Consider the following 144179-nt stretch of genomic DNA (forward strand, 5'->3'; position numbering starts at 1 on the left):
GCACTCTAGCTCATTTTCAATTCGCAGTCTACTACAAGAATACTAACTTAAGCATCGGAGTGACCTCACCGGGTTAGCCACCCCGAATTCTTTGAGCTCATTATTTTGCAGAACAACCAGCTCGTTACATAGCGAAGCTCCAGGTCATCCTCCAGGAGGGAGCATCCAGTTTGTGCTCCATCAGTCGGTATGTAAAATGTAACTCAAAAAATGATGTCTATTTCTACAAAATTTCATTGGATACATAAATTGTTGAATGACATATGGATAATGAGAGTGGTTTTAGAATGAAATAATTTGGCCTTTGATGATCTTTCGGGTAAATTTTTCTCAGCATTGGGAGTAGAATTTTGGTTACAAGCCTCCGAGATGAAGCAATTCTTATAGATATGTTTTTTTTCGCCAAAAAAAATCTAAAGATTTTTGGGTAAAAGGCTTTGATATGCTATCTGTATTGAACACTAGTATATTCACTCTCAAATTCGAGTGTTTTCACCTGGAATCTAGACCCAAGAACTCTTAACTTCCTTCGTGGCCTTGTCTGAGTGTTCTCACTTTGGGCCTCGACCACCTTGCGTTGCACCTATACTAATTTGACTGTCGGAGTCTCCGCCACGGGTATCAACTGAGGGCCGCTGATGTTCTCTCTCCTCTGCTCCTCGTAGGCTTGGCCTTAAGGCCCTCGACCACAGTGGACCTCGGATTCATCGATCAGCTAGCTCGACTCGGAAGCAAAATGCACCATGTTGCCCTCGGCCCATTCTGATTGACAACAATTTGCGCCGTGTGTGGGAACATCGCTAAAACTTCCCTTAACTTAACTCACTCTAAGAAACTCAAGCAGTAGCTTCTAAGCTTTAGCCTACATGGCAAGAAACACTAGGAACACTCAGAACCTGGTCACGATGGACTACTTTCAAGCAGTCCTTGATTGGCTCGACAACCTCGCATAGAGGTTGGATGAGATGGGGCACCTGATAGGAGGCTGCCCTTAGGGCGGCCACCCCGCTAGAAGTTTGGGGCACCCTGCATCTCCGGAGCCGTTGGCCGTCGGCCTAGTCGGATCCAACAGGGCCAACCCCTTAGAGTCCAGTGGTAGCTGACGTGCCAGCTAGCCGTCGAGGACCTTTTGGCCCTCTAGCCGAAGAGGGGGTGAACCAGCTAAGTCTCGTGACCACCGCCGAGACCAAGAACATCACCGTAGCCGATGAGAAAGCCCCCAAGATGAGAGCAAGTAGCCAGGCCGCTACAACCCCCCTTTAGGGGCCGAGGGCCAATGCCGCGCCTCTCCCTCTCGCGCCTCGGATCTCCGAGGCCTCCTAAATGACAGGTGGGCTAGAAGAAGTGGACACATGCTCGCATTAGAGTACTCGGGGAACCGGGCTGACCCATATTGTCTTTAGGAAGGCTAGGACGAAGCTCGGGCCCCCATCAACCAGAAAATCGTCGACCTGCAAGCGCAACTCAATGCAGTCAAGGATGAACTTCGGCAAGTTAAGGAGAGCCAAGGTGACGCCTCAGCAAGACAAAATCCCTCGTCCACCAGGATGGACGCCTTCATCGACGCCATCACCTCGGAACCCCTTCCACCTCACTTCAAAGCTCTCGCGCTAGAGATGTATGACGGTACCACGGATCTGGATGATCACCTGGAAAGCTTCCGAGTGCTCATACTCCTTTATGGATATTCTGACGCCTTGACTTGTTGGGCTTTCCAGGAGACCTTCAAGGGGGCATTCTGTCGATGGTTCTCCGGTCTCCTGCCTTGCTTCATTAGCTCGTGGGAGCAATTCGCCAACCTATTCCTCACCTGCTTCATTAGCAGATGGGGATGCCAGAAGAGTGTCATCTCGCTTATGACCATCCGGTAGAGGCATGGCAAGACCCTGCGGTCCTACATCAACCGTTTCAAGAAAGAAGAGCTTGAAATCCAAGACCTCGACCCCATGGTATCCATGCACGTAGCAAAACTAAGGTGGAATTTTTGAAAAATGTTCAGAAGTACATCGCCACCGAGGAGGCTTCAACCGGCCAGGGCTAAGGAGAGGCTGACCACGACCATGGGGGCTCTGAGAAGAAGATGAAGAATGGAGACGGCCATGAAGTGGCCTGGGAAGATGAAGAGGAACCCTAAGAGGGGTAACCTAAGAAAATACTGCAAATACCACAGCGGTGTCGGCCATGACAACGAGGGCTATTACGAGCTCAAAAACGAGATCGAGTCACTCAACCGCTGCGGCTATCTAAAGGAATACATTGAAAGCGACGTCACCACCTCGCCCCCGCAATAGCTATAGAGGGCAGAAGTAGTAGATGTCATAACCGAGGGCTCAGCCTCGGATGAAGTCCCGGTTGCGGTCCAAAAGAAATGAGAAGCACTCAGCTCTCTAGCAATACCCTCACTTGTGTCTCACATTAGGAACCCCAATGACCTCGCAATGTACGATTGACAATGAAAGCAAGTTTAGTGGAATTTTCTGTAACGAAGCAAGCAAATTTCTCTCGCCTTGGCTCAAGTCCTTAGTGTATACATTCTCGTCTCAATTGAGTGGTCGGCCGTAGTGTACAACCTTCACCAAGGTTACATGCTCAGGATGGACGTCACTCCAAGGCACATGGCCCTAGGAGGCCATACGCTTAGTCACTAGGTCCTCCTCGGCCGAACGACTAGCTGCGGCCCACAACCTCTATCTAGGTTACGCACCCGGACTGGACATCAACCCAAGGCATACGACCCGTAGAAGGTCACACACCTTTTCACCTTTTCTAGCAAAGGACCTAAGGGACCTCGGTCGCAGTTAACACAGTGGCCTTTGATACTGGCCTCAGCCTTGGAAGACCCTCTTGGCGAGCGAGTTCTTATCCAGTTTGAAGAGCTAACATCGGCCCTCCGCTTAACACAAGTCATGGCAGAATAGACACGCTAAAGAAAACGAAGCCACCTTGCCAAGACAAGGGCACTCCACAATGCCAGTCGGAAAATCAAGCCTCAGCTACGCACGGGCCCATGCATTGCGTCCCTAAGGAAAGTTTAGCTAGAAGAGGCCCAACGTCCTTGGCGGCGAAGCTCGGCCTCGGCCTAACTACCTTGGCAGGGATGGGGAACAAGCTAGGAGAGCTAAGGCATTTGCCTCCCTATCCTTCTCGCTAAGGAAAGGGACCTCGTGTCCTCGACGGCAATGCTCGGCCTCGGCCTATTTCACTTGAGTTCTTGAACGAGTGGCTCAATGAGCAACAAATTTTTGCAACTTGAGACCTCTCAGAAGGGGGGATTGGCCCCTACACACATAAAAAGAAAAAATAATGCAAGCACAAAAAGGCACAAGATACGCAAAACATTATACTTAGGGTCGGCCTTTAGATCTTGTAGTTCCCTTCGGCTGGCGCAGGCCACTCTCTGACATGGTGACCCTCTTGTGGATGCACCTCCTTGGCTTGGAACCTCATCACCTCGAATGCCTGTAGCCCATCAAAACCTACCACGCCTCGACGACGTCCTTGGCGCCTCTCGCCAGCCTCGCACACCTCCTCGCCTAAAGATCTCTCCTCGCGTTAGAGTCTCATAAGCTCGGATGCCAGTTCCTTCCCGGCTGTGGTCTCGGTGCCTTCCTCAACTCCCATTCCTCGCACATGACTGAAATGATCGACCCCCGACCGCTCTTTGCTTCAACCAACGTAGCAAAATAAAAGCAAAAACAAAGAACTCCAAGTAACAAAGTGAGTACTCACCTCGGCCATCCTTACGGACAGTATGGCCAAGGTGCCCACCTGGCCGAGGTTCTCTCGGCTGAGGGTCGAGGTGCCCTCTCGACCAGCGCCCATCCTCGAACTGGCCCTTGCCCGGTGTCCTCTTCAGCAACTTAGGGTCGAGGTGCCCTCTCGCCCGATGCCTCCCCTCCTCAAGGCCGGTTTCCCGGACTGGTCCTTGCCCAACGGCTCAACCTTCTTGAAGTAGAACCCTCCTACCAAGGCGAGTGGAGCCGAGGCCAGCTCACACCAAAGTTTCCTCCACTAGGAGCTCGACCCGGATCTTCCCCAATCCGGCCTAAAAGACCAGCCCCTGGTACAGGATGCGAAGAAATACTTCATCCATCTCACGCACGGTCAGTACCCGACATCGAAACTCGTCTCGTGCATGGCCATGGCATGGCCACCCGACATGCGTACCTTGCACGGTGGTGACTGAGCAAGGCCGGCGCTTGACCAATGCACTGACTTGTTAGCCCGTCCATGAAGCATGCGTCTAGGGGGCACATGTGCCTCGTACCTACACAAAACATGGTACCGAGCTCTCGGAAGCCGAAGCTAACGCCTTCGTGCTTTTCGGCCCTCCACGGTTCTCTCAAGAAGTGGAGTCAACAAAGTAGCCTCCACAAAGACAATGGAAGCCCCATGAAGCCGAGGACTATGTCCACACGCTCACGAACCAGACTACCTCTAATGAAGCCTAAGCCAGAGCCGACATCTCCACGCTCCCGAAATGGGCTGCCCCTAGCACCTCCAAAGCCGAAGTCGAGATCCTCGTCAAGGAAAGCCACTCAGCGCCTCCCAACAAGGATGACACTCTCTTCAGCCAAAGCCGAGGTCCTCAGGTAAAACCTCCACCACGGCCTTGAGAGTGGGGGGCAAATGATGTAGGCGCACCTGACCCGGACATATGGCACGCATGCACGTGGTAGACGACGACACGCAAGACGGACCCAATGAGGGTGCGCAAAGAGCAGAGGCTGGCGTGCAACCTGTAACCAATGACGTAGCCGCATGCGGCCCCAAATGACCATGCTCCTAAGGGCCGGGCCACATCCTAGTTGTCTGCCCCCACCTACCTCCAGGTGACCTCAAGGATAAAGAGGGGTCAACCCTTTCAAGGTGAACATCTGAAATCTAGACTCAAGAACTCTTAACTTCCTTCGTGGCCTCGTCTGAATGTTCTAACCTCGGGCCTCAGCTACCTTGCATTACACCTATACTCACTTGACTGATGAAGTCTCCACCTCAGATATCAACCCAGGGCCTCTAACGTTTTCTCTCTCCTCTACTCCTCGAAGGCTTGTCCTTACAGGCCCTTGACCACAATGGACCTTGGATTCATCGATCAGCCAGCTCGACTCGAAAGGAGAACTCACCTTGTTGCCCTCGGCCCATTTTGATCGGGATCAAATATCATAAAAACGAAAATGGCGATGGTTAGCTGAATGGAGATAGGAGTTGGGTTGGATTAGGGCTAAATCACCAAATTCTCACCCTGGCCAAAGCCGATCTCAGATTAGATGCCAGACGGAGGGATCTGTTCATGCTCGTTACAGAGAGAATGTCCTGACCGCACATTCAGAACATCTGTGTGAGGAGCCGATCCGGACTCCATGCCTAGGGCCTTAAACCATAAACCATCTTGATCTACATAACCGAAAGCCCCTTTATTTAAGCCTTGTTTCTCTCATTTATGTCCTTGCAATAAATTTTGAGCTAGTGAATTTAATTTTTGCATGACAGCTGTTTTTATTTTAGAAAATAAAATCACTGACATTGGTGAACACCCTCTCAATTCAAATTCAAAATGAGCAGGGTCACAATTCAAAATTTAATGCAATAAACAATTATATGCGGACATTTAAGTTTATAGGTCGAGTTGGGTTAGGTTGGGTTGAGGTCATCCTTATCCAATATAGACTGTTGAGTTCTCAATACTTGGATTCAGGTTGGCCCAACTTCTCTATTTGCTTTTGCCAAGTATTCTTATGAGAATAGATTAGTTTATGGATGTCAATAAGTCAAGTTTGGGACAGGGTGGTCCCAGTCATGAACCGATTATTAATTGAGACTAAATCATAGATATAGAATATTCTCAGTCACTAGGTGGGTCTAACGGGTCTAGGTATTTAAATAATAATAACTTAAAATTTAAACTTTGATAGTATAACCTTACTAAAATACTAAATTATTTATATGTTAATAAATTAAATATTTATAATTAATATTATCTATCAAATTTATCATTTCAAATATAAAATATGATAAAAATTATAAAAAAATTTAAAAAATCTTACATATTTAATAAAATAATTGGTTCTAGATTTGAATCGGTTTGGGATGGGCAAAAACGGAAACCGATCCAATTATTAATTAAGACAAAATCATGGAACCAGAACCAACAAAATCTATTTAGTTCGTTTCGGACAACCAGATAGAACCTACCCATTGATAGCCCTAGGTTGGCTGAAGACATTGATTGTTTAGCGGGATGTGGAACTAATGATAACACCCCATGTCAGTCATAAAATATATAGATCCCTTAGTGAAAGATTGAATGGTTTGTGGGCCCATGTATTTTATGACTGGTGTGGGGCATTATCATTGGTTCCACAACCTGTTATACGGTCATTCCTCTCAATTAATCTCACTGATGTGGACTGAGACCGACCGGTCCAACCGGGGGGGGGAAGGAGGACACTTATTTGTGAAAGTGGCTGGAAGGTGAAGGGCGATCAGTAATCTCTAGTCTAGTAGTCTCTAGTTAGTTGTAGTCGCTTGATTATTGCTCTTTATATCAAGGTTTTAAAAACTGACCCAAAAACGGAACCATTCTAGCTACCAGTTTTCGGATCAGCGGTTTGATCGTCCGGGTTGAACGGTTTGGACGGTTTGCATATTAGGACAAATATTTATATGAGATTTGAGAAAGGATAATTGGAGAAGAGATGTTGTCAGCTAAGAGAAAAAAAAATAGAAAGGAAAGGAAGGAGGGAAGGAGGAGGGAAGAAAGGAAGAAGAAGGAAGAGGAGGAGGATGATTCGACGCTCACCGGTGATGATAATGGCAATGGCAACAACAAGGCAGTGGTAACAGACGCAGATCTGAGTTCTCGAATCTCAGATATGATATCGATTTCTCTGCAACATATATAGTCTTCTTCTTCTTCTTCTTCTTCTCTCTCTCTCTTTGTGCTAGATCTCATATCTGAGTTCGTGTCTCAGACTGGATCGCAGATCTGAGTTCGTGTGTTTCTATCCTTTGCAACTTTATACTGTCGACCACTGTTCGGGTCAAACGAGTCAATGGTTCGATCGCACAGATTAGTGGTTTTTTGACAAAGTCAATGGTCTTTGACCCAGGAATGAGTTAGGGGTGAAATGGAACTGGTTGCTTGGACGGTTTCCAGGCCAAAACGGTTCGACAGTCCGGGTTAACGACGGTTCAAAACCATTGCTTTGAACTTATTCATCATTTAAGCACGAACATGGCATTAAATAGAATATAATGGTGAAACAAAATTCATTGTAGCCCAATTGTACCTTCTCTTTTTCTTTTTAATATATATTTTTATTTCATATAAAAAAGAACAATGCTTGGTTTCTTGTTAGTTGCTTTCTAGTGCTAGTTTGTATATATCATGTTTGCTTTCTTATTTGACCTGGGGGCCAATCATAGCTCCAAGTCCAATTTTGGACTTCAAAATTGTCTGGTTGGAATTCGAACCAGATGGTTGGACCATTTGACCTCAGAACTGGTGTTCAAAACGATTTTGTTTCTAGGTCAATTTTTAAAACCATGATATATGTATATACATACACGTGCACACGAACATATGCAAATGGTAATTCATCCACAAATCATGATGTTGGGTTTTTTATTGCTAAAGATTTTTTGGTATCATATAAAATAGGGAAAATTACATACAAGTACCTCATCACCCACTTATATTTAAAAGAGTAAAAGACTAGTAAGTATGCACGTGGCAATTCTATATGATGATAATGATAGGAATAATATATCTAACTTTTTCTATAAAATTCATATATATATATATATTTTTTATTTTTTATATTTTTGTTTTTCACTATTAATCGAATGTAGATTGTAAAATCTAAATCTAATTACATAAGCACCTCATATTGGACTGCAAAGTTTTGGGCATCATTGACAGGCCTACCTACTTGGCTAGACTCTTCTTTTTGTAATGTTTTATCTTCTTATTTATATATATTTTTATTCATTTATCAAAAAAATGTAAGATTTAAAGAGAGGGAATTGAATGACGTGAAAATTATAGTTCAAACTATATTTTAAACTTCACAATTAAATAGGATTAAATTCAAAAAATGAGTATTTTAGTAAAAAAAGTTCCATAATCTTATTCATCATATTTTTAATAGTAGTGTATATATGGAGTTATAGATGTGTTCAATTTTTTTCTATATATATTTTTTTATTTCTATGTATGTAAAAACAATACTGTTATGTACACTTATTTTTTTGTTTAATATGACAAATATATGATATTATACATGTGCCCAAATGTTTTTTTTTGTAAAATTTATGTAATTTTTTATTTTTGTATATTTTATTAACTTTATTATTTAATTATGACATTAAAGGTTGACAGATTTGGCCCAAAATTTGAACTATTGATCTCCGCTAAACAAGAAAATAATTTAAATTTTTGGTCAGTTTTAGATTATATATTTCATTTTCATCATCAATAAAAATAATTCTTGTTTATTACACTTCTTTTTTTTTAATTTGATTAATAAGAAATCATAAATGTGTTTACTTTTTTATATTTTTGTAAATTTCTATATTTATTTCTATTTAAATATTTTATTATCTAACTATGACTTCATGGGTTGGCTAATTTGATTCGGATAGTTGAATTGCTTTGTCATCACTTGGATAAAAAATGGTTTTTTATTAAGTCTTAAAATATATGGGTTTATATTGTTAAAGGTGTTGGACATAAATCTAATTAGTAGCATTTATTAGTGAAAAATAGCTTAAATATGGGATTTAATTAGAGAGAATAGGAGTTAATACCTCAAATACAAGAGTTAATAAGAGAGGATTAAATAAAGTGAAAAGTATTAATTGAAATTATGTTTTTAACCTTCATAATTAGAGATAGACTAAATAACAAATGTAGGCATTTTAGTAAAAAGAAGTTTCACACCCTCATTCATACTTTTTATAATAGTATAGATAAATTTGATATGGGTTTGGCACAACTAAAACCTGCCTTGACTTGTTCAACGAAGAGTGCAGATATTCTAGATTTAAACATTTGTGCTAAGCTGTATGCTAACCTATGAGAATTCATAAAAATTCAAGTGTGGTTTTGACTGCTCAAGCTCTCAAGCATGAGAGTGGGTGCCTATGATACAAGAGGATCTCACGTTAGTTTTTCCAAACAAAACCAACCACTTCATTAGTAAAATCTATAAACAATTATATTCTTCAATTCCCATTTTTTTTTTTACTTCGCATTCATTTAGACTGAATAGAAAATGGCATTAGTGGAATGCTGTTATAGTCCAACAGAAAAGAAATAAATCTGTGTTTGTATTTTAGGAGGGTAATTAATACCTTAGGAGGTAATTAATACCCTCCTAAAATATGGATAAATCACTTATCCATCCACCTTGAAAATTGATAAAATAGGATGGGATAATGTTGTCCCTTGAATAATGTCACTTGTTTGGATAAAACATTGTACAATTTTCCTTGTGGATTAAGAGAACACTAATAAGTAATGGATAAATGCATTTACCTAGGTAAATGACTTACCAAAACACAAAGGAGGCCGAAAGCATATGGTTGCTATTAAGAGTTAAAGTATTAATATTTCGATCCACCATTAGTTGTTAGCAAGGTTTAAAGTTTCGGAAACGTACGGTGTATCGGAAAGATAAGTTTAAGAGACGTATCGGGATACACTTTGGATATGTATGGATATGGACGAAAAATCAAGATATGCACAAATATGCTAAAAACATAAATAAATCCTAAAACATATATTAATAATGATAGTTACAAATTTTACATGATTGTAAATAAGTTATTTAAAAGTAAAAAAAACTATAATTTAATGGTCTATATAAAATTCAAGATATCGAGACACACTTAGTAACTATTGACAAATGATGGAATAACTAAAACGTGAAAAAACAAAAAAAAACTAAAATGTATATTGATATACATTAGTTTTAAAATAATCAATATAATTTATCTTAATATTTATTAATGCATAAATTTTAATAATTAATTCTAACATTTATTAATAAGCATATACTAAGAAAACGAGAAAATTTACCGAAAAATAAAAATGCATAATCCTATAGCAAGCAAGTGGGTGTGGTTTAGTGGTGAACCTCTAGTTCTTAAGCCTAATGGGTACGGTTCAAATCTTGCTATTGTTAATTTGTAGTTTTATACTAACAAAACGAATTTAGAGAAAGAGGGTTATTAATTAAGGAAATTAATGAGAAGAGAATTCCAATTAGGCGCTTGATGTAACCGTTTTTGGTCACGTACCATTTTTTGGGATGTGTAAAATTTTTTGGCTAAGTACCTCGTGTTTGACCTGGTGGTGACGTGCCTTGGTGATGAGCTACTTGGTGGCGAACTTCCCGGGGGAGAACTGCCTGGTGGCGAACTGCCTGGTGATGCTCCCTGGTGGCGAACTGCCTAGTGGCGAACTGCCCGGTGGCGAACTGCTTGGTGGCGAACTGCCTGGTGGCGAACTGCCCGGTGGCGAACTGCCTGATGGCGAACTGCCTGATGGCGAACTGCTTGATGGCGAACTGCCTGGTGGTGAACTGCCTGGTGGCGAACTGCCTGATGGCGAACTGCCTAGTGGCGCTGCCTGATGGCAAACTGCCTGGTGACGAACTGCCTGATGGCGAACTGCCTGGTGGCGAACAGCCCGGCAGTGCTCCCAGGTGGCGAACTGCTTGGTGGCGAACTACCTGGTAGTGCTCCCTGATGGCGAACTCGTCACTTGACTTGCTCCTAAGCGGTCTGCAACTCAGAGGATGGTGGAGCTCCCTGGTGCAGCGCTACCCGACTACCCCCCGCGTGAGGTGATTTTCTCTCCTTTGTAGACGGTGGAAGCTGAGGGACCTGCGGGAACTGAATCAGAGGACCCGGGGGTATTTTCCCGGCGGGGACTCTCCGATGCCTAAGTTAGCATTCTGATTACAGAGGGCTTGGAGAGAAATGAGAGAGCTAGAGAGCGGGGGTTACCATACTCTTTTTTCCTCCCTTGGCTTTGGGGGTCGGAGTCCTTATATAGTGGTGCCCTCGCGGGTTAGGTGGGTAAAAAGCCTTCAAATGGTAAGACGTCATATCCCGTCAGAACCGGGGTACGGTGATGAACTCCTCAAGGTTGTCAGGTCGGCGCCTGTCAGTCGACGGGTCGGTGTCTGGGCCAGGTTGCCAGGTCGGCGCCTGTGTCTGTCGGCGGGTCGGTGTCCGGGCCAGGTTGCCAGGTCGGCGCCTGTGTCAGTCGGCGGGTCGGTGTCCGGGCCAGGTTGCCAGGTCGGCGCCTATGTCAGTCGGCGGGTCGGTGTCCGGGCCAGGTTGCCAGGTCGGCGCCTGTGTCAGTCGGCGGGTCGGTGTCCGGCCAGGTTGCCAGGTCGGCGCTTGTGTCCGGGTCAGGTCATCAGGTCGGCGCTTGTGTCCGGGTCAGGTCATCAGGTCGGCGCCTGTGTCCGGGTCATGTTGTCAGGTCGACGCCTGTGTCCGAGCTAGATTGCCAGGTCGGCGCCTGTGTCCAGGCTAGATTGCCAGGTCGGCGCCTGTGTCCGGGCCCGATCCGGCCAGGTCGCGCAGGTCGAGCCAGGTCGCGCGCAGGCCGCGCAGGTTGCGCCAGGTCGCGCGCAGGTCGCGCCAGGTCGCGCGCAGGCCGCCCCAGGCCGCGCAGGTCACGCCAGGCCAGCCAGACCGGTGCCCGGGAGGGGGGGACCAACTTGGTAAGTTGTTGCCTGGGGGCTTGCCTAGTTGTCACGAGGTGCCACGTGTCGCAATTTCACTGGAGGGCTAAATCTGCCCTCATCAATTGCCCCCCACTCCCGAGCTGAGAGTAACTTAGCGAAGGGAGTAGATTTCTTTTGGCCCGTAAGTCGACGAGCTAGTAAGTTTTGATCCAATTCCTTAGGCTTTGGGAGCTGCCTGTATGTGGCGAGCTGCCAGTAAGACGAGGGGGTCTCCGCCGGTTTCAGTAGTGTAGCCCTTAGGCTCTGGGGCAACTTATAGTTCACTTTTGCTGATTTTGTTCCTGCTGAGAAAGCGATTGGATATTTAGCAATAGTGTGGCCCGCAGGCTTTGGGAGTGACTCATAGTCTACTCTTTTTGCTTTTCGCCCGTGCCGGAGAGGCGACCGGGTCTTAAGCAGTAATGTGGCCGGTAGGCTTTTGGGAGTGACTCGTGGTCTACTCTTTTTTGACTTTGCCCGTGCCGGAGAGGCAACCGGGTCTTAAGCAGTAATGTGGCCCGTAGGCTTTGCCTGTGAGGTGTCGAGCTATGATTGTGCTGCATCAGCTTCATAATGCCGGTCACCCACTCCTACAAGAAGCTACTAGGGGCTCGACCTTCGGGGGCAGCACTACTAACTTTAGGTTGCCAGATCACATGGGAGCCTTGGAAGGCTCGACCGGTAAGGGCGCCTATGTAGTCTGTTGGCCGTCAACTCCCGCGGAAGCCACGAAGAGCTCATCTTTGTAGGGGGACCTTGCGGAGAGGACTGATGAGGCATCATCTGAATCGAAAGTAAGGTTGGTAGAGCTACTTAGTCTGTTAGCCCCCTGCATAGTTTTTGAGTTCATAAAAAATGTAAACTATAAAGTGATATCTTCAAAAAAGTGAGGACTTAGCTTTGGTAGGATGAGAACTTAGCTTTTGTAGGATGAGAACTTAGCTTTTCGTAGCGTATTCCCACAAACGGCGCCAATTGATGTAACCGTTTTTGGTCACGTACCATTTTTTGGGATGTGTAAAATTTTTTGGCTAAGTACCTCGTGTTTGACCTGGTGGTGACGTGCCTTGGTGATGAGCTACTTGGTGGCGAACTTCCCCGGGGAGAACTGCCTGGTGGCGAACTGCCTGGTGATGCTCCCTGGTGGCGAACTGCCTAGTGGCGAACTGCCTGGTGGTGAACTGCCCGGTGGCGAACTGCCTGGTGGCGAACTGCCCAGTGGCGAACTGCCTGATGGCGAACTGCCTGGTGGCGAACTGCCCGGCAGTGCTCCCTGGTGGCGAACTGCCTGATGGCGAACTGCCTGGTGACGAACTGCCTGGTGGCGAACTGCCTGGTGGCGAACTACCTGGTAGTGCTCCCTGATGGCGAACTCGTCACTTGACTTGCTCCTAGGCGGTTTGCAACTCAGAGGATGGTGGAGCTCCCTGGTGCAGCGCTACCCGACTACCCCCCGCGTCAGGTGATTTTCTCTCCTTTGTAGACGGCGGGAGCTGAGGGACCTGCAGGAACTGAATCAGAGGACCCGGGGGTATTTTCCCGGCGGGGACTCTCCGATGCCTAAGTTAGCATTCTGATTACAGAGGGCTTGGAGAGAAATGAGAGAGCTAGAGAGCGGGGGTTACCATACTCTTTTTTCCTCTCTTGGTTTTGGGGGTCGGAGTCCTTATATAGTGGTGCCCTCGCGGGTTAGGTGGGTAAAAAGCCTTCAAATGGTAAGACGTCATATCCCGTCAGAACCGGGGTATGGTGATGAACTCCTCGAGGTTGTCAGGTCGGCGCCTGTCAGTCGACGGGTCGGTGTCCGGGCCAAGTTGCCAGGTCGGCGCCTGTGTCTGTCGGCGGGTCGGTGTCCGGGCCAGGTTGCCAGGTCGGCGCCCGTGTCAGTCGGCGGGTCGGTGTCCGGCCAGGTTGCCAGGACGGTGCCTGTGTCCGGGTCAGGTCATTAGGTCGGCGCCTGTGTCCGGGTCAGGTCATCAGGTCGGCGCCTGTGTCCGGGTCATGTTGTCAGGTCGGCGCCTGTGTCCGGGCCAGATTGCCAGGTCGGCGCCTGTGTCCGGGCCAGATTGCCAGGTCGGCGCCTGTGTCCGGGCCCGATCCGGCCAGTTTGCGCGTAGGCCGCGCAGGTCGCACGCAGGCCGCGCCAGGTCGCGCGCCAGGTCGCGCCAGGCCAGCCAGACCGGTGCCCGGGGGGGGACCAACTTGGTAAGTTGTTGCCTGGGGGCTTGCCTAGTTGTCACGAGGTGCCACGTGTCGCAATTACAGAAGTAATTAACTAATTAACGAGAGATAAATTGATTTAAGTACAGGAATAAATATATAATTAATGAAAGTTTATTCGGCCTTAAATATAATTTAACAGCCTGTATCTGACACTGTTTCGGAACTGTAACGGCCGATACATACGAAAAGAATATAATCTAATTTTGTTCACCGTGCAACAGTAGTGATTTTCTTAAATAGTAGAATTTGGGAGTGTAGAATAAACACAATTAATGAAAATATTATTAAATGGTTTGTTTTTAATTTGGGCTTTCACCTTGTAACTTTTTTTTTTTATTTTAATAATTTTTTTCTTGTTTACTACCAACAAATAATAGGATAACATTCATTGAAAAAATAAATAAAAGATAACAATGAAACAAAGGCTAAAAGATGCATTTGACGCATCATGCAAATGGAATGATTTTGTATTGATAAACTTTGTATTGTGTTTGGTTATCCCATTCTAGTCTTATCCCAATTATATATGAATCCTCTTTTATAATTACATTCCATTTAATACCATAGCCATTATTAAATTAACGGTGTTGTTTGATTGTAATGGATAGAAATGAAAACACCTTGCAAGATGGAGCTGATGATGATGGAAGGTTCAGATTGCGACACTCGTCAGTTCAGGATACAAGACCCTGGACCATTCAACATCCTGAAAGAACACCAATATAGTGGGTTTTGTAGGAGAGGAATGATACATTTCACTTGTGCAAGTTCCCCAACTCTTCCTTCCTATTTATAGCTGCGTGAGGAATTTGTACGTTGGGAACATCCTTGAATATATGTAACCACTTTTGCTTCTAAACCTACCACTTATTCTCACTTATAGTTGGGTTCCAATCAGGATGAGACTGGTGTCTCATAGAGTGGGCCCTACTCCTAATGTTCATAAACATTGGATAGACTTGGCCCAACAAATGTGTACATGTGAAAGTGTGCAAAAGACTTGTTTGGAAAAAAATATTTTATTTATATGAAAATAAAATACAATATAATAAAAAAGAAGTGATATTGTGTGTCCCGTTGTACACAAAGTGTAAGCAATTAGTCCATTGGTGTGTAGCTATATCCAGTGACCACGGTTTGTCCAATACACCAAGGCTAGATCGACGAGGGCCATAGGCCACTCAGTCGAACATCTCCCACTTGGCCGTAATGGCCTAAGATGAGATACTCTTACTGATTGCTTCCTAGACCCATTGACCATATGTGCCTCTTAAAATTATCAACAATGCATGGTTTTGTCAAAGGATCATAAATCATTTTTTTAGTAGGCACATATTCAATATGTATTTCTTTTTTCTGATGCACATCAAAGATGTAATGATATTGTAATTCTACATGTTTCCCTTTGGGACCAACTTCACCATTTTTGATAGTTTGAATTGCAGTTTGGTTATCATTTCTGATGGTGATTGACTTGCTTGGCATACTTTCTAACTTTAAGTCTTCTAAGAATCTTTTTAACCATACAGCTTCAGTAGTAGCTGTACTACAAGCTATGAATTCAGCTTCCATGGTGTGTCTTGCCACACACCCTTGTTTCTTACTTCCCCAAGAGACTGTTTCTCCACCAAAAAGGAAAATATAGCCAGTTGTTGATTTTCTTTGATCATAATTTCCTGCAAAATCAACATCACAAAAGCCTATTAACTCTATTTCATTGTTTTGATATGTCAATTTATAATGTTTTGTTCCTTGTATATATCTCAATATTCTTTTAACTACTTTCCAATGCAGCTTTCCTGGGTTGCTTTGGTACTTACTCACAAGGGTTACAACAAATGCTAAGTCTAACCTATTACACAACATAGTATACATTATACACCTAACAACTTGTGCATATGGTTTATTTTTCATTTCCTCATACTCTTATTGAGTAGATGGCATCATTTCTTTGGATAATTTAGTTCATTTTTCAATAGGAGTTCTTACTGGGTTACTTGAATCCATTCTAAATTTCTTTAAGACATTTTCTATATATAATTCTTGAGATAGACATATCATTCTAGATTTTCTGTCTCTTTCAATTTTGATTCCTAAGATAAAATTTACATCACCCATGTCTTTCAACTCAAAGTTAAACTTCAACCAATCCTTGGTTTCTTCTATCATTTTTAAGTCATTCCCAACAATTAAAATTTCATCAACATATAAGAATAATAATATTATGTAAGAACTCCCACTATTCAAAGTATATATGCAATGATCAAATGAATTAGGAACAAAGCCCATTTTCAAAACAACATTATGAAAAGTAAAGTACTACATCCTAGGAGGTTGTTTTAAACCATACAAAGCCTTTTTAAGTTTATAAACTTTATCCTCCTTTCCTTTAATTGTATAACCTTCAGGTTGAGTCATATAGATTTCTTTATTTAGTTCTCCATTTAAAAATGCAGTTTTTACATCCATTTGACATATTTTTTAGTCAAAAGGGGCTGCTAAGGCCATTATCACCCTAATAGATGTGAATTTTGCTATAGGAGAACATGTCTGTTCATAATCTATTCCCTCTATTTGATTGTATCCTTTCGCAACTAGCCTGGCTTTATATTTTTCTATACTGCTATCTAATTTTAGTTTCTTTCTTACTACCCACTTGCACCCAATTAGTTTTCTGTTAGATGGTAAATCAATTAGCTCCCATACATTATTCTTTTCTATAGACTCTAATTCTTCATTTATTACATCCTTCCATTTTTTACTATCATGTGCATTCATAGCTTGCTGAAAATTCATAGGGTCTAGTGTTTCACATTCATTTATCAAATTCTCATCAAAGTTTAAGAAGGTATAATAGTCTCTATACTTGGATGGGGAAATTCTCTCTCTTTGTATTCTTGCTATTGTGCTTTCCTTTTGTTTTGGATTTTCATTTGGGTTACCATTTGAATATGTTTTATTTATAGTTTCTTTTTCCCCACCATTATTTTCAAATAATTCCACTAATTTCATTTTTATCTATAGTTTCAATTTGGTGTTCTAAAAATACTTCATCTCTACTTTCTATAACTTCCATTCCTCCATTTGATTTATGGTTTATAAGTCTATAGCCTTTTAAATTTTCAGGATAACCTATAAATGTGCATCTTACACTCTTGTTGCTTAGTTTACTTCTATGTTGATTTGGAATACAAACATAGGCATTAGATCCCCAAACTCTTAGATTTGATAAATCTGGTTTTCTACCAGTCCACATCTCATAGGGAGTTAATTTATTAATTTTTGTAGGTATTCTATTTAATATATACATGGCTGTATTTAGAGCTTCCCCCGAAAAGATATTACTTAGTGAAGAATGACTTAACATGGATCTAACTGATGGTGCACAATCCGGCCGGTCCTATCTGTCAATGACCTCGCCTCTGACTGGAGCAAAAAGGAGTCTGAAACGGAGAAGAAAGTGGGGAATCTCCGGGGAGGAACCCGGTGAGATAGCTCCGAAGCTCAAGTTAGTATTCTCTCAAAGGCAAGATAAAACTAGATGGCGCAAAGTTCACATACCTTGTTCTTACGGGTTGGGAGCCTTTTATAACCACTTCGCGCACTCACTCCTAAGCTTCTGTCAGGTCAGGTATGATTATCTCTACGCTCCTGCCAGTTCGGGTGTCATCACCTCTGCTGGGGCAGAACCGCCACTGCTCTCTTTGTCGGAGCCGTCTCTGTAACTGGAGATGGCGGTGGCAGGTGGCCGTTGAAGTGCGGCTGTCAAGTGTTATGGGCCCGAGCGTAGGATCGTGTCACGGGTCGTTCCGCCTTTGGAGCCTCAGACCTTTCCTTGCCCTTGGCCTTGCGTAGCGGCCCTATTTTGTCTATCTAGTGGGTGATTTGTCCAAGAGATCACCGAACTCTCCTTTACTCCCTTGCTTGATTGAAAAGTCCGATGATTTATTCAATAATGGCGCCTCCTTAAATAGGCGATTACAAGAGGAGGTTTCCTTGTTGGATTAGGCTAGGCTAGTCCTAGCGGACTCAAACTCCTACTTCTAATTAGGCTACTTACTTTTAATGGTACTACGATTCCTTCTAAGACTAGGCGATAAGATAAGGGAGAATGGGATAAGGCGCGATCTCTTGACGTGTCCGGATAAGGGTGGGCCCACCCTATGAGCTGTTGTGTGGGCCCTGCTCTGCTGCTGCTGCCAGTGTGCATGCGCGCAGCTCATGGTATCGCCGCCGTGTGGCGCGCGCGGTGCTGCACGCTGCGCGTGGTACCGCTGCCGCGCGGTGCTGCGCTCTGCGCGTGGTGCCGCTGCCGCGCGGTGCTGCGCTCTGCGCGTGGTGCCGCTACCGCGCAGTGCGTGCGCGCGGTGCCGTGCGTGGCTCATGGTGCCGCAGCCGTGCATTGCCGATCGTGTGCGCGCTGCTGCCGTGTGGTGCGGGTGCTCATAACATCACTCCCCTCCTAGACTACGAGCTTGTCCTCAAGCTCGAGGTCTGGATAAGCATTGTGGAGGACGGTCCAGGGGATCCAAGTCGCCTCTGTTGGGGGTAGTCCCTCCCATTCGACTAGAACCTCGAAGGTGCCTTGACAGACGCGGGACCGGACGAGGGCGCCAGGCTGGAGGGTAGGTTTACCGTCCTGTAAAGGGGGTAGGGAAGGTACCTGGTCGGGAGGAGTGCCGACATAAAGTTTTAAGAGGGATACATGGAAGATGTCGTGGATCCTACTGTGCTCCGGAAGCTCGAGTTGATAAGCTACCTTCCCTATCTTCCTTAGAATCTTGAAGGGCCCGTAGAATCTGGGGGCCAACTTAGGGGGCCCCCGGTGCCTGAGGGACAGCTGCCTGTATGGTCGGAGTTTCAGCCAAACGTACTGCCTTGGTTCGAAGGTGACTTCGCGGTGCTATTGGTCATAGGCGTTTTTCATACGTGCCTGTGCCTGCTGTAAGCGCAAGGAGACTTCGGCCAGGAGGGAGTCACGGGCTTGTAGGCTGCGGTCCACTTCTTCTAGTCGCGTTGAGCCCGGCTCGTAGGACAGAAGGCATGGAGGGTCTCGACCGTACACCACTCTGAAGGGAGTCATTCCAAGGGAGGAGTGATAGGATGTGTTGTAGCAATATTCAGCCCATAGGAGGTACTCCACCCAGCGCCGTGGCTGGTCGCCCACAAAGCAGCGAAAGTACATCTCAATCGTCTGGTTCACCACCTCTGTTTGGCCATCTGACTGTGGGTGGTAGGCTGAGGAGAAGGCGAGGGCCGTGCCTTGTAGTCAAAAGAGCTCCTTCCAGAATGTGCTTGTGAAGATCGGGTCCCGGTCACTGACGATGGACTCGGGGAGCCCATGTAAGCAGAAAATGTGGGTGAAGAATGTATGGGCGACTGAGACTGCGATATAAGGATGGGATAAGGGGAGGAAGTGAGCATATTTGGAGAACCTGTCTATTACCACGAACAGGACTGACTTCCCCCCAACCTTGGGCAGCCCTTCGATGAAATCCATGGCAATATCGGCCCATATCTACGTTGGGAGGGAGAGGGGTTGGAGCAGGCCCGCGGGGTGCAGATTTTCCCATTTTTGTTGTTGGCACACCGCACAGTTCTGGATAAAGTCCCATACCGAGGCCCTCATAGCTTGCCAGTGGAAGTTAGCGTGAATGCGATGCAGTGTTTTCTGAATACCCTCGTGTGTCGAGTGGTGTATGCTGGCGATGATGGAGGGGATGAGGGGGCAATCGGCGGGTAGGTAGATCTTCTTTTTGTAAAATACCAGCCCATCGTGGAAAGACCAGTTTGGGTTGGCAGACCCTGACTGTATTTGTTGGACTAGGTCGTTCCATTCGGTAGACTGCAGCAGTGCGTTCCGAATGTCTTCTAGCAGGGTGGCTCGTGGTTGGGAGATCGCATGGAGGATCAATCTATCTTCCTCTCGTCGGGATAGGGCATCTGCTGCCCGGTTCAGGGATCCAGCCTTGTAGTCCACTCGGAAGTCGAACCCCAAAAGTTTGCTGACCCAATGTTGCTGTGGAGAGGTGGTTAGTCGTTGCTCCAGCAAGTATTTGAGGCTATAGTGGTCTGTTTTGACGACGAAGGGTCTGCCCCACAAGTACGGCCTCCAGTGTTGTACTGCCTTGGCTAGGCCAATGAGCTCGCGTTCACAGGCGGGTAGTTTGAGATGGCGGTCAGCTAGCTTGCGGCTGAAGAAGGCAATCGGATGCCCTTGCTGTTGAAGGATGGCTCCTATGCCCGTGCCGGAAGCATCACATTCGACCGTGAACTCAAGGTCGAAGTTCGGTAGCCGGAGGACTGGTGTGGAGGAGAGGGCTTCCCTTAGGCCTGCGAAGGCTGCCTCGGCTGTGCTATCCCAATGGAATGCGTTTTTCCTGAGCAGGTTGGTAAGCGGGGCTGCTACTAGGCCGTAATTCTGAACGAACTTTCAGTAATACCCTGTTAGCCCTAGGAACCCGCGGAGGGCTTTGGCGGACTGTGGCCGGGGCCAGTCCTTAATGGCCTGAACCTTGGAGCTGTCCACAGATACACCTTGTCCGCTGATTATATGTCCAAGGTAAAGGACTTGGTGTTCCCCAAAGGAGCACTTGGATCTTTTAAGGAAGAGTCGATGTTGCTTTAGGAGCTCGAGCACGACCCGTAGGTGTTGAATGTGTTCCACCCATGTCTTGCTATAGACCAAGATGTCGTCGAAGAAGACTAGCACATATTTTCGGAGTTGAGAGTGGAAGACTTCATTCATCAGGGCCTAGAATGTGGAAGGGGTGTTGTAGAGGCCGAATGGCATGACTAGGAACTCGAAGTGGCCATGGTGCGTCCTGAAGGCTGTCTTCTCTACATCCGCGGAAGACATCCTGACTTGGAAATAGCCTGATCTGAGGTCTAACTTTGAGAAGAACTGTGCACCGTGGAGTTCGTCCAATAATTCGTCTACGATGGGGATTGGGAACTTATCCTTGACGGTTCGGCTGTTGAGTTCCCTATAGTCTACACAAAATCTCCAAGTCCCATCCTGTTTGGGCACCAACAAAACTGGGGAGGAAAAAGGGGAGTGGCTGGGCCGAATGATCCCCTGCTGTAGCATGTCTGCGCATTGCTTCTCTAGCTCATCTTTCTGTCAGTGGGGGTAGCGATAGGGCCGAACCACGACCGGGTCTGACCCTACAATTAGAGGGATCCGGTGGTCGCAAGCTCTAGGAGGAGGGAGGCCCTTGGGTTCTTGGAAAACAACTGGGTAATCGGTGAGAAGTCTCGCCACATCTGTGGCGCGTGAATTCTCCCCCTGGAGTGCATGCAGCTGTGTCTTGGTCCTTGTCCTGGTTCCCTGCCAAGTAACTTGTTTGCCGTCCAAGTGGAAGGTCATAGTTAGGGCAGCGAAGTCCCATAGGATTGGGCCTAAGGTGATCAGCCATTTGATGCCGAGGACGATGTCAAATTCGTCCAAGGACAGTACAAATAAATCTGCCTGAAAGGATTCTTTTCCAACCTGAATTTCGGTGTTCCTGCAGATACCGGGGCTGTGGACTCTTTCCCCATTCGCCACGGCCACCTGTAGTTGTGGCCTGACTTCCATGGGCAACTCTAACTCGTGGGCCGCCTGATGGATGATGAAGTTGTGGGTGCCTCCGGAGTCCACCAGAATGCGCACGGGTTTCCCCATCACTAGAGCCCTTAGCTGCATTGTCTGTGAGGTTCTGATACCTGTGATGGCGTGGAGTGAGATTTCTGGTTCAGTTGGTGACGGCTCTTCCTCATATTCTTCAGTCTCGTCTACTAGAAGGCAGAATAGTTTCTTGCATCTATGCCCAGCGGAGTATAGATCATCACAATTGAAACATTGCCCCTTTGCGCGCCGTTCTGCCATCTCGGCTCGGGACAGTCGCCGGATGGGGGGTGACACCCTGCTGCTCCCTATCTGTGATACCGGTCTGGAGGGGTTACCGGTGTGGGTCCTCTGCTCCCTGTTGGCCACAGGGGTAGACACTCCCGCTGGCCTTGACGGTGCCCAAGTCGTGGCTGGCTGTCTAACGCTGAAGGGTCCCTGAGTGAGCTGCATCTTTCGTTCAAAGGCGCGGGCAAGGTTCATTGCAGTAACCAGATTTGGGGGGTGCTGCATCTCAATGTCTACCCTTAGGGGTTCTATCAGCCCTGCTGTGAACATGTCCACTTGCTGATCTGGCCTAACTGTGGCCGCTCTGGCAAGCAAGGTTTGGAACTGGCATTGATAATCAGCCACGGTTCCCACTTGCTTGAGATTGATTAGCTCACCCAACGGGTTACTCGTCATTGGGGGTCCAAACCTGAGGAGGCAATAGGACCTGAACTGCTCCCAGCTGAGCCCTGGTTCTTCTTGCTCTACGCGGTAGAACCAGAGTTGTGCCTCTTCCGTAAGGTGGAAGGCTGCCAGGCTGACCTTGTCTTTGTCATCCGTGCGCTGGTTGCGGAAGAACTGCTCGCAGCGGTACAACCAACCTAATGCGTCTCCGGCGGCGTCATAAGATGGAAATTCAAGCCGGCTGTACTTGGGAACAATTGCAGCCATCGGTGTTGCGGCTTGATGATCGTTGGCTGATTCTGTTCCGTCCGTGCGGCGACTACTGGTAGAGGCTAGCCCCTCTGAGTTTTTTTCTTTGTTGGAGAGGAACGCTTCTAGCAGGCGACGCAACTCCCGAACATCATCTTTGACCTCTCGGACCTCCATACTGGTTTCTGCGAGCCTATGCTCCAGTTCATCGACTCTGAAAGACAACGGCTCCTGTTCCCCCATGACGGTTGGCTCTGATACCAAGATGTTATGGGCCCGAGCGTAGGATCGTGTCACGGGTCGTTCCGCCTTTGGAGCCTCAGACCTTTCCTTGCCCTTGGCCTTGCGTAGCGGCCCTATTTTGTCTATCTAGTGGGTGATTTGTCCAAGAGATCACCGAACTCTCCTTTACTCCCTTGCTTGACTGAAAAATTCGATGATTTATTCAATAATGGCGCCTCCTTAAATAGGCGATTACAAGAGGAGGTTTCCTTGTTGGATTAGGCTAGGCTAGTCCTAGCGGACTCAAACTCCTACTTCTAATTAGGCTACTTACTTTTAACGGTACTACAATTCCTTCTAAGACGAGGCGATAAGATAAGGGAGAATGGGATAAGGCACGATCTCTTGACGTGTCCGGATAAGGGTGGGCCCACCCTATGATCTGTTGTGTGGGCCCCGCTCTGCTGCTACTGCCAGTGTGTGTGCGCGCGGCTCGTGGTGCCGCCGCCGTGCGGCGCGCGCGGTGCTGCGTGTGGTACCGCTGCCGCGCGGTGCTGCGCTCTGCGCGTGGTGCCGCTACCGCGCGGTGCCGTGCGTGGCTCATGGTGCCGCTGCCGTGCGTTGCCGATCGTGTGCGCGCTGCTGCCGTGTGGTGCGCTGCTGCCGTGTGGTGCGGGTGCTCATAACATCAAGCGTAAGATCCCAAGTCAGTCAGGTGCGCCGCCCTTGGATATGGACTTCCTCGGTGTTAGGCACGGTACGGTTGTTTAGTTCGGCGTCCTGGAGGCGAAGAGCAGGAGTGGTGAGCGAGGTGAAGTCTTGACTTCGGATAGAGGTGTGTCCCAAACTACCATGGGGCAGGCCAGTTCGGGTTGTTGCCCTTTGTGTTTGTAAAGCTCGGGGCCTATGGGACAGCTCGGGCTCCTTGCGGGGAGTTCGGGCTCCTTGTAGGGAGTTCGGACCGCTGGTTCCTCTTTTCGGAGCTCGCGCCTTGGGCGTGCTGTTGTGCCGAGTTGTTGCCTTTGCCACATGTTGTGTGGTTACGAGGTCGGGCCAAATCTTCCTTCATCAATTGCCCCCCACTCCTCGCGCTAAGGGACTTTGCCCGGGCGCGGGGAGTTCGCGAGGTGGCGGGTGGATTTGTCCCGTACTTCGAACTGGTTGACTGATAGCGCGAAGTGTGCATTCGTCAGGATTTTTCCGGGTTTCTCGAGCGCCAAAAAGATGGGAAACGCGCCAATCTGTCTATAAATGCTGACAGACGTGACGGCGCGCACTTATTTCAAAATTCAAAAAGCGCGCCGCTGGGAGACGTGACAGCGGGCGTCTTTTCAAATTTGAAAAAATGCGCTGCTACCGCCTTTAATGCGAGAAGACGTGCGATGGCGTTCTTTCAGTTTCAGAAAGACGTGCGGCCAGTCACGTTTCGGTCTCCGGAGGCGTACCGTCAGCGCGACTGCGGGCCATTGGATTGGATTTGATTTGAGCTGTTGATTCTCGATTACTGTGGGTATAAATAGTGGGGGACCCCAGTCACTGTCATTATCCTGCGTTTTGCTTCTTGAGCTCACGTCCAAGTTTCAGCTCGCGTTCACGTTCTCGTAGTCCGTTTGCTTTTTTCTGGGTGAGTACTTTCCTGGAATCCTTATTCTCCTTCCGATGTCCAGCTCGGATAGCTCAGACAGTTCTTCAAGGGGGTCAAATGCATGTTCTATGAACCGAGTTGCATCCCCCGACAATCCTAATGAACCTGAGGAAGAACTCGAGGAAGAGTTCGAACCCGTAGGCCGAGTTGCCTCGGGTAGTTTGGCGTCCTCCTCTCATCGAGTTTAGATGTTAGACAAGTTTGGGCCCTCGACCATGACGCTTGAGGGGCTTCGCTCCCTTATTACCCAGTTCAGCATGCCTAGGGATTACACCTACTTCATACCCTCGGGTAGTTTCCCTTGGGAATACGGTCCTGATGAGATCGTGATATTCCGGGAGCAGCTCGTTGCGGGGTTGCGCCTGCCTTTCCATCCCTCATTGTCGAGGTTATGAACCACTTCGACGTTATTGTCAGTCAGCTTCACCCGAAATCCATTCGTAACTCGGTGGGGACAATCTCCCTATTTTGCGAACTGGTCTTGCCTTTAGACATGGAGATCTTCTCCTCTATTTTAATGCTTAAGAAGCAAGCGGGTCCCCTTCCCGGGCGTACGCGGGCATATTACCTGTCTCATCGCTCGGGTTTTAAGCTTCTACACGAACTTCCCAACAAGGTCCCGGCGTGGAAACGGGACTACTTCGGGGTGCGAAGTGCATTGGGGTGGCCGTTCCAAACCGGGTGAGGGATGGCTGCCCTTGACGCCGGTGTTACGCTTGATAAGGAGACGGCGAAGGGCCTCCGGCAATGGGCACGGCTTGAGCTAAAATGCCACAATTATCTGACGGAGGCCAATTGAGGCCGGTCTGAGTTCGTGTAGGTTCCTTACTCAGAGGTTTGTCTTTTGTTTTGCTCTCTTCTTTCATTTTTTCTGATGTCAAGCTCTTTTTGCAGGTGTGATGGACTCAGAGAAGACTCGTGGTGGGCACCTGTTTCACGGCATGAAGAGGAGGAAGCGAGTCGCCAAACGAACTCGTGCCGAACTACCCCGAGATGCGGAGCCCGAGGTACCAGACTACCCATCAGTGGATCTGCCCAGGGAGCCCGAGATGGCCCCTCCAGTATATGAAGCGGCAGGGGCCCCTTATGCCGAGGCTACTTACACGGGGGCTCCCGCTTATTCTGAGCCTGCTTATACGCGAGCTGGGCCCTCAGGCACGGGAGCCCAAGGCGAGTTTAGGAGCGTGTTGTCGCCGAACCACGCTCTTCAGAAGAGTAGGGAGGTCATCTATCCTGAGGAAGTCGCGGCATGGACCGAGCTCCCTTTGAACCAAGTAGCTTGTCGTGCTACCACTCATGCCATGGTGGTAAGTCAAATTTCTTGTCGGGCTCTTTGCTTTTATCTTTCTTGCTGTCGTTCTTTCGATCATTTGTTCTTTCCTTTTGGTAGGTGAATTCTTCTATCCATGCCTTGGCGGCGCAAGTGGAAAGGAGCTCGAGACAGGCGCGAGCTGCCGAAGAGGCTTTCCGTGCTGCCGAGGTGGATTCCCGAGCTGCACAGGCCAGGCAGGCGAGGTCTCAGAGAGATGCCGAGGCCATGGGAGTTGTAGTGAAGCACATGGCGGACCTGAGGCTGGATTTGCAGCATCAGGTTGAATACCTTCAAGAGGATATTAGGGAGAGGACACAGATCTTTTCTCAAGGCATTGAGGATGTAAAGAAGAAAGCCATCGATGAATACATCGCCTCGTCACGCTTTGAAGACCTGATGGTGGACTCGTACAGAAGGGGCTTTAAACTAAGCCGGTGGATGATTCGGAATACGTACCCCGAGCTCGATATTAGTACCATATCCACTTCGCGCATTACTCAGGATATGGCCGACGCCACTGACGGTGAGCCGGATTCTGAGGGCGAGGCAGAACCTTCGGGTGTCGTTGAAGTGCCTTCTGATGATGAAGAAGTACCTCCGGGCCTGTGATTTTTTATTAAGTTTACACAGTAATATTTTTTTTGAAATGTACGCAAAGTATTTTGCGATGGAATGATTTTCTTTTGATTAAGTGTTGGTCGCTCTTTCCCCCAAACTGGCCGTATTGCCGAACTGACCATATGCCGATGCCTCTATTAGTTCGTTGTTGGCACTTCTCCTGAGCTTTAAGTTTGCATCTTTTGCCTTTGCTTGTCCATGCCGAGGTCCTTGTTAGTTCGGCATCCTAGCCTTTTGGCTCTGGTAGTGACTTAGTCCACTTCGCTTGGTGACCTATAGGTAGTATCGTCTCAAGTTAACGACGTTCCAAGCCTGAGGTACTTGTTTGCCCTCTAAAGTTTTGAGCTCATATGCCCCATCGAGCGCTGTCTTTACTCGGTAGGGCCCTTCCCAATTCAGTCCAAGTTTGCCCACGCCGGGCTCGGGTGCCATGATCTTACGGAGAACCATGTCGTCGACGCGAAAGTTCCGCTTTTTTACTCTGGCGTTGTAGTACCAAGCTACCTTTTGCTGGTAAGCTGCGGTCCGGATGTACACGAGGTCTCTTACCTCGTCCAGTAGGTCGAGGTTGGAGCGTAACTCATCTCCGTTTGTTTGATCATCGTATGCTTCTAGTCGCAGTGTAGGTATTTTGATATCCGTCGGGATTACCGCTTCAGTGCCATAGGTGCGGTTAAAGAGGGTTTCTCGTATGGCGGTTTTTTCCGTGGTTCGGTGAGCCCATAGAACACTTGGTAGCTCGTCCACCCACAACCCTTTAGCTCGGTCTAGTTGTGCTTTCAGTCCGTGAAGGATAGCTCTGTTCATTACTTCTGTCTGACCGTTTGCCTGCGGGTGTGCGACCGATGTGAAGTTCTGCCGGATTCCCATATCTTGGCACCATTCCTGAAACTTGATATCCTCGAACTGCATGCCATTGTTGGAGATCAGAACCCGAGGTAACCCGAAGCGACATACTATGTTCTTCCAAAAGAAGTTCAGTACGTTTCGGGCTGTAACTTTTGCTAGAGGTTCAGCTTCTATCCACTTTGTGAAATAATCTACCGCTATCACTAGGAACTTCCTCCCACCTGTTGCTGGCGGGAATGGCCCCAGGAGGTCGATGCCCCACTGTGCAAAGGGCCATGGACTGGTGAGGTACTTGAGGTCGGCGGCAGGCTGATGGTGGATATTGGCATGCTTCTGACATTTGTCACATTTTCTAACGACCTCGATGGCCTCTGCCTTCATCGTTGGCCTGTAGTACCCTTGTCGAAGTGCCTTTTGGGCGAGGGCTCTGCCCCCCAAGTGTCTGCCGCACAGATCTTCATGAGTGTCGCGGAGTATGAGCTCGGCTTCGGCAGGTCGCAAGCAACGTAGGTAGGGCAGCGTGTAGGACCGTCGGTACAACCGTTCATCTATTATGACGTATTTGGCTGCCTGCCGCTGCACCCTACTGGCTGCATTGCGGTCCACAGGGAGGGTTCCATCTAACAAGAAGCTCGCGAGTGGATCGATCCAGCTCGGCTCTGCTTCAAGGACGGGAGCCACCTCCTCTGCCCCACCGAGAATGCTAGGCCGAGGTAAGTCCTCTATGTACACGGTTCTCATGGTGTTGTGACTCGTGCTGGCTAACCGAGATAGGGCATCGGCCACAGTGTTCTCTGACCTTGGGATTTTTCTGATGAAGTGTGACCGGAAGTTGAGCAGAGCCTCCTTTACTTTTTCCAAGTATGCGATCATAGTGAGCTCGCGTGCTTCGTATTCGCCCATAACTTGGTTGACCACAAGCTGGGAATCGTTGCAGATAACTATGTGTTTTGCTCTTACCTTTTGCGCTAGGTTCAACCCGGCTATCAGTGCCTCATACTTCGCCTCGTTGTTGGATGTCGTGAACTCAAAGCGTAGTGCGTATTCCAATTTCGTGCCACCCGGGCCGCGTAGCACTGTTCCAGCCCCGCTGCCCTACTGGTTCGAGGAGCCATCTACGTGAAGGATCTAGGGCTCTTCATCCCAGTTCGCGTTTCGCCTAACCAGGAGAGATGCCACACTGGCTGCTACTTCACGGGGTTCAGACTCTATTGGCTTGGGAGCTTCGGTCTCACCCGAACTGGGGATCTCGGGCTCAACCGGCCTAGGGACTTTGAGGCTGAACGTGCACTCGGCGATAAAATCTGCTAAGGCTTGGGCCTTAATAACAGTTCGTGGCTTATACTGGAGGTCGTACTCGCTGAGCTCGATGGTTCACTTCGTAAGCCGACCGGAAACCTCGGGCTTAAGTAAGACTTGCCTCAGAGGTTTGTCAGTCAAGACGATGACAATGTGTGCCTAGAAATATGGGTAGAGTTTCCGAGCTGCAATTACCAGTGCGTATGCCAGCTTTTCTATCTGCGGGTATCACGTCTCTGCTCCCTGTAGAATTTTACTAACATAATAGATGGGCCGCTGGACCCGATAGACTTCTTTTATTAGTACCGAACTCCTCGTCGCTTGCCGAGAGGTACAGTTCTACGACCTCGCCCTCCTTGGGCCTAGCTAAGACTGGCACACTAGCGAGGTAGCTTTTTAGCTCGTCAAATGCAAGCTGGCAGTTTCAGGTCCATTCGAACCCTTTGCCTTTGATTGCCTTAAAGAAAGGCAGACAGCGGTCTGCCGATTTGGACATGAAGCGGCTCAAAGCGGCTAAGCGGCCGTTTAGCCTCTGAACCTCTTTTACTTTTCGGGGTGGTTTCATATCTAGAATGGCCTTTATCTTGTCCGGGTTGGCCTCAATACCGCGCCGGTTGACAATGTACCCTAGGAACTTACTCGAGGTGACACCGAAGACACATTTGTTTGGGTTCAGTTTCATGCTAAATTGACGCAGAAATTGGAAGACAGAATCTAAGTCTTGTATTAATTCCTGTGAAAACTGCGTCTTGACGACCATGTCATCTACATAATATTCTATTTTCGTGCCAATTAAGGGCCGAAACAGCTTATTCACAAGTCTTTGGAAAGTCGCCCCAGCATTCTTCAGTCCGAAGGGCATGACCTTGTAGCAGTACAGGCCGAACTTGGTTATGAAGCTGGTTTTTTCCTCATCGGACTGGTCCATCCTGATTTGGTTGTAGCCTGAGTAGGCGTCCAAGAAGCTTAGCAACTCATGTCCCGAGGTCGCGTCCACTAGGCGGTCAATTCTAGGGAGGGAAAAACAGTCTTTTGGGCAAGCTCGGTTCAGGTCGGTGTAGTCGACGCACATGTGCCACTTGTTGTTTGCCTTTTTCACCAGCACTGGGTTGGCTACCCAACTCGGGTAATGAACTTCCCTTATGAAGTCTGCTGCGAGAAGATTTTCGACCTCTTCGTCGACCGCCCTTCAGCGCTTCAGGGCTAAGTTGCGTTTCTTCTGTCTAATGGGTATGACTACAGGGTCAGTATTAAGTTTGTGAGTTATAAGGCTAGGGTCAGTACCGGGCATATCGGCCGCAGACCATGCAAAAATATCTAAATTTTGAAGTAAGAAACTCACCAGTTCGGTTCGTAGAGGCTCCTTGACGGAAGCACCGATCTGTAGCGTTTGAGCAGGGTCCGTAGCCGAAGTCGGGATTGCGACCGTTTCCTTTGTGTGCGAAGCTCGTTCCTCGCCCTGCTCCGTAGGCCGCTCCAGCTCGAGGTCGTCGACCACTTTGGTTTTTCTCTTCAGGGCAGCAACATAGCACTTGCGGGACTCAAGCTGGTCGCCCCGCGCTACCCCCACACCGAAGTCTGTAGGGAACTTCATTGCCAGGTAGTAGGTGGAGACCACTACTCGTAGAACATGCGTAATTGGCCGCCCTATTATAGCATTGTTTGGGGAGGGGGTCGCGACCACCAGGAAATCGTGGTTGAGTCTCACCGCACAAGGCCATGTGCCGAGTTCCACAGGTACTGTTATTTTCCCAAGGGGCTTGACTTCCTCTCCGCTGAAGCCCACCAGAGGAGTGTTCGCGGGCTTCAACTCGCTTCTCTGCAACTGAAGCTGGTCAAATGCCGACTTGAAGTGGATGTCTGCCAAGCTACCTGACTCCACAAGTACGCGCCTGACTTCGAAGTCGCTAATCCTTAGTTTTATGACAAGCGCGTCATCGTGGGGGTAGTGGACACCTTGTGCATCATCTTCCGTGAAGAAGATTGGTTCTTCCATCTCCGACCTCTTTGGAGGGTTCTGTTCTTCTCGGGCTGCTTCGCGAATTGACGTCTGGGCCGCTGCCGAAGTACAACCTGCTACCACTGAACCTCCCACTATCACGTGAATGGTTCCCCGAACTGGCCCCTCTTCCGAAGGTTGTCTTTGCGATGGTTCGGCTGGCCTGCTGCTGGATTCGGGGGCATCTCTTCCATGCTCCCCTTGCCGACCTGCCCTATTATTATTATTATTATGTTGTACAAAATTTCTCAAGTACCCGCGACGGATGAATCTCTCTATCTCGTCCCGGAGATTACTACATTGTTCAGTACTATGACTGTGATCTCAAGTACCCGCGACGTATCATAGCTTGATTTGTTTTCTTTTTTTTTTTTTATAGAAAGGTTCAAGGAAATTACTACTGGTTCCCATGAATCAGGTAAGCTAGCAAACGAATAAGACAAAAAAAAAATATTTCTAATAGAGGCACGATTTTCAGAAAAAAAAATGGAGTTTTAAATATGATTTCTAAAAGAAATTAAAGGCAACCAAGTTTATTAGACAATTTGGACGAGTGGTCTAAGGCGCCAGATTTGTGCTTGTTCGAAAATAGATAGTGGACTGGAGCTTAAAGGAGAGTTAAGGGACAAAAAGTGTGCTAATAAAGATAAAAACAAAAAAGCACGATTCCCAAAGGAGGAGATTAAGCCAAAGAAAAACAAATAGCAAAATAAGAAAAAGTTTAAACCTGAATTCGTTGAATGTATATTTGAGGAAACAAATAAATTAAATTAAGGGGTAAATTACCAAAGACCCTCCTGTCCCGTGTGTCTGTGACTAAAACTCACTATACTTTGTTTTGTGATAAAGATCCCAATGCGTTAAATTACAAAAATATCCTACTATTTTTTTTTTTTTTCTTTATTTTGCCCTTTTTCGCTTAAAACCTATTCACTCACTGAATCGATTCAGGCGACGAAATATATATTGTTATTTTTTATTTTGATCATTTCTCGATGAATGTATCTCTGCTCTTTCTTTCATTCCATTTGGTATGCCTCCACAATAGAATTTGAAAATTTTGAATTTCTTTTATGTTATTTCTCTCTCTCTCACACTGCCTCTTCGTCAGACTTCAAGTTGACCATCTCTCTATCCCCTCGAATGGCCTCCTCCAATCTCTGTCCAGCCGACGAGATCTTCTACAAGGGCCAGCTTCTCACTCTCCATCTCTCCCCCCGCCTCTCCATGGTTCAAACTCTCCTTCTAGCCTCGTCCAGCTCTTCGTCTTGCTCCGACTCCACTACCACCGCTTCTCGAGACTCGCCCGGCAGCTCCAATGACTCTAGCTCCTCTTTTTCCGGTGATCTCGTCTTGTTCACCGAGTGTGACTCATCGCGGCCGAGCTCGGTGGTCGAGGAAGACGAGTTTAAGCGTCTCAACCACAATTATCACCATCAGAGCCCACAGATCAAGAAATCCAAGTATTTCTCTCTAGTGAGGTTCTCTTCTGTGTTTCGCAGAGACAATAACAAGCATAGAGATCAAGAGAATGTATCGGGTCCTTCTGTGAAGCGGATGAGCGCATCGGCCAAGGACGTGATAAGGAAGTATTTGAAAAAGGTGAAACCTTTATACGAGATGTTATCACACAAGCAACAACAACAGAAGACGGCGGTGATGATAACAGTGGCTTCGTTTGCGATGAGGACAGAGACGTCCGGGAAAAACAGAGAAACCTCTGCTTCAAGTACGAGGAAAGAGAACAACAGTGTATTCTCTCATTCATTCTCTGGAAACTTGAAATACCCACGAAGGAAAAAATGTGTTTCTAATTGCCCATCTTCGACGCAGTCGTCGCCCAGTCATTCCGGTGTGCTTTGTCGAAGCGGTGTTTTTGCTGGTAACATCGTTGGAAGCATGCAGTATGCAAAAAATAACTCCTTGCTTCAGAAATCAGAACAAAACGCTGGTGAGTAATTAGATCTGAAAGTTAGTGTTAATTTTGCTCAAAAAGAATGTATCTAAATCCCTGTTTAATTTTTGTTCCTTTCTAATCTCCAGAACTTAAAACCAGATGTCTCTTATAAAATAATGTATCTAAATCTCTTCTCTTATTAGATGATGATTACTACGAGAAACCCATGTTTCTGTAATTTACGTTTACGGATCTCCTTCCATGTTATCGATGAGAATGCAAATGTCGACGACGCCATTGAAGGTTCTTCGTTCATTTTCAAGGGGACTGGAGTTTATGAATTGAAGCAAAAAAGGATCGAGGATCGTGAAGTCGGGAAAGATTAATAGTGGTTTTTTTCTCTTATCTCCATAGTTATTACAAGAGTAATATAGGGATTAAAAAATATTATAACAGGCTTTTTAAAGGAAACGCTAAGGGAAGGGGGTCTTCGTCTCATGGTCAGGGGAGTCTTTGTCATAGACCTTAGTACAGGAGGGGTGTTTGTAATTTACCCTAAATTAAATATACATATGACAAAGCAAATAATTCAAAGTCAGAATCCAATGACAAAGCAAATAATTCAATTCAGAATTAAATGACAAAGCACACCTAGTCAGCTATTTGTTCAAATGTGTAGAAAATGCTCTGGCGCACCAGACCCAATACCGCACGAGAGGCAGTCCCTTTTTACCCCTTTCCAGAAAAGATGTTGATTGAAGAGAAAAATGAGGAAACTTGTTCTTGTCAAGAGTAACTTCTAAGATTGATACAGTGTGACGCCTTCACTTCAGTTAGAGCACCAATATAGTTGATGACGATGGAAGGTTCAGATCGCGATACCCATCGGGAACATCCACAGAGAATGCTCCACACATACACCCCACAGCACATCAAACCGTGTATTGAGAACATCTCCCCATAGATTTTTCCAATTACTGCACTCTGAGATTTGCATGTGGGGCACCTATAAGAGTACCATCCAATCTTCCATTATACATAGTCAGACATTGTTCTACTGGAGCGGAAAAACAAAAATCAAAGACAAAGCCATGGAGGTGGCTCAAATTCTCCACATGAATGGAGGGATGGGAGAAACCAGTTATGCCTGTAATTCATCTCTCCAGGTATCCCCAGCTGACTTATACCATCTGCTTCTTTAATTTGCTCAAAGCAATTCAGTGATCTAGCTTCTTGCCATATATCACAGAGTAATTAAGAGGTAATTTGGTTAACTGAATGTTTGTGTTGTGCAGGGAGAGGCCATTTCCATGGCCAAGCCTATAATTGCGGAGGCCATACTCCATCTCTGTTGGACCCCTTTGCCCAAGAGCCTTGGGATTGCCGACTTGGGCTGCTCCTCCGGACCCAACACCTTGTCGGTGGTCTCTGATCTTATGAAACTTATCCACAGCAAATATCGCCAGATGGGTTGTCTCTCCCCAGAGTTTAAGGTGTTCCTGAACGACCTTCCAGGGAATGACTTCAATACTCTTTTCGGGTCCTTGCCGGATTTCTACAAGAAACTGAGGGAAGACACAGGTGATGATTTTGGGCCATGTTTCGTATTTGGAGTCCCAGGCTCTTTCTATGGTAGGTTCTTCCCAAGCCAGAGTCTTCACTTCGTTCATTCTTCATATAGCTTGCATTGGCTGTCTCAGGTAGTCGATCGACTGTTGTTTTTGTTTATAACAAGTTTAGACGTTCAGTCTGTAATATTTTGATGATATATATATGGTGATGACAGGTTCCTCAAAGGCTAGAAAATAATAAGGGGAACATTTACATGGCGAAAACAAGCCCTCCGAGCGTTTTCAGAGCATACTTTGAGCAATTTGAAAGAAACTTTTCGACATTCCTTGTGTCACGCTCAGAGGAGTTGGTTCCAGGAGGGCGTATGATCTTAACACTTCTGGGTAGGAAGAGCGAAGATCCCTATAGTAAAATTTTCTGATTAATACCCCGTATTTTGCACTGGTTCGGTCCATCAGTTTTTTTATATTTATAATATATAGGAAAATTTTCTGATTAATACCCTGTATTTTGGGCCTAGTGCCCATTTTGGTCCCCGAACCTTAAAGTGCGATAATTCAGTATTCAAACTTTTACATTGTGACAATCCAGTACCGTTAATTAGATGTTAACCAACTCTAAAGTGGCATTTGAAAAAGACACAAATGCCCTTCAAGTGTTATTTAATTTTTTTATCAATCATCTAAACATCGACAAAAAATTAAGAGTCCCAAATCTTTGCATTTTCCATTGAAGAAAGTTGGGGTCACGTTTGAGTGGGCATTCTGGTGACCCCAACTTTCTTGAAGAGAAGAGGCAAGGATTTGAGACTATTAATTTTTTATCAATGTTTGGATGGTTGATAAAGAAAATTAGATGACACTTGAAAGGCATTTATGTCTTTTTCAAATGCCACTTAACAGTTGGTTAACAACGAATTAACAAGAGGTACTGGATTGCCATGTTTTAAAAGTTCGAACACTGAATTTTCACATTTTAAAGTTTGGGGACCAAAATGGCACTAGGCCCAAAATACAGAGTACTAATCGGGAAATTTCCCTAATATATATTATAAATAAATACGTAAATATATAATAAAAACAATACTAGAAATGCATATAATATATTATATTATAAATAATAAAGAATATATTTATATATTATATTTTTGGTTCGGATTAGGTTGGTGTTTTATTTATTTATTTATTTTTTGGATTTTTGATGAGCACCCCTAATTATATGCATGCAGGGACTAATAGAAGAGGAGAAAGCGGACACGTTTAATGTGCCCCAGTATACACCATCTCCAAGTGAAATAAAGACTGATAGGAAGGGATGGATCCTTTGACATTGATAGACTAGAAACTTCTGTGGAAAACTGGAATTCTGAAGACAAGCCTGGTAGTAACGAAGATGACAAGCTCAGAGGTGTAAACATCCTAACCAGATGTGTGAGAGCTGTGGCAGAACCATTGCTTACTTATCACTTTGGGGAGGCTTTAATGGACGAATTGTTTTGGAGGTACAGGGAAATCCTAGCTGACCGCATGTCCAAGGAGGAAACAAAGTTTGTTAATGTCTTCGTTTCCATGAGCAGAAGGGCATAAAAGTCAGCATAATTAGGCTGTAATGTATTGAATTAATTTATTAAAGATTATGGTAGTTAATTTTTTCTTTTTTTGGTCACAGATGATAAGCTCTAGTATCATGCTTATTCCTAGCCTCCTCACTGCTATAAGAAGTGTAAGCTAGTGTGTATTTCATGCAGACTTTGGTTCAGTAAGTTTAGACGACTGTGTTGTTCTTTCTTGCTAGTTGTACTTCAGGGCCTTATAATTTAAGCATTTGGGAATGAAAATTAAAATCGGCAAGAATGAAATTTCATTTCTAAGGGAGGGGCAATTCATTCTCACTTAATGTTTTGGCTGTCCATCTATTAAGTTCATTGCACTACCAAGTAGAAATAGCATCACCAACAATGGCGACTCATTGGATTAGTTGGTGCTAGAGGCCCAATTGTTAGCATTTCATTACTAAGTACTTGTCAGCTTTGGGTTATTCCAAGTCGACCTGTCAAGATTCTGCCGTCAATGCGGGTTCAAGTGAGAAAGCACTGCAATTGTACATATTAGGAATTACAATCAAAAAATAAAAAGGACAGACCCTTTATATGTTCAAGCTTAAATTTTTTTTGTTCATTATCTATCTATGATAGTTCTCTCTCTATCTTCCCTTGCATCACACGGGTTCGTCCTGTACACGTGGATAAAACAAACCCCTCTTTTTGGGCAAGCTTATTATATTATTATTATTATTAAAACATTAGAACTGATGTAAACCATAATATTTGACAAGTGGCCAATCTGAAGGGTCTCCCGTTTATGAACATCTTGGATTTGGAGTGACAATGTTTCCACGTGGCAACATATGCCAGATCATGTAAGGAAACTCCCCTGTTTGCTCCAGTTATGTAAATAATAATTAAAGGCCTAACCCGATCGAGAGTTGAGCTTCATTGAGATTTATTTGCCTTAAGATTTAATTATTATTAACAATAAAAAAAAATCTTAGTTTTTAGTAATGCCAGTTGAGCTAACGTCATTTTATTTTATTTTTTTGTAACTTTGCATTTTCAAGTCAACGTCATTTTATTTTATTTTTTTTTTCTGATTTCGCCTGCATGTACTTTTTCTGGTCTTTAATTGTGGAGCGAATTTGCATCTGCGGACCCCAGAGCGCACCCCACAGGATATCGTACAAATAGGGATGTCCACGGTTTGCTTAACTGAACTATGGTTATATTTTGTAAATTGAATGGGTGGTATCGCTTTTTTCATTTCTCCAAATTAAAATCAAATCGGTATTATTGGTTAACCAGTTCATCAGTTTCGGTTTTTAACCGATTCAGTTTTTCGGTTTTTTATATTTATAATATATATTATATAAATATATGTATAATATTACATTATAAATAATAAATGATATATAATATATTTATAAACAGATTATTACAAATATAATATAAGTATATATTTATATATAATGAATATATATTTATATATAATATATAGAAAATATGTGATGTATATTAAAAGTATATAAAATATGCATATAAATATATATATTGATCGGTTCGGTTAATCGTCGGTTTTTTTATAGACTAACCGAAAATTGAACCAATCTTTTGGTTTTTCAAAAATTTCAAATCAAAACCAAACTGATCAATTTGATTAACCGCATTTTACAGTTCGATTTTTTTATTTTTCATGAACACCCCTAATCACAACTGTATATTCTCCCAATAACAATTACGGGAGGTATTCCTAATACACATTCAGATGTGCATGCGGGGCACTAGTGGGGTGCGCTGTACGGGCACGGATACGAACTCATTTTTAATTTACATCAGCAATTCAGCATTATATACTTGACTACTCGTTTCTAGGGCTTGTTTGTTTGCGATGCAAATGCAAAACCGATACATTTGTGTACTCCAATTCAGGTTTGTAGGCGTTTGTTCGCAATACATATCTGTATCGTAAAAATGGTGGAAAATTGTATTTTCTAACAGTTTCATTTGGAGAAATCGAGACATTTCCGTATTAATTTTTTCGATACAAACATTTGCTTTCTTCGAAGAGAGAGCAAACAAGCTTCATGGATGCATCGATCGTCCATGGGAGGTGGTCACCATCACTGCTAAACCCTATCACAACGGTAAGTTATCATCGTCTTTTTCCCGCCACGACGGCAACATATCTCACCAAAAATCTATTGAATATGACCCGTAAACAGGATTTTCCTTTATTTTTTTTGGTATTGACCACCGCCTTATTTTTGTAGATTTGTGCTTCCTATTTGTAGGTATTCTTTGTTTTACCGATCGCATATCAGTGTTGTCCACTCTGAACCACCACCCATCGGAGACGGTGACCTTTCTCTCAGGCAATCAGTAACAGATCTATCATCGTTTTTGGCAAATCTGTGCTATGTATTGATGGTACATAACAAATCTAACTTCGTTTTTTATATTTTGCACCCAGGTACATTTCAGATCTTGCATTATCTTTTACTTTGAACGTTTCACGTAAACCCCATTTGCAAATTTGAAAGCATATCCACTACTTTCAATGTTTTAAGTAAACCCCATTTGCAGATCTAAAAGCATATCCTGCATTTAATGTTTGCTCTGATGCTTTCTTTCAAATGCCAGCAAAAATGTACAGGTGTTTGCTTCGATTGGAAACAAACAACAATACAAATGGGCTCAAAAATGTTAATCCAGTTTGCATTTTTAAACCAATATGGGGGCCTTTTTGCACTATACATATTTGCATTTGTATGCATCCTAGATATGGTATTTAAAAACGAACCAGAAACAGAACCGGTCAGGGGACCAGTTTCCGGTTAAGCGGTTCAACCGTTTGGCTTGAACGGTTTCGACCCATGATGTCATAAATAAATTAAAAATAAAAAATAGCACAAAATTAAATAAAAAACAGAAAAATATAGAAAATAAAACTATCTAAATAAAAAATAATACAGTACAAAACACATAGGAAATATAAAAATAAAATACAGAAAAGTTCTAAAAAATACAGAAAAACACAAAAAGTTCAAAAATACAGAAAAAAATAGCTTGAAATAAGCCCTTAATATCTCTAAATAAACCCTTAAATCTCTATGTAAAAATCAGTGCTCACTAACCAAAGGAATGTAAGTCAGCTAATCTTCAATTTTTCTTCTACGATAAATCCTTCAAAAATAGCTTGAAACATTTAAGAGAGAATATTGATAATACCTAACAATGTTGTAAATGCAACAACTGCAACTTTTGTAGATGGAGTGGTATTTCATTTGCAATGTCATGATGAATAAGGGGGAAAAATGACAGCCAGTTTTTCTCCTCTATAACAATTTTAGCTGTGAAACAAAATAGAGTAGAAAGAGTGCCGGTAATGGTAGTGTGACAATGGGTTCGCCGCTGGTGGGCTCGGGCTTGGTCGTAAGTAAATTGTCGCTGCAAGTGCTGCTCCAATTTGCAAAATCACCAGTGGTGGTGTTATTGCCATTGCAAACTTGCCGCCCGCCGTTGCAAATTCGTCATTTCCAGTAGTCGTTAATCACCATTGGTCGATGTGTATCGTTGTCGGATGTCGGAGGTGCTGGCCGCTGTAGGTGGTCAGTTGGGTGTGAGGGTTGAGAGGTAACGAAAATGGGGTTCTAACCCTAAAGGCCTTAAACATTCGATTTTGATTTGGGGATATTCAAGTCATTTTATTTTTTGATTTTTATTTAAAATAGTGAAAATAAAAAAAAGGACAACCCGCGAACTGCTGCCCGGGTCGAACGGTTTAGCAGTTCGAATGCCCGAGTCAGCAGTTCTCTAACCTTTTCAACGTTTTTTAGAAATTTCCGGTTTCTAGTATAACCGGACCCAGGGCTGACCGGTTATCGGTTTTTCCGGTCCGGTCTGGATATATAGATTATTAGTTAAGAAATATGAAGCACCAATCAATCACCTATCATATCACCTATGAAGGCCATTAAAAATTAGAATTGTAGTATGAATGCTTCATTTGTTTTTTTATGGCTATATGAATGCTTGTCGGTGCCTGATTTGACGAATTTGCATATTGATCATTTGTAGACTATTTTTGGACTTTATTAAAAGGTTGAATATTATAATTTAGAAAAATTTAGATGATTTAATTTTACCAAAATTTTAATAAAATTTGGAAATTATAAAAATGATTTATTTTATCTACTTTAAATGATTTATATGTTTTATTTATATAAAATGCCAAATAAATATTTTTTCCCAAAAATCAGTAAAAATGAATATTCTAATTATAAAAATCAGAAAATTTTATAATGGATAATATAAAATAATTTATTTTATCTACCTTAAATGATTTATATTTTTTACTTTACAATTATATGTTAAAAATGAAAACATATTTATTATTTGAAAATAGAGTTATTATTTATATAAAGAATAAATAACATTTCTTAACACAATTAATAAAAATTAAATACTATAATTATAAAAACTGAAAAAGAGTGATAATTGTTGTATGACATGTACATGTTAGAGTCCCGATATTGTTGATTGTATCTAATGTTTCTCTTTATAGAACTTAATAAAGTGTGCATTTCTTATATGTTTACAAAAGTTTATAGATAATCCAGCTTCAGGTTTAGTGTTATTAATACAGGGCCCGTTTAGCACATCTTTTCGTGCAGTCTTTCGGCTGTTTACAAGCTGTAAAGACCAATTTTCGGTCTATTTTCGTTTGACATACGGAACATCTAGCAGATACGAGAAACCCATTTTGGGATGATTTCAGAAGTTTCAAATAAAGCTTCACACATCTTTTGCACTTTAATCTCGTACGAAAAGATACATGTCTTCCAAATGTACTTTGGACTGCTCAAATCTTCATGCAAAAGCTCAATGTATCTTTTGAATGTCAGAACTACCATAAAATCTTCTCAAAAAATACACCAAACAGCCCCATATTTATGTGGCTTGGATACATTTCATTAACCTATCCAAAGTATTTTTCATATGTTTTATCCCTATTGATATTTCCAAAGTATATCGGTATCCAACCTAGTGATACTAGTACTTGGATCATTGGTGCAACTGATTCTGACTAGATAGAAGAAAAGACCAGAAGTCTTGCAAGCAAAAGCTCTGCGCATATGGCATCTAGCCACACATCAGGAATATCTCCTATATTGAATTCATAGCGAGATAATCCCAATGTGCGACTTGATGCCTGTGATTTTCAGATTATGTGCAGAGTTTTCGCTCGCAGAAAATCCCGTCGCATAGAATAAGTACAAGAAGTGCAAACAAGTGTGCATGATTTTTTATTTTATTTTTATCAGAGAATATTATAAAATGCAAATTAATAGGGGAAGGCTAAGAAGACCAAGCAAATCAGTTGTGAAGCTAAAACTGTTCTATTTATGTTGGGTTGTTTTATTTCAGTTAGGATTTAGGAATGTCGATTACATTTGAAACATGTCACTGCATATGTGATTAAAAGGCTTTGGTTTCATTTAGTTTTGTTTATTTAATCTATCTATCTATCTATCTATCTGTCTATATATATATATATAGATATTTTATTTTTATTTTATAAATTTCACATAATTATCCATTAAACCAACAAAGAAATAACATAGACTTAACTATTTTTAACAATCATATAGAAAGAAGGATTTACTTTTATAATGTTTAGCCAAGTGGCACCACCTTCCCCCACTTGCTCCTATTCTCTCTAACTCCTATTTATCTCCTATTTATCATCTCCCCCACATTTTATCTACATCCATCTAAAGAAAATTTCAATTAAAAATTTTCAGAATTACTTAAATATTATAATGAAATTATACACTAACTTTAAAATATTATTCAAAACACAAAAATTAATTATAATAGATTTAATAATATTCAAATTATTAATAATTCTATATTTTTACAAAGTTGATCATGAAGTTATGTAGTAACAATATAAATTATAATTTTATGAATTACTCAATTTAAATGTTATTCAAATAATAAAAATTTAACATTAAAAATAAAACATTATTTAAATACTTCAATAACTAAATATCTTAAATAACAAAACACTAAAAATAATGTTTTACATAATGAAAAATTTAAATATTTTACATATTATTTAAATATTTAAATAACAAATTTAACATGACTAAATTTTGAATAGTTAAAATAATGAAATTATGTAATAAATTTATAACAATTCTTAAAAGTAGAAAAATAATTATAATATATTTCATAATATTCATATTAATAATAATAATAATTTATTATTTTACTAAATGAATGATGAATTATGTAATAATAGTACTAATTAGAATTTTATGGATTATTAAATTCAATAAATAATTAATATTTTAAAATTTTAAATAACTATTTTTATTTATATAAATTAATAATTATAGAAAATAACTTTCATAAAATAATATTTATTAGTAATAAGTTTACAATAATAGTGTACATTCATTTTATATATACACAAGAATTAATAGTTATTTTATTTTTAGTAATTATTTATTATATTTTTCATAAATATATTTTCATTAATCATTTATAAATCTGTTATTGTTTTGTTATTTAGCAGTAAATTGTCAATAATTATTGGAGATTAAACAACTATTATTTAATTTTTGAAATTTAATCTATCGTATTTATTGTATTTTTGTTATAAATTTATTTTTAGTAACTATGCTTTTTTATATTTTTGTGATTAATATTTTTTATAGATTAAACTATTATTTGAGATTACATTATTTATTGACTAATTGAAACAATACAAATAAAAATAATAAATTAATAATTACTAATTAATGAATGAAACAATTAAAATTTAAAAATAATTAATGACTATAAAAATATTAAAATAATTAATAATTTACACAAATAAAAATTTAAACAATTTTTAGAAATTAATGAAATAAATAAAAATTACTAGTTAACAAAGATAATTAATAATTAATAAATAACACAAATAAAATTAATAAAAAATAATTAATGTTTAATAAAAATATTAAAATAATTAATAATTAATAAAAATATTATTATTACTCACTGAACCGCTGTTGTTGCAAGTTGCAGCGATGGTGGCGATGGGAGGAAGGTAGGGGTGAGAGAGAGAGAGAGAGACGCTGCGAGAACTACCGCAGGGAAACCTATACAAGGTTTGTAATGGTTTAATTACCTTTCCCTACTTTTTCCCTTAAACCAAACACAACCTTAAAGAAAAATATGATGCCAGAAAGACATGATACCAGAAAGGCTTTGATCAATCAAAATCCTCGTGAATTTGGATGAAAACCCATCTGATTGTTTACCACTTTTATAATATTGGTTGATTGGTTATATACTTTTTTTTATATTATGTCTTCTGGCATCATTATTGAACCCATTTCTTGAATATATAAAACTTTGGGCTACCGAAATATGTTGGGCTTAAATGTCTTCCACCGAGGTGGGGAGAGGAAGACAAGATTCTTTTGGGTGATTTGTTATTTGAAAGATTCCTTGACCACTTGGCAAAGTGTTAGCACCCAATTTTTGATGAATCCCTTCACCCTATGTCTTCGTACCCTCCTCTTAGACCCCAGAAACTTGGAAACACAACCAGATCAATTTGAGACTTTCCAAAACCCAAAATACCTTCCTTTGGCACAACCCATGGGACAAATAAGAACCTTGAGATAAATATCAACGTTCGATCAGACATCATTCCTAGACTTGGAAAACTATAACTTAGTTACACATTTGTTTTCATGACTAAACTACAAAGATCCATCATTCATCATGCCAACTTTCTTTCTAATGCCCCAATCCATGAGATATTTATATTCCAACTCCTTCAAAATCAAATCCAATATATCCATCACCTCAAGATGACTGAAACAATCAACTAGCGAATCCCAACACAGATCTATGATAACCAATCACAAAAACATCAAAATTACATTCTAATGACCCTGAACGATTACCAAGATTGACCATATATTTCTCATAACAGAACCATTCACTTAACTCCTACCCTAATCCATGCCTACCTACCAAATTGTAGTTCAAAATTCCTCCATTTGACCCCCCATCAAGCCAAGACCATATTTTAGCAAATCTCATTAATTAAAGCGCACCATCTATCAACCCAACTTCATGAGCAATCGGACTTTACCATTGTAATCGGAGACCCCAAAAAACTCAGTACATCAAATTTCACGACCAAACACCTTCTTTTGACCGTTGAAAAAGTAAGATTCCATTTTGGGCCCTCTCATTGATTGGAAAACTATAAGCTAAGACCATGATCTGAACTAAATCTGTTAATCCACTCCTCTGATCAAAGATCAAAAGCTTCCATCAGATTCAAGACAATCAAAAGTGCTTACCCACCAATTTTCATCCCAAAATTCCCTTGTTGGACCATTTATTAAACCAAGATCCTATTTCGACAAATCTCAATGACCTGTACTTGTTAGCCATATATCTCAATCATCCTGACCCTATTTGACCAATCAAGCATCACCATTATATTCAAAAACCCAAAAAACCCTGCACGCCAAATTTCATGACCAGATTTATCCGTTTGACCACTAAACCAAAAAGATACCATTTTAACACATCATATTAAATTGTCACGCCGTTTGTCCCAACCTGAAACATCTAAATGGTGAGGATGATGTTAGACCCATTATTGACCCATTAGAACACTTGGACCAATGAAATAGAGCCTAATGGACCGAAAAAACCCCCCAAGGTATCCCTACTTAAAACCAATAAAAGACAAAATTGTATTTTAAAGTTGTTCAAATTTACATTATTCGGCATTGATAGCCCCAAATACGAGACTGTCATGACAGGCACGCCCCAAGCTCCCATTGGATGCATAGAACCTGTGAAAACCACCCCCCAAATCAAAGAAAATGTTTCACCAAATAGGAAAGCTTGACTTGGCATATGTTTCATTCAAGAATCTTTGCCTATTTGTGTGAAAAATCACTGTTAAGTCCCAAGCACTATAGATGGACGAGTTTTTTACCCTTTCTCCTTTTTTTCTATAAATAGAGGCCCAGCTCAAGCTTGAGAGTGAGGGTGGGGGGCAGTTTCCCAACTTCTATAATACATTCATTCTATTTGAAATCTCGAAATCCTTAAAGCCAAGCTCAAGCCTCAAATTTGTTTTCCTTGTTTGCTAGACTTAACACAAAAAATGCTTAACCTAGCTCCGTAACTCGCTCAAGCTTCGTTTGAAGTCTTTTTAGCTACTGGAAAATTTGTTTCGAGGTCACACACAAGAGATTGGAAATCTGCGCAAAACATCAAAGCATTGGTTTCAAACCCCTTTAGAGCTCATCTAACCACTCTTTTGTTCAGTTTTACTTTAGAACACCATTGACAAGGTTACATACAAGAGGTAAGCCTCTCGCGTTATCTTCTAGCTCAGGTTTTGATTCTGGGTTGCTTGAAGTTCTAAGACCTTGGAGAAGCATTATTCCCAACTTCTTCTAGACTGAGTATAGAGGTAGAGAGGCAAGGGTCTTAGGGAAATTAGTACCTAAGACCCGATAACATCACCTCAAAATCAGTCTCAAAATAAGTTGAGAGCATGTTTTTCCATATTTCATAAATTCTAGCAGTTGTGTTTATTGGTTGTCTGAAAGAAATTGAGCCTGAATAACTCCCATATTGGGTTGTTATAGCAACTTCGAGAGATGCATGTCTAATACATTCCCTCTCTCAATCCTTGGAACTTGAAATCTTTCATTGTATGCTTTTTCCATGGACAACGAAATCACCATCAAGGACTAATCAAAATTTTCAAATCTTAAAATGAATGCCCATTTCCTCTAAAAAAATAGGTGATGACTCCATCTTTTTGAACCGGCCATAAACTTCGCGGAACTCACACAAAACTTGGTAAATGACTTAGGTAGCAAAACCACACCCTAATTTTGTGTTTGATTTAATAGGAAATGAGAGAGAAATAAAAAGTTGAGGGAATTCTTATAATAATTTCATAAAATCCTTACAATCATTCCCTCAAAATTTATTTCTCACTTATTTTCCATCAAACCAAACACAGCCTAACAGTGATGGGATCCCAAGCATCGTTGTTGAAGAGACTTCATATACTTTACTTACTGTCAAATAAAATTAATTTAGTTTTCTATTTGAACAAAGAACCCAACATAAAGATTTTGTTGATTTACAATTTCTAATTTTCTATGTGAATAGCAGGCTCTAAACCAAATACATTAATATAGTAATGTGGGTCCTGATCTTGTAAGTGTATAGTTAAAGCACAGATAAGACCTAATTTAGTTTCTCAAGACAAAAACAAAACCCAACGCAATAGCCTCCATGACTGTGTCAGTCTGATCGATAATGAGAAATTGAACGAAGAAAGATGCATGCTGCGGGCTGTTTTGCTGAAAATGTTATTATATGTCCCAGTATTGTGTCTGATTGTGTGCGCACATGGGTCTGAATTTGGTTACTTAAAATTGTAATCCCTTCAACCAACCTTATTCCTTCGATTGGGTCTGGGACTCTGGGTTCAAGGTTCAAACATCAGGTTGAGTCCGGGTTAACTGAGGCCATATTTGGTTCAATGCTAAGTTTCAAGTTTCAATTCTATGGAAGAATAAATAATATGAAAGTGTTTGTTTATAAAATTTTTGTCAACTGTTTATTCATTTATTCAATTCTTATTCATTCAATTCTTATTTATTCAATTCTATGAATGAAAAATGAGATCATGACAAATTGAGGTAACCTACATCATACAAACCATCGGCATAACTTTTTTATTGGCAGATGGTTGGAGGTCAACTGTTTATTGATTATTGTGTTGTGGTGATAACTTATACCAATATCAATATCAGTAAAAATCGATTCCAGCAGTTTGGAAACCTAAACCCGCGGTTATGACCACTAGCATAGAGCTTCTTTGAAGAATGGAAATGAGTAACATGGAGATTGATTATATGATGTTTATCATGTTTGTAACCAATTAAATTCAAAAACTTATTTTCATTCTTATCACAAAAAACACTTTTTTATTAAAAAGCATTTGTTTCGTAGCAACATTATTTTTTTTTCATTCTATCCATTTTTGTCCATTCTACAATTTTTATTATCGGAAAAAAAATAAAAGTTAAATCAAACATGCCTTGAACCACATTGCCCGGCCCACTCGATCCTAGAAGGTTTTTATTCTAAGGCCTTGTTTACTTTTTGGTAAGTTACTTACCCGGATAAATGCAGTTACCTGGGTAAGTTTTTCCTGGGAAATACTTGCCCGGGTAAGTGCATTTATCCATGTTCTTTAATTTCTCATTAAATAAGGTAATGACCATATTAGCCATAAAAATCCATTATTAAAAGGGGCATTTTTATCCCATTCAAGTGTTGGTAACTTCCCCTTAGGTGGGAAAGTTATTTACCCACCAGATAAGTGATACGTAGGAAAATAAACTTTCACGGCCTGATCCACACATAAATCTGAAAAAGTAACATGAGATTCTTGGTCAATGGGAACCAAAATCCCATTGACCAATTTTTCTCCCTCTCAAAATCCAAAAAGAGAATACCCCCTAAGGCTATGTTTGGTTTGAAGGAAAAGGTAAGGAAAGGAAGGAAAAAGTAAGAAAACCTTTACAAAGCTTGTATAATCTTCCTTACATTTCCCTTCCATTCCCTACTTTTTCTTTCAAACCAAACACATAGTAAGGGGTTATCATTTAAAGTGACTGATAAGAACAGCTCATCAAGTGTCAAATTTAATAACGAAATTAGAGCCTTTCATTCCACAGTATGTGGGAAAGTTGGTGGTGTTTATATAATTATCAAAGTCAGAAAGTCAGAATCCATTCACTTTTTCTTGCTCAAAAAACTTTGGACTTAAAGCTTCAATATTGGCTCCGATTTTCCTTTTTCCAGGTTTTGGGTTAACAACCATGCTTTTCTAAATTCTTCAGGACATCCATTTGAGCTTAGATTTCGGGTCCGAAGCTTAAATTACATAAATATATCTATTCAATCAGGTAGCTGCTTAATTAAGAACACGATGAGACATTAAATAGTTTCTAAGTTTTTATTTTATTAGCGGCCGGTCATTGATTCCTTTCACACCAACCCAGATATATCTGCGTTTGCCTTCTTCTCTATTAATGTAAACCTCCTAACATCGATCTATGCGTGCATTTAGGAGAAGGAAGAGCAGAGTAAGAAAGAATGGAGAGTCAAGGATTTGAAATTCCTCAACCCCAATTCTGTGGTTCTGCCGCCTTTCATGATCTTGTCGACGACGATAGCAACTTTGAGCAGTTCATCAGTCTCATTCGAGGAGAAAATGACGACCCCATCACTTGCTTCAACCCCAATTATGATGCGGAGCTCATGTTCAGTGATGGCTTGGTGGATAGCCAATTCTGTTCCACCACTCCGGCAGCGGCAGCGGCCATGTCTGATCTCAACTCCATGAGTAATTCAGATCCCAACTCGATTTTCATGTCGTTGCCTCCTTTTGGCGGGGATCTCGAGGTAGGGGATGACGAGAACGATGGTAATGATGATGATGATGACGATTCCTCCGCAACAGCAACTACTGCTACTACACCAACAAAGAAGAGGACAGCCGATCGCTCGAGAACATTGATTTCTGAGCGGAAGAGGAGAGGCCGAATGAAGGAGAAGCTCTATGCATTGCGTTCCTTGGTTCCTAACATAACTAAGGTCCCTCTCTCACTCTCTCTCTCTCTGTGTGTGTGTGTAGTAATTCATCTTCAAATTGCATGGTTTCTCATTTGGAATTAAATGCAGATGGATAAGGCCTCCATCGTCGGAGATGCTGTGCTATACATGCAAGAGTTGCAAATGCAAGCTAAGAAGCTAAGAGCAGAAATAGCAGGGCTTGAGTCATCGTTCAAAGGATTAGAGAGAGCTGAAGGTTTGGTTTGTAGCCTAAACAAAACCCAGATTGCAGACAAGAAGCGTCAACCAGTTCGCAAGACGATACAGCAGGTTTATGTTGAAATATTTACAGGCTTTAATTTACAGAAAGCAAATAGAAAAATAACTCCGTATTGAATCAAACACTGTAATAACTTCTGGTTTATATGAATTTGTGTAGATGGATGTATTTCAGGTTGAGGAAAGAGGTTTCTACGTGAGAGTGGTGTGTGACAAGGGAGAAGGTGTCACAGTAGCTCTTCACAGGGCCCTTGAGTCTCTAACCAGCTTCGACGTTCAGAGCTCCAACTGCACCACGGTTTCTGAGAGACTCGTGCTCACATTCACCATCAATGTAAGAGAGTAAAAGAAGACCATATATTCATCTTGTTTAATTAGTTTCTGTCTTGATTAATTATCTTGGGATCATTTTAATTGATATATAATTAATTTCATCTCAATAAAAAAACAGGTTAGAGAATGTGAGGAGAAGATGAATTTGGCAACATTGGAGCTATGGGTAGCTGGCTCTCTTCTCAACCAGGGATTCGAATACAAAAATCCTTTAGCCCCTTAACTTCCCTTTCTTCCATTGTTGTAACAGTTTTCTTCTACACAAGCACCTAGCTACTTGTGAAAAGGTTGTATCATACTTCCAAGATCCAGGCTAGCTTGAGAAGTTCTTAATATTGTAGCTCCAGAAGGAAATTCATTGACCTTTTCAAAGCATTTTCTATATAGATAAGAATTAGCAGTCCAAATTCTTATTAATATTATTTATTTAATATGGATAGAATCTAAGGCCTCATTTGGTTCACGGGAATAGGGGTCTGGAATGGGATATTCCGATTCCAATTATTTGGTTTAGTGGAATCAGAATTCCATTCTTATTCATATTAGAATGACATTTCCCCATTTGAGGGAATGGGCATTCCCTGCCCCTCCCTTGGAAATGAAATCCCATTCCCATTCTTATCTGGACCAAACAGATTATGAGAATAGACCATTTTATTCAATGTAATTGAATGATTTTTATTCTTCTCGGCGTGAATAAGGGAATGGAAAGGGTTGCACGTAATCCAACTTCTTAATTTCAATTTATTTATGTATTTTTTTTATTAGGATGTAACCAGAATTGTTACAAGTTGTGGGAAATTGGGAATTGTTATATCTACTTAAGTCAACCAAAATATATTAAAATGTAAATGAATAAAGTAAGAAGCTCAGAGTAGTAAGATCCATTGTCACTGATTGAAAGCATGCATGCTTCTTATCTATCTCTTCATGCTGCGTAACAGGTTAGAGATGATTCCTTCAATTTTTTCTAAAAAAATAAGAGATGTGTGTCAAGCATTTGGGTTGAAAAGGTGGCAAGAGAAATCTATTGCCACCTCCACCAGTAGGATCAATTTCAGCCTCGGATGGGGGAAGGCACATTTGGGGACAATTGCATAATTAAATAAGCTGATGTAAGGTGCTTCCGCTATAGCTGCTTGAGCTTATGTATATTTTATTAATTCCACCAAATCATAGCCTCATATACGAGTAACCCAAATAGCCCAATAGCCAAATTTTTTTGTAGGATGTAGGGCCTGTTTGGGAGTATAGGGCTATAAATAATATCTAATTGTCTGAATTCGAATTTGAATCCAATTCTATTATGAATGACCTGAATCTGATGCTTTATAATTGGATCGATATGGATCTACTTCTATCAGGTTTAAAATTTATATTGTATTTATTAGTGATGTTGATTCTTTTCTACAAATTAGTAACGCTGATTTAAATGTTGTGTTTTTCCTAAATTTTTACACAGGTTCAAATTTTATAAATAATTTTCAACTAATTTTGATTATAAAATATAATATGAAAGTTTTTTTAATTTATTTTATTAATATTGTATAATATTTTGATCATCTTCAGTTAATTTATTTAAACCACTCAATATCAGAATTCAATTCAAATACAAACAAATCAAGTCTAGATCTACCTATATCCAATTCTATCCATTTGCAGTCATATTTGGGAGGACTAAGTTGAAGATAACAGCTAAATTGGTTCAGCTGTTTTGATTTATCTGCATAAATAAGTTATAGGAGTGTTTGGTACAATGGCATTGCGTCTTATTGTGTTTTAGATTGATTAATACAAATTTGAGAGACCGAATATGTATTGTTACATCATGTATGAGTTCATTTCAATTAGAAAAATGCATTGTGTGTGAGAAACATCAAATTTGATGTTTTAGCTTTTTAGGTAAAAATAACAATTTGTATTGATCAACTCAAATTGGTATCAAAACATTTCAGGCTCATGCAAATTTGTATCGATCCACCAAAAATGTAACAGCAACACAACACCATTGTATCAAATACCCTCTATGTTTGTTGACAATTGGCTTAGCTGTCTAAGTAGTCAAACAAGTATAAAAACTTGAAAAAAAAAAAAAAACCAGATAATCTTGACAAGGTACTCCAAGTAAGCCATCCAAAGAGGCTGAAACAAGCAGCCCTTGAACTGGTTGATCCATAGTTGATTTGGCTCTTCATATATTTTTCATTAAGCACACGTTTGGGATGGCTGAGCTGAAAATTCAACGAAGATGGTTCACTTGCACTGAAATGCTCCGGATAAGCTAATCAAAGAGGCTGAAGTGGACAACCCTTCAAATGATTGACTGATAGTCGATTTGGGTTTTCCAGATTTTTCATCGGACATGGTTCATGGGTTGTTTGTGTTGAGCCCGGATCTGCTGCTCACCCTGTTGAATAAGGGGGCTACATAGGCAATCATGAGCGAACACGCTAGTGTGTTCTGTACAGAGGGGCAAACATCAAACCCTACTACACTTGAATAAGGGTGTTTGGTATTATGGGCATTTTTTTTATAAAATGTTGAAAATCGTCAAAGTGATATTGGATTATATTCATATTTTTATTATTTATTCGAACCACTTAAGTGCCATAATGGTGATACCATTGGAAGAAGCCCCAAAAAATATTTCTTGCAATGCTACATCCCAACCACACATAAAAAAGCAGGTAGTAAAACGACCATACCTACTTGGTGTTGACGTGAGTGTTTATAAAAATAAACACCCATGATTCCCAAACATCTAGTTCAGCATTCCAAAACAGGCACCAAACATAGCTCATAGGCTGTCCATGTGGACCCCACTGTTCTGCAGCCCTCCCAAACGGGCACGCATCCATTTGGGTTGACTACATTCAGCTGGGTTAGGGTTAGGGTTGGCGATGGTTTAACACATTGGTGTTGGAGTTCATATGCGATCAAGCCATCAAGGCAAGAAATTAAATACATGGTGAACCCCGAGCCCAAACGACCAAACATAAAGAGCTCAAAGGCCCAATATCATCCCACAAGCCCATTTCAATCTAGTAAGTTAACTTTACAATGACTAGGTTTTGAGAAAATCCTGTGAATGATCTCTACTATTTTATATTTGATTATGATAATGAGCACAGGTTTTATATATTTTTGTACAACTTTGGTCCGACCGTCCGAGGTCCTGCTTTAAGGTTTGGGCACCTCAGGCAATGGCCCAAAGTGGCTCCCCATCTTTTTTCTCGAATTTCTCTTTTATTTCTTCCAATTGCCTCATGTTTCTCAGTTCACATGAGTAAGATTAGTACTGAAGCCTATATAATACGGAGAAGTGAAGACAAGATCTGAGTACTTAAGAAATAAGGAAGCTCCTCCCTGCTCAGGCACCAAAAATATTTCATGCTACATCTATTCCCACCACATTGGCTTGAGAATGGAGAGAGGCTACCTGGCAGTTGACACTACTAATGGGAAAAGCATGGAAGACAAGACGAGCTCAGCCGGGTTTAAGGGTCAACTCAGGCCCAATCTTAATAATTGGGCCTGAAGCCCCCGAGCAAGCCATATGTCAAACCCAACATGTCCAATCCAGGCCCAGAATGCACTCAAATTTAATACACTCTGGTTGGGCTCAGGCCTAAGATGTAGGGGTGGCAATTCCTCACCCAATCCGTTGAACCCGCCCAGTACCTAACCCACCACCCAACCCATCCATTTAATTGGCGGGTTGGAAATGGGTTAATCATCTATTGAGTCAATTTAAATGGGTTGGGTCGGGTTGGGTTATGAATAACCATTGGGTTAATCATTAATGATACAAGTGTGAATTCTTTAGTCATTTTTCTTTAATTTTTTTTCTTTTGAGTAAAATAATTTATAATTAATACATTATTTTTCTATTAATTGTTAACTAAAATTACTTTTGACTCGATTCAACATAGTTCACCCAAATTGGCATAAATTTAAATCAATCTTACCCTAGTTCGGACCAGTTCGACTCGGTTCAGCCTAGTTTGAATATGAACAGACCCAATCACTTCGGTTTAATCCATTTGGGTTTGGTGGTCCAAGTCGAGTCTAGTACAACCCGGATTCGATTAGCCTTGATTGATCGCATTGACCGGATTTGGACCGGACTATCCAACCCAAACCTTGTGCCACCCCACCAGTCTGACCCAATCCCGAATCTGGACCAACCTAGGCTAGTTGCCTTGACCTAGTTTGGACCGGATTAGTCCTGAATCTTTGCACAACTCGATATGGACCGGCCCGAGTCAACCCATCATATGTTGAACCAATCCAGTTTAGTCTGACCAAACCAATTCAAATCCAAACGGTTTGACCACTCTTGATGTGATTAGCCCAAAGATAAATCCAGTTAAATAGTTCAAGTTGGTTTTGAACCTAAATAGTTCGGTCAAACTCAAAACCTGTGTAACCAATAGCTTCCATAACCACCAAGCTATGACCAACTCATTTGTTAAAAGGGAGTTAATTTTTGCTTTTAAGTACATAAATATAAGATTAAAGGGTTTGGGTGGGTTATATTGGGCCAAAACGGGTTTGGGTTGAATCCAACCTATTTAATTGTATATAACTAGGTCATTAATGGGTTGGGTTGAAGCTCAACACAAACCAAACCCAACCCAACCCATCCAATTGCCACCACTACTAAGATGGTTTCAAGTTGGTCAATCAGCACACAGACACTAAAATTTAACATATATGTTTGTATGTGTCAAAGCATGTACGCAAATATGTATGTAATTGGGTTGGATCAATCCAGCTCGAGGGTTCAGGTTGGTCAATCAACACACAAACACACATTAAAATTTAACATATTCATTGTATATATGAATGCATGTACACAAATATATATATATATATATATATATATATATATATATATATATATATATATATATTATAATTGGGCTGGTTCAGTCCAGGCTCAAATCACGCCTGCCCGAATTGCAACCGTAAGTGCAAAAAATATCACTTTTTGCCATCATGCCAAAGAATTTTAAAATTTATCTTTTCAACATGACAACAGATAAAACAATTAGGAAAGAGGGCCGGTTTTACTGAGATTCACATGGGATATTATATGAAAAGAAAAAGAAATGCGAATTCTGTAATACCCATCATTGAATTTCCACCATAATAAGATAAAACCCTCATGGAGTAAATGAGACAGCTTTTTTGGTTCATGACATTATTACCTCAGGGGGCTACACAATGGGAGGTAGTCCATTCCCATTACCCATAAACTCCCAACTCCCAGCCAACTCTAGTGGCAATAGGATTTGATTTTAAATCTTTGCTACAATCAGCTAGAGACCTCATCAATAAAACCACCATTGATTGGTACTTGGTAGACTTAGGAAAATGATCGAAGAGAGATGTTTGGGAGAAGCCTTTGTTGATTTGAAAATTGAAAGGAGTTGTTTTGAAAAAGCGCAATAAAGGTTTCATACTAGAATTTATTAAAATAGGCAAGCCAGATACCTAACAAAACCAGGCCTAAGTACCAACCGATGGTGGCCCTGTTGGTAGGATCTTTGACTCATCAGAGCAGAGAACTGGGATCAAATCTTGTTGCCACCAAGGTTGGGGGTTAAGGGAGAGATATGTAGCACCACAAAGCAAAAAAAAAAAAAAAAAAGGCCAAAGTAGGACTAGGATACAATCGGCCTATTCAGGGGGTGTTCCACAACATGAACGGTTTTGTTTTCTAAAACAAAAACATCTACCATGTTAGTCCCATTTTTTACATGTATGTGAATGATCCTCATGTCAAAGATTTAGATTGTGTTCGGTACCATTATCACTTCTATTTGCAATATTTTAGGTTGATCAATACAAAAGTGAAAAATTAACTTATCACGTCACGCCATATAATCATTTTCACTAAAAGAATTATAAGCACTGAAATGGGTATTGACATTTATAATAAAAACACCAAATTTATTATTATTTCTTAAAGAAACAACAATAATACTACCAAACATTATATTGATAATTCAAACCATTTATGATATATATATAATTTGTATTATCCAAAGTAACAAGTGGAAATAGTACCAAACACAATATTAATAGGCTCATTCAGGAAATTAAATCATCCATATTGTTCCTACAAATGTGCAATGATTTCGCACAATGTAGAGAACATGACACTTTTGTGAAGGTGACTTGACATGCATCCATCACCGTCCACAATCATGGAAACAAAAACCATCAAAGGCAAACTGTTTGCCTGATTAATTTTTGGTGAGTTTACTTTTGCTGCCACATTTGTAGTAGCGCAAGGTTAACGGGGAATCAAGGCTTTGATGTTTTGCAGTGATTATAGTATTAATACACATGTAATTCGAGGTGGGTCTATGTTAATCCTATCCACACCTACCCAAGGCTCGCTATAACTGTACATTGAGAATATCTTCAATATGCATGTCATCATTTATGAGGAGATTTCACATCTATGCCTCACAAGGGGGCATCCCACAGCTCATCCCTTGTGGGGTACACATCTTAACACATTACCAAGGTACAAGTATAGATGTTTCCAATGTACAATTATAGTATTATGTGGGTAGGTGTGGATAGGAGATCTGAATTGTATAGCATTACATCAAAGGCCTTGATTTGGTTGTTTTATTATTACAATATAGGGCTAGAATAGTGTTGACTTAAGTAGGTGTTTGGCACTACAGTGTTTCATTTCGCAGATGTTCTCCAATTTAAAAGTGTTTCATTTCCTTTTTTTTAATAAAAAAAATAAAAAATAACGGTTCAGCACAAAAATAGGTTCAAAGTACATTTGTGACACGCGCACGCGCCTGCTGGGAATTGAACGAATATGGGTGCATACGATATAGTTTTTTGAAGTTTTGAATGCTAGTGATTGGATATTTGAAGTGATTTGACTTATTATTGTTATATACTTATAATGACAATTGACAACGGAGTTGGACGCGTGAACCCACCAAATAGAGGCGACCACGTCTGCTTATGTGAGCAAAGTACAATGTTAACAGACCTTTACCCGTTAGCTTAAGTGTCCGGTTCAAAAGGACGAAAAACCAAAAGTTTTCGTCTGAGCCCTACCCCAAGCATCTCGTCGACCACTCAAGACACACCGGTGTCCGTGACTGTGGAACGGTGGCAAGAACTCCAGCATTCCGGCAGGAACTCTCCAATGATTCCATTATCCCTTATTCTTCTTCTTCTTCTTTCAATGCTATTTTTGCTCTTCTCTTCTCAACAGATAGAAGATCCCTTAGTAGCACATACCGGCAGTCAGTAGTCACTGGTTGAAGATCCCTTAGCAACTCATATTACCCTGTTTTAGGTTTCATTTTGTTGAGCTGTAAGCCTGTAATGCTTACCTGAATGTAAGCATTTGATTTGTTTACCCTGAAATTGTGGGTTTAAGGCTTCCGAGTCCAAAACCTCCTAGTTCGACTAGTTTTATTTGATTCAAGCCATGTGATGATCGAATCTGCTTTCGACTTCGGCGGCAAAATCAACCTCTTCTCCACCTCCTGGTCCACTTGACAGTTTCGGGTTTCGCTTCCTAACGTCTACTGCTTGTTCGCCGCGTAGATTTGGACGTTCTTTGTCCTCTATCACTGTCATCATCTCTGTAATCGTTTCCGTCAGAAGATAAACGGAGGTATCAGATGTTTCTCCAAAACAGTTACTCTAACGGAAGTTAATTTAACGATTCAACAAGTTCTCTCAGTTGCGCTAAACAAACATATACAATAGAATGAATCTATCAGTTGTGCTAAACAAACTTTAGCTGAGAGAAGTCCTCTCAGTTGCGCTAAACAAACATCCAAAAAGCAACAAGTCTTACATTGATTTATCAGGCACCTAGGGACTAATTCTTATACATATACAATATAATAAATCAATCCAAAATGAAGAAAACCACATAATCATAAATATTAGTGTTCAATATTAAGTCAAAAAAAAACATAAAATTCCATGGGTTTGCATACAAGCAGGCAATTTCACTGTGCATACATATATCAACATAAGCAAACATTATCAGTCACTTTACCTAACTATTCTCTATAATAGAATAATACCCAAAACTGATTAAGAAGGAAGAGGTTACAATCAGGTAATAGTTCCTGGTTTTCTAATAGGAAGATATTTGAGCTAACATACTAAACCACGCAAAGAAGGAAGAGGTTACAATCAGGTAAGAGTTCTTGAGTTTATTCAATGTATTTTGGATTTTAATTCCAATGAATATATCCACAATGGGAAATCCCACCTTGATGTTTAGAGGCTAGGAACCTTATCTGGCTAGCCATAAACGACACATTATCTTGGGCATAGTATATTTGTCTTTTGTATCTTTGGGTGATTGGAAATCCCGCACGGGCCTGGGCCATGGGCCATGCCGGGCCGTCCCCAAAATTTTCACCGGGAGGGTGGCACGACCCAAGACAGTCCACGGGCCAGCACAGCACAGCCAACACTTTGCGTGGGCCACCCACGGGTCGTGTCGTGCGGGTCGGGCACGGCCCACTTTACACCTCTAAGTGGGAAGGTAGCATACAGAGAGTGCCCGTTGTAGAACAAGATCACAGATGAAGTGAAAATCAACTTCCACATGTTTCGTACGAGCTTTGAACATAGGATTCGCACTGAGGCACAAAGCACCAAGATTATCACACCAGAAGATTGGTGGAGAAGGTGATGAAAGGTGTAATTCTTTCAGCAAATGTTGTGTCCAAATAACCTCCGTAACAGCAATAGCTAGATCCCAAAGTTCAGCCTCCGTACTAGAACGAGCAATAGTTGGTTGCTTCTTCGCACTCCACGATATCAAATTCGGCCCAAGAAATACAGCAAAAGCCACTAGTGGAACGTCGATCATTAGGGCAGCCTACCCAATCCGCATCAGTAAAAGTTTGAATCTAGAAGGAGTGGGAGGGTCGAAGTTGGAGACCATAGGTTAGAGTCCCCTTCAAATACTAAAGGATGTGTTTAACTGCACTCCAATGTGTAGTTGTCGGCTAAGAGAGAAATTGGCACATTTTAGTGACTGCGAAGGCTACATCAAGTCTAGTAATGGTGATGTACTGGAGAGAGCCAACTATACTTCGGTAAGTTGTTGGGTCTGTCAAGGGAATGCCATCAGTCTTGGAGAGCTTGGAATTAACTGCAAGGGGCGTGCCCATGGGCTTAGCATCTACAAGACTAGCTTTCTGAAGTAGATCAATAATATATTGGTGCTGAGAGAGAGAGAAGAAGGTCGGTGAGATCCTTGATGGCAAAGCACTTAGCAAGAGCGGAAATGAGAGAATTCACAGAAGTAGGCTGATTACCAGTGACAATGATGTCATAGACATAAACCAAAACATAGAAAGTGATACCTCGATCATGAAAGAGAAAGAGAGAGGGATCGCATGTGGACCCGTGAAAACCCAGTTCAAAGAGATAAGCATACAACCGGAAAAACCATGCTCGAGGGGACTGCTTGAGGTCGTACAAGGCTTTATGAAGCTTACAAACACAATTGGGCCGAGTAGAGTCCACAAACCCCAGAGGTTGCATCATATAAATATCTTCATTTAGAACACTATGAAGGAAGGCATTGTGGACGTCTAGCTGCTAGACTGACCAGTTATGAGAGAGAGAGATATGGATAACACATTGCGAATAGTCACGGGTTTGATGACCAGACTAAACGTATCAGTGTAGTCAAGCCCGTACTACTGGGTAAAGCCACGAGCCACTAAACGGGCTTTGTAATGGGCCAAAGAGCCATCAGAATTCCGCTTGAGTTTGAAGATCCATTTGCATCCGACAATATTAGCATTAGGAGGAACAGGTACAAGAGACCAAGTCCCATTTCGAATAAGAGCATCGTATTCACTTTGCATAGTTTGTTGCCATTCAAGATACTTCTTAGCAGCGGTGTAGGATGTGGGTCCAATTGATGCAACCTCAGCAACAAGAGCCTCAGGAAGTCGATGTCGCGTCCGTCGGGAAACAAAACCCGAGGGATCAATAGGGGCACGGCGTAAAACATCTTCTAAGGGAAGCATCTTGCGATGAGGTGTTTCTGTATCAGATTCAGTAGTAGGTGCAGCAGTGGGCCCAAGTGGTGGAGATGGAGGAGTAGACGTCGTAGGTTCATGCGACACTAGAAGCGATGAAGCAAAATTGGAACTATCTTGAGTGGGCTCGGCTGGGGTTGTAATAGGTGATGTGAGCCCATAAGGAGTAACTAGCAGCATGGGATGAGAAGGGGTTGGTGAAGCACTTGCACACGGAACAAAAGAAACTGCGGAGAGGTATATGGGCCCATGGACCAAGACTACAACCCGATAGTGGATGGGACAGAAATAAAGGTACCCATGGGTTGTAGGGAACTCGGCGGCAGTGGAAAAGCTTCCGCAAACGAAAAACAACCTTCATCAAATTGGACATGCCGAGAAACAATCAGCTAGCCTGTAGCAGGAAAATAACACCTGTAGCCTTTGTGCATAGCACTATAACCAAGAAACACATAGTGATCATATGTGTATTGGAATTTAAAATGGTTATAAGGCCTTAATAGAGGGTAACAAGCACACCTAAAAGTTCAAAGAATGCTATAGTCAAGTGGGCGACCAAAAATTTTTTCAAATTGAGAGATATTGCTAGTCACAGGAGTTGGGGGGCGATTAATTAAGTACACAACACAGTGAGCAGCGTCATCCCGAAACCAAAAAGGAAAAGAGGCATGACTAAGGAGGGACAAGGTAGTCTCAGTGATGTGGCGGTTTTTGCGCTCAGTCATACTGTTTTTGCTGATAAGTGTGAGGGCAAGACACCCGATGAGAGATACCACATTCAGCAAAGTGTTTGGAGAGGCGTCGGAATTCTCCTCCCTAATCGCTTTGAAAATACTTGATTTTAGTATAAAAGAGGTTCTCCACATTGCATTGAAATTGAAGAAAAATGGTATTCACATCTGACTTGCAAGCAATAGGATATAACCATGTGAAACAAGAAAAATGATCAATAAAAATAACATAATAACGGTATCCATTGTTTGAACTGTAAGGAGAAGGATCCCATACATCAGACATAACTAATTCAAAAGGAAAACGAGACTGAAATTTAGAAGGTAAAAAGGGTAACTAATGCCCCTCGGCACATTGACAAGAATAGCAAAGAGAACCAGACATATCATCATTTGCATCAACACCTAGTGAAGCAAGAACTTAACAAACCACGCGAAGAGCTGGATGGCCCAAACGGGCATGCCACTGAGAAGAACTGACCCAAACACTGCTAAAAAGTTGAGGAGAGGAACTGTTGAATGAACTAGTTGATGAAGGAGCTAAGCAATAAAGACCATTAACATTGGGACCGTGAAGCACTTCCTTCCTCGTGGTAGGATCCTTAACAACAAAGAAAGAGTGATGGAATTCAAACACCAAATTATTATCTTTTGTAAACTGAAATACGAATAACATATTATTGGAAATAGAAGGAACATGAAAAAAGCTATTGAGATGAAACAAATGATTCTTGTGAGAAAAAGTAGAGTGCCGAACATGACTAATAGCCAAACCTGAACCATTGCCGACTTGAACCTGATCTATACCACCATAATCCGTTTGTAATTGCAAGTTGCTGAGATCCAGTGTCATATGATTTGTTACGCCCGAATCAAGATACCAATTTGGATCAAAAGTTGTAGGAAGCAATGATGTATTGGCATGATAGGCTTGCGCAGGGGCATTATTCTATTCACCATGAAAAGAAATATCGAATTGTCAACAGAAAGTAAGAATAGCATGATCAGGACGATTGCACAATTGACAAATAACGCCATTGTTTAAGTGATTGTTGAAATTTTGACCACGACCACTAGAACTGCGGCCTCATCCACCCCTATTGTTGTTGTTCTGGGATCCACGACCACCATTATTGAATCCCCACCCACCAGACTGATGTGAACTGTTACAATTACCAACATGAGCCATATTGGCTGCGGGAGAAACTAGATCTAAACCAGATGAATGTTGGTGTTGGTGCTAGAGTCAAATTTCATGACTTATAAGTCCTTGCAGATCTTCAAGAGTGAGAGAATTTGCATCTAATCTTGTAGTAAGTGAAGTTACAAATGATTCATATCCGGCCCAAGGCCAGCAAGAAGATATAAAATCATATCATTCTTTGAAATAGGTTCGGAGACTGTTGCAAGACAGTTAGTAAAATACTTAGCTTTCTGGATATATTCATGCATAGGGCTCTCACCCTTCTTCAAAGTTTGAAGATGGATCCGTAGTTGAAATACACGTGCTAGGGAAGGTGACCCATGCATTCTAGCAAGAGCTCGCCATTCCGCTATTGCTGTTGGAAGTCCAACAACCTGGGCTATAACGTTTTCTGACAAAGAAGAGATGATCCAGCTCAATACGAACTGATCAAAGCATCGCCGTGTATTTGCAAGGGGGTTATCAATCAACATAGAGGGATTCAGGGGATCAGCAACTTTAGAAGGTGGGCAAACCATCAAACCATCAACAAGGCACATAAGGGCATGTGCATTAAGGATGGGAAAGAACTAGGCTCGTCAGATGTTGTAGTTTTCACTAGTAAGTTTGATTGGTAGATAGTCTGTGACATTGGGCATTGTGGTAATTGAAGTGGTAAGGAATAAAGGTAGATTGGTATCTAGTTGTTGAGAAACTACAACAGCATCAAATTGAGACGAGAGACTACCTTGACCATTGACAGCCATTGTTGGCTTTGATACCATGAAACAAAAATTGAAACTGAAAGAATGTTTTGAAGAGAGCTTATGTTGAGTTGATATATTAACTGAGAGAGTATAGGTATATATAGCTTTTACTGAGAGTTTGAGTTACAATACAATAGCTTTACATCCTAAGGAGATCAACATAGGAGAGTCCATAGCGGCTGAGGCTTCTCATTGGACTGTATCTGTATCTTATCTTATCTTTATCATGAGAGACGTGTCTCACTATCTCACTTACATGGAGCAATAATTCTTAGATCTGTTGACAAAAATAACAATAATATAAGGATATGAAAGAAGAAGAGGACGCACCAAAAATACGATGATGACCACCGGTTAATTTTCCTCCCACTACCGATGGCTTCTGCACTCATTGACGCTGATGTGGAGTGAAATCGTCGGTGGATGGGCTAGGCTAGGGTTCGGTGGAGGAGAACCAAAATGGGAGGGAGGTCAAAAGTTTTTTTTTGTCCTTTTGTATCCGATTGAACTAGACACCTTCAACTAACAAGTAAAGGCCCATTAACGTTACACTTACTCGCACAAGCTGATGTGACCACCTCTGACTGGCGAGTTCATGCATCCAGTGCACCCATGGGTGCACAGAACATGGACTCTCAGAGAGGAAATTAGCTTTTTCAAATTTCAATGTATCACATCACATCATCTCAATGATTCAGGATCACCAAGATGACTCAAGAATTATCAATTTAACGATTCAAGAAACCTCTCATTTCTCAAATCCCGAAGTTAATCATTGCAAAAATGCATTTGAAAAATCATATTGCCAAATGCAATTCTCCTCCAATTCCATTTAATTGCTAATGTGGTGTAAAATGACACATCTACAAAAACAGAACCTTGTGAAACACTCTGGTGCTAAACACCCACTAAGGCAATGTTTGATTCCCTTACATGGTACTAGCTTAATGTCACATAAATGTTTCTCTTGAAACATTATTTAATTAAGGGTTAAATATTTAAACTACGCCTATGGTTTAGCAAATAGACAAAAAGTTACCCTATTGTTTGCATAATCACTTAAAGTTCCCCTAGAATTTACGACAATGGACAAAACCATTAAATATTTACGGGAGAGGTAAAATGATGATATTACCCTTTTATTAAATAAAGAGCTAAAGGTTCTTTTCACTGATGAGAAGGTGACGGCTACAAATCCTGCGAAGATCTCCAATGACTGCTGCAAATTCCGGCAAACACAAATGAAATCTACCCAGAGCGATACTTGCACACTATCAAGATTAGGGTTTGGAGGTGAACAGCACATGCAATGTGCCATCAAACTTTGCAACGTCTTCCTTATTTGTTAGGATGCCCCTCGAGGTTTAACCAGGGTAAGAAGAAGATGATGCTCAACAATGGGTCGGCTGAAGCTCAGTCCACACGAAGGCTATGTTTGGTTTGAAGGAAAATGCTGTCTTTCCCTTTCTTTCCTTCAAACCAAACATAGCCTAAATTCACACAAACCCACCCCATATGTAATGTAATGGAATTGACTGACGAGTGACGAGACGACATACGCTTGGTAAATGCGAAATAAGAGCGAAAAAGAGAAGTCGCTCGGATGATGATGAAGATGATGTATAGGATGTATGGAACGTCCAAGCTGGTTTCAGACCTTAGTCGGCTCCACCAATCAAGCGAGTTTTGAGGGTCGCCAAAACTCGCTAGGAGTTCCAATTATATATTCGATTTGATCTGATGAGAAAGGCTTCCCTTCTTTTTTCAATGTTTACGTGGATAATTCTGGGTTGCAATTAATGCCGGAGAGATAAAGTTGGCACTGCTCTAAATTATACTTGATTCAACAAGGAACAGGTGCTGAAATCAAAGTAGATCGGTGTGTGTACCAGGGGCTTTACACTCTAAATTATAAAGTGTTTCGACATTGGAGAGTTCTCATCTGATAATCTTAGATTTCGAAACGACCTCCGTTTCATGAAAAAATGGTTGTTTAGGATTAGGAGCCACACGAATTCAGTAATCAGTAGCTTTCGAGCGGGAAAGTTGGTTCAAATGAAAATTGTTTTAAAAAAAAGGAAACTGCATTCACAGATACACAGTTTTTAAAAAACAGAAAATCATAGAGATGGGTATTCGTTGTACAGTTGTAGAGAGAGGTTCATAAGGGAGATGCTGCATTCTTCGGCAATTCCTTTGCTTTACAACGTTTGGTAATTTGTGGTGGAAGAAACTTCCATGATTGAGGATGGGTTTGAAAATTTAAAAAATAATGAAGGGCAAAATTTATCGTAAAAAGATAGTTTGGATATTAAGAATAATTATATAAATCAAATAACATCACGTGCGAACGGATTGTAACGATTGGATTATAACGGTACACTAACAGTAGGGTGGATTTTGTTCATTGTCAGAAAACTTTAAGGATGCCTTAAATAATTTTTCAAACATTAGGATAACTTTTTGTCCATTTTCTACATCATAAGGATATTTTAAGTATTTAATCCTTTAATTAAATTATTTATCAAATAAGCATTTGCCTTGGTTTATTTGAGAGGCATATGATGGGAAAGCTTCTTTTCAATATTTCCCAATATCAAGGTGTTTTTTCAATATTCACACTATTCAAAAACATCAAAAAAAATGTTTTTGATGTTTTCTTTTTTGTTTACATAAAAAAAAAATGTTTTGATGTTTTCTTTTTTGTTTTTTTTTTCGTTTTTTAAGATAAATGCAATATAAAATGACTAAATAGGGATGCAAAAGGATCGGATCAGATTTGAATCAGGGTATATTCGAATCCAATCTAACACTGCTTATGTTGGATCCGATCCAATCCAAAGATCAAATTGGATCTGATAGGACTTGATTTGAATTTGAATCCTTTCGATAAGTCGGATCTTCGAATTTGATCCGTTCCGACTTGTTTTCTTTAAAAATTAATAAATTATTAAAAGAAGAATAAAATATACTAATTTAAATAAAGTAAAAACAAAAAAATACAAGTATTTTTTAATTATTTTCATCATATATATACATGTTTTTTATAAAAAATTTATAAAAATATACTTATAAATAAATAACTTATATATGTATTATATATATATATAATACATATATTTATAAATATATAATATATCTCGAATTGAATAGGGGGTGATCCGAATCTGATCTGATTTCTGATTGGATCCTTTTATTCAATCCAATCTGAAGATCCAAACTAAAGTGATTCGAATTCGACCAAATAGAATTGGATCTCAGATCAGATCGAATCATGATCCAATCCATTTGCACCCCTACAACCAAATACTACCTAAAATAGTAATTCACATCCGCGCCCTACAGAGCCCTAAAAAACAAACGGAAAATTATGGATTTGTTCAATACAGATTTCTGATTTACACTGCAGGGTTATAAACATTCAAATGGACTGGTACCCACACTCTATGCACTCACGCCCGCCCATGAATTAGCATCAATTCCGAACTGAAACCTACCCCGACTGTACATTAAACATACAAATTCTAACACTGAGAGTATCGGTCATTCTCCCAAAAACAAATTGGAATCTGCTTTTTGTAGAATATACCTCACACCAACCTCACAGCCACATCCCACTCTGTATTAAGAACATCTCCCATCACATACTCCCCAAAAACGCATCACAGGCCACATTTCAACCAAATATTGAAAATCATCTCCCAATGACAAATACGGGAGATATTTTCTGTGCATCTGAGACCGTATATTGAAAACATCTCCCAATAACAAGTACGGGAGATGTTCTCTCTGCACGCTCAGATGTGCATGTGAGACAGTTTTGGGGCGCGCTCTATGGGGCGCAGATGTGAAGTAGAGATCACGAATGCATGATTCCAGAATATGCGGGAACCCACATGCTGCTTCTCTGGCAGGCCCCATAGCCATAGGTCCGTCCTTGCCAGATTTTCTCCGATTTGTAGCTATTACAGCATCCTTTTGCTGTCAATTACCATGTTCTGATGCTCAGAGTCTCAGATACCGTAAAATTTTCCTTTGTACCATTAACCTACCGAACTCGTGACTCATGTGAACTTACATCGGCATCCCGACAGCAAATCCCAGCTGTGTATTGGGAACATCTCCCAACGTACGGGAGATGTGTAGGGAGCCAATATGAACTCGACTAGTCGACTTATGTTATGTAAACATCTCGTGGAGTCGTTGTAACTTGTAAAGACGGATCATAAAAACAAAAGCCAACAATGAGAAGATGAAGAGAGTATCAGACTTCTGATGATCATGCAATGGAATCAAACAACCAAAACAACATTACATAGTTGCACAGCCCTCCCTACCCGGTAGTCCGATACACACCAAAGCATTCCTTGGAAATCGGACGGTGGATGATGGAAGATTGATTACAAATTCTGATCATGAATTCACACAAAAGTAAAAACTAAAAAGGAAGAAGACCCCTCGACACAACCGCTCTCATCATACTCGTTTCTTTTAGTAGTCGGTGGCGGGCAACTGCTCGTGAGAGTGGTTGATGAAAAACAACTCGTACACAATACCAGCGAGCCCACCTCCGATCAGAGGCCCGACCCAGTACACCCAGTGGTTCTTCCAGCTCCAGCTCACCAAGGCCGGTCCGAATGATACGGCCGGGTTCATTGAAGCTCCGTCAAATGCCCCACCCGCCAGGATGTTGGCACCCACGATGAACCCGATCGCGATCGGGGCGATCGTGCCCAAGCTTCCCTTCTTCGGGTCAACTGCGGTCGCGTACACCGTGTACACAAGCCCGAACGTCATCACGATCTCGAACACGAACGCGTTCCACACGGTCACCCCAGATGACAATGAGAAAGCAGAGGTAGTCTGCACCAACCATAAACAAGCCCAGGCCCAGTTTAACGGTCAAAGAAACGGAAATAACTAACTTCTCTATCATCATTCACGTGAAACGGTGAAAGTGCTACTCACCAGGCCACCGGTGGCGAACTTGAGGAGAAGGCATGCAACGGTGGAGCCAAGGAGCTGAGCGATCCAGTAGAGGATGCCCCGGAAAAGAGTAATGTTCCCGCCGACGAAGGCGCCAAAGGTGACAGCAGGGTTGACGTGGCCGCCGGAGATGTTGGCGCCGACGGAGACGGCGACGAAAAGGGCGAAAGCGTGAGACAACGCGGCGGCGACGAGGCCGGCGGGAGTGGCGGAGCCGTTGCTGGTGAGCTTGTTGAAGGCCATGCCGGAACCCTCGCCGGCGAAGACGAAGATGAGTGTGGAGAAGAACTCAGCCAACGCGGCCTTCAGGGCGTCGGGGTGAGTCGCCTCCTCGGGCCTTCCAACTGCGATCCGACTGACCGGCATCTCCTTCTCCCAATGGAAAGATTAAACGCCTCGACTCTCGACTCTCGATTAGCTAGGACTAGAAGCGTCTGTGACTACGAGTGTGGGAGTTGATGCAGGATCTGATATCTCTGTATCGCTGCTTGAGTCTCCACTTATATTGGGAGAGACTGAGGTCCACAACCGACTATAGCCGATTTCCTGGTCATAGATGACAATAATAAGTTTTCATTGTTTATCCCTTGTAATAATTTCCCGTTCAGCACAGTGGGCATTGGTCCTTGTATTTACAGCTAAGCGTTCCACCTCCACAGAAAAAAAGAAGAGACGTGTATGACATGTAAGAGCCACGTCGGATTTCTGACGCTCTAACAGCCAGCCGAGACCGGATTTCATCTTCTGGTGTATGGTTATTTTCAATTTTTTTAATTATTTTAAAAACATGAGGAATCGGCTATAGCCGGTTGTAGACCCTGTCTCCCAATCAAAGTGGAGACTAGGGTCCACATTTTCTCGGAATCTTTTGAATTTTGTTAGATTAAATATCAATACGAAATTATTTTTATTTTTTCTAATTTTTAAATTTCAAATATATGATGGGTTAATTTCTTAATCTTTATGCCCCATTCGTTTTTAGTTAGTTGGGTAATTATGGGGTTATTTGGTATCAATGACGTTTATAAGATAAAGGTTTTGTATAATTTTACACCACTAGTAGCCACATAAGCCAAATAGTAAAAAATCAATCTTGAAAATGAAAAATATCAAAATTAGTGTGGTTTTTGAGAAAATTATTTATCTGATAAATGGTTCAACCAAATAACTTAGGCATTTTTTTTTTGTTAAATACATCTGCAATGCTAAGCTGGCACCATTTATTGGAAAAGCTAGATCGATACCAAATACCATCTATGTTCATTCAAGAAAGTGTTTTCTAGGTAAAACCTTCCCAAATAAGTATGATTTAGTGTTCTTGTGCAGTACATGTTATTAATATAAAGAGAGAGATAGGAGGAGAGAATATTATCGGTGTATGGGTAAGTTGCTTATTCACTTGTTGGAGGGGGTAACTGATACTTTCTTGTATCTTGATTATCATGGGATCCAATATAATTAGTGGTAAATAAACGCGATAATCATGATCAATTTACTGATTGACCAATTTATCTCCCACTTGGTAATAAGTGTTAATCTAAAAAACAACTTTCATTTCAGAGTTTGAATCTAGCTTGTATTGTATTAACATATGAACCATATCTCTGAAAAATTATAGTACATCTGTTTTGGTAAGAGGTGGCCCATGCGCAAATGTTTTTGGTTCATAATTACTAAAATATCCTCATTTTTATCAAAATCATTAGCGACTTACAAGACTTTTCTTTTGTTCTCCCCTATTTTTTTTTTCTATAATAATAATAATTCGATTCGTACACTCAATGGTAGGCTTATCTTTTTTTTTTTCTTTATTGCTCTTAAGTCTTAATCAGCTTTTTCTTTTTTCTTTCTCAAAGAAATTATGTTTACTAAAAGTATAAAGCATAGACTATCATGTGGTTTGGCCACAATTGCGAAAAACTGGATTGTACAAGATATATACACAAGTCAAAGATGGATAGAGGTAGAGCTTCTTTTCTCTTTTTAAAATCTTTGGCCCCAGTTGTATCATTTACCATGTTCACTTTAATTATCCTTTTGTAACTGAATTGTTACTGCCAATGTTTTAAAAAATGACTTGGAAATTGAACTGCTTTGGCCACTGATTTTTGGGTTGATAGTTCGATTGTCTGGTTTAAATAGATGGCCTGTTCTGACAAACAAATTAAAAATAAAAACGATCAAAAAATAGTTGAATGGGTTGATGGTTCGACCACCTGGGTTAATGGGTTATTAATTTTTTCAATGATTTTTTACCAAAAATCAGGTTTAAGATAAAACGGAATTAGTTGCTTAGAGGATTTCTGAACCAAACAGTCCAACCATCTAGATGAACAATGGTTCGAAAACCTTGATTACTACAATATAAGATGCCAATTGGTTGGTTGCTAAAGTCACTAATTGATTGTAGTGGGGACTTCAATGGATGTTCCCAATGCATGGACAGATGTATATGTGGGGCATGCGCTGATGCAATCTCAATTCTCAACATCCACCTGCACCTGGAATGGAGGGTTATGGGTTTGAGGAACGGCTACCCCCATTATGTAGTCATGGAGTTAAAAGTTTTTGTTCTAGAAAAAAGCTGAGCATGAGAATATCTGTACATGTAAAATTCATGTGAAGATATTTCCAATGTGCTATTGGATTCCCATATTTAAAATTTTTGGTTGCAGGAAATGAGGGAATTACATTGTTTGTTATTATATAGTAATATAGTAATTACAACTTAAAACGCTCGTAGTTTGGTGGTGGGACCATTAACTTGCCACCTGTCCCATTTTCAGTGGACCAATAACTACATGGGTTTGTCGAGTGGTGAGCTACAAACATGACTGGTTTGATGAAATAGAGTTTTTTTAACCATATCATATTGCAATTGCAAAGCAAGCGTAGGGCAATCTAGGCCTCAATGTATAACCCTTTGCCTACCAACTTGGATTGTAGGGAATACCATTAAGGGTCTGTTTGTTTTTTAACTAATTTCTCCCCATTCTTTTGTAAGGAAGTGTATGATCCATGAAAAGTGAACTTTCCTTTTAATAAATTTATTTGCCACTTTCTCGGATAAGTTTTATTCTTGAATCATTTATCCATGAAATGGAAGAGAAAATTGGCCAAAGTATTATTATGAAATTAAAATTTACTGGGCGGCTATCTTAAATTTTATTAACCATTATGAAAATTAGGATTCCATTAAAAATTTGTTTCATTTACTTAATTAATATTTTCTGACAAAGAAAAATAAAAGTTAAATGCATTTATGCAAATAAACAACTTCTTAGCAAATCAACCCTAAAATTAACCTAAAAAATATAGGGCTTGTATGAAACTGGTTGATCAGGATTCCTGAAAAGGCCCAACCAAATCCATATCTATAAATTCATTCCGGGTTTGGGTGAAGACCCAAATTTGCTAAATAATAGGTATGAAACAAGTTCGAAGCTTAGGTCTACCTATTCCATTTCATAACCAACTTTGTAAGGATCCTCTGAAAATCTGGCTACAAGAAGCAAAATACTCGTGGGCTTCTATGGCCCATTTCTTGCCACGTTCTTTGTCAGATAACAAGCCCACCGACGCTGTGGGTCCCTTCCATAATATTACCTATACTCCGTGGGCCCATTTACTTATGTGTCCAATCTGCATGCTCTAAGTCATAACAAAGGCAAAAAAGTAATCCAAAAAAGGAAAAAATATAGTCCTCTCATGCTTTTCATGCTGTAGATATTCATCCGTCTATGATTAATATTTTAATACAACGAATTAGAGGAAAAATCAAAGCTTTTGAAAAAGAGAATAAAAATCTATTCATAAACTTCATCTAACCGCTTAACCTTTTAGGTTGAATGGGTTCTTTGACACGTGTCTTTTTAATTTCAGAAAAAAAAAAGTCTGAACTAATTAATCACATAATTACCCATAGAAAAAAGTATTTAATGTGAGGTCCATATTAATGTCTGTAATTCATTTTTCTAATTCAAATAAAAGAGTCAAAACTTCTACATTTTAAATTATTTTTAATTATTTAAATTAAACATAATTATTTGTGTAAGTGCATGGACTTGAACCCCAAAGTCACTGAGACAAACGCCTACGATGCATCATCACCCAACTTAACCAGTTTTACACAGAATAAAGAAGGAAAAACGTGTAAAAAGACACCCACCAACCCAAACACCGATGCACAAAAATCTGTGCATGCAATAGCGAATCTCACACTACCACAGCTATAGACTTTTGCGGAGAGAAAAGGAGTTTGGCTTCAATCAGAACAGGCTTAGGTTCACACAGTTCCAACAGCTTCTTGTAATTAATTTTGCATTGGGAATATATTTACTCATGAAGTAACGTACATAAGTAAAGTAGAGAGATATTCTCAATACAAGGTTAGTTGTAAGGTCTGTTTGAACAGGCTTTTTTACTCTGACTGAACCCAGGATAACCTGGAACTCTACATTTATAAATAAGATGAAGATTAAATCCCCAGGGACTTCATGTCTTTCCGAGAATAGAACCACCACCCATCATCTTCCACCTGCCACGACCCTCGTAGACCTTTTCCCCTTCTTCGTAGAGGCCATCTTCCGTCCTTGAGGAAACCCATATTCCCATTGCCTTACCCCCATACAACTGGATGCCTTGTTCTTAGCACGGGGTCATTCTCTAGTTATGATTAATTAAATTTCAACACTAGATATGGGTGAACCTGCAATTAGGAGATCAGTCAAGAATAATATAACATAGATCTGAGATAATACTGTGAAAGAAATAATTCCAAAAATATATTTTATGGATAAATTTTGTATTCACTATTTTGACTAAATTTTAATTTAAAAACAAACAAACAAACAAACAAAAATGGAATAAGAATTACCAAACATCCAAAATCCTTGGCCCGTATCCACCAAGCAATGTTTTCACTTTTCATTACTCGGTTATTAGTCAGGCTGGAAGAATTTGGGTCTTGGGGCTTTTCCTAAATAACCTAGTCAGCCTTCCAAAATTCCCTTGATTGTTTGATATAAATGCCTAGGCATCGGGTCCTGGACTTGCATTTCCGGCCTGACCCGAACCAATTGAAAACCCCACCTGATTTTAAATTCCAATGCCATTATTAGCGTACTACAACTATGTCCCCAAATTAGTTATTCCCATCGGCACAGGGAATTGCAAATACTTACCAATTAATGAAAGCTACAGAGAAGAACCCACCATCAGTGAAGTTATTTCTCGGGTTCAAGATGCTTTCAATTCCCACCACCTCAATCATTTAGAATTTACTTCATTACCCATCAAAAGGGAATTCAGTATCCTTTTAATCTTATCTTTTTGGTACTAAGGTCTCCTTTGTTTTTCGGTAAATCATTTATCTGAGTAAATGTATTTACCCGACAAATGTTTCTTGGGAAATATTTATCAGAATAAGTTTTTTTATTTCCTAGGTAAAGTTATATAATGATCATTTTATTCATCAAACAGTTATTACTGAAAGGACAATTTTTCGTGTGAATAGGAAAGTTATTTACTAAGTCTTAAGTATTAAGAGGGTATTACTTACACAGATAAATGAGCTGCTTGAAAATCCTTCTTTGACATGGGATCCATTAATAACAAAATATGAACATGAATTTCTTTCTTTTTCATGGGATCCACCAACTTACCCACCCCTATTTACTAGAAGACAAATGCCCCATAAAAGGAATTCAATATCCAAGTTTTACAACTTTGTACCAGTTGAATGCCTAGAATAGGGTTTTAAATTTTGCTGAAATTGAAGAGTTTCAATTTTGGTTAGTTACATGAAAGAGTTATATTAAATGTTTTCTGATTTTGTCTACATTTATTTTGGCCAATATTTCAGAAATTTTGGGATGGTTTTAAAGAAAATCATAGAATCTATAAAAATTTAAAATGTTTCAAAATAATGAAAATTTCAGTTTTTAACCCTTGTAGTTTTTTAATGATATTTATTTTGAAAATTAAAATATATTGATCAAAATTTGGGCTTATTCTTTTCAGTGAGGGACCAAAATAATGAAATTTTCGATCTAATTCCTAAAAACTTTGGCTAGAGTAAAACAAAAGAAGGCTCATTTTGATGTATGAGTAGACATCGAATTTGCTTGTTAAAATAGTTTCTTTTATAAATATTTTAGGGTCCATTTGTTTCGTGTGAATAAGGGTTTGGAATCAGAATCATAATGATCCATTCCAATTCTAACCATTTGGTTGGGTGGAATCGGAATCTGATTCCCATTCTTAGTAAATTGGCATTCCCCCATTTGAGAGAATGGCCATTCCCTCCTTCTCATTCCAATCAATTCCGAGTCTGATCCCCATCTGAACCATAGAGGCAGGGAAATAGATCAAATCCAATTTCGATTCCATTTCCCATGGATTTTGATTCTGAGTCCGACCAAACAGACCCTTAGATTCTCATGCTTCAGATGAAAGATTGCGTTGACACTTGATTGATTCATTTATTTTTATTCATTTAAATTAGAAGTTATGGAAGTAATGAGACCGAGACAAAGAAATCAAGTTAAAGCACAATGAAAAGCCAGTGATAACTACTTATCCTGATATTCTGTTTTAACGGTCTCAATTTTGAACTTTGAAACTGGACAACCCACAATGTTCTTTGGGTCTCTGGCCCATCACCGAATTACCAGCGATTTTTCTGATCTTTTCACTTGATATGTGACCTACTGACCTTATGAACAGATGACAAACAGAAAAATTAAGGTGATATTCAATGTGTAATTTACTCAAGGACAAAAACATTGGTGAAAACAGATGGACAAAATTGTCCTCGAAAAATCAGAACAAAATAATTGCTTTTTTTTTTATGGATAGAAAGACCCAATTAAATTGGTGTGGTGGGTATTATTGCCATCAGCCCATCACATGAGCCCAATATGACATCAGCTTTTATCCCTTTCTTTGTTTCTTTGAAAAGCAGCCGTGCATGTCCTGTTTGGACTAATTTGGTTCCCGTTTAGCAGCAAGATCCATGATCCGTGTTTCCAGCCTGGCACTCTGACGGGTCGCCTACTCCTCACTTTACAGCTTTACAGAACCTTGTTCCCCCTAGCAGTTGAGACCTTCACGTGATTGGAGTGTGTTCCATCTGCTTCCGGAGTAAGGGCAATGCTGGCATGCTGCAGTGTGGATGATTCACATACATGTCAGGATGAATTCATCCGACCCGGATTCATTCTGATCTCGATCCGGACTTGAGGTAAGGTAAAGGACCAATTGAACTTCGAAGTGGTACCACTTTGGTGGATAATGGGTTCTAGGTACATATGATCCAACCCATATGGGTATAAGCATTTGAGGATTGTTTTTCTTTTTTTTGGATTTTGAGAGGGGGAAAGTTGGTTTGGTTTTCATTGACCAAAATACTTGTGTTCTTTATTTCTTTTTTTTTAGATTTATCTGGGATTCATGGAAATTTTAGTTTCCCTATGTAGCACTTATCCAGATGGATAAGTAATTTTTCCTTCTGGGGGAAAATTGTCAATATGATGAAATAAAATTGCTCCTTTTAATAATGACTTTTTATGGCTAAAATGGTTATTTTCTTATTTACCTAGAAAATAAAAGAACATGGATTACCTGAGTAACTTTCCAAAAAGTGAACAGGGCCTTGATCTCTGTGACCCAAGAGCTAATTTTCAATGCTCTTGATGGTTTTAGGTTAGTTGATTGCCATCTCATGATGCTTGGGATTGTCTTGACAACATTCTTTACACCTTTTTCTGGTCTCTTATTTCTTGGTTGTGGGCAGTGTGACCTTTGAAAGGATGAAGAGTTGATTCCATGGCCTCAAATGATGACTGTATATTCCCATCTTTTGAATGAAAATTATGGGAAATGACCTCTGGTTCCATGTGAAAACAGATATCCAAACACATTCATTGAGTATTAATATAGATAAGAGAACAAAATTGGGCACAAGTAGGGATGTTAACCAGCCGAGCTAGCTCAAATTAAAGCCTGAAATCAGACTAAGCAAGTGGCCACGGCGCCGCTGGCCTAATCCTTTGGACCCCAAAAGAATCATTGTTAATTACTAAGCAAACAAATAGACCAGATAGCTGTTAATATACTCTGTAGAGATTGTGGGGATATGTCTAAAGAAGACAAGAGAAAGTGGGAAAGAAACATATATTCAATTGTTGTAGATATGTTATTCAAAGTCTAAATCTATTCTTTGAAGATTGAATTACTACAAATCAATAAGAAAATGCTCAAAAGAATCCCTTCTCTACATCCCTACTACAGTTGTCACCGACCCTAATACAAAAACTGAAACCTAATAATAGATGTCGAGCCCACTACTTGCCCACTTATTTGAGTTATTTCCCTTTTTTGTATTTTAATTCCAAGTCTCCAACTGCCCCAAGAGCTTTAAAAATGCTTCCTGAAATAAATAATTCTTCCTTCACACGTCTAGCTTTTACTTTTCTTAATTAGAATTTCTTGAATTTGAAATAAGAGTTCATAACAACCACATATAGCTTGCAGGGAAAAGGAAATATTCTTCTCTTGTTTTCTTTTCCATTTCAAGGAATGTTCATCAGTGTTAGGAGATCCCAAAAATGATAAATGGAGATTATTTATTATGTATTTATGTCTACATGGAGTCGTTCTTTGGGATTTCTTAATTTACCAATTAATGGCTACTATTCAACAGCTGTAGATCAGTGATGAGTTCAGAGTTACCCTCTTCTTTTTTTTTTTTTTTTTTTTTGTTTTGATCCGCTGCTCCTGCTGTCTTAGCTGGGCTGCTCCATCAGTTATGACATTCCCTTGTGCTTCGATGCCTTTTGGAGAGCCTCAAAAATGGTGCCAAGAACAGAAAAGGAAGATGAAAGAAGAAAAACCCCCTTCTACAACTTACTTGGTTCCCTTCTTTTCTTTTGATGAATAAGAAAACAGAAAATAAAAAGTAAATTTTCTTAATTTCACTAACAATGAAAACCAAAAGAGGGAGACAGTATGACCTGTTCACGGGCCAGGCTTCGGGCCTGATTTACACTGTGGCTCAGGCTTAGAACCGGGCCCATTCAAATTTTAGCAAAAACCAAGCCCGAGCCCGGCCCATGAACAGGTTGTTATTTTTTCCCTCCCTTCATCAAACAACAGTGTTAATTTGCGTGGGAAATTGTGGCCAATAACATGGGAAACAGACAAAACAGCATGGCTTTTGTTAACCAAAGTGCCTGTCAGTTTGCTGGGAGCCAGTACCATGTAATCTAACTTTAACCAGCATTTCCTTCAACCCAGTATGCAATGACATTGGTCTTTGCCTCGCATGGTCATCAACTAGCTCTTTGTTTATTTATCTTTTTTTTCATTTGTGACGCATACTTGGTAAAAGAATAATACATGAATTATGGATCAGATAAATTAGAAGTATAGAACCAAATCAGTATAGAATTTCAGCTTTGGTTATTCCTTCATTAAGGTCCTGACATGAAATGATAAGCCCAGATACACCCACCCATTCCGGAATCCACCAGTCGAGTTACTTTCATTTTGAGACCACTATCACACTCCCTCTCCAAGTATGAAGTTGGTATGTTATGTTGAGCAGTTGAGCCCATGCTCCCTCAACTTGTCACTTGTCACCACCACCGACCAAGGATGTGGGCAATGAAAGAATAAAAACAGAAAGCTAAAAACTGCTGGGAGAAAGTTGGAAGGATGTTGACAATGGTAATTACATTAGCTAAATTTAAGCTTAACTAGCCAATTGGCTTCACCTATTGGCATCATAACAATGACGAACGAAGAGCCCACCCCGGTTATCCACTTAGTCTACCCCAAGTCAGCCCTGCACAGATTTAGATGGTCTTGACACATGCAAAAGAAGACCTGGCAGTTGATCGACAAGGACAACACACTTGGTTAGGTGAACCTATCTACAAGATGTTAAGACTTATAGTCTCAGACCACCTGTTCACATTACCCTACTGCAAATTTTTTGCAGAAGCCAGACCTAAGCTTACTCTTTAAATGCAACTACTAGAAAATTAAGTGCACGAGGACAAATATAGTAATTAGGAATCCTTAAATAGACACTCACAGAACAGATATCTAAGGAGAGAGAGAGAGAGAGAGTGAGGGAGATTAATTGGGAAAAAAATTGCAAATTCAATTAACATAATAAACAAGGTAACTATGCAAAGGCAACTAGTTTTATACAATGCAGTAATCTATACAGCCTCTCATGTTATAGTAACATCCATCAGCTTCCTGATGCAGAAATACTTCGCTAGCCAGTAGCCACTCCATCTAATATTACACCAGGCCCACAGAAATTAACCTGTTTCAACGGTATTTGTGCATAATTTAGCATGAAACAAACTAAAGGATTTCTAGAAAATACATTCGTGAACTGTTGTAGGACAATAACAAAGCAAGTTTAATAAAGATCAGTAAAAGGAATGGATGAATAAACTTGAAATTATATGTGGTTATAAATACAGTCTGGTGGTTAAAATCAAAACACAAGAAAAGACCATTGCCCAATGTTGGTCCCGGCTATTTGCTGGGTCTTGAGAAGGGTGGACTGGATATGGAGAGGCAGAAAAAAAGATATTCAAATATTTCATATTCTTGGGAGTGTGCATTTGTGTAATTCTATATGACCATTACATGGATGCCTAAAAGTTTTGCCTGGGTGTACAGTTGCGTCTGTTTTAATTTTAATGTATAAAGTTTAGTTAGGAGTTATCTAATTATTTAAGTATGTTTGCATTTTTGTTCCCTTCTGCAATATCTGGCCCAACTTTTTCAATGGAGAGAACCTCATGCAAGCACAATACATAAAATAATAGGTTTGCAAGCCAACCAAGTTTCATATATTTATGATTCGTTTCTTCTAGAATGAAAAATAAAGACTACTTTTTTTTGAGAAAAGGTAAAGTATATATCAAATTATCGACAAAGACTAAAGACTACTAATTTATTTAAGGTCACAATAAAAGTTTTCCGAACTAAATGTGTTCACGGAAAACTGAGATACCAAATAAACAGAATTTTACTATTGAAAGAGATAAATGTTCTGATAACCATCATTCCACATCCTAATTCCAGCTATATATGATCAGATCCAGGGAGTTATCTAGACTAACACAAGTGAATGCATAGGATGCATGAGTTTTAATCACATTCACAGGACTTCTCTTGCCTACACGCATGCATAAAACAACTGGTCCTTTTCTTCTTGCAAAGAATTGGATACATGAGCTAGAAAAATCTTAAAAAAAATCAAAATTGATGTAGGGTTTCAAATTAAAAATTCAGGTTCTGGGAATTAGGGGCATCATACATCTAAAATTTGATCAATAACAGTTTCATCTTTTTCCAAAACAAAGGAGTTGTCAAGGTGTTGCCTATGCGACTAAGCACCCTTTGCTGAACGAGTGCCTTACCTAAACACCATGGCTTATATAAAATAGGCACCATCTTGGCGACTGGGTACCATCCTAGGCAACAAAAATACAAGCGAGTAATTTCTTTTGATATTGTTCTTATGGTTGCATCTTGTTACTATGTTAAACTGTCAAGTTAAATAACAAGAGGGCTTTGCCCCTTGTTCTTTTTCTCTTTTCTCTTAAAAATATTATTAGTATAAAATAATAATTTTATCAGTTTCTCTAGTTGCTAATATATTTTAGCATTCGGTTGCTCAATTAAATACTTATGATGATATAGCATTGTGTTTAAAATATTAAAGTTAATTGATTTAAATGCCATGAGACAATGATTTGATATGTTTTAACTTTTAAGAAACAAATTAATACTTTCAGTGAAGAATATTACTATCTTAATTTACTAGAAAATGGCCCCCCAAACTAAGTATGGAGCAACTACACCTATGTATCATTTTTTTGTAACAATACCGTTTTATTTGAGATTTGCTATTTATCCAGTAATTATATCTAATTTGAATTTCTTGTTTGATTTAAATAATTAAATCAAGTTTAATTCAAGCATCTCAAATGACTTTTTTATTTGAATTAGGAATTGAATTACAAAGATTAATATGACCCCACATCCTTTGGAGTGGATATATTTTTATAGGTAGCCATGTGTCTAAAATTAGCCTCAAGTGGAATTTTTTTTGCTATGGGTAGCCATGTGTCTAAAGCTAGCACTTTTTTCCTGAGAGTGAATTAACTACTCTTTTTTTTTTTAAAGTGGGTAAACACATGTCTGAGGAAGAAAGCTTCTATTTGAGAGTGGAAAGTACCCACTTCTTTTTTTGATAAATAAATTGATTTATTAATGTAATAAGTAGAACACTGATACAAGTTTTTCTTGGAGAGGCGTGAGCTGCGTACTCTCCTTAGCAAGAACAAAAACAAACTACAATTGAGCCCAATATAAATGATCCCTTGCTGCCCCTCTCTAGGCTAAATAATCTGGCTATGGCATTAGCTGATCTCCCAACCCATTCTATTCTTACAGCCAAATCCCTTGTTAGCCATTTAAACCTCTTAATTTCGTATTTATAACACCACACTACAGATTCTGGATTCTGTAGCCAGCCCACTACCACCTTGGAGTCACCCTTGATTAACAATTGTGTCACTCCTAGCTGATTTGCAAACTGTACACCTAGAATTACAGCCAACAGCTCTGCCCTAGTGGAGTCCCCAACTCGTAGAGGACCTGAGTAGAGCAACACCACATTTCCGGCCTCATTCCCTGAGAACCCCTCCCAACCCACCCAGAAGGACCTGGATTACCTTGACTACTTCCACCAAAATCCAGCTTCAGTACGCCTGTAGGAGGACGTAGCCAGTTCATACTTACTCTAGGCTTTGGAAAGGTACTACTTGCCACTACAGCCCAATTCCTCCACAGATCACTAAAGGAGAAAAGGCGGAAAAGCTCCCTAGATTTTAACCACTGGACCACCCTATTCAAAAATGCAATCCTTAAACTCTTATAGGTTTCTCTCCTTCTCTTGAAACACTCTGGCATTCCTTTCTTCCCAAACAGTCCAGATCAGTGCTGCTCGTGCACATCTCCACATTAACCTCCTTCACTTTTTTTTTATCAATAACAGAATTCAATATTATTAAAAGAAATCAAGAATACATACAAGATTTCAGGGAGAGATAAAATGACTTAGCTCTCCCCCAAAACAACAAGAAGATTACAGAATTGCCCAAAACAATTGATCCCTACCCACCCCCTGTTTTGCCAAGTTATCAGCAAAGGCATTTGCAGTTCTTTTCACCCAATGAACCTGGATTTCCACTCCCCTCAGCAGCCACTTAACCTCTCTTCTCTCATTAGCATAGATCCAAAAACCATTACCCTTCCCTAACCAATTTAACACTAGCCATGAGTCTCCTTCGATAATTAATTTTTGGATGTTCAGTTCCTTTGCTTTCCTTAGCCCTACTAACAAAGCAAACAGTTCAGCTTTAAGAGAATCACCCAACAACCCAATGGGACCTGAGTATAATGCAACCACCTTCCCACTTTCATCTCTGATTACACCTCCAGCACCTGATGGTCCCAGGTTGCCTTCACTACTCCCATCGAAGTTTTAACTTCAAAAACCCTGGGGGTGGAGTTGACCACAGAGGGCACCCATTGATTGAGTTGGCACAGAGGAGGCCACTTCCAATTGTTCAGCAGCATACCCGTAGAGACATCAACAAACAGCTCCAAAGTTTTCAGCCATTAACCACCCTCTTCTTGGCTGCCAAGGAAAGGTAGGACCGAAGAGCAAGCTTACTTCTGCTGGCATGTTCCACCTGCACCCAAACAACAAGAAGAGCCAATCCCATAACTCTGCAGTAAAAGAACAAGAAATTAGTCAGTGGTAACAGTCTTCACCATGGGACCTGCAACGGATACACCAGTTGGGTGAGATGCAAAGTAAAGGTCTTCTCTTTTGTAGATTATCATCTAAGGTGTTTATTTTCCCATGATACACCTCCTAGAAAAAAGCCATTACTTTAGGAGGAATGAGTCTGCACAAAAATTCCTTAACCGGGAAAGACTGTTGAGAAGGGGGCTGACAAAGGGACCTGAAAAAAGAAGCGCAGGAGAAAGACCCTTTTGGCTGTGTGAACCAAATTCGCTTGTCTGGTTGAGAAGAGTCCAAACAAACTTTATCAAGAGGACTCAATAAACTGGTGAGACACTTAACCTCCCCATCCCTCAAACCTCTACAAAAGCCAAAATCCCAGTTTGGTGCCAAGGAATTTTCAAGAGAGGAGAAAAAAATGGAGACAACCTCATTTTTGTACAAAGATATATTGAACAGGGAAGGAAAAAGGTCCTTCAGGGATAGATCACCAATCCAAGTATCCTCCCAAAAAAGAACGAAGTTTCCAGCACACACATCATACCTGATTAGGCTGAAGAGAGGGAGAATACTGTGAATAGCCTTCCACGGAGTTGCTAGTGTTGCCCGTTGAAATATACTAGCATCCCACCCATTTTCTGCATGACCATGAATGCTTCCTATCACCTCATGCAACAACCTTTCTCTTTCCAAAGGCCACCTCCACAGTCATTTCCCCAAAAGAGCTTGGTTCGTTTGAACTAGATTCTCCAATCCCAATCCCCACTCTTCTTTACTCCTACAAACCACCTCCCACTTGACTAGGTGATCTTTCCTACTTTCCCCCGGTTCCTAAAGGAAATCTCGCATCAACTTCTCTAGTTTTTTAGCTTCCCTAGAAGGAATCCTAAAAACGAATAGGAAATAGGTTGGCAAGTTAGCTAGCGTGGCTTTGATCAAAGTGATTCCCCCCCCCCCCCCGCAAAGAGATATAATTCTTTTTCCACGAGGCCAGTCTTTTCTCAAACTTCTCAACAACTAGGCAACAAAAACTACTCTCTAGGATGTGCCCCTAAAGGGAGCCCCAACTAGGCAAAGGCCAAGTAGAAATGGAACACTCAAGACACTCCGCGATAACCTCCAACTCTTTTAATTCCAAATTGACCCCTGCTACTCGACTCTTATCAAGATTAACTTTTGAATTGGATACCCTTTCAAAATTTGTTACCAACATCTTGAGATTTCTCACCTTTCTCAAACCCCCCCCCTTCACAAAGAATTAGTATATCATCTGCAAATTGAAGGTGAGTAACTAGGATTTCCTCTCTACCAACTCGCCACCCTCTTACTACACCCTCCCTGTCAGCCTTTGAGATCATTCTACTAAACACATCAGCTATTAAGGTAAATAAGAATGGCGAGAGAGGGTCTCCCTGCCTAAAACCCCTACAGGCTGAAAAGAAATCCTTCACTACTCCATTAATCAAGATAGAGTAGTGACAGGAACTAATGCACCCAAAAATCTAATTACACCACCTTTCTCCAAAGCCACAACTTCACAAAACATGAAGCAGGAGTTGCCAATCCACCAAATCATATGTCTTTTCAAGATCCAACTTACAAACGAAACCTCTTCTTTTGATCTTCTCATCTCCTCCACACACTCGTTGGCAATCAAAATCTAATCAGTAATTTGTCTCCCTTTGGCTAATTAGAGAAGGAAGGACTTCTTTAAGTCTCAATTGCAAGACCTTGGCTAGAACTTTGTAAATACTGGTCACCAGACTAATTGGCCTAAAATCCTTAGGGCAAGTCGCATCAGCCTTTTCAGGAATTAAGGCCAAGAAAGTGGCATTGACTCCTAGGCTCAACTAAGTCATCCTTCAGCACCTCCCAGCAATCTTGGTAAAATGCCATTGTAAAACCATCAGGATTCGGAGCCTTAGATCTATCCATAAAAAACACTGTCTTCCTTATCTCTTCTTCTTCAAACCTTCTTTCCAACTAGCTTGTTTTTTCCTGATCCAATCTTAGTCAATCTAACCCTTCCAAAGGTAACCTCTCATTTAAAGGCCTTCTATAAATGGACTTAAAGTGATTCACAAAAGTTCTAGCTATTTCATCCTAATTTTTTATCTCCTCCCCATCTATCGCTAATTTGGCCACATAACTTTTCCTTCTTTTGTTTGCCAAGTCATGAAAGAACCAGGCATTTCCATCACCTTCCTTAATCCACTTATGCCTTGATTTCTGCCTCCAACAAATCTCCTCTCTAAGTAAAATATCCTCCAAGTCCTTTTTCAATTTCCTTCTCAGCTCTCTATCTTGTTCATTCATGGTCCTTTGAGATTCCTTTTCATCTAGCTCCTCAATCCGAGTAACTAGAGTCAGCTTTTGCTCCTCAACCCTACCAAAGTGATCCCTCCATTCCTTTATATCTTAGTCTCTACAGCTTCTTATGGAACTTTACCCCCTTCCATTTAAACCCCCCCCCCCCACTAATTTCTTCACTCCACCACTCCTTCATTTTAACCCCAAAATCTGGATGTGTCAACCACATGTTTTCAAACCTAAATGGTCTAGGTCCACTAATAAAGGTTTCAATACCTATTTTGATGGGGCAATGATTAGAAGTAACCCTAAGCAGAGCTCTAGAGACTAAGTTCCCCCAATGGTTTTCCCAGGCTAAGTTGAATAGGAATTTATCCAGCTTCGAGCAAAAAGGGTTTTCCTAGAGATTAGACCACGTGAACTTGGCTTGCAATAGTGGGATTTCTCTCAACTCACAATCTTTTATGAAATCATTAAATTTCCTCATACTCGTTGTAATTGACTGTAGAGTGTTACTAGTTTCCTCAGAGAACCTTATGACATTAAAATCCCCTCCCACGCACCATGGGCCGTCCCATAATCCACAAATTGCATACAATTCCTCCCACAACTCATTTCTTTCTCTGTAACTATTAGGGCCATACATGTTAGTTAACACCCAGAAAAACCCATCCTCCACATTCTTAAATTTGATAGAGACCGAGTACCTTCCTATCAGTTCCTCTACTAGTTCCACACTTTCATCCTTTTCCCCTAGATTTCCAACAACTCCTGGTCATTCTTCTTGGATACTGTTTCTTGAAAAATAGAATGCTATGTGTCTGAAGGAGAAGCTCTCTCTCTCTCTCTCATATATATATATATATATATATAATGTAAAGTTAGGGAACTAACCTATAATTTAGTTTTTACATGTAGGCCCCATTATTTTAAAGACATTATTTTTTTAAAGGTAAGGTAATTTTATTCAAAAAGGAAAAAGATACAAGGCCCAGACCAAAAGGAAGGCCTAAAAACAACTCAGGTTACAGACTCCACAAAGACTGAGTTCTAAACAACTAAGGCAAGTTCAGGTGCTTGAAATCATGAGTAACAAACACCCAAGAAATCAGATTGCCCACAGCTCTCTGCACCAACTCTTCTGGACTTTTAACTCTGTTACAAAAAATTCTGTTATTTCTTTCAGACCAAATGGACCACAAAACAGTTGCTGGTATGGTTTTCCACACTAATTTTTCCTTCTTATTTAAGTCTTTGATTTTCCAACAGCACAGCAGATCCTTGACAGACCTTGGCATAACCCAGCTGATACCCAAAGCTTTCAGGAAATGCTCCCACACCATGGAGAAAATCGGACAGTAAATGCATAGGTGGTCTGTAGTTTCTGGGAGGATGCCACACAGACCACAAGAGGAGTCCAGAAGCTGGATGTGCCTCGTCTCTCCAAATTAGACCTAGACAGACATTTATCTAGAGCCATTGTCCATACAAGAAAATTGGATTTAGAGGGAATTGTTGAATTCCAAATCTCTTTGGCAGGAAAAACCGCAGAACCTGGACTGCTCAGCTTGAAGGCTAAGGATTTAACAGAGAAGCAGCCATCAGAATTCCATTTCCAACTCCATTCATCCTCCAAATTTATATCTATCCTTTGTTTCTGTAGAAGCTCCAGCAGCTCCACAATCTCATCCAGCTCCCAGTCAAACAAGTTTCTCCTGAAGAGGGGGATCCAAGTATTAGAATCTCCAGAAAAGTTATAAGTATCAGCCACTAAGGAATCTTGGTTAGCAACACACTGAAATAGAATTATAGATTTAAATAGAAATATGATCCTAAATCTCAGACTGGCAAGCATGAGAATATGGGTTGAAGTCCGAGAGCAGCCACTTTGTGCAAAAGGTGCCAGAGGTTAGATCCATATCTAGTCAACCCCTCCCTAGACCATAAATAGCTGAGAGCAGCATTAGGTAATGCCCCATTTATATGAACTAAAATCAATGTTACAAAAGTTTTTTTTTTTTTTTTGTTTCCTAGTGTAGGATTCAAATTAGAAATAGTATTGGTCAGTTATGCAGCAAAGTTAATAGGTTTCCAACACACAGACAAGCTGACACAAATATGACAGTTTTGCTTGACATGTCATCCAGCAAAGAGATCTCTAAATTTCAGTCTAACAACCCCCTGCAAAAGAAGGCCCTCTTTTCTGCCAATTTTTGAAACTTCAATGTGCAGCTTCACAAGAGAAGAAAATTACATTGTAGGATATAGTGTAGACATGAACTTTGGAACTGACAAGTAGCCATTTCATAGGGCCATCCATATGATAAATGGCCTAGATTGACAACATAACAGCATGTGGTTGGCAAAGAGGGTTTGCAGAAGTAAGGAATACAAAATCATCCATCCTAATACTTACATATACATATCTATGTGCATGAATAGATGCTTATGTTTAAACATGCATGCAAGCACGCCCACCACACAGACACACACGCATGCACATGCGCACACACACAGATGCCCAGGGATATGATGGAAAATGCAGTTTTGACGAGAGTGTACCATAAAGTTTGGAAGTTTTCGTCCAATTGATGGACAGCAATCCATTGGTAACAGATGATAACTGCATTAAAGACAACCACAAACAACATTTAGATTAAACTTGTTTTAGGAGAGAAATCATTGATTCTGAGTATACAAAATGGAGTCAGAAAAATACAAAACCTGATGACATTGAAACATCCTCAAAGCTTCTTACTTCTGATTGCAGTATGCCAAATCCCTGAAGCAAGCAACTACTTCAACCCACCAACATCCTTACTCTGCATAGCAAAATCCACATGAAACTAAGATGAAAGAATGTACATTGTTAACTTTAATTTGAGAGAGAGACTATAATCATATAATAGTGCTATCTTCATTTGTTCAAATTTTCATAATGCACAAAGCTTTTTTTAGGTAAAGCATACATTACAATGAATAATTTATCAATCAAAAAATGTATGCTGGAGAAGACAATGAACAATTTAGTACTCCTTGACTTACTAATCAAATATTAAGAACTACAAAATAAATTCTTTCATCTTTACTTGAATTTGTGGTTAAGCCAAGTGTTTTAAAAGGTACACCTAAGTGCACAGGTAAAGAGCATTTTAAGGTATGCACCTTGCCTGAACCCATATGATGCCCCTTTAAAAGGCACACATGCCTAGCCTAGTGCACCTAGGCATGTGCTCAGCCCAAGCACACATTTTTTTTAAATTTCCTCTTATGTGTTATTTTTTATACACTCTTAATGTGTTCATACTTCTACAGTCTCTAATGGTTTATTAACCTTTAAATAAAAAACAAAGACCGTTTGAATATCTGAAACCCTAATGTTGCACATGGAATCTCAGATAAGCAAATTTTCCACTAAAGAAGCAACAAAAATACAGCAATTTTCTAATCCCTAATCCTAAAATAGAATGCACTATGACCAAAATCCTGAAATTGGTATGAGCATTGGAAGACTGGTTTATTTTCCCAATGAATTCTTTCCTTGTTATTGAGCACCTTTTTCTTTTCTCCATCAAAAAAGAGAGGTTAAATCATGTTCACATGTACAAGGGCAGCAATGTTGTGCTGCATTTTGGACTGTGTGCGTACATACATGCACACATATATTAATATATATCTCCACACACAAACGTACATACATATATATAGAAAGATAGAAAACCTCTATAAGGTTGCATGTAGGTAAACTGGTAAAGAGTATGGATGCTTTGCACCTTCTACCATAGATGATATTATCAGATATCGGTAGTTTGTGCTGCCCTTCTTTTCACTGGAGTTTTTATTTACATGCCTTGGAGCTCGCAATCCAAAACACCATCAAGGTGAACTTTGATGGACGCAACTAGGGAACCCTGGTCCTTTGGAGTAGGGGGAGTCTTTAGGAACTGGGAAGGATTTTTTTTTGATAAATGATAGAAATTTTATTAGAACAGAAAAAAAATATATATCACATGATTATAGAGTACATCCAGCAGAGGTGCGAGATGCAGCCCCAGCCAGAAACAAGATTATGACTGAGCCCGGAATAATTCAGACTCAGGCACCCCCCCCCCCGGGTTTGCAAAAAAATCTGCCATCCCATTAGCTGAACGCCTTTCCCATTGGACAGATATTGTCATATCTCTGACCAGCCACTTAAATCTTTTCATATATTCTTTGTATTTCCAAATTACAGTTTCAGGTTCCTTCAGCCACCCTATTACCAGTTTAGAATCACCTTCAACTAACAGCCTGTCATAATTTAATTCTCTAGCAATCTGTATTCCTTGTAAGACAGCTTGGAATTCGCCAAAACTGAGTCCCCTACTCCAACTGGACCAGAAAAAACAGCAACAACATGACCTTCAAAGTTTCTAAAAACTCCCCCTATACCAGCCGAGCCTAGGTTCCCTACACTGCTGCCATCAAAATTCAGTTTGATGAAGCCTTCTGCAAAAACTGGGAAGGAAATATTTTAGCACTATACTTTGGACATGTGGCTTTGGAGACTATTTGGGCAGAATTGTTGGTAGTGCTACATTCATTACGGATAAGGATGGCAAAATCCAATTATAGGTTGGATTAGAAACAAGATTGCAGGTTCATGGAAGTACATATATGCTTTAAGGGAGATCAACAAGTTGCCATTGGAGCTTGGCAACAGTTATAATTGGACACCACATTCAGCCAGTGATCTTCCTTATGAACTGGCAAAAGCATGGGTGAATAGAATCCCAGATGCATTGGTGTTTAATCCCTGTTGAGGGTTTACTGTTATTTATTTATTTGTTATTAGTTGCTGTTATTGGACCCCAAGACCCATTAGTTTAGTGCTGCTGTTTTAAGTTCTTTTTGATGTGTTAGCAGTAACCGCCCTATTAAGGGCATATTAGACATTGTATCTCTTTTTATTCTTAAGCATAAATGTTAATGGGTTGAGGTAGCCAGATCATCTTTGGCTTTCTCTTCCCTTTCATCTTGTCCTTCTACTCTCAAGAATCCCTCTTCTACCTCTTTTCTCTTAATTAAAAAAAGGGCAGCCCAGTACACAAGACTCCCACCAATGCAGGGTCTGGGGAGGGACAGATGCATGCAGCCTTACCCCTACACATGCAAAGAGGCTGTTTCCAAAATTTGAACCCTTGTCACCCAGGTTGCAATGGAGCAACCCAACCTCTTTTCTCTCAATTCTTAAATCCTTTTATTTCTGCTATTGTCTACCCCCCCCCCCCCCAAAGAAGGGAATTTCTAAATTTGTTGCCATTGCCAGCAGACGCTAGCTGCACAAGGGGTGCATGGCACATTGTAGAATATAGATGTTAATCATTTTTCTTAGACATATCAATTAATATTTCTTTTGTTGGTCAGGGGCGCATGGCACAAAGGAAGAAAAAACTTTCCATTGGAATTAATAACCGAAACTCAACCATCCATTCCCATGGGTGATCAGAAGACATCCATAAGGTGTTCTATAAGGAGATAATTTTTCTTTTTCATTTTCATGGTTTCAATCCCCTCCTTGGGCCCAAATCCCAAGATAAACCAGCTTCAGAAAACAACACCAAAGAATATATTTACAGGTGTTTGTGATTCGAGATAGAGCAAAGCCTACTCTAACAAAGAGTCACTCCACCATGAGTCTTTCTAAAACATTACTCTACTTCCCAAGGTTGGATTATACTGTATAAACCTAGATAAGGATGGTAAGATGAATTCTACTGCCTTCCAAGGGACAACAGGATGACTCTTCTGGCTGGTCCAGCATTCCAGACTTTGGCATGAACATGAAAGCCTTATTTGTTATTTATAACGAAATTCCAAAGAATTCTCTCTTCCATAAGAAATCTTTACAATCATTTTCCAAAGGCCATATTCTTAATCCTTTCTCTCCATATTCCTAGCTCTGTAAATTTGTAAGGGGGTTCCAAAAAGCCAATAAGAAGGTAAAACTGATACCAACGAGGGAAAACATGAGTAAAATACGAAATTTGTAAATTAAATGCAGATTATACAGTGTAACATTAAAACAATAATCATATAAACCATGTGCGAAAAACCTCACCTGACGTTATATGGTCTTGTTGATACAGTCCATCTCCACCAGCCATTTAACAAGCAAATTATGCTAATGTCCAAAAGTTTTGCTTATGTGATTATAATTAAGTCCGAGATCCCACATGGAGACCACTTCCCTTGGATACGACCTGCAATGTTGTACCTTTGATGATCCAGGCTGTTAGTTCAGGTTGATGCTCAAGGTGGTTAAGAGGACGAAGTTTTCCATCCTCCATTTGCACACCATAGACAAAAGGGAGTCTAAGTGTGAGGAAGCTCTCTGGTGGTAAGATAACTCGACACCCAAGGCTAAATTGTGATTGTTGTTCATGGTTCAGCACGGATGGAGGTAGACATGAGACCTGCAATAAAAAAACTTCATCATGAAGAAGAATATTTTTCCAGCTTCCAAGAAACAGCTACTATCTATCAAGAGCAGTATGTTTAGGGAAGACTATCCATTTCCTACATCATCAAGATATGCATAAAAGTGTACCTAGACATGAAAAAAATTGAGTAGACTCAAAGTTCAGAATTTCGATATGATACCCCCCATATTGGGCATATTGCATTGATGGGGTTCCGATACAGAAAATAAAGGGGGTTTGGGAATTTGGGCATTTTCAGGGAGTAGGCAGGCCTAAGACTGACCCCCTGACCAATTTTGAGGAAAAACAACACTAAAAGAAAGGGTTTTTTGTTGTATTGATACTTTAAACCTTGAGTAAACCATTATAACAGTTTCAAAATGCTACTCATGCATTTCACCTAGGAATCTATTAGACCAACAGTCAACCTAAATTAATGATCTGAACCATCAAATAAATCAACTCACATAGGATAGACAAAATTTTTTGCAACTGCCAAGAAAAATCCCATGTATTTAGATAGTTAGGAGACCTCCTAAGTAGGACCTAATTGAATATCCAGGTTCCACTATGGTGCAACCTCTTGAATGTACTGATGATGAACATGTGACTGTAAATGTAAGATGAATAGTGTTTTAAAAGGTTTGCAAGCCTCATAGTCATAGCCTTATACTTTCTGCCTTGCCTCAAAAATGACTTGCAACTCAACCTTCAAGATCATACATCAAAGTAAAAGGTGTATTCTTTATTTAGGATGACATCTCAACATTAACCACAATAGGATTATCATAATTCATGACAGGATAAGTTAAAGATTAACCTTTGCATTTTAAATATATATTTTTTGAATTGGTGTTGACTAACTTTCTAGTTATTGTGTTTAATCAAGGTTTAAAGTATCAATACACCCAATTCGCACCTACAGGCGAATCAGGTGTTTAGATACAACAAAACACCATTTTTATTAGTTTTCTTTAATTGACCAGGAGGTTGGTCTTAGGCCTGCCTACTCCCTGAAAATGCCCAAATTCTCAAACCCCATTTATTTCCTGTATCAGAGCCCCACCAATATAATACGGAGCATATTGTATCAAAATTTTGAACCTTGTGTTTAATGTCTTAGCATTTTTTAAATGCTTTGGAGATTCTATTTTACATTAAGAAGTTTTCTAATAGGTATTGAAGGCATAACAATTTGTAAGAATGCAATGTAGCTTAAGTGTTATTTATGTGATATGTTATTCATTTATGTGTTTTTCCTACATAAAAATATAATTGTCATATTTGCACTTTTATTAGTACTGTCAATTGTTTCGGTCTGGTCTGGGTCAGGGTAGATCCAGTCCTAAACCAATAAATAAATGTGTAGAACCAGCTCCAAACCAAATCCTATGTAATAACAGATCTAGAACTGACCAAATTACTAATCAGGATTATCAGGTCTGACCTGATTACAATTGAGAGCTCTAACTTTAACGTGTAATTTGACAATGAACCTAATCATTTGTTAAATTGACACATCCTGACATGATGGTATGATAATATTACAAGTATACCATGAGAAATATAGGTAACAGAATGTGGTCTCGTTCAGAACAACCAAAACCAATCCTGACCCAATTATAATCAGAGCACATAATGCAGACCCAGACTCAACATAATTGGGTCGGTTCAGTTTGGTACTTTGGTTCTTTTGGGTCTGTCCAACCCAATGACAGCCCTAACTTTTATACTTCTCATTTTAGTTTCAGGTTTTTCTTAATAAAGTGGTAACTCATATGGCTTATGCCTCTCAACTAAAGGTCCTGGAGCCTCATTACAAGCCTCCACATTTTTAAATATTGCCAGAAACCAGATGGCAAAAAATGATTCAAGCATGCTGATTTGGTATAGATTAGTAAGGCCCATTAAATGGTCGGTTCTCATTGCATGTCCCATATCTTAATCAACAGTTTAGGGCTTGAACTAAAAGTCATCCATTTTAGCTAAAGCTTTTTCACAACATTACTCTTTTTAAACAACATAATAATAGACATTAGCTTTAAAAATTTTGTAAGCTGTCTCTAATTTAGTTCATGTTTCTCTTGAAAAAGTGAAGTCAGTAGTCACATGAGGCTTAATCTCCAAGCTTCAAAGCTATCACCATACATCTGTGGCTTTACCTTCTAAATTTGACAGAAACTAACAACTGCAATCTATCTTAGATTTCAATGAGTAGCAGAAATGGAACCTCCTAAAAAGGCAATGAAGTATCAGAAAGTGTTGACCAACAAAGCCCCCATAGGTGCATATTTACATACAAGGTAATTGAGCCATTGATCTATACCTCAAATTGTACAACTGGGCATGTTGCTAAAACAATTGGAAATGGAGGTGTCACCTACAGAGAAACATTTAGAAGTTAAGAGGCATAAATGACAGAAAATTCATGTCATCTCGTATCATGTTTCATAAAGAAAACTTCTAGATTAACCCACACAAGCAGCAAGTACTTTAACATGTACATATCAAATATTGGAGATTGATTTGGCCAAACCACATCTCAGAGGGATAAATAGTAAAGCAGTTTCTCTATTAATATAATGCAACAAATATACTGAAAAGCAAACAGATAATTTGAGTTTTTTTTTCAAATTATCAGTTTTTTTTCTATTTCCGGCTGTTTGAGGAAATCTCTCCCTCAGCAGTCTTTTTGATCTTTATTTGAATAATAATATTATTCACCATTTCTCAAAAAAAAAAGATAATTTGAGAAACTAAATGGCATAGTTTTTATGAGTAATTAAAAGGCATATTATTTTACAATTTACATTGTCAATGTCCTAATAAGTAATTGAAATTTAATGTGAAAACAGGAATTCATACACACCCTCTTACTGACCACAAGCACAAGCACAAGCAAGGGAAAAATCTGTGAAAGAAGAAATCAAGATTCTTCACATTCTTCTACAATTGGAAATTTCATAATTTCTGGGTAATTTAAATTTTTTGAGTTTCTTTCATATTTATTTTCTAGTTTGTTAATGTCTCAGGGCTTGGAATTGGAACTGAACAGAGTGGAAGGACAGAAGAGGATTCATTTATCCATCTCATTCTCATATAGTTGGGGCACTGCTTAATTGAGTCAAGTTAGTCAAGTTGAGTTGAGGTTGTTAGTGTCTTAGTAATAGGGTTAGTCATTTTAAAAGATCAAATCAGTTTATCATCTTATTACAGACTTTTTAGGATTTTGAAATGTTGAAGATTAAAGCACGTCACTTTTTTTCAGCCTATTGTTAAGGAGCCAAAACTTGCACATTCTGTATAAGTTAGGTGTTATTCTATATGTAATTGAGCTATCTATCAAACTTCAAACAAGGTTAAATCTTGTAAGCCAACATATTTTGAGGGAGTTATGGACATTTTAGTAATAGGGTGTCAGTCTATGATAGGAATTGGGTCTTATATTTCTTTGGGTCAATCTTGGAGTTTCTTTTTATTTGTTTAGTTGTAGTAAGAGTAGTAAAGAGTTCTATTGATCAAAAAAATAGTAGAGTTATCATAGTTATTTTAGGAGTTAGGGTCCTTATTTTATTATGCTTATGGGTTACCTATACATTTGTCTTAGTTTTGAAGCAATAGAAATTGTTTTGGGTCAGTTTGTGAGTCTAAATTGGAGTCTGTAAAGGGAGATCCGACCCCTTATTTTGAGTCTTTGAACAGAGCCATTATAATTGAAACATGTATCTTCTTCTTCCTTTCTTTCATCAGTAACAGTTAAACATTTTATTAAGAAGCTCATGGCAAAAAGGTTATTGAAAGCATTCATGGGCTCAGGAATAATGGCTGGGATGCAAAGGTTGCTCCGACATCTACCTTGAACTCTCCTTGGAAAGCAATTCAAGAGGTCGAGCTCCCCAGAGGATGTAGTGAGCCTCTTCAACCCAAACTTCCTAAGGCAGCCGACAAAGAGGGGAAGAACAATGTCGAAATCAGTGAGGGCAGCTGTGGCATGGACGATTTGGGAGGAAAGGAATGCAAGAATATTTAATGGCAAATGCAGACCAAAAGAAGAGTTGGTGGAAGCTGTAAAGATAAAAGTTGCTCATTGGATAAAAACATTCGAGCTGTTCCAAAGCTTCTCTGTGGCTGATATCCTGCGAGCTTGGAAAGAAGTGGCATGTTCAACTAAGAAAAAAGAAAAGATGGTGATGGAATGGAAACCCCCTGCTGCAAATAAGTTAAAGTTGAACTTTGATGGCAGTTCCATTGGGAATCCGGGATTGGCAGGTATAGGGGGTGTGTTCAAGACTCAACAAACAAAGTTCTGGCTATGTATTCAGGGCCTATAGGGGCAGGTGACTCCATAAAGGCTGAGCTTCATGCTCTTTTGCAGGGATTAAAACTAGCCAAACAAGCAGATTTTAATATTTTGGAGGTTGAAGGAGATTCAAGACTGGTGATTTCTTGGTCCAGTTTCAGAGGTAACACTCCCTGGATTTATAGACATTCCTTGAGAGAGATTGAAAGTTTAGCAAGGGAGCTCAATGCCACTTTCACTTGTATTAGAAGGACTGCAAATGGGATGGCTGATTCGCTAGCAAAACAAGGAGTGTACAAACAAGATCTATTCTGGGCAGGTTTGTAATTCTTTTCGATTGTTTGTTTGTATTCTCCTGCTGGCTGTAATCTTTTTTTTTCAACTTAATAAAATTTATTCTTCTTTACTGATCAAAAAAAAAAAGAAGCTCATGGCAAAAATGTACACAGTGTGCTGAGCACCCTTCTAGAGTACCTAGCCTCAGCTAGCCACCCTTATCAATATATTTTGTTATGATTACAAATTTCCGCCCTGGGAAAATACACCGCATATGGCTTTTCTTTACCCCCTGTTTAATAAGCCCATCAGCCACATTGTTGGCTGATCTTAGAGAGCATCTTTAAGATGTCCTCAATTCCATGGCTAACTTTGTGATTTCCTTTAAGATGTGCCTCCATTTCCATGACCCAGCACTGTTACTTCCTAACCACCCTACTACTACATGTGAGTCCCCTTTGACCAATGTCTCTGTACAGCAGAATTTTTGCCACTGTTAATCCTTCAACTACGGCCTTCTGGCTGAGTAGAATCACCAAACCCAGCATGCTCAGAATCAGAGGATAATGCTACAGTATTTCCTTTCCAAGTTCTGAAAACATCCCAACCTCCAGCCTTCTTCCCAAGTTCTGAAAAATTCCTTATCAAGGATAAAGATGCCACTTGTTGTCTGTAAAGAGACTGGGCCGAACGAGCCCTAACATCCTCTCTTGTAATATCTTTTATTTTATTGTTGATGGGCCACACTTAATGGGCCTGTTATTTATTCTTGTTTTATTCTCTTTATGTAACTGCCAAGCTGGCTGCCCACTTAAGGGCATTCTTGTCATCATCTAATTTTTAGATCTTAATAAAATAGGGTTAGAGGAGAATGGAGATTAATTCGACTCCTTCTCTTACCTTCTCTTTTCACCATCTTCTTCTCCTGTATAGCTGTTCAGACCTGTTCTTTACTTCTTCTAATCCCTAAATTTGTTCTTGATATTTGAGGACTGATTTACATCTTGGTATCAGAGCGGCTTAGTTCTTCTTTCTTTTTTCTTCGTTCCCATACACTCTAAAATCAAGAGAGTGTATGGAGAGATAGGTTCTCTATAGTATAGAGGATCACTTGCCTAGTTGGTAGAGGGTTTGGAGAGTTTAGATCTGGCTGGATTTTGCCAAGAAGCGGTGTTGTTCTGCTGCTGCCCGAAACCCTAGTCGACTAGAGATTTTCGAGGTTACCAGGAAAGGTGAAGCTTGGGTGTGGCGCTCTGTGCTTGGAAGGTGTCTCGTGACTGTTAAAGGAGGGCGGTTCAGGTTTGGAAGAATTTGGGTTGGTCTGTTAGGTGCGGCTGCATCTTCTCTCTTCCTCCCAATAGCTGGACGGAGCAAAACCCTAGTTTTTCAAGCACCCGAGTTCTGGTTTGACTTCAAGTAAGTTTATATAGACAAAATTTCTGGTTCTTTGATTTTCGTTTGATTGATGGAGACATACGGAAGTGAGTTCAAGCAGGTGTCGGTTTCTGGCATTGGCTCAGTAGATTCCGTTTTGACTGGTGTAACCACAATCAAGCTAGATGGGACAAATTATCTTGCTTGGGCACAGCCTATAAGAATCTATGTCTGTAGTAGAGGAAAACTCGGGTATCTCACAGGCAGTAAGGTGAAACACGAAGAGACAGACCCTGAATTTGAAAAATGGATGCAAGAGAACTATACTGTCATAGGGTGGTTGGTCAACTCTATGCAACCTCATATAAGCCAGCACTATCTCCGGATGTCTTCGGCTAAGGAGATATGGGACAATGTTATTGAGACCTATTCACAGAAATTGAATGTAGCCAGAGCTTATAAGTTGAAAAGTGATGTGAAGAACCTAAGACAGGGGGAGAAGAGTGTAGCAATCTACTACTATATACTAAAATCCCTATGGCAGGAAATTGATGTTATGGAGACAGTGGTATGGGAGAGTAAGAAGGATGCTAAAATGTATAGAAAGCTGGTGGAGAGAAATAGGGTGTTTGAATTTCTCACTGGACTCAACCCTGAGTTTGACATTATTAGACAAAATATCTTGGCCAGAGATGAAGTTACTCTTTCACAGGCATATGCTATGATAAGTAGTGAGGAGAGTAGGCGGCAGGTTCAGTTGCAGAGTCCACCTACAGAACATTTTGCACATGCAGGAATGAAGCCAAAGGGCCCTACTAAGAAAAGAGAGCAGATGTGTGAATATTGCAAGAAACCGAGGCATACAAAGGGCACCTACTGGAAGCTTCATCCTGAGCTTCTCCCTGATAGGTTTAAGAATAACAATAACTCTAAGAAGGGCAGTCAGGTAGGAAAACCTAAGACTGCTAATGTTGCAACAGTACCTGAAGGGGGAAGTAAGGAGAGTGAAGAGAAATCAACCATTGAGCAATTGGTTGCAACGAATCTGGATTTTGAAAAGTATGGGAGGCTCCTAAATCACTTGGAAGCTACGGTTTCTTCAGCTCACCCTTCCAACAACACATCATCTTCATCGGCTTTTGCTCACTCAGGTATTCGTGCTTCTGCAAATCATGCTTCAGTTTCAGGTAATCATAAAATCCCTTGGATCATTGATTCCGGTGCATCAGACCATATGACCAGCCTGTCTAATCTTTTTTGCTCATATCACCTTCTCTCTAGAAAAGAGAAAATATCCCTTGCCGATGGATCCCTTGCCCCCTCTCTGGTAAAGGTGATATAAAGACCTCTGACACCCTTTTCTTATCCTCTATCCTTCATGTCCCTAAACTTAACACAAACATTTTATCTGTTAGTAGCTTAACAAAATCCATGAATTGCAGCATAACCTTGTTTCCCACTCATTGTGTTTTTCAGGACTTGCAGTCTCAGAGGATGATTGGGAGTGGCCATGAGGCGAACGGAATATACTTGCTGGACACACCGGATCAAGCTTTGGGACAACCTCATGGAGTTGCCTTAGAGTCAGTTGTGTCAGAGTCTGTTAACAAAATTTTATTATGTCACTTTCAGTTTGGTCACTTGTCTTTTTCTGCTTTGAGTCATCTGTTTCCAGATATGTTTAAAGGAGTGTCTTTATCGAGACTTCATTGTGAGTCATGTGAACTGGCAAAGCATTGTAGACATTCCTATTCAATTAGCAATAAAATATCTCTTTCTCCTTTCCATATTGTTCACTCTGATGTGTGGGGGCCACATCATATGCCAACCATGGGGGGTTACAGATACTTTATCCTTTTTATTGATGATTATTCGCGTTACACTTGGATTTATCTCATGAAATCCAAGGATGAAGTACCAGCTATTGTGAAAAAATTTCAGGAACTCATCTTCACCCAGTTTAATACTCGTATCAAAATATTCCGTTCTGACAATGCTAAGGAGTATTTTGAGAGAACCCTCTCCACCTATCTTGAAGTTGCTTTTGGGGTTATTCATTAAAGTTCTTGTTCCTACACTCCACAACAAAACGGGGTGGCGGAAAGAAAGAACAGACATGTGGTTGAGGTTGCCAAATCCCTCTTATTTGCGTCCCATGTTCCTATAAAATTTTGAGGAGATGTTGTTCTTACTGCTACTTTTCTGATCAACCGTATGCCCTCCCGGGTCCTTGGCTTTAAAACCCCTTTTAGTCTTATCTTCCCAGATGAGGATATCTTTTCTCTTCCTCTCTGTGTTTTTGGGTGCACTTGCTATGTGCATATTCATAGTCATCAAAAGCACAAGTTTGAACCTAAGGCTCATAAATGTGTTTTTCTAAGATATGCTTCCACACAGAAGGGTTATTGCTGCTTTGATCCAGTTCGTGGCACCCGCTTTGTATCTCGGGATGTCACCTTTGCCGAGTTGACTCCCTTCTTTAGCATTCCTCCTAAAGGGGAGAAATCTGACGAGCCCTTTGCTATGTCTCCAGCTGTTCCTCTTCCCATTCCTTGTGAGTCCGATCATGGGGTGTCCACTTCTCCCACTGGACCTATCTCTGATATTCCTTGTGAGTCCGATATTCCTGCTCCTGCTCTCCAAAGGTGGTACCAAAGACAGAGATTCAGACATGTGCAGGTTGTTTCCACTCCTTCAGAAGAGCATCTCGCCACTCCCATCATTCCTGAGGTAACAGGTCAGCCCTCTACTGACCCATCTGTGACTGTCCCAGACCTTGACCTTCCTATTGCTCTCCGCAAGGGCAAGCGGAAGTGTACAGCCCATTGTATCTCCAAACACTTGTCTTACAGCATTCTCTCCCCTTCCTACTACTCTTTTCTTGCCTCTGTTTCTTCCCATGTGATACCCAGGTCTGTACCGAAAGCATTATCTCAAGCTGAATTGAGGGATGCTATGATGGCCGAACTTGATGCATTGCATAAGAACCATACCTAAGATATTGTTGACTTGCCGGAAGGGAAGGAACCAGTGGGTTGTAAATGGGTGTTTACCATTAAATATCACTCTGATGGCTCTGTTGAGAGGTTTAAGGCTCGGTTGGTTGCTAAGGGCTACACTCAAATGTATGGCATTGACTATCTTGAGACATTTGCTCCTGTAGCTAAGATGACCTCAAACATTTGCCCCTACACCAGTTTGATGTTAAAAATGCCTTCTTGAATGGAGACCTGCATGAAGAGGTCTATAAGTCTCTACCTCCAGGAGTGTATGGGAAGGAAATGAAAGGTAAGGTGTGTAAACTACACAAATCTATTTATGGTCTCAAACAGTCTCCTCGGGCTTGGTTTAAGAGATTTCGGGCTGCTCTTGTCTCCTTTGGCTACACTCAAACTCAATCTGATCATACACTGTTCTTGAAGAGAAATGACTCTCTGGTGACCTTCTTGATTGTTTTATGTTGATGATATTGTGGTCACGGGTAATGACACTGAAGAGGTTAGTAAACTAAAAGGATTTCTCAACTCTGAATTTGAAATCAAGGATTTGGGAGACCTTCGGTATTTCTTGGGCATTGAAGTTGCTCAATCTAAGGATGGTATCTTCATCTCTCAGCGTAAATATGTCCTTGATCTTCTTGCTAAAACTAGTAAACTTGGAGCTAAACCATCTCCACTCCTATTGATCCTAACCATAAGCTTTCTGCTATAGATGGTGAGCTTTTGTCTGATAAGGGAGTGTTTCAGAGACTGCTTGGGAAGTTGTTATACCTTTGCATGACTCGGCCAGATATTTCCTATGCAGTAAGTGTTATTAGTCAATTTATGCATTCTCCCAGAGATACTCATTTATCTACTGTAGAAAGGGTTCTGTGCTACTTGAAAGGTACCCCAGGGAAAGGTATTCTATTTGCTAAACATGGTGACATGAAACTGGAAGCTTTTACTGATGCCGATTGGGCAGGATGTATTGATGATAGAATATCCACCTCTGGTTATTGTGCTCTGGTTGCTAGGAATATTGTGTCATGGAGGAGTAAGAAACAATCTGTAGTTGCTAGATCCTCAACTGAAGCAGAATACAGGGCAATGGCACATGGTGTGTCAGAATTATTGTGGCTACATTCCCTTCTAGAAGAATTGGGGGTGAACTACGAGAAACCAATGATGCTCTATTGTGACAACCAAGCTGCTATCAACATTGCACATAATCCTGTTCAACATGACAGAACTAAGCACATTGAGGTTGATAGGCATTTTATAAGGGAAAGAGTTTCCTCAGGAGAAGTTTGTTTACCATTCATCACATCAGAAAAGCAACTAGCCAATATCTTAACAAAGGGAGTTCCAAGAGGGAAAATGACACACTATATAAGCAAGTTGGGCATGATTGACATCTATGCTCAGCTTGAGGGGGAGTGTAAAGAGACTGGGCCGAATGGGCCCTAACATCCTCTCTTGTAATATCTTTTATTTTATTGTTGATGAGCCACACTTAATGGGCATGTTATTTATTCTTGTTTTATTCTCTCTATGTAACTGCCAAGCTGGCCGCCCACTTAAGGGCATTCTTGTCATCATCTAATTTTTAGATCTTAATAAAATAGGGTTAGAGGAGAATGGAGATTAATTCGACTCCTTCTTCTCTTACCTTCTCTTTTCGCCATCTTCTTCTCCTGTATAGCTGTTCAGACCTATTCTTTACTTCTTCTAATCCCTAAATTTGTTCTTGATATTTGAGGACTGATTTACATCTTTGTCAATTCCTTGTGAATCTCTTTCTTCACCCACCATGTTGCATGTTCATCCTAGTAGGACTTTCACCTTTCCATCCTATTTCACCTGGTTTCCTAGACTCCAATACAGTTCATCCCTCTCTATCTATTCTCTTGATTATCCATCAGCCAGTGTTTTCTGGCCTTGGAAATCATCTAAATCAAGGTTCAAAATTTTGATACAATATGCCCCATATTGGGTGTATCATATTGTATCTTTCACCCTCCAATAAACCTATTTAAAGGTGTTTTTAAGAAATGGTGCTTAGCCTAATGCCGAATTTTTGAAGAAAAATATAGTAGAAAAACATAAGATTCAAAGTATTGATGCACCCTTCTGCCATATCAGGGTGTATCAATATTTTGAACCTTGATCTGAATAACTGTTCAAAACTGGAGGGATCTTGTTTATCTAATAATAATGTCTTAGTGTTCAAGCGCCACCAGAACGTGCTAGCTCCATCTTAAAGGAATTCTGGGTATTTAACACTGCTTGTTTCAAGAATCAGTGAGGTGCTACCATTTTTTGTATTTTTATGTTTATGTACAGAGGCCCATACATGTATATTTTGTAAAGGATTTTAGCCTCATTACCATGTCAAATCCTTGTATATGTCGTTTGAGATCCTACTTTTAATTATTATACTTGATGCAAAACAAAATAATAAGCTTCAATAGTTCAAAGTTCAAACCAAGGCAATTTTCTAAGTCCAGTCTACCATTTGAATCATCAGTGATTCATCAGCAAGGTGAAAAAAAAATTTTAAATAAATGCCTAAATGGCACTCGAAAGTCAAAAAACAATGATTGTGCAATCAAAAAGAGAAGTCAGACAAAGAAGGCCTACATTTTGTCATTATATCAGGTGGCATATCCTACTACTAAACTCAGCTCTTCAATCATATCATACCATCATGGGAGGAAACAAATTATATCACAATTGAATAAAAATTTTATTAATTTTTTTATTGGAAATGGTAACTTCATTAAATAACTTTCCAGATTTAAGTACAGCTGTCAACCCCTAAGTAGGTGTTGAGCCCCCAGTAATCTTTCTTACAAAACTGCCCAGAACATACTCTCCCTCACAGTCCCTTGTTTGGCCAACGTGTCAGCTAAACCATTTATTAATCAAGAGGGTGAAGAGTTACAAGCATCACAATTGAAGGCATCAATTCATTTGAGACAGTTGATATGAGAGAGAGATATACAAAGAATTGAAGGCATCAGTAAAATCTAAGTTGGGATCATAGTTAGATAACCTTTTGGATTCAAAAGGATTTGCATGGTCCATGAATCAACAGATACAGAAAGAGGAGAGGGGGAGAAAGAACAAAAGTTTTTTTTTATAGGTGAACAAAAGGTTTCATTTCATGTCAGGACTAACTCAAGTTGTGTTTAGCTTGAACAGAGTTTCAAAACTGGTCTTAGTTAAAAGTTAAAACAAATACCATTATAGAGAAAAGGAGCAATTGTGACAGCTTGGTGCATATACAGCATGACAATAACCTTTTTTTTTTTTTTTTGCTAGCATTTTCCCATTTAGATAAACCATTTTGGTAAACCAATTCTTCATGCAAGAAACCCTGTCAGAGAAAAGTCAATAATGTTCCCTTCTTGATTTCCATCAAAGTATTTAAGGAAAAAAAGTAAGGTTCAAGTTTCTCAAACACTCAAACATTTGGAGAACAACAAAAGGACAAGTGATACTCATCAAAAAACAGGAAGGGTGACAACAATAATCCAGAAGATCACCCACTGATGCTCAACAATAAAGCTGAAGATGTAGGATTAAACATCTAACATATTTCAGCATCAATGTAATCAATTACTAACATACAAAAATAATAGCAAATTAATTATGTGGAGAATTTAAAAAGAAAAAGATTTTATACCAGAAAGATCCTTTGGAGCTGTGATATAGTGCTGGCAAACTTGATCTTTTTCTGATCTTTCTCACTTTTAGATATTCTACAGTGTGGGCAGTTCATGAATATGGGCAAATTCCTATTCAAAAGGGAAAATGCAGACCCATCATCATCAAGTGTAACAGATTGAAGGCTCTCTTCAAGGTCTTTTAAAGATTTAGGGAGCGCTGACAGCTCATTAGAGGATTGGCCTGGTTCTTTCCCTGATCCTGAGAAAAGTACAAGTCCATCCCAATGTCGGTTACCACTAGCAACTGCTTCTTTTGACCTATTTGAAGTTTTCACTTTATTTGATGCAGCAGAAATCATCTCATTGGAGTGTGAATTAACCTTCTCTTGTCCACCATTTTTATTTAAGTTGAGTCGTCCTTCTACTTTTTGACTTGAATTTTCTATAGAAGAAGGGAATTGTGATTCTTCAGGCAATGAATATGAGGAACCAAGTTCATTGAGATGCTCTGGAGTCAATAAGAAGCGATGGCCATAGGAGCACTCATGCTCAAATCCTACATATGCTACCACATGCTTCAAAGAGGCACTCGAGTTATTTTTTCCACCACCATTCGTGTGTACTGGGACTACATTGCTTCCTATCCTTAGAAATGTATCACCATCTGTGTAGCCATTACTCTCAACCCCATGTGAGCTTTCTTGAGCAGAAGAAAGTTCTTCAGATTTCTGGGATCCTTGAAAGTCACTAGTTGTATGGACTTGTTGATCACTTCTATCTTTTGCATCCTTTTGCTTAATACCCGTATCCGAACCCGTGGTATGTTGCTTTCTCTGCTGAAGAGGAGGGAATGCTGAATCTACAGCAGCTGAACCAGCAACAACCTCAGAAAATGGTTTTCTCATTGTAAAATTTGGAAGACCTCTACCAAAACTGATCTTTTGGTCATCAACAGAAATGTTGTCTGAGCGCTTTCTTTGATTTTCTACTACTATAGTCCGCACATCTGCCTGGTGCAACTGAGAAGCACCGGTTTTCCTTATTTCTTCATCTGTAACAGATTCAACTTTGGGATCCTCAGATCTTGTCACAGATCCTTTTGGGGCTGAACCTGCTGACAAACTATTTGTTTTTTTCCGTTTTTCCAGCAAGATTGTCCACTTCAAAAGAAACTTCTGACTAGAGCAAAACCCACTTTGAAGCAAGCCTTTAGAAGGGTCATAATACCTAGCACCTCCCACTCGAATCAGACTCCATGAAGAGGGCTGAATAGGTCCTGCATTAATCACTTTGGGTAGTTGGAGTGCTGGAAGCAAAACATCACAGTCTGGAAAACAGTTGAAAGTAATGTTGGCTGCTTCAAAATCAAAAGGGTCATCTCTCAGTCTTCGTGAACGACCACAAGCACAAGCATGGAGGAAAACAAATCCGCTAGAATGTGGCTTAACCTCAGCACCTAAAAGTGAACCATCAATCTCAACGTTGTGTCTCTGGTGCATGCAAGGTTTTCCAGTCAAACTCACAGCATCACAGAGCTGCCTTCCAGATCTCCAGATGGATGTGCATTCATCTTCCAACTTCTTCATGAAAAGCTGCACAGCAGGTCCCTTGACCATTGAGTGGAAAGCGTGCAAAGCCTTTTGTAACTGTGCCTCATGCAGGGAGGTTGGATAACAAGCAGGCAGATCTTTCAGATAAACTTCCTTAGCAGCTGGGAGCACTTTCTGACACCACGAGGTTGAAAATTTCATATTCAGGCCTCTACCACTTCCCAACCAAGAAATAGCCACTTCTGCAGGTGCATTCCCCTCAACCTTTGTTGCTGTAGCATTTCTTCGAAGAACTTTTCTTTTACTGATTTCATTATCATCAAGATACCCATGTCTGGCACTGAGCACTGCATCTAGAATAAGTTGACTAGAAGATAACCAGTCTTCCAAACTTGGAAGTTCAGGAGGAATACTAAATGACTTCCCAGATGCAGCTGATGCTGCTGCTGCTGCTGCAGCTACAGCAACCATACCAACACCAGCAGCAGACCCACTGTTGGTGTTAGTCACCAAGGCCCCTCTCCCTCTTAGAGTATCAGACTGCCTATAAATGAACTCCCTTATAGATTGAATATCCTCCTTGTTCGCACTCTGGCCATGGCTTTCAAGCATAAGAGTATCTGAGGATGCCTTTGCATTAAGAACTTCTTCAATAATACCAGTAGCAAAATCCAGTGATTCACTTCTCTGATTTGTTGATCTGTCTAGCAGGGCAACAGCCCTTGAAGCTTCAAGGGAAAACAAAGGTGCCAAACTTGCATTGCTCCCACCTCTTGATCCAGCATGACTGGCTTCAGAACCAGCCAATGTACGGCATTTCTTAATCAAGAACCGGATCTGGGCATCAAGAGATGACTGTAATTTCCTCAGACCACCTTCAGATTTACTCACTGGACGTGCTAGCATAACAACAGAACTTGAACTCTTTGTGGGCAAATTAAGCCTAGGTAAACCATTCATACTAGAGGACTGATTAGAAGGCAGGGAATCAGTTGATTCCTCAACATGGGACCCAGGACTTAAGCCCTCTGGGAAATCATCAAGAAAAACAAAAAGAATTACTGGAGTGCACTGGCCTGGGAACAAAGAAGCATATGAACCCAAACCTGACATGAGTGAAATAGCTGAAGCATGGCGACTTGTGACGCCACCACCTCTACCAGGAGAAGAGTTCTTAGAAGAGCTTAATGGAACAGCTGGTAGTGAGGAGGAGGAGGAGGGCCTAGGGGTTAGTGCTGGCATTATGTGTAACTTTACAAATGGAGCCAAAGCATGCTTCGCAGCTTGTAGCATTCGAAATTTTTTCAATATTTGGGTATCGAAACGCGACCCTTCCTGAAGAAATATGATTACATGGCAGACCTGCATTGCTAACCAGATTATCCATCTGATTCCAAAATAAAATAATCTACAGTTTTTACTCAAACTCACTAGTATAATTAAATCAAAATTAAAACTAAAAGGCCGATTATTGCAATTATTTAGCTACAGTTGGTGGTGCCCCAGACCTGTCTTGGCTTCAATGGGGGATTGAAGAATAAAAGACCTCAAAATGGGGTAAAGTGCCTGGGGCATCATCCCTCCTTCTGTTATATGGATAATCTGGTTGTCTGGATGGAGAGAATTGCCAGAATCTTTGAAGCCAAAGTATCCAGAGGCTGAGATTCAATGGAAGGCCATAGATACCGTTTTCTCCCAACTATCAGTTCAGAACAATTTTAGGAACATCCCCAGCTCTTCTTTCTTGTTACCAGACATTCTTTCTGCGTAAAGATAGTACAGTTCTATTTTTTCTTGGAGTATAGCCTATAAGGTTGTTCACATTTCACAATGAAAAGCATTCTTATGTAAAAATCTTATTATACATCAATTCAAAAAATATCACCTCTTAGAAAAAAGTTAATAGTTCTGGGAGAAATCCTTTATTGTATTTCTTGGACTAGTCACAGCCACAACCCAGTAAGATATTATTCCAACATAAAACCATGATGCAGATTATTTAGCAGAAGAGAGAAATTAATTTTCTAGTTTTAAGTGTTGAAAGCTTTCAACTTTATAATTGCTGATTGTTCTTAGTTTCCATATTATTAAAGAAATTAAGCATGTCACTCTTTGGGGGGAAAAAATACTTAAGCAATGAACTGAAATGACTCACAGAGAACATAACCAACATTCCCTGAAGATCCCCAAATTCGCGGTCTTCCAACACTGAATCCAATCCCGAAGAAAATTCTGATACTTCTTCAAAAACCGGACACCGAGTGGATGAGAACTGCAAAAAGACAATCCCTTTCTCCTCGTCGTGAAAGTAACTGATTTTTCGACGCTGAAACCAATCCTTCACCTCCTCTCCCAGCTCCTCTTCTCCAAGATTACGCGAACGAATAGGAAGCTTCTTGTCGAGATTACCTGATCCAAAGACATTGGCGTCAAGAATCCGGTTTATCAACTGAATCACGTCATCCTCCCTTCTTCCAATGAAACCTACAACCACAACGCCTTCTGGAGGTCCCGGCTGAGACAACGACGGTGGAAACGTTGACGAGGAAGGCGCAGACGAAGACGAAGAAGATGAATTCGTGGAGAGCAGACGTGAAGAAGAGACGGGGAGTTCTAGTGTGTTTGTTGAAGAAGCAGAAGAAGGAACGAGTGGGACTGTGGAGGAAGAAGATGAAGTGTTTGCAGTCGAAGTAGATGGTCGAACGAGGACTCGCATCTGAGACGAGGGTTTCGGTGCCTCCATGAATGTGAACAGAAGAAAAGAACGAGATTTATAAGATGTATTTGCTCAGAAATTTTTGAAATCAGACTCGTTTGGATTTCGGAGTTTGGACTTTCGCCCTACGATATGGAGGATAGAAGTAAGGCATGACTACTTCTGAGTTCTGTCGGAGAACTACAAAATACAAATGACTAGAAACTCGATCTTCGTTTGGCAACGAAGGGATTTAGAAATCTCTAGGAGGCAGAAAATCACTCTGTCTATAAAACCTTCTGCTAAGATTCTTCGGAAAATTGGTTTGTTTAAAGAAAAAAATCCTAATCACCTTATTTAATATTGTCTTAAAAATCAGATATTTCCTTTAATTTTAGTGAATATAAAAAAAAAAAACTAATCAACTTTTATCTTTTAATTTTGATAGTGCGCAATCCGATCACTCCTAGCTGGCATTCGCGTGGCTCCTGAAAGGTACCTGAGATGGAGAAGACGAGAGATCCCCGGGGGCTTGCCCGGTGGGAACACTCCGACGCTTAAGTTAGAGTTTTGTGAAAGATGCAAAGAGAGGAAGGAAGCTAAGAGTGCAGCTAGCGTGAGTATCAGAAAGTTACCTACGTCCTTTGGGATTGGGCTACTTATAACAGAACTCTATCGAATCAGGCCCACCTATCTCTGACAGGGCAAGTATAACCGCCACTGTCATCCTACCGCAGCCGTTACAGCTAGGGCTGAGGTGGCACACACGGGGCCATCGTTGCAGGGTACGTACATGTCAGGTGTAAGACACCTTCTAAAGGTGGCAGGCACAACACTGTCTGACGAGAGACGTGGTTGTAGTCTCCAGGCTTGTCAGGTACGGTGGTCGGGCAGGAGGCCTTCCTGTGATGTGTCGAACTACTCTTCTGCAAGCTACCCTGTACCGAGCTACCCTACGAGTGGCGAGCTGCCCGTGGCAAGCTACACCAAGCTGTCTGGCCCGATGTGTCTCTACCTTGGGGTATCTAGAGGCGGATCGGGGTGTTCCTGTTTGGGAGTGGCCTAAAATCCACTAGGAGGAGCTCGGGCATTAGGAAAGGTCAGGGGGCCCCAAGCTCGGAGGTAGCTCGGAGCGCCTCAGCCTTGGGAAGGAGGTGCAAGCCAGGCGGCTCTCGGCGAGTAGCCTAACCCGCCGAGTTGCCAGACTAAACTCGGTGAGCCCTTCCCACCGAGTTGCGGTTGTGCTTGTTGTGCTGTCACGCTGAGTCATTGCTTGAGCAAGGTCATGCCCACGTGTACCCATGCTACGAGGTCGGGCCAAATCACCCTCCATCAAATTTTATTGTCAATATTCCAAAAGGTTGAAACACTGCTGGAATTGAACAGCTTCAATGATTACATGTTGCGAACCCCAAGCTAATACCAATACGATGAAGCCACTCTAATTAGGGTTTCAATTTGGCTGTGATAATAAGTTCATAAGTTCATAACAACTTTACTATATTTTAGGGGCAGTGCCACTTGTGCCCCTAAACAAACGGGACTGAATCTAGTAGGCACAACAAAATAAGCACGTTAAATGAGTACTTGATAAACATTTTGACAACTGTCAAAAGTGGGTATTAATCTTTTTCAAGGGTAGGCTGGGGGTAATTTAAGGGACAAGTGTCAAAAAAAAATTAAGTATTTATTTACTGTGCTTACAACGTTGTAACTACCTGATCCAAACGGTAAACAAAGAGCTATCCTTTACTTTCAGATCCAATACTTTACTCCCACCATTAGCATCCTAATCAATTTTGAACTTCTACAAAACCATTTCCCTCTCTTATTTGTTGAATCTCTAAAACCTATGTTTTGATTTTTTTCTTTTTCTTTTTCTTATCGAAGTTTTGAACAGAGAGAGAGAGAGATGGTGGTCTAAAGGTAGAAGCCAATTGGGCTCAATTGGCATATAACCAATTCACTCAAGTCTCCAACATATATGTGGATTCAATTCCTTCAACCACCAACTTTGGAGAAGGGGGTTATTAGTGTGGTGCATATCACCAAATGCCAAAAAAAAAAAGTACTAAAGGTAGAAGGGACGGAAGTGAAGACTATAGGATGATCCAAGTGGGAAAAAAAAACTCAGGTTGAAACTCTGAATGAGTTGGGGAGAGAGAAAATGGTCTTAAATAAATGACAAGAAAATAGAAAATATTAGAAGAGTTTAAAACTCAGGTTTTGGAAATAAAAATAAAGGAAAGGGCAAAATGGTCTTGTAAAAGTTCAAAACTTACGTAATGCTAATAGTAGGAGCAAAGTGTTGGAATATGAATGTACAAAATGGGTCAGGTCTACCCACAGACCCGAACTATTTGAACCATTTTTAGGCATGTTTAAAACCTAAAACCCTTTCCATTTTCCGGTTCGTCACATTTACTAATAATAAGTTATTGAATAAATTTTTCTTATAAAAAAAATATAGGTCTTTAAGTATTATTAGGGTTTAGTCGGGTTAGACCCGATTGTCCCAAATACTAACTGGTTCGGTACCGGTTTTGAAATAATAGAACCAATCGGGTCTAATTTGGTTCCAGTACTATCAGTTTTAACAAACAGTTCATAATGGTTCTACCACGTCCCGAATCAAACCCTAACGGTTGACGGCTCTAGCATCTCTTTTGTAGCAAATGAAATTAAGTTCAGGAACCAAAGTATCACTACCCCCCAGTCCCCAAAGTACAAGCTATATTTTTATATGACCTATTTGACACGGATAATTGAACCACTAGCTCACCACCTAGATGAAAAAGTGATTTTGTTTTTGGTTTGGCTTTTAAAACACTAATACAAAGTAAAAGCTTGAGGTGAAAAAACACTATTACCCGATATTAATCACATAATTGGAATCTTGGGTAAGATGGATTGGATATAAACCTAACCTTTTGCTTTTCTATTCGAGCTTGTTCTCTCTTGTAGGGCTTTTTCTTACTATGTCTTGGGTCTTGCATCCCCAAGTTGGGTTCTCTGAGTTGAGGCTCCCCTGTAGGTGGGGATTGAGTTATTTTTCCTTTGCTTTTGGTAGGGCTTCTCGTCCTTTATGGGGTATTTTAGTGGGGCGTGGGGTCTGTTGAGTCATTTAGTTTTTTCGTTTGGTTGCCATGGTGCTACTTCAAGACAAAGTCTTTTCTTATGTTGTTCTCTCTTATGAGTCCATGCCTTTTATCCTACATGGAGAATCTTTACGAACTTCAACAAGCTTTTAAGCAAGCCATTTGTGAAGAAGTCAACCTCGGAGTTAATGGTTTGGATGTTAGAGGACGACCTACTCTAGCCCGTTCGAGCAATGGCAACATTGTGTCATTGGTCATCTATTTCCTAAAATTCGTTTCTAGTTTATTTGCGTTAGGCGATCCCTCCGTGTGGCCTAGAAATTGACAGAGGAATAAGTAAGAATCTTCCCTCTACAACGTGGATATTTCATAGCTCTTTATAGATTTGCATGACTTTGATTCAATCTTGTTGGATGGTTCATGGTACATCTTTGAACAATGGGTCCTATTGAAATAATGGAATGTAAACAAGGTCTCGTCTTCTATCTCTTTGCATGAGATGGAAGTCTGGGTGCAAATCCATGACTTACCTTAATCGTATGGACACAGATATAAGAAATGCAATAGGGGAAAAGATAGGGGTGATGTGTGGCTCCCAGGAAAAGGATTTCTACATTTGATTGAAAGTTCAAATATCCATTAACTCTCCTCTAAAACGTGGTACATTTCTATCACCCACTATGTGGGTTGTCTTTTGTTATAAAAAATTGCATTATGTTTGTTATCACCATGGCAAAGTCAAGCATCATTTCTATAACTGTAATGCTGGTCCTCTCCTAGCGGTTGAAGATCTAGATGCTTTTTTTCTAATTCCTGGACTATGGAAAATTTAGGGCCTTGGCTAAAGGCAGAGCAACCGATGCAAGAAGAATGGCACTAGTCGGTGTTTCATAATTTTGCTCCATGCCTATTGGAAGTAGAGGGAAACAATGGTTAGGGGAGAGGAGAGGATAGTTTAGTTTAGGGAGATAGGTTTCAAGCTAGGAGATGGCAGGTGGAAGGCTGGGGCAATGATGGATGGAACATAATGGTAGAGGTAGAGCATTCGAGTGCAGCAATAGAGGGAAGTGGAAAGAAAATTAATGATGTTTTGAGTAACATGACAGGTCGCCTGGATGGAGAAGTCCAAGAGCTGAAGGAAGACTCTAGGATTTTGGATTTGAGGTTTTCTCGATTGCGTCATCGAAATGACAAATTGGCTGGTATGTTTCATTTGCACAAGGAAGGGATGCCATGTGGTAGCTCAAGGAAGAGGCATAGAACGGAAACATGGATTCATATCTTAGATCTTGATTTAGCTAGGGGTTTGGGGGACTGATAGGCTCTTTTTAAAAGATACAGAATGGGACTATGGGGGACCCACCTTTTTACTTTGTCGGATCTCTTTTTTTCTTTTGGTCTTGAAACTTACTTTGTTTCTTGTGTTTTCTCTTGAGTGGTTGCCTTTTAGTGGGAGATGGAAACTTGGGGACGACGAAAGCTCCAAGAGGGACAGAACACGAGCTACTATAGCAAGTGAGTTTGTGTGCTCTTCTAATAAAGTGGGCAGTGGTGGTTGACTTATAGTAGCCATTAGCCACATGAAGTCATGAGGCTTTGTAGTTGGAATTGTCATGGGTATAGAAGGCCCTCAACAATTCAAGGCCTAAAGAACTTAGTTTCTAGGTGGAACCCTAATCTAATATTTCTCGGTGAAACTAAGACCTCCTCCAACTAAGTAAATAAACTGTTGTCTACTATGCATTTTCCCAATTCCTTTGAAGTTCCCTCGACTGGCATAGCAGGAGGACTATTGGTTGCCTGTAATTCTGGCTTAGATATTTCTATCATGTATTATTGTCATAATTACATTTGTCTAAAAATGGTGGTAGGTCCATTTGCTTCCCTTTGGATGTTAATCTGTATGTATGGAGAACCAAACAAAAAACAATATAAACATTCTTTAGAGACTTTTCATGACCTGCTCAGACGTTTTTAGTACCCCATTGTTATTATAGGGAACCTCAAAGAGCCTAAAATGTTGGATGATGAAGTACTGGTCTCCTGCATAGATGGAACATGCTCTAGTAGGGGTAGGGTCACTACTAGCTTTGCAAACATTCTCAGGGACCTTAGCTTCATGACATTAGACCTGCCCAAGGAGGGGTTACTTGGTCCCAGTTTATCAAAAACAAACGCCTTCAAGCTAAATGCTTGGGTAGGGTTCGGGGGTGTCCCCAAACTGGTTACATGTCTTTCATTATATTTCTCTTGTTATGGGTCCAAAGTGGGGTGGGGGTGGGGGTCTAATCATCATGTTCTTATCCTGGATCTTGCCACTATGATTATACATAAACCTAAACCTTTTAGGTTTCACCAAATGTGGCTCCTGAATGAAGATTGTAAAGAAATTGTGAAGGCAAGGTGGGATAGGGACATACAAGGGTATGTTGCGTACATAATCCAATGTAATCATTATGTTCTTATTTTGGATCTTGCCACTATGATTATGCATAAACCTAAACCTTTTAGGTTTCACCAAATGTGGCTCCTAAATGAAGATTGTAAAGAAATTGTGAAGGCAGGGTGGAATAGGGACATACAGGGGTATGTTGCATACATAATCCAATGTAATCTCCAAAAAATTTGTGAAGATTTGAAATTTTGGAATAGGAGAGTATTTGGGGACATTAATGCAAATCTCCAAAAAATAGATGACACTCAAGCAACTATATAAGATGGTAAACTTCCTATATTTCTACAAATAGCATTAGGCTCCTTGAGGAGTAGAGAGACTTTCTCCTTCATTGCCAAGAGCTTTATTGACAACAAAATTCTAGATAATTGTGGTTGGAAGCTAGAGACAAAAACATAGCTTATTTTCATAATATGGCCACTATGAAACAATGGAAGATTAGGATCACTTGGATTAAAAATGAAGGAGGACAATGAGTTACTGGTCATGATCAAATTACTCAGGTGGTCCTGGATTATTTTGAGGGCCTGTTTACTACCCAGGGTTGTGAGAAGTTGGAGGATGTTTGAGACTTGTTTACCCCAATGATTTTTGACCAAGATAAATTAGAGAAGCCGTCTTTAGTATAGGAAACCTCAAGACCCTTGGCCTTGATGACTTCCCAATGATTTTCTTCAAATTCTTTTAGGATCTGATGAAATTAGATATTATTTTGCTTGTTTATGAGTTCTTTACAAATGGTAAGTTTGTTAGGTCTCTTAACCATACTCCGATCACCCTCGTTCTTAAACGTCATGATTGCCATCAGATGAAAGACTTTCATCTAATTAACTTATGTATTGTTACTTATAAAGTCATTTCTAAAATTTTGGCAAATTGCCCAGGTCCCTCTTGGATAAATATGTATTTTCCTTCCATAATGCTTTTGTCCCAAGTCGTCAAATCTTAGATAATGTTGTTATTATTCATGAAATCTTCCATCATATGAAATAAATAAGAGGGCGGCTAAGACATTGGCAATTAAAGTGGGTATGCTAAAAGCTTATGACATGATCAAGTGGGATTACATTATTGAGGTCCTGAGGGCAGATCACCCCTTCTAGGGGCTTGAGACAAGGGGACCCTCTCTCCCCTCACCTCTTTATTTTAGCAATGGAAGGTTTGTTTCATATACTTTTCAAAGTTGAAAACCAAAATTTAATTCAGGGAGTAAATATCTGTAGAAATGCCCCTCAATCTCCCATCTCTTTTTTTCTTTCTTTTTTTTTTTTTGCGGGTGATGCCTTTGTTTTTATTAAAGCCTACAGAGAGATCGCAGGTAACCTCTTAAATGTCATGAATAAGTTTCAAACAATGTCTAGGCAAGTCGTAAATTGTGGTAAATATAGTATTTTTTGTAGCAAAAATGTGAACCACAAAGGGGTCAAATTGTTGAAGAGATAGCTCAAGCTGAGAAACTTGGATTGCCAAGCTAAATATCTGGGTATTCCCCTAATTTGAAAAAAAAAGTAGCCCAATCTGCTAATTTGATTTTAGAGCAATTGGCCTCAAAGCTTAATTCTTGGAAAGCCTATACCTTGCCTTAAGTGAGGAGATTGGTTCTTACCAAGTCTATTCTTCAAACCGTTCCTAATCATGTCACGATTGCTTTTAAACTCCTAGACAATTTTAATGAGGAAATTGATAAAATTCAGAGAGGGACTTTTAGTGGAACCACAAGGACTCTAGACGTTTCCATTAAGCTACTTGTATACAATCTGCCCTCTAAAAATTCTAAGTGGGTTGGGGTTAAGATAGGCTAAAGAAATGAATAAAGCTTGAAAGCAAGTATCTAAAGAATAATGAGCTCTTCACTTCTAAAATAAAAAAAAAAAACTATTATTTCTTTTGGAAAAATCTAGCTAAGGCCCTAATTGAAGTTTTTGCTTTCCTAGGGTATAAAGTGGGGCTGTTAGGTGAAGCCCCCCTATGGGTACTCCTTGGGTCTTTAGTCAATAAGGGTTTATTGCTCACATGGGGCCTCTTTTGAGGGGTTAGGCTAGCTTAACTATTAAAGAAGTCATAAATGGGGATGGGTCATAGAATAGAGACACTCTGAATCATTTTTTTGGGGAGTGGTGGATTACTTAGATTTATCACACCCATGTGTTTAGATTTAATCTCAGAGACCACTTCTACTGGACCTTAATCCCAAAAAGTAATTTTACTCTTAGATCAACCATTTAGCATTTGGCTTCGGGTAGGACTCAAAGCTTGAGTCAACAACACCTCTCCCTGCTATACAAAGTCTTGGCCTTCTCCTTGCTATGTAAAGTCTTGGTCTTACCCGTTCTTCCAAGATATAAATTGTTTTTTTGGAGAGTGCTTTAAGGCTTTATTATTTCTTATAAGATCCTGAATAATTATAGTCTTACTTGTTCTTTTGTCTGTGTTTTCTATAATGCTAAGGAGGAATCCATTTTACACTTGTTCTTCTCATGCCCTTTTGCTCAAGTTGTATGGTTTGCTTCCCCCTTTGGGGATATTTCAAGAGAAGATTACAATCTTCGGTTATAGATTTTGTAATTTCTATAATTGACAACCTGGATAATAAACAATATCATATAAGAGATTCCTAATCCAGTTCCCTATTTTAGCTTATCATATTTGGCAGTTCAAGAATGATACAATATTTAAAAACAAAATCTAGATGACCACTAAGACAATAACGCAAATTCAAAGTGCTATAAAATGATTTGATGTCTGTAATGCCCTCTCCGAACAACAACATGAAACAGTTTAAACCTTCAAACCCCCTAAGTCATTGGGATTGATTATATTATTTTTTGTGATGGTAGCCTTCTCCCAAATGGTTGAGGGTGTTTGCTTTTGTTTGCTTATCTCACTTGGGTTCTTTTGTGGCAACAGTAGGTAGAAAGTATCGGAAAGCTCGCTTTGTTCTAAAGATAGAACTGAGATAAATCAAGGTAGCAGTGGATTTCGCCCTTGAAAGAAATCTTCAAAAAATTTTAGTCTTATCTTATAGTCTTCTTGTTGTGAATATTCTGAATTATGGGAAGTTGGAGGTTGTCCTAGATGTGTGGCATTTGGTGGACGTGAACTTCAAGTATATTCATAGACTTAGGAATGGTTTGGCCCATGAAACTACTAAGAGGGCCCAAACTCTAAATAGGAAGGTTAATTTTTTTGACTCCCCTCCCTCATTTTTGTATGAACTTTATTCTAATCTCTTGGATGAATGGTAATCCTTTGCATTATAGAGGGGGGGGGGGCATAGAGTGGTTGTTCTTACATTTCAATTTGCATTCTCATGCTTGTTAACCCAAGGTTTTATCATTATACCAACAAGCTGGTCAACATGGATATACCCTAATATGAATCGTGTAATACATGCTTGATCAAGTTTGGGTGGGTTGGTAAGATTTCATGGTTTTGTTGCCAATGCTTTGTTGTTATATATTTTGTTTGATTATAGAATCCAATTTACATAAGATGAAAATGTATAGAACTATCATCAAAATCACCATATTGCTTACTTTATATCACTACAATTATAATGGTGTTGAAATGAACCTCTTAGGCTAAATACAACTTCTAACTTCAGGAATTTGTTTAATAAAACTAAAGCTACAAGGCAATTACCACAATTTTTTTTTGAAGAACGTTATGAAGCTCATTTTTTCATTGCCAACAAACCATAGGGCAATTACCACATGTTGATATTTCCAACCTAGTGAGCAGTGTCTTGATCCATGGAGATTTTATGGCACAATTATAAGAATGATAATTTATGAATTCAAATCAAAATAGTTCAATGCTTTGTATATCGAAAATTCATAGAAAACAAAATGCTTTTGTTTTCAAAATTGTGACATTGTCAAAACAAAAACATGTTATTAAAGTGTGTATGTGTTTTAAGCAAAAGCCCTAAAGTGTCACTACACTCATTTTTTAAAGTTTAATCCCTCAAGTGTCATTACCCCAAAATAAAGGACAAGAGATACATATGTTCCCACACCACTATCCACATACATTATAGGTGTGTATTGGGAATATCTTCCGTATTCATCATGGGAGGTGTTGACAATACAAGAGAGTGGTGTAAAATATTGCTTTGATAAATCTCTTCAATGTTGTCATATGTAGGCAAGGTATGGAAGAGTTTCTCAGCCTTAGGTAGTGATCTACTACCAATAAAATTCTTCCAACCCTATCCAAACGGGCCACTACAAAGGAGATGTTCTCAGTGAGGCTGAATCACCTACCAACAAAATATTTTTCAATATACCCTACCAACATCACTCATCATATAACACAATACATCTCATACATGATAACTTACGAGTTCGTGTGAACATCTTCCATACTTGTCATTGGGAGATGTTCCCTATACATGGTTGGGATGTTTTGTGGGGCATTGGGGGGGGCTTTGAAGTGGTTGGGCTCAAATTTTGAAGTCACATTTGCCCCCATAGAATGCGAATTGGGATCTACTCCTCATAGAGTGCATCTCACACGGACTTCACAAAGCTATAGCCTCATCCACCGTGTATTGGAAATATCTCCCCATGAATAACAACACAAAAGATGGGAGATGTTCCCAATATATGGTCGGATGAGACTGTGAGGGCCGTGTGAGATGCTCTTTGTGAGGAGCAAGGCCAAACTCATAGAATGTGCCCCAAAAATGTCCCACAACACATCCCAACTGTGGGTTGGGAACATCTCCCAATGGTTGAGTACGAGAAATCTTCTCAATGCACGCTGAGATGTGCATGCCAGATGTTTTTGGGGGCAGATCCCAATGTGATGGGATCTGCTCCTCACAAATGGGTGCCTCACAGGCACATCCGTCGTGCATTGGAAACATCTCCCATGAATTATAACTAATAAGTACGGGAAATGTTCCCAATGCATGATAGGATGTGCATGTAAGACGCTAGGTGTGAGGAGCAGATTTAAATCAGCCCCCCCACAAGATAGTTTCCCACAACATCCCACAGCACATCCCCGCCGTGCATTGGAAACATCTCCCGATGATAATATAAAAATGATGAAAAATCATTGGGAGATGTTCACAATACATGGCGGAGATATTCTGTAGGACATTGTGGGAAACTTATCTTGTGGGGGGCTGATTTCAACTCCCCAATTCGTTCATAGTACAACTGCAATGGACGTGAACACGTGGTTGGTACCATATGTTGATGACAAGTTGACAACGACTCCGGATCTCCTGCCCACGAGAACCCTGCAAAAGTTTGTTCTCTCAATGTGCTGATCACACCACACACCACAATGCAAACCGCAAAAGTTTGTTCTCTCTCTCACATCCGAGATGGAAGCATAAATATCGAGTTTGTGGGTGCACAGGACGAGTGCGCTAACCAATCGCGTTCAGCCACATTGATTGAGTGCATTCTATGTAACGGTAACGTGGGTTTGGCCGTCAACCGACTCCATTCGATTCAACAAGACACAAAAAGACAAAATTGTTCATTTTCATTTCACATGTGTTCAAACTCCCCCTCCCTATACTCAATTCATACCCTAGCACCTCCAATAATCGCAGCTCACTCACCGGCGCCCCCGTGAACGACGAAGCCACCAGTGGTGAGAGACAAATCGTTCGGCGATACTCTCCATTGCCATGGCCACCGTATGTTCTTGAGCTTGCACGTGCTGGGCTGTGCTTCTTTTCCTCAGCTTTCCTATATTGGAGGCGCTTCTACCACCATAAGAGACTGAAAACATAACAGTAGAAACATAAGGTTGCAAGACAAGCTCGACTATTGTAACAACAACCAGTAGAATAAGCCTCTTCCTCCTCTTCCTATTGTTGGATACACTCACATTTTACATCCAATGGCTTTCTGCATAGATTTCTGTTCATTGCAAATGCAGAAGGGTCGTTGAATCGGGAACCCATCACCTCTGGATCTCTCCCTCTAGTTTGTTCTTTGACACGTTGAAGTGTTTTAAACCAGAGAGGCGAGACAGATTTGTCAGGATCATCCCAGCCAAGTGGTTCGTGGAGAGGTTTAGCATGGTTAGATTTGATAAGTTAGATAGTGAGTCTGGTATGGAACCCACCAGTTGATTTTCATCTAATAATAGAGAAGTTAGAGAAGAGCATTTGGATATTTCCTCCGGTATTTCACCCGAGAAATTGTTTTGCCCCAAGTCGATCTCCTTCAAGGGATAGAGGTGAGAAAGATCAACTAGAATTTTGCCACTCAAATGATTTGAACAAAGCTGAAGGATTTCCAAATTGGAGCAGTTGCCGAGTTTCACTAGAATCGTGCCTGAAATGCGATTGTTGGATAAGGAAAGAATAAGCAATGATTTGAGGCAGCCGTAGGTTGCTAGAATCTCACCATAAAGAAGCATTTGATGTGAGGTTCAAATACCTTAAACCCAATAAGCTACTGAAACCTTCAGATACATCTCCGATGGTGCATTGTCTTGTAGTGCAATTATTTGCAGATTTGGCAAACCTGAAAGCTCGAGCAGCAACTCACCAGAGAGGTTTTTCCGACTCAAATCTAGAGTCCTAAGATCCAATGGACTTCCAATGCTGGAAGGTATCCTTCCTAAGAAACTATTGCCACTCATTCAGAACAAGTAGCCTTCATAAGTTGTTTACACTCGAAGGGATTTCACCATTAAATCTGTTGCCACTGAGATTCAAAGTAGTCAAATTGCTCTACCATATTAGTTCTTTCGGCCCATTGCCAGCCAGGTTGTTTTGTGGCTTTTGCCTTAGATTTAGTATTTCCAACTCATTTAGGTTAGAGAAAGAGTTCGGAATTTGGCTAGAGAAGAAATTTCCTCCAAGAGATAACATCTTCAAATCCCTTATCTCTCCTATAAATGAAGGAACTTTACCGGAAAAACGATTCCCTTCTAGATAAAGAACGCTTAACAAGCTGCACTTTTTAATCTCCACCGGAACGATACCATTAAATGAATTGTTTGCCGAAATGCTGGATTTCTTGCCGCCATTCCACAGTGAAGGATGCCGGTGTGTGGTGAGTGGCCGGCGGGATGCTCGGGTTAGATGAGGACAAGAGATGGGGGAGGGGAGATTTCGAATGATATTAAACTTTGAAAGAAGCCCTGCTTTTTGTTTTATCTTTTTGCGGGTGGTTGAACCGGGGTTTGTTCAACTAACGGCTGAACACCCGTTAATGTTGGTTTTTTTTTTCGAACGCGGACTCAATATCTTGCCAATTGACGGCACCTTATCTGCCTGCACACCACTGCATCCCTCCAGGTCTCAGCCACCAAGTGAATGCAAGCGCTATTGGCAGCCATGGCGGCCCACACCATAATCGCAGCTTCTCCTCCTCAACCTCTCCTTTCTTCCTTCTCAAACCCTAGCCTTTCTCTCCAATCTTCCTTCGTTGGTCTCTCCATCAAATTCCCTCGCCAATCCCTCAAGTTCGCCGTTGCATCGAAGCCCCTCACAGTAGTCGCTGAGACGAAGAAAGCCGTGGCTGTCCTCAAGGGCAATTCCCAAGTCGAGGGTGTTGTCAGCTTGACCCAAGAAGACAATGGTCTGTGCTGAAAATCTGTATGATCTTCTGAATCAATTCCCATTAGTTTTTTTTTTTTTTTTTTTAAATCAGTACCTCCACCGGTTCTTGTTTGCTGTTGCTGTTTTTCTTTTCCTTCCCCCCACCCCACCCAGGTGGTGAAGTAAATTTGCATTCTTTAATTGATGCAGGCCCGACGACTGTAAATGTCCGTGTTACCGGACTTACTCCTGGACCTCACGGCTTCCACCTTGTGCGTATTAAATTTTGGTTGTAGCTTTATCGTTTTGAATTGTAACACTAGTAAGCTTTTCTGGTAACAGTTGATTTTCTTTTTCTTTTTTCAACTTTATTTTTTTTTAAATTTATTTGCAGCATGAGTATGGTGATACGACGAATGGGTGCATATCTACAGGTTTGGTTTAACTGCATTTTGCTTGGTTTGTTTAGTAATTTATTTAACAGTACCCAGACCTTGCAAAAATTGCAATGTAGATTGATACTGAGTGTCAAAATTGATGACCACTTGAAGTTTCAATCGTAATTTCATTTCGTTTTTTTTTTTTTTTTTTTTTTTTTTTTTAATTAGGGGCACATTTTAACCCAAACAAAATGACACATGGTGCTCCTGAGGACGAAATCCGTCATGCGGGTGACCTGGGAAACATAGTTGCTAATGCCGATGGTAAATCCTGCTTTCGTTGTTAATGAAATAGTTCCTTCCCTGCTTGAAGTACTGATTTTGTTGGTGCATTATGTTAATGTAGGTGTGGCCGAGGCAACAATCGTTGATAACCAGGTTAAAACTTTCTTATTCTTTCTTTGTGCGATGTCTTGTATGACATAAGGATGTTATTTTGTCTATATACCATATCCTGTATCGCTTTCTTAGTAATCTCTCTGTTGCTGGGCCTCTATCTTACTATTGACTGAAATGTGCAGATACCACTGAGTGGACCCAATGCCGTCATTGGAAGAGCATTTGTGGTTCATGAACTAGAGGATGACCTTGGAAAGGGTAATGCTTGACATTAATTAGTTTTCACCAAAGCTGGGATCCATTTGGCTCTTTACTTCCAATTTCTGTTTATTTAAGAATTTCATTTTGCTCATGATGCATATATCACTGCATTAAATCTCTCTTGAACTTTCTATATTTTTATGCATCTGTAGGTGGGCATGAACTTAGCCTCACCACTGGCAATGCAGGGGGAAGATTGGCATGTGGTAAGCAATACATATCAATGTTGCTCTTTTCCTCTTTGCTTGGAAATTCCTGTTTGCTTTCTTTCTTTCTTTTACTGAAGAATTACCTGTAGCTAGAGAAAAAAAAAACAATTCATTCATCACTTCCCAATTGACAAACCATCTAGAGTTCATCACTTATTTTTCTATTTCCCTGGATGGCCATGATGAAAGAGATTATCATTTAGGCAACACATGGAATTTTTTGTTCCTACAAAACAAGCTATTGCATGTGATTACAAAATACCCATGACTCAACCTCTCTGTTCCTGGGGTTCCTGGGGCTCTTTCTATCATGTGTTTGTATTCAAAGTAATTATTTAAATTTGTGGAATAGTTCTGGAGAAAAAAATATTGATGTAAAACTATCATTGGTTTATGCTTTCGTTTGTTATTTATCTTTTTTTTTTTATCAGCAACACAAAACTGATTCATTAGATTAAAAAAGAGGTACAACAAAGATTTGTGGGCACAAAAACAAAGCTCACCAGAAACTATTCACTATTTACAGAATTGCCCATAACATAGAGTGTCTTTGAGTTCCTTGCTTTGCCAGACCATCAGCCAAACTGTTTGCAGACCTCCTAATCCATCTTATTTGGATCATCATATCTTTAGAAATCTGCTTGAATCTCCTGAATTCATTCCTTAACTTCCATATGATTCCTTCCCCTTTTTTCAACCAGCCCACAGCTTCGTTTGTTACTTATCTTGTCATCAGTCACTTGTTACTGGGGAAGTGGGGACATGGAAGCCCCACTTGTTACTGGGCTGCCAGTGGGGTCTAGTACAGCAGCGGTAACATATGGAAGCCCCTTGTAGAGAGAGTTGAAAGGAGATTAGACAGATGGAAAGCTAAATATGTATCCTTGGGCGGCAGGATTACACTTATATAAGGAGTGTTCTCTCTAGCCTACCAACTTACTTCCTCTCATTGCTGAAGGTTCCTAAGGAGGTGGTTGTGAAAATTGCGAAGATTCAAAAGGATTTTCTTTGGGGGTGGTAGTTGGTAAATATGGAGTAGTAAGGCTTGGGTGGGAACCAAGAGAAGTAAGGAGTTCTTACGGGGTAAGCGTTTGGAAAGGGATCATGAGATTTAATCAGGAGTTCAGGGATCGGGTTAGTTTCAAAGTTGGGGATGGGTCAACAGTGAGGTTTTGGGAAGATGAATGGCTTGGGATAGGGAAACTCTGTGAGGTCTGTCCAAGGTTATACAGGTTGTCTGAGCAGCAAATCACAATCGATCAGTGCTATAAATGGAGAGGGGAGCAGCTGATTTGGTCCCCAAAATTTAGAAGACCTTTACTTGATCAAGAAGTTGAAGAATGTATTCTGCTGTTGGAGAAATTAGAAGGCACAGGTATCTCTAGGAGCACAGGAGATGGCCATTGGTGGAAAGAGTGCAAAGAAGGAAGATTTTCAGTGAAGTCTTTCTACAAGGCTCTAACAAGAGAAAGTGTGGAGACAGAGCAGATAAAAGGTGTATAGGGTAATCCGGTACCCCCTAGGATTGAGGCTTTTGCTTGGTTGGTAGCACGTGGCAACATTCTTACTACAGATCACTTGAAGAACAGAGGGTTTCACATGGCAAGCTTCTGTTAGTTATGCAACTTGGAGGAGGAAACTATACTGCACCTGTTCTTTTCTTGTAGTGCAGCAAATTTCATTTGGAAGTTCTTCTCATTTCTGTTCAGGGTCAATGTCTTTCAACATTTATCCCCAGTAGAAATTCTCCAAATGACCAAAATTCAGAGGAAGCAAGAAAACTAGAATCATGTGGAGCTGCATTCCATTTGCAGTTTGCTGGTCTATATGGAATGAGAGGAACAGAAGGATTTTTGAAGATAAGGCAAAGACTATTGATCTTTTGGTAGCTGCAGTGAGTAATCTGATATCAGATTGGGTGCTACAGCTTCCAGAGTTCGACACAGTGAACAAAGCTGATATTTTAGAAAACTTTTGGAGTACTTTTGAGTTACAGCCCTGTAATGAAGATTTATTTTCAGTTTGAGTGATGTACCTTTGTTTGGTTTGTCAACTTGACAACCAAAAGTTTTGTACTGTACCTATTTTTCAGTTTAATGAAAATTTTCAATTGATCTTTCAAAAAAAAGCAGGGATTATTTTTTATTAATCTACTCTACTGCCCACCATTGCATACAGAATCCTCAATAATTATTTTAATTAAATTTGTTGTCACATTCTATAGTCTATGGAAGATTCTACATGGGTATATCATATACAGTAAAAGTCTTCATCTTTGCCTTCCTTATAAAAAATTCTGTTATTTTGTTCCTTCCACACCACCCAACAAATTGCTAATGGAATCTAACTCTTAAGGATCATTTAAATGCCACCCTGCAACGAAAACTCCAAGTAGCACTGAATTGTCAACCGACAAACAAATGATCTGCTCCCTCTGGGTTGATTGGACAGAAAGTGCACATACCACATAAATTATGTACTCATAAGCTAAGGTTGTATCATCAACTTATGGAGTTTGCATTTGGAAAGGTATCATGAAGTTTCATCAACTCCTCATTAAGTGCACACAATTCATGGTTGGGGATGGTTTTAGAGTGAGAATTTGGAAGATGAATTGGTAGATTATGGCATTTGTGGTCAATACTTTATCACAAGAAGTTCTAAGGATATTACAATTATTGAATGCTTTGAGATAAAAAAATAATAGGTGGTTTAGTTCCCACATTTAGAAGACTTGTTCCAAAAAAAAAAAATTGAAGAGTAGGTACCAAGATCAACCAACGAGGTAGCGGATAACTTGTCTCACCCAAGAGTAACAAGACAAGAATTCCTTTGGAGCAGGGTGGTGCAACTTTTGCAATATAATCTCAATTGCAACTTCATTTGTATCATGTTAGGATATCCTATTTTTCCTCTTATCAAATGTATAGGTTAGGATTACGACAAAGGTTTTGTTAGTCTATGTACCATTGCACCTAGGGCTGGCAATTTTGACCCCAACCCATTTGACCCACCCAATCCACCCACATCAAAACCCACTCATTCTAATGTTGGGTCAAGATGGGTCGAGTGACCCATTAGGGTCTGAGGAAAAGGGTCAGGTGGGGTTGGGTCGAGGGTTACCCATTGACCCTACTTATTTAAAACTTTATCAGCTTCGACAGTTTCTTCCTCCTCTCCTTTGTTTAGGGCTTTGCTCAAATGCAAAAGGAAGCTTCAGAATCACTGGCGATTACTCTTGCCACCACCATTCTCCTCACTCAAGTTGCTGTTTCTCGCTCAAGCCGCTGCCACCATTATCATTGTCGCCATTCTCGCCGCTACCAACAACAATATCAACCCATTCTTGCCGCCATTCCCGTCAGTGTTCCTTCTCCCCAATCTTTGAAGATGTGACTTGTTTCAACAGACTGGTGCCAACAATTGAACAAAGGAGAGGATGTTGGCGATTTAACGGATGGAAGAGAAACAGGGAGGCACCGACTTAGCCAATTTTTTTGAGTTTTTTTATCATTTTTGTATATTTTATATGATTGTTGTGTTATAGTTTTTTTTGATAAATAATTTTTAGTTGAAATATATAATGAGGAGCGATAATTATTATTTTACCATTTTCCGTGATTATTTTCTGTAATTTTTGACTAAATATTTTTTTTTGGAAAATTTTCATCATTTTTTGTGTTTTCGATAATTTTTTCTATTTTTACCTGAAACATATAATTTCTGGAAATTTTATTATCATTTCCTATGTTTTTATGTGATTATTGATTTTAGTTGAAATATATAAAATTTTGAATTTTTATTATTTTATTTATTATTCTGCAATTTTTGTTTTTTTGGCTGAAAAATATATTTTTTTGAAAATTTTATCATTTATATGTTATCAGCAATTTCTATCAATTTTTGCATTTTCTGCAACTTTTTGGCATTTTACTACAAATATTTTGTCATTTTTTGCATTTTCTTCAATTTCTATGTTTTTTAAAAATTCTCTTTTTTAACTTTATTTAATTGTTTTGTTATTTTCTAATTTGTTTTGCAATTTCTGATGTTTTACACAATATATATATATATATATATATATATATTTTCCATTTATTTTGTTTTTATAAATTTTTATTTTTATTTGAAAAAATTAATTTTTTTTGCCTTTATAGTTTAAATATATAGTTGTATTTTTTATACAATTAGAATAGAGAAAAAGTAAAAAAAAAGTCTGATTTGAATAATTGAATTAGATATTTAGAGGTCAAATGGGTGGGTTAGGGTGGGTCAGGGTTAAAGTGGGTTGTGACCCACTAACATGGGTGACAAAAGGGTTAGTGGTTCGATATGGGTGGGTTGGTACTCAACCCTCACCCAAACCCAACCCAACCCACCCATTTGCCACCTGTTTGCTGATAAAAAATTTAAATTGAAGAATTAATTGGATTGTTCAGAAGGTTTGGAGCTCCAAAGATAAAACCTTTGCAAGGTGCGAAGTGGTGGCAAGAATGTGCCCGTGGTTCTTTCACAGTCATATCATTTTATGTCTTTAATGATAAATCAGGTGGAGCATTCTGAGATTAAAGTTGTTTGGGGTAATCCAGTTCCCAATGGTACTTTTACAACCAAAGGCTTGTATCAATGAGAATGAGTGGAAATGTGTTCAAAGTGGTGAAAAATGATCGAAGGACTTGAAATTTCACAGAAAACATGGCTCTTAATTTCACAGAAAATCACAGGCCTGGTAGCCACATAACGGCTATAAAAGGGGAACAGATCCCCAAAACAGATAGAGGTCTTCCAGTCCAATAACCCAGGCCACAGAAGACCATAGCCTCAGCCTCAATTCCCCTTTTTCTCTTTCCCTTCTTTCTTCCTTTACCAATCAATTCATCTATAAGCTCAGTCTCAGACCATCAGCACAAGGGGAACTCAGTTCCCCAAACAGACATCTAGCCAGAGACAACCTCCTGGCACGTTCGGCTGGAGAGACCAACCAAGACCATGTCTTGCTCACCACTTTCAGAGGTTCCAGATGACCTTACCCCACCAAATCCCCTAACACGTGGCTATGAATTTATGTATGTGTAGTTTGAATTTATTTACGTATGCATAGATTGGATGACACAATGTAATGTATCATGACATACATTACTTTCTATATTTTATATTTGCTATTCCTTATGGTTGTTTTGGTTGTATAATGAATCCTAACTGTGCATTGATGTTTATTCTATCTTTTTCTAAAGCTTTATTCGCAGATTTCCAACATTTTCATAGGGTGTTTTCATAATTTTCATAGTTTTATAATGTTCCTGTAATCTTCCATAATCCATATACTTCCATGAATTAATTCCACTTCTACATGGGTCTAAGTCTACATCAAAGTTAGAATTTAAAACCTTCTTACCTAACTTTGCACTGAAACTGAAGTTTAAAACCTTCACTTCCTTTTATCTGTTTCTGCACCATAGCTAATGTTGCAGGCAAAGTTAATCAACTCCCTGTTAGATATCAGTTAAGCCATGTCAACTTGCCCAGAAAAGTTTTTTATTGATTGAACTGCTGAAGGCTATAAATAGCAGCTAGGCACATCGAGGCTATTTTCGTCTTTTTTTATACTCTGCCCTATATAGTGCATTCATGTACTGGTTGACAATTCTGATATGGGGAACTTGTGTAGCATTAGGTATGCAATCTTATGTTGTGGGCAATAGGGATGTCAACATGTTTGTCATACCAGTAATTACTTTTATATCTGATGTACCATTTTCCTTTCTCCTTGCTCATATAATGCAATCTAGTTTCGCAGGTACAAGTTTATGCCCATCAGTTGTGGCTGCACCTTTCTGTGTAAAAGTATATTTAGTCATATTGATATTAATGTTAGAAAGCCTATTAATCACATCTCAGAAGCTGAAGACCATGTGGTCTTCATATGATTTTTAGAGAAGAATTGTTAAAATACATATGATACAAGTCTCTGTCACAAGAAATACTTATTTTTTTGGTCACTTGAGTTATCCAAGTTAGGCTCTAATTTGTTCTCTTTTTCCCTTTGGAGTTTTTTTTTTGTCTGAAAAAAACTAAGATCATTTAGGGTGTAGATAATCAGTGGAAAAAAGTAAGGTCTAGATATCTTGATCTAGGCAATCCAATTTAAATTCGTGCATTGTTTGTTTTAAACTGAAGTAGAATGAGAGCTACATTGCGTAACCTATGAACAAAAACAAGGGTGTGGAGCCTCCTATAATGAGAGCCAATGTTTTAAAAAATGACCTGGAACTGGAACTGTTCTGGCCACTGGTTTCCAGGTTGACGGTTCGACTGTCCAGTCTGAACGGATGGCCCGTTCTGACAAAAAATTAAAAAAATAATTAAAATAAAATGGCCAAAAACCGTTGAGTGGGTCGAACAGTTTGACGGTTCGACCGCCCAGGTCAATGGGTCATTGACCGATTCAACAGTTTTTGGCCAGGGACCGGGTTTGGGGCAAAACAGAACCGGTTGCCTGGATGGTTCCCGGGCCGAACGGTTTGACCGTCCGGGTCAACGACGGTTCAAAAACCATGATGAGAGCAACATTACATGGCATGTGAACAAAAACAAAGGTGTGGAACACTTGTTCTGCTAATGCAAAAGGGAGATACAGGGAGAATGTGTGCATATAAATTTGAGAATCCTTGTCATGTTGAATGTCAAGTAGCCAATATTTTTCCTTTTTCATTTTTAATTTTGTAAGGAGCAGCTGAGTTTCATTCTTTTTCATTCTCTCTGTGATAGGCAGATCGCAGATTTCAATTGTCATGTGTACGCTAGCCATCACTCTATTCAAGGGCACCTTTTGTTTCATTTTTTATTTAGAGAAGGGTCTTGTACATGTGATTTCCAAGGACGTGTTTCTTTTTCTATTCACAGCCCAGAATCATGTTTTATTCTATGATACATAGATGCCTGCCTATACGTGCCTAGCATACCAATGTTAGACAGAATATATACCCAATACAACATTGAAGACTGTATGGACACTTCTAGATATACTTATATCTAAAATGATATGTTTTAACAAATCATACTACAAAAAACTATCTCTGTATGATGTAAATTTAATTAAATTTGGCAAGATGTAAGTCATGTCTCATGATGCAGCTTTAAAAAGTAGATGCAGAGGCATGACATAATTATACTATATTGGATATTAGTAGCCATATCTGTGTTTGGGATCTTAGGAAATGGTGAGTTTTATCCCCATTTCCTGTATCCTGGTCGATATCCATATATAGGCATCATAGGTTATATCCATCCAGTAAATTTGTCAACTTTCTTTTGAAACATCAAGGGTGATTTTCTCTTGAAATTACAACCTTTTGTTGGGAAGCCATTCTATTGAAGATTACTAGTGGGAGACTCTCCAAAAGAGAAGGGCTTTATGGCGTCTTTCACCTATTATGTGCTTCCTTTCTAGAGCGGGCTATGAACGTACTCATCACCTACTAATCTCCTTTCCTCGTGTATCCAGCATTGGGAAGTATTTCTTTTCTCATTTTGGCTGCAGATGAACAGCTTCTGGTGACATTTGTAGTCTTTTCAACAGCTTCTTTCTCCAAAGAAAAGGAGTAAGATGTTGTGGAGATGTGTTATAGCAGCCATTAGTTGTTTTTTTGATAAGCTTTATGTGGTGTGTTTAAGAGGAAAGAAATGCTAGAATTTTCAAAAAGATGCTCCCTAAGGAAGCATTAATAGAGAATATCACTAGAAAGGTGGCTCACTGGGTGAAGACCTTCGATGCTTTTGCAAATTTTATTACTGTTGACATTATTAGGAATTGGCATAGAGAGTTTCTCTTCGACTATAAAGGTGGCTTATTGGGTGAAGACCTTGGATGGCTCGTTGGACTCATCCTATGTTGATGGGTGCAGTCTAAGCAATCCAGGTGAATTTGGAGTTGGGGGAGTCTTCGTAAATAAATGGACATATGTTAGCTCTATATTCTGGCCCTATTGGGTATAGGGATTTAAACTAGGGCAGAACTGAAGGCAGTCCAACAAGGAATTAAGCTGGCAAAGAGTTTCAACTTAAAATCTATTGGTGGTAGGTGATTCACATGTTGTGGTAGGATAGCTATTAAATGATAGGGTGGGTCATGGCACTATAGATATGAAAGAGGATATTAAAAAGATTGCAAGACTATTTGGGAGTGACAGATAGGTTGACTCCATGATGAGCCAATGGTCTTGGTGATACATTGGCTAGACAGAGAAGGTAGGGATGAATCAGACATATTGGGACTGATTTCTCCCAAGGGGAAAATTAGTAAAAAAAGTGTTAAAAATCAAGAAAGAAAGAAAGAGATTAAAATGAAAGCAGTATGTGGGTAGAAAATGCTAGACCTAAATATCTTCATTTATGACAACGAAACTTCAAATAAGATTGGTAAGCCCCAAGGTTCCTTCATGTAAGCAGGAGTTTATTGACAAGTGGGGAGCAAGTTTAGACATCTTGGATCTCTTTTGCTGATTTTAAAAGTTCTCTGGTTGTGTATCATAATTTGTTTTCATAAAGCCTAGAACAATTAGCACAGATGTGTATTAAACACTCTCTGAAAAAGGAAAAAAGTACATTGTATATTTTTTATTATTTACACATTTAAATATGGAGCTCATCATCTTTTTTTCCCAACATTTGAGGATTGTACCTTAATTCACCATTCTCTTTACTGTCCACTTTACTCTTTTTTTTGGTCAATCTACTCACTCCATTGTTTTAAATGTTGCGAAAAAAAAATAAATTAAGATTCATTATAATTTGGAGGTGACTGAAACAACATAGATGGAGAATACCGTATTCATTAATTTTGATCCTAGGATGCATATGGTTACAGTGCAATTTTATTTTCACTAGTACAAATGCATGGGAGTGCAAATGAAAATGCTAATTCTGGCTTAATTTTGTTGTGGGTTTTATTTTATTCTGCTTTAGGTCATATTTTACTTCATTTGCACTACAATCAAATAAAATAAGGTAAATTTTGAAACAAAAATAAATCAGAATTTGCATCTAAATCATTTGCACTACCATGGTTTTGCATCAGTGCAAATGGATTTGCACTGCAACCAAACACAGCCCAACATTCCCTCAATTTTCTGTTTCTCTTATTTTCTATCAAACCAAACACAGCCTAAGTGGAGATGAAATAGTAGAAATTTTAGGCAATTCGATGGAATTAGACAAGTAAAGAGATACGTGAAACATGACACAAAAAACTAGGAAAGAAAATGAAATGAAATTGGATAAATAAGATTTACCATTTAAAATGTATTTTTCTTGAGATTTCAATCTGGCTCTGAATTTCCTTTGAAATTTCAGAGAAAATTTTATTTTTGAGTCAGGTTGGAATCCAGTTCAAAAGTGAGGTCTAAAACCTTGGTTACTCCTTTTAAAAGCTTTAACTCTTTCACTTCTTTTCTTTGATTTTCCTTTTTTTTCCCCTTAGTTTGTTTTGGGTAGTGGAATTGTGGTTGTTGAAGGATAAAAAGTGATCTTGAAAGCCTGCGAATGGGATAATTAACTAAGTAAGAAAATGATGCTTCAATAACCAGTACTCCTATTGTAATAGCCTTGATGTAGAGACAATCTTTGTGCCATGGCAATTGAGAAATGTATGGTTTGGGGTTCCTGTCTTTTGAGTTCTGGGTAACCTTGATCATCTGGTGATATCCTTGTGCATTAGGACTTAGGCCCTGTTCGCTTTTTGGAAAGTTAATTACCCGGGTAATTGCATTGATGTTTTAGCCATAAAAGGCCATTATTAAAAGGGACAATTATGTCCCATCCAAGTGTTGGCAACTTTCCCCCAGGTGGGAAAGTTACTTATCCATCTGGGAGATGGGTATCACTTAACTGGGTAAGTGATGATACCCAGGAAAAATAAATTTTCCGTGGGTCCTACATAAATCTGAAAAAAGAGTACGGGTATCTTGGTCAATGGGAACCAAAATCCCATTGACCAACTTTCCCCCTCTCAAAATCCAAAAAAAAAGAACAGGCCCTTGCTGTATCTGACCCTTTTGTGCCATGACAATTGAGGAATGTATAGTTTGGGTTTCCTGTCTTTTGAGTTCTGGGTAACCTTAACATCTGGTGGTATCCTTGTGCATTAGGACTTACTGTGTGTCCTTGTGCATTAGGACTTACTGTGTGTCTGTGTCTGGCCCTTTTGATGTTGTAGCGTTTCTACCCCAAAAAGAATATTCTTGTAGCTGTGTTATTCGGTAATTTTCTCAAGACTTTTTTTTTCATCTAATCATGTATCCGGGTATGCAGGCGTGGTTGCTTTGACTCCAGTTCAGTGATGACAATGTGTGCAACTGTTGTTACTTGCTTCGTGCTTTTGCATGGCTTGTTGTTGCTATTGCTAGACGGCTACGGTCTCTATGGAGGCAAGAATGTGCATTCCTAGTAGTAGAGGAGGATGTTTCAACATAGGATTTGGGAGGGACATGTTTGTTTGTAGGTACTCTCCCCCCCCATGAATTTGCTCTATTGGATTATGAACGTTCATTTGCTGTGAAAATGGTGTTCCGCAACTAATAAAACACTCAATTCAATTTATATGGAAACCAGAACTTCATTTCTATCGAATTACACTTGTATATTTAGGTCAATTGCATTTTGTTGGTAAAGCTGGTTTTTTTTTTGTCAAAGCTACTGACAATTAATATATCCCCCTCCCTTAGAAAAAACAGAAGGAAAAAGGGCTTCCCATGGTGATATGCAGCAAATGGTGAAGTTTAGGACAGTCAGGTTATGGCCTTTTTTTTTTAATCATAGAAAAAAAGGTTATGGTCTTTTTGCTGCTAACAAGCTTGAGTTGATTGAGCAGCGACTCTGTTTTGTCTTTAGCCCGTTCCACCTGAATTCTAGCTTGATGGGTCAGTCGGGTGCAAGATGTTGAAGCCAGTGGCGCCGATGTTTCCTTCTTCTTTCAATCACGTCGTAAAGAATTTTGTTCATTTTGGCACCCCTAGGAGGTCCCCAAGTCCCAAGTCGCCTTATCTGTTGTTAAGGATTAAAATATCCATATGATATATCCAAATTTATATTATTGCATTTTAAAATTTGAAAATAATATGTAGGATCTTTTAATATCTGCAAAATGAAAAAAAAAAATTGATCATATTGATATGCATCGATACCCACTTAAGAGTATTGGGTGTATGCATATTTTAAAGGTAGATACACCATGGGCACAGGGCTCATACTTCACAGCCTGGAGTTTGCAGGTGCGCATGTGACCACTGGGTATTCTTTGAGAAAACATGACCTTATGGCTTATGTAGAGTGAAACGGGTAGGGCATTAATTCATGTATGAGGAGGACCTATGCTCTTAACATTGTTGAGCGGCCCGGAAAAGCCATGCAACGTGACCCCAACCCAGCAGAGAAGACGTTGGATCATGGATGACCTTAGCTGTCCAATTTGGTGTACTTTTTCACTGCTAGGTTGGGTGCATTTGCTTTAGTTGTACTTGTACAAATGCAACTTCTTGAGCTGGGAACAGCTTTCTTGACTTTAGCCATGGGAAACCCATGAGTTTCTGACCAGTTAGATAGCTGATGCCTTGATGGATGAGTTACTGCCCAATTGGCTCACATCACATGTAAACTGTAGGCATGCCATATGTGGCATCCCTTATGGTAATCATGGTTAGAGGATGTTTGGTAGTGATGGTGACAGGATCTGCTCGTCGCAAATGAGCGCTTCACATGCACATCCACTGTGCATTGGGAATATCTCCCGTGAATAATAACTAATAAGAATGGGAGATGTTCCCAATTAATGATGGGATGTGTGTGAGGCGCCTGTGAGATGCCAAGTGTGAGGAGGAGATCCGGTCTCGTATTGATGGTGTTTGTCTAATAAATGTTTTGTACGATTTTGTCTCGAAAGTCAAGATAAAATCTGCTTTTAAATGCTTTTTTGACATCTTAACGCCAATAAGTGTCATATAAGCTAAACTGTAAAAAAATGTCCAAAAGAAATGAAAAACATAAATTTGGCGATTTTTTTGGATAAATGACTCACATACACTGAGAGATACATTTATCAATTAAGCGGCTTTGGCATCAGTGTTCCAGAAAACATAATGATACTTCCGTGGGTGTTTATGGATAGGCTGTTTATTTGTACTTTTTCATTTTAAATGTTTTTTGTTTTTGTTGTTTGGTTGGGCTTCACTTTAAACGTTTTTTACTCTCCACCTCAGACTAATACCCATTAAAGTGACATAGTTTCAAGAAAATATGGGCCATTGGAGGAAATGAGAATTTGACGTTTTCCCAAATGCCCCATACACAAAATCAAAGCGTTCCAATTTTCTATCATTTATTTGATAACTAGTGAAACCAAACACTTGTTTCATTTTGCTTCATATGCAATAAACGCCAACGCCTATGTGGCGCTGATGTAATGGTACTTTTTCAATAAATACTCACGAAACCAAACACAGCCTTAGTTTGACCAACAAACCACACCAAAAATTCAAATTGCAACATCTAACTAAAGCATATTGGTAAACTCTCAGATTAGCTAGGATTTCCTATATTCTGACATGAGAAACCGTGGACTTTGACATTCTCTACCAACATTGACTTTTGATCGTGGCATGGTAGCTACTAGGTAGCAAAAGCAATCTAGAATTGGCTGATACATCAAGAAATGACTTAATATGACTTTATTTCAGTAAGCAAATGGACCGTGGTTAGTGAGGCAACAGTGGGCTGACTGGCAAGCAGAGTAACAGTCTGCCTACCTAATACCTAATATAAAGGCAGATTGACTCCACTATTCATGTGCGGTCATTCCCGGTCCATTGGGTTCCGCATCGGTTTTGATCCAAACGGTTGAATCGCTTAAATCGTCTTCAGATCATGTTTTCAGGTCTAGTTTTCCCAAAACCCAGTTTTTAATAAGAGTGGTTGAACCGTTACCCTCTCAACTTGGTCAATGGGTCATAGGTTAACACACTAAAATTTTCGATGGCCATAACTTTATGTTTGATTGTTTGATTTGGATTATCTTTATATTGATTTGAGTTAAATTTTCGAACCTATGCATCCCAAGGTGCAGAAGGGCCTTGCCCCATAATTTTTTCCAAAACCCCCTTTTGGCCTCAAATCCAATTTTTAGCATGTTTTATAAATAAAAAAATAAAATATATATTAAATATAAAATAATACTCATATATACATATAATACTTGTAGAATATAATTATGTATAATTTTATTAATAAAATACATGATCGAATTTGTGACACACTGGTTAGACTCGGAGCTCTTTGCTGCTTCAGCACAAGAGCTTTATCAAAGTCAGAATAAACAGTGAATTTTCCATGGGGATCTACTGTTTGCCTGTTGGGTCAACCTTCCTTAGCTAGGAACCTAATCTATGCTTTATTCCAGGGTTTGGCTCCTTGATTAATAAGCAAGAAAACGAGCTGCCTACATTCTTTGCTTTGCACTTGATCCCAGCGACGATGAGTTTGTTATAATATAGTGTGCTATTTAATAAAAATTGTTATTTAGATTCTTATCCACCGACTTCCAGCTGAACCCTTGGGGCTGCGTTGACAATAGATTAGGTTTTCTTCAAGCCAACTCCAAATCTTCAAATTATGAGTTCCCATGTTCCTACTTTTGCCTCTAACTCCTCCTTCTCATGCTTGTGTTGAGCCTGAGTTCAGAAAACCCTTTGCAACACGAAAAACTAGTCGTCTTAATTCCTGTTAGTTGTTGAATTGCTATGAATTCATCCACTTACAATCTTCAGGGTCTTTTTTTTTTGGGATTTTGAGCAGGAGAAAAGTTGGTGAATTGGGTTTTGGTTCTTATGCATTGATCGATGAATCCATATTCTTTTGTCAGATTTATTCATGAAAAAATTATTTTTCTTCAATATCACTTACCCGGGTGGGGAAAGTTATCAATATTTGGACGTTACAAAATTATCCCTTTTAATAATTATTTTTTTTTATAATTAAAACAGTCATTATTTTATTTATCTAAAAAAATAAATAAATAACATGAATAAATACACTTAACTAGCTAGCTAAATGTTTAGAAAGCAAAACATGATTACATGAGTGAAGTCAAGCATTTGATGCTAATGAATTAGTTGTAGTTCTGACCTGCTGACCATCAATTTTGGTCCACGGAAGACACGCATCTATCTAGGGATCCTGGGTCAGTACACGGCATTCTGTTCAATACACAGAGCTGCTAAATCCATTAATTAATTACCTTTTGTTAATACTGTAGTTATTGTAGTAAATGCTTGAATAAAAGATGACCCTTCTTCTATTCCTGTCTCGTCAAGCTTTCTAAAAGTGTGGCCGTTAATGTGTTAGTTATTGACAGGTCAAGAATCAAAGTCTATCCCCAACAGTATCAAAAAGATAGAACTGTAACACTTCTGTGGTTCTTTTTGCATCGCTTTTTGACACTTCACTGCCCCCCCCCAGTACAGTTAAAGATAACCCAAACTAAATCTTGACGCATGGAAAGACTTAACAACAGTCCCAGCCCGCCTGTCACTGTTCCAATTCTGTACAGATACACACACACAAGTGCAATTCATCATCTGGGTAGAGGAGTTAATTCACGAGGCAAGTGTGAATAGTACTTGAGGAGATGTGAAAGGATGGTGCAAACCTAATTTTGGGTGGGAGTAGGCATAAAGTCGTTGTCATTAAAGGGAAAGAAAAGGAGGTTTTGATGCCACTTTGGTTCTTTCTTCTTTCTGCATTAGTTACAACTTCCAAAGTGGTATACTACTCACAAACATCACTAATACTACTACTAGTCTACTACTACCCACCACCAACAAAAGGAAGAAAAAAAAAGGAAAAAGAAAAACTGGGATCAGTGAGTAGTTAAGAACCCTGAACCCACTTCTGTACATAAGAGTTCTATGTGTTTGTTACACTTTTTTTTATTGTTTTGCTTGTGGGATTATTATTCAAGTCACACTCCATGACAGAAGGAATAGTTTGGTTTCTATCTCTCTGGCTGTTAGTGGTCATGACCCATTAACTTATAAACTCCTCTCTCTTAGCTTCTTTGTATTAATTATCCTCTTCCTTCCTGACTTTGGAGCAATATTGACTCCTACTCCACGCCACCCAGTTTGTTCTCACTATTTGATTATAAAAAAGGGAAAACAAAGAAAGCAAGAAAGCTTCTAAATGATTGGAACTCTGAAAGATGGTTAATTTCTTTTCTTGGCAAACTAAATCTAAGGGAAGTACACAAGATCATCATATGTTAATACAAGTTGGACCCATTGAATGGCTAGGATCATTTAGCTGGTCTCTGCTTAAAAGTCATGCAGATAAAATAAAAAAAAAGCTAATAATTCTCAAACTAATATAGATCAGGCTGTATTAGGTAAGTGCAATAAGCCATTGACCCAAATTAAAACTGGAGGGGGGGGGTCTGTTCTGGATGGGGTTGTCTGAGTCTGAGATATTCTGCTTTAAGGTGGAATGGTTTTGTTTATTAATGGGAGGTGCTTAGTTGCAACAAACATGTTGTCATGAGTGGCCCAGAAGCTACTGAATCTCTATGCCAGAATATTTTATTAAGTGTGAGTGGAGCGGGTTTTGAGGTAAGTTGGGAGTGTTTCTCAACGATAACAAACTTGCTCTCAAATCTCAATCTCTCCTTGTTAGTGATCTCTCCACACTTGCAAGGTTTAATATATAATAATATATAGTTGGAAAGGTTTTAGTAATAAAGAAATGAGAGTTTGGAATAGATAAAGAGAAGTGGGATAGAAGAAGAAGCATAGTAGGAGGCTACCTGTGTATGTTTCCGTCCACCAACCAACCAATTTAGGGATGCTTTACTTCCCCTCACTACCTACTTCTAATCTTCTATTGCTGAAGTTGCTCATTACGTGCTCCACACAACCAACCAAAACAATTCGTTACTCCAAGAATCTGCCCTCCTTAACCCACTCATTCATGCATTGACATTGACTTACTACCCTAAATAATCTCTCTCTCTCTCTCTCTCTCTCTACATAAATGGATGATGGGTTGTCAACCCATCAATTTTGGTAACCGTCCAGTGTAGGATGCTATCAAAAGGGTCGGACCATAAGCAGAACTTGACATTTGGTGGTAATTAATGATACTAATGACTGGTCTTGCATCAGTAGATGCTTCAGCCAATTGGGTGTGTCTAAAGGATGAAGAAGGCCCATCAATTCTGATGGGTTCCCGGCCCATTGTAAAATTCTACCACAGCCACATCCCTTTCCCTTGGTCCATTAATTCCAATTTCTCGGGGGAGATATTGTGTTACACATCAACACTGCAATCCATCACGATATATTAGACAAAAGAAGACAAAACATGAGTGACCATACTAGCTAAACTGTAGTCCAGCCACTACTTGCTACCTTTTTTGTTTGCATTTTCCATCCTCTCACTGTAACCAATAATATATAAAAAATGGGGTTTTTCCTTCTTTCTGATCCACAACTCCAATTTGCCACAATTTCACAAGAAACTTTATAATAAATGTATTCTAAAAGTGAATTGCCTCATTTTTTGGTATCGATAATATTCTCTCTCTTTTTCTCTCTCTCCTTAGTTCTTACATCTTCTCTGAAAACCCAAATGTAAAGAGTGTTAGAAATTAGGCCATCCAAAGAACCATGGATCCTCTAATGATTGTCCACAGATGATGATGATCTGTTAATCAGTGAATTTTATGAGATATAGAGTAAGAAGAAGAGAGGTAGGTGGGTCTGGGTCATCAAACAGCACATGATGAACTGATTGATTGGATTCTCAGTCATACAAACACAAAGTATTGTTTTATGGGTAATTAACTGTTAATTAAATTAATTTAGTCTCAATGTTGTGAGAAGCAAAGACAGGCTACTTGGGTAGTTATTAAAAACTCAACAGAATTATATGAGCAAGAAAAGCATATACAATATAAAAGTGTTAGAAATGGGCCAAAAAAAACTAAAAGAAAGGGAGCACCGCAAATGCCGTGGTTCCAGGCTTGCAATCCAATCCTCTAGAGAGAATCGTTGAAAAAACATAAAGGAATGGGTTTGCTTGAAAGCCAACCGAATCTCACTCGGTTCCTCTCACACTCTCTCTTCTCTCTCACTTTCTCTATATAAATTTCTCTTTTTTTTTATGGTGTGTGGTATGTAGGAGAAGATGAGTGAAGGAGGGAGCATGCTTTTATCGTGCAATCCCTTTGGTGGTGGTTGTTAATTTTACGTGACAAAGTGTGAGAAAGGGAGTGTGAAACGGACTTACAGACGTTAATAAACCTCTGAAGAAACTGTTTTTTCTAGTCTCTAATTTTGCCCATTTTCAGTTACATTGTTTGTGTCTCTTATCTCTTGTGTTAATGTTAATCTTCTCTCTTTGCTTTAGTTACTCCTCACCTCTCTAATTTCCACCTATTTCTCCCTCTCTCTCTCTCTCTCTCATAAAAAAAAAAAAAATTGAACACACACCCACATACACTCTCTGTCTCTCTGGTCTATATATGTATAACTTCCAAGGATAGAAACGCAAGGAAGGAATAAGATTGGAGGACTAATTCGCGGTTACTGTTCACGGAGGCGGCTTTGAGGCTTTGACTACTAAAACTCTTATATTCAGTTATTCACTATAAATAAGATTGCCTACTCTTCCACCTTGCTTCCTCCATTACCCTTCTTCCATTCTCTCTTTCTTTCTCTCTCTCTCTCTCTGTATAGCTCTTGTATTTGTAGTCGTTTCTGGTTTCTCAGCTTCCTCTTCGTTGTTTTAAGCTTTTTTGGGTTGGGTAGTTGTGAGGGAAATGGAAGTTGCAGAGGAAGTCATGGGGTCTAATGAGCACACCCATATTGTCAAGGGCAAGCGAACCAAGCGCCAGCGGCCTCCGTCCCCGTTTGCAGCCGTTGCCATGACTACTAGCTCTTCGAGCGGAGGAGGAGGAGAAGAAGAAGAAGAAGAAAGTGGGGGTAGTGGTGGAGATGAGGTTGGCTTCCCGTCGCCGACTACCTCGGTGGAATTCGCAGCTGAGAGCACCGAGGAAGAAGAGGACATGGCCAATTGTCTGATTCTCCTAGCCCAAGGACATGGCCGGGACAGTCCTAGGCGAATTGAGGAAGGTGGGGCGATGGAGAGGGCCAGTAGCCGAAGATTTGCCGAGGCGGCCACGACCACCACCGCCAAGGCAGGATTCTACGTCTACGAGTGCAAGACATGTAACCGCTGTTTCCCATCGTTCCAGGCGCTAGGTGGGCACAGGGCAAGCCACAAGAAGCCTAAGGCCATGGCGGAAGACAAGAAATCCTTGATGGCCTTGTCCCCAGAAGAAGACGAACCTCAATTCACCCATAACAGCATCCCATCGTCCCTTCTTCCTCTCCAAATAGGCAACAGAGTTGTATATAATAGCACCACCACCACCACCAAGTCCAGGGTCCACGAGTGCTCCATATGTGGCTCAGAATTCTCGTCCGGCCAGGCCTTAGGAGGCCACATGAGGCGACACAGAAGCGCTCCGACAACCACAATCAGCCCAACTCCGGACTCCCCAGATGCCGCCAAGAAGCCAAGAACCGTTTTGTCATTGGATCTCAACCTCCCGGCGCCAACAGAAGATGACCACCGGGAACCCAAATTCCCCTTCGCCTCCAAGCAACAACCTTCACTCATCTTCTCCGCCTCGGCCTTAGTGGATTGTCATTATTAGCAAGGAAGAAAGCAATTAAGGTCGGCCCAAACACGTACAAGCACGCACGGCCTCTCCCTTGTTCTTCCATCAATAGATCGATTCCAATGCGAACTATTTGATCATGACGACATGATTCTGATTCTTGTCGCTCTTATTACTATTCATAATTATTCAAAATTCATATTACCGATTCTTTGGATTCTTTTAATCTGTAATTTTGATCGTCCAGTTTGAATTCTTTGGGTAAACAAGCAATTCAAGCAAGTGGTTCGTGCACAGTTCATGGTGGCCTTTCATTCATTCACGAAAAGCGAGTGAGTGATCCGAGCATCTTTTCTTTTAATTTGTTTTGGTTCTTTTCAAGTGCGAAGGCGATGTGTAACACTCAAGAGAGAGTGATAATAAACAACAAATCAAAGCAAGCAAGCAAGCAAGAAAGAAAGAAATTAAAGGCAAAGGGTTGGCTTGGGTTTTCCACCACCAAAAGTCGTGGATTAGGTTCCCTTGTTTCGTTTACAAGAAAACTAAAGCACTCTCTTCGTCTGTTTCATTAAATGAGGAGAATAAATGGATAGGAAGCTAGTTAGTAACTGCACTTAAAAAATGAGTATTTTAGTCAAAATAAAATTTTACAATCTTATTTATACTTTTTAATAGTAGTGTAAATATAGAATTATAAATGTCTTTAATTTTTTCTTTTTTTTTGTATTTTTTTTTGTAAAAATAATTCTAATATGTCACACTTACTATTAATATGATAAATATATGATATTATGCGTTGCCTAGATGTTTTTTTTTGCAAATTTTATGTATTTTTGTATTTTTACATTTTATTAACTTTTATTATTTATTTATTATATTAAAGGTTAATATGTTTGACCCAAAATTTGAACTATTGATATTTGACAAATAGTAAAATAATTTCATTTTTGGTCAGTTCTAAATTATGTATTCCATTTTCATTACCAATAAAAATAATTATTGTTTATTGCACTTATTTTTTTTAATTTGATTAATAAAAATATCATAAATGTGTCTATTTTTTCTACAATTTTGCAAGTTTTTATATTTATATTTATTTTAAAAATTTTATTAATTAACTATGACTTCGTAGGTTGATCAATTTGATTCGGATGGTTGAATTACTTAACCACCACTTGAATTAAAAATGGTTTTGTTTTTGAGTCAGTTTTAAAATATATGGCTTTATATTGTTAAAAATATTGATACGGATCTAATTTAATAAGAGAAAATGAGAATTAATAATCTAAGTATAAAATTTAATGAGAGGGGATTAAATGAGGTGGGAAGTAATAATTGAATTTACATTTTCAACCCTTACCATTAGAGATGGACTAAATGTACAATTATGTGCATTTTATTAGTCATTAAAGCTGTAATAAAATGGCTTTTATACCATTTTCTCAAACTAAAAAGTAAAGAGTAATTTTAGTACAAAAAAAAGTTTTACAATGCATTCTCACTTTTATATATAGTATATCATCTCATCCACCTCTACTCATTTCTATTTACACACTTGCAAAAAATTTCTAATTTTTAGCTATCTCTATATATGACTCCATCAATAGCCCCACCCCATCTCACCTGTGATTTGTTTCAACTCTTTACCCATCAACCCAATTCATGAGAGAGAGAAGTGTATGTTCATGTATGTGTGCAAGCTAGTGAAAGAAGTGAGTGAGACTTCGTGAGAAAGTCACAATAAAGAGGGTTGTCTAATGCTTTTGGTCTTCGTTATGTGCACGTTTTGATGGTGGTATTAAGCCACGCATGTGCCCACTTTGCGTGAGATAGCTAAATACATGAAATTAAGAAGGAGAGGGCCATTGACATTGGCACATGTGGGGCGGTTACTTAGTCTTAATTCTTAAATAACCTCCCAATAGTTCCTCTCTCTCTCTCTATATATATCATTTATATGTTATTAGAATATATTAATTATTTACTGTTCAAGCTTCAACTATGGCCCAGCTTTGCTGGACAAACAGCCATGGATAAGAGTTGGCTCTCTATGATTAATTGCTGTGATGGACAGAAGTTTGTCTACGGTTGCTTGCTTGGGCAAGGCTCTCAGTCTTCATGGGTTGATACTCAAACTTATCAAATTAAGCTAATTAAGTAGCTTGCACCAGTAAGAGAAGAAACTCAACAGTCTTTATCTTGAATACCCACGTAATTAACCATTTATCTCTCTAGGCTGTACTGTGTTTCAATATAGATGGGATTCCTATTTGGGAGATAAAAGACGAGAGAGCCTTTGCTTTATATATGTAATGTTGAAAACATGCATATGGAAATTAAGGAAACCATTTGAATTTGCTGTTAATTCAATTACACGTTTCAAACGAGTCCATGGATCAAGACACAAAGATGCATTGTTGATTATTCTACGTACTGTAATACCCAAAACACAAGATGACTTTTAGATCATTCTTGAAAATTCTCCATTTTCATTTAGTAAGCTGTAATTTGTGTCCTTGTGGTTCTCAACTTCATCGTGGTCAATGGCTGGCCAGCCAGTACTCAACTGATATCCTGTTTGTCGGATGGCATAATTAGAAGGGGTTTTTATTGTTCAGTACAGTCGGGGTAGGTGTAAGCTCGGAATTGATGTTAATACACAGGTGGATATTGGTGTTATAGGTGTGTATTTGAAATTTTGAATTGTTATAGGTCTGCAGTGGAATTTAGAATTCTGAGGTGGAGTGCAGTATAGTTTTTACTAATTACTTAATTAGAAAGGTGAAAGTCAAATCTTACTTGTCAAAGTGAGCTTACTCCATCTAGGGATGCTCACAGTTTGGTAACCTTGGGCTTATTTTGAAACCGAATCCCTACTATTGGTTTCCGAAAAACTGGTAACCGAAGTCAAACCTAAGCCGATTGGTTAATTGGTTGACCAGTTTGGTTAACCGTTGATTAGATTCATCGGTTTTTTTATATTTATAATATATATTATAAAAAAATATAAATATATAATAAAAAGCTAGAAATACAAAATATTTTATTTTAAAAAATAAATAATATATTATATATTATAAATATATATTTATATATAATGCATATTTATTAATCTATAATATATGGATAATATAAAATACATATATATATATAATATACATAAATATACATATAATATATAGAAATATACCTATACCGATATTAACTGAAAATTTTGATTTACTCTTGTTGGTTTGGTTTGGCTTTTTGATTTTTCTTACTCACCCCTATCCATCTTTAGTTCATAGGTTTTTGCAGTACACACTATTTGCTATTGGAAAATTGATTAGTACCATTACTTGGTGCAATGGTAAAGTCTTGGGCTGGTAAGCATGAGAAGCAGGTTTGAATATGTGATCTTCCACTTTGTGCTAAAATTAATGCAAAAGGTTAGGACCACATCTTGTCTCTCCCTTCCAAGACTCTAGATAGCTGGGATCAATATTGGGTCATGGTCTTTCATCTTTTCATATTTGCCGCTTTAAAAAGTTATTCTAAAAATTCAGACTTAGAAGGTGTTTGGTACTGGAATTGTTTCTGTAAGACTGTGTTTGTTTTCGGTGTAAACCGGCATTGATGTAAAAATATATTGATGGAGTTCAACGCCAATAAATTTAAAATGAGTGAACTGTTGGACTTTTTAAAATGTGATAATCAATATAAAAGTACATTAAAAAATAAATGTAATATTTACATCATTATTGATGTAAAACTCAACTGTGTAAGGCGTACATCGATTTTCGATATAAAATTTACACCTCAACCAAACACATGAAAATACGGATTGGGAGTGGAATTCTACACCGATCTGTATTTACACTGAAAACAAGCACAGCCTTTTCTTGTTTGGTTGAGTGTTTCCATCACCTTTCAAACAACAATTAATGACTTGAGGTGTAAATTATAAGGGGTTTGGATGAATCAGTTTCTATTTCCATGCAAACACCATCCTTAATTAGTCACCATCCACCCATTCCATATAGTGGTCTGATTTGACAATGCCACTGTGAGCTACGTTACACCATTAACCCTTCAAAACCCAAACACTTTGTATTCAAGAAGATTGAATTGTTAGGCTGGAGAAGAGGACATGAAAGTGTGAACTGGTGGACTCTGTCCTTAAGCTTTAGGGTTTGCACTAGAAAACACAGCTGGTTGTTGGTATGGCAATAGACGATATTAGTCATGGGCTAAAACTGATGTAACATCTGATCTGTACTTCCTAAAGATCAGATCAAAGAAACAAAATTAGGTAGGTCTGCAAATTAAGCCTCACAATTAACAAATTATAGCCCGTTTGAATGCCAGTTGACAAAAATCCAGCAGATTGACAAACTCATTCTAATAGCTAGTAAGCAGCAAGTAAGTAGCAGATTCATTTTTAAAACGTTGAACTTGCTTTCATAAATCTACAGGAAAACCCACCATGAATTGACAACAGCATTATGTAGGTGTAGGGGGGTGTTCAGTACCATGAATTAACCATTATTGCAGTAAAATATTTCATTCATTTATTGCAATATATATAGAAATTAATTAACCAACTTAACATAATGTAGACCAATCCATGAGTTTCTGGTGTAGAAAAGAAATTACGATATTTCGCATATAAAAATTTTTGAAAACGTACCACACCCTTAAAAGAATCTAACGCCCAATAAGCGTGGCGTGTTTTAAAATCAAATAATCCATAGAATATCTATACTACACTACAGAACACCCTCTTAATTTAATTAAATCATCTATTCATTGTATATATAAACTTATTTATTAGTTATTATTCACGAGAGGTTCCCAATGCATAGAGGATGTGCCCATGTAGCGCCCATTTGTGAGGAACAGATCCCAATTCCAGGCCCCAACTAGGCAGACCTAAAATCTGATAAATTTAAAATAAATTCAGGATTGAAAAGAAATACCCTGTCATCAGATAAGTTGTCGGCCAATCATGCTGGCCGGTGGCAGTGGCCAATGGGTACTCATTGGCCAGCCTGAGCCCACCACACATTTGACCCGATCATAAACGGTTCTACATTGGATCCACGTATATAAGACCCGATAAGAATTGAATCAAACTCCACACACAATCAAGAATACCAAGATTACCATTTAAAAAAGCAAAGTTATGTA

The 144179-nt window shown here is 39.9% G+C and overlaps 7 protein-coding genes across 10 annotated transcripts; 5 read left to right on the forward strand and 2 right to left on the reverse strand.

The window, feature by feature from the left end:
* The first annotated feature begins 31406 nt into the window (after window positions 1-31406).
* Window positions 31407-32724, forward strand: LOC104587378 (putative membrane-associated kinase regulator 1). The gene is made up of 2 exons (XM_019195998.2): window positions 31407-32395; window positions 32545-32724. Exons 1-2 carry the CDS (start codon window positions 31444-31446, stop codon window positions 32577-32579), a joined length of 987 nt encoding a protein of 328 aa, XP_019051543.2. The 5' UTR covers window positions 31407-31443; the 3' UTR covers window positions 32580-32724.
* A 478-nt stretch (window positions 32725-33202) lies between these two features.
* LOC104587345 (S-adenosyl-L-methionine:benzoic acid/salicylic acid carboxyl methyltransferase 2-like) lies at window positions 33203-35706 on the forward strand. Its single transcript, XM_088897017.1, has 4 exons — window positions 33203-33507; window positions 33637-34041; window positions 34128-34296; window positions 35142-35706. Exons 1-4 carry the CDS (start codon window positions 33337-33339, stop codon window positions 35174-35176), a joined length of 780 nt encoding a protein of 259 aa, XP_088753143.1. The 5' UTR covers window positions 33203-33336; the 3' UTR covers window positions 35177-35706.
* Window positions 35707-47665: 11959 nt separating this feature from the next.
* Window positions 47666-49104, forward strand: LOC104587344 (transcription factor FER-LIKE IRON DEFICIENCY-INDUCED TRANSCRIPTION FACTOR-like). The gene is made up of 4 exons (XM_010244905.2): window positions 47666-48185; window positions 48273-48473; window positions 48583-48756; window positions 48874-49104. The coding sequence occupies exons 1-4, from the start codon at window positions 47685-47687 to the stop codon at window positions 48976-48978; spliced, it is 981 nt and encodes a 326-aa protein (XP_010243207.1). The 5' UTR covers window positions 47666-47684; the 3' UTR covers window positions 48979-49104.
* A 16653-nt stretch (window positions 49105-65757) lies between these two features.
* Window positions 65758-67062, reverse strand: LOC104587343 (aquaporin TIP1-1-like). Its single transcript, XM_010244904.3, has 2 exons — window positions 66481-67062; window positions 65758-66375 (listed from the first exon to the last, which is right to left on the reverse strand). Exons 1-2 carry the CDS (start codon window positions 66862-66864, stop codon window positions 66004-66006), a joined length of 756 nt encoding a protein of 251 aa, XP_010243206.1. The 5' UTR covers window positions 66865-67062; the 3' UTR covers window positions 65758-66003.
* Window positions 67063-76645: 9583 nt separating this feature from the next.
* Window positions 76646-106281, reverse strand: LOC104587341 (uncharacterized). Of its 3 annotated transcripts, none has more exons than XM_010244903.3 (8): window positions 105426-106281; window positions 101738-104632; window positions 91445-91498; window positions 88758-89112; window positions 85382-85479; window positions 85220-85280; window positions 84212-84372; window positions 76646-76837 (listed from the first exon to the last, which is right to left on the reverse strand). In XM_010244903.3, exons 1-4 carry the CDS (start codon window positions 106011-106013, stop codon window positions 88855-88857), a joined length of 3795 nt encoding a protein of 1264 aa, XP_010243205.1. In that variant the 5' UTR covers window positions 106014-106281; the 3' UTR covers window positions 76646-76837; window positions 84212-84372; window positions 85220-85280; window positions 85382-85479; window positions 88758-88854. The 3 variants fall into 3 exon arrangements, with proteins under 3 accessions (XP_010243205.1, XP_088755006.1, XP_010243204.1); XM_088898880.1 differs by having other exon boundaries at window positions 83948-84372; XM_010244902.3 differs by lacking the exon at window positions 84212-84372.
* Window positions 106282-118731: 12450 nt separating this feature from the next.
* LOC104587340 (superoxide dismutase [Cu-Zn], chloroplastic) lies at window positions 118732-130912 on the forward strand. 2 transcript variants are annotated; one of them, XM_088899243.1, is made up of 8 exons: window positions 118732-119077; window positions 119248-119309; window positions 119432-119471; window positions 119646-119741; window positions 119824-119855; window positions 119999-120074; window positions 120230-120283; window positions 126084-126235. In XM_088899243.1, the coding sequence occupies exons 1-8, from the start codon at window positions 118813-118815 to the stop codon at window positions 126218-126220; spliced, it is 762 nt and encodes a 253-aa protein (XP_088755369.1). In that variant the 5' UTR covers window positions 118732-118812; the 3' UTR covers window positions 126221-126235. The 2 variants fall into 2 exon arrangements, with proteins under 2 accessions (XP_088755369.1, XP_010243203.1); XM_010244901.3 differs by lacking the exon at window positions 126084-126235 and adding an exon at window positions 130595-130912 and having other exon boundaries at window positions 118734-119077.
* A 6604-nt stretch (window positions 130913-137516) lies between these two features.
* On the forward strand, window positions 137517-139292 carry LOC104587339 (zinc finger protein ZAT5). Its single transcript, XM_010244900.3, has one exon. It carries the CDS (start codon window positions 138147-138149, stop codon window positions 139044-139046), a length of 900 nt encoding a protein of 299 aa, XP_010243202.1. The 5' UTR covers window positions 137517-138146; the 3' UTR covers window positions 139047-139292.
* The last annotated feature ends 4887 nt before the right edge of the window (window positions 139293-144179 follow it).

Source organism: Nelumbo nucifera, chromosome 2 (assembly GCF_055504915.1).
Source record: "Nelumbo nucifera cultivar China Antique chromosome 2, China Antique-T2T, whole genome shotgun sequence".
In the NCBI taxonomy this organism is placed as follows: Eukaryota; Viridiplantae; Streptophyta; class Magnoliopsida; order Proteales; family Nelumbonaceae; genus Nelumbo; species Nelumbo nucifera.

Bases quoted from the DNA above. Each gene is read 5' to 3' on its own strand.
- LOC104587340 (XM_088899243.1), top strand. From the start codon at position 118,813: ATGCAAGCGCTATTGGCAGCCATGGCGGCCCACACCATAATCGCAGCT. The intron at 119,472-119,645 runs GTTTGGTTTAAC...TTTTTTAATTAG, and splicing joins GAATGGGTGCATATCTACAG to GGGCACATTTTAACCCAAAC. The intron at 119,856-119,998 runs GTTAAAACTTTC...TGAAATGTGCAG, and splicing joins CAACAATCGTTGATAACCAG to ATACCACTGAGTGGACCCAA.
- LOC104587378 (XM_019195998.2), top strand. From the start codon at position 31,444: ATGTATCTCTGCTCTTTCTTTCATTCCATTTGGTATGCCTCCACAATA. The intron at 32,396-32,544 runs GTGAGTAATTAG...TTCTCTTATTAG, and splicing joins GAAATCAGAACAAAACGCTG to ATGATGATTACTACGAGAAA.
- LOC104587339 (XM_010244900.3), top strand. From the start codon at position 138,147: ATGGAAGTTGCAGAGGAAGTCATGGGGTCTAATGAGCACACCCATATT.
- LOC104587344 (XM_010244905.2), top strand. From the start codon at position 47,685: ATGGAGAGTCAAGGATTTGAAATTCCTCAACCCCAATTCTGTGGTTCT. The intron at 48,186-48,272 runs GTCCCTCTCTCA...AATTAAATGCAG, and splicing joins TGGTTCCTAACATAACTAAG to ATGGATAAGGCCTCCATCGT. The intron at 48,474-48,582 runs GTTTATGTTGAA...GAATTTGTGTAG, and splicing joins TTCGCAAGACGATACAGCAG to ATGGATGTATTTCAGGTTGA.
- LOC104587343 (XM_010244904.3), bottom strand. From the start codon at position 66,864: ATGCCGGTCAGTCGGATCGCAGTTGGAAGGCCCGAGGAGGCGACTCAC. The intron at 66,376-66,480 runs GTGAGTAGCACT...TGGTTGGTGCAG, and splicing joins AGTTCGCCACCGGTGGCCTG to ACTACCTCTGCTTTCTCATT.
- LOC104587341 (XM_010244902.3), bottom strand. From the start codon at position 106,013: ATGGAGGCACCGAAACCCTCGTCTCAGATGCGAGTCCTCGTTCGACCA. The intron at 104,633-105,425 runs GTGAGTCATTTC...TTAGCAATGCAG, and splicing joins GAATGTTGGTTATGTTCTCT to GTCTGCCATGTAATCATATT. The intron at 91,499-101,737 runs GTATAAAATCTT...GTTTCTCTGTAG, and splicing joins AGCTCCAAAGGATCTTTCTG to GTGACACCTCCATTTCCAAT.
- LOC104587345 (XM_088897017.1), top strand. From the start codon at position 33,337: ATGTGGGGCACCTATAAGAGTACCATCCAATCTTCCATTATACATAGT. The intron at 34,042-34,127 runs GTAGTCGATCGA...TGGTGATGACAG, and splicing joins GCTTGCATTGGCTGTCTCAG to GTTCCTCAAAGGCTAGAAAA. The intron at 34,297-35,141 runs GTAGGAAGAGCG...ATATGCATGCAG, and splicing joins TATGATCTTAACACTTCTGG to GGACTAATAGAAGAGGAGAA.